At 34.2% G+C, this 138273-nt stretch overlaps 3 protein-coding genes across 8 annotated transcripts in view; all 3 read right to left on the bottom strand.

Moving 5' to 3' along the window:
• Positions 1-25937: 25937 nt before the first annotated feature.
• LOC142325662 (legumain-like) lies at positions 25938-67457 on the bottom strand. Its single transcript, XM_075367692.1, has 12 exons — positions 67299-67457; positions 62610-62768; positions 60447-60544; positions 52982-53063; positions 51748-51833; positions 43189-43327; positions 39920-39989; positions 37221-37339; positions 36116-36298; positions 34221-34337; positions 30263-30436; positions 25938-26150 (listed from the first exon to the last, which is right to left on the bottom strand). The coding sequence occupies exons 2-12, from the start codon at positions 62766-62768 to the stop codon at positions 26013-26015; spliced, it is 1365 nt and encodes a 454-aa protein (XP_075223807.1). The 5' UTR covers positions 67299-67457; the 3' UTR covers positions 25938-26012.
• Positions 67458-87785: 20328 nt separating this feature from the next.
• On the bottom strand, positions 87786-119759 carry LOC142324603 (uncharacterized). 3 transcript variants are annotated; one of them, XM_075365449.1, is made up of 7 exons: positions 119622-119759; positions 112979-113360; positions 106128-106321; positions 103232-103346; positions 96720-96872; positions 91295-91407; positions 87786-88222 (listed from the first exon to the last, which is right to left on the bottom strand). In XM_075365449.1, the coding sequence occupies exons 2-7, from the start codon at positions 113355-113357 to the stop codon at positions 88004-88006; spliced, it is 1173 nt and encodes a 390-aa protein (XP_075221564.1). In that variant the 5' UTR covers positions 113358-113360; positions 119622-119759; the 3' UTR covers positions 87786-88003. The 3 variants fall into 3 exon arrangements, with proteins under 3 accessions (XP_075221564.1, XP_075221565.1, XP_075221566.1); XM_075365450.1 differs by having other exon boundaries at positions 119618-119694; XM_075365451.1 differs by lacking the exon at positions 119622-119759 and adding an exon at positions 119489-119620.
• A 6668-nt stretch (positions 119760-126427) lies between these two features.
• Positions 126428-138273, bottom strand: part of mor (SWI/SNF- related protein mor) — a 104121-nt gene continuing 92275 nt past the window's right edge. For all 4 annotated transcript variants that reach the window (XM_075367688.1, XM_075367690.1, XM_075367691.1 and 1 more), the window contains exons 13-15: positions 137422-137579; positions 135530-135625; positions 126428-127734 (exon numbers count right to left, since the gene is read on the bottom strand). In XM_075367688.1, the coding sequence (XP_075223803.1) occupies positions 127063-127734; positions 135530-135625; positions 137422-137579 (926 nt within the window). In that variant the 3' untranslated portion in view covers positions 126428-127062. The remainder of the gene's footprint in view (positions 127735-135529; positions 135626-137421; positions 137580-138273) is intronic.

The following is a 138273-nucleotide window of genomic DNA, read 5'->3' as shown; positions in this document are numbered from 1 at the left end:
TGAGAACTTATTTCAATAGTTATCTCTTCAAACATTTTCAATAATTTGCACGTTTAAGCTAACTGTCCGCTCAACAAATGCAATATTATTAAGAATAGGATTCACCAAAGCGATAATCGAAATTAGTGATTCTTTTGTTTCTAATCTATTAAACATCGGGTAGGCACTTAAAATTTAATTTAAGTTTAATTTTAATTTTTTTAAATTCATTTGTCGCTGCACGTTCTGCAGTTTGGAGGCAGCATGGAACTTGGTTAAAAAAATTGGACAGTCGCCTTCGATTTTACCGCACTTGTTTTACTTCAGACACTGCTGCTTGGACAATTAAATTAATTGTATGCGCTAAGCGAGGAATATGGCGTAGCTGACAATTGCGAATAGCAGCTTTTAAATTTGCTGCATTGTCACTAACAACCGCTCCTATTTTGTCAATAATAGCCCGTTCATTGAATTTACCTTGTAATTCAACGGCAATGTTTTCAGCGGTATGTTGACTACAGATTTCCATACAAGTAAGTAATTGGGTTTTTAAATTATATTCACGGTCAATGAAATGAAGAGTTATTTCCGACGTTGTCGTTTTCCGACAAGGAAGTGAATAGCCGGGGTTAAAAATGAGAACAAACTTCTTGAATTCTTCACTTCAACGAGTGAAATAGGTTGATATTTTTAAGTTGTTAACCTAATTAATTGAATATCTAACGCTCGGCTATTACTTTGAGGAACAGGTTTTGTAACAAAGGAAGTAAGGGACAACTGTTGTATTTTTTTTAACACAAAGATGTTATTGGATGCACAGAAGAACGATTAGGCGATTCAACAAGGTTTGTTAATTTAAGGGCTAATTGCTGCGATTCATTTGGTTCAGTCTCAATAGACGTAGTTGGATTTAAATAATAATGCATTTCTGAAATATAATCAGAAGCTCTACTAAGAATAATCGTAAAATATATCTTGAGCATGACAGTATGCGCAAAAGAACGACAGTAATTAATATTGCGCAACATAACTTCCCGCCCGAATTAAATTAAAAGAAAAAAGAATAACGATGTCGTATAGAATGTGTGCGTAACAGTTTAAAATTCTCCTTCTCTGTTTAGCGATATAAGCTTGTTTTCGTAATGGAATCGAGTAAGAGATGAAATAAGGAGAATCGTTGGGTAACTGAAGCGAATAGAGCATGCGTATTAGAAGCGATAGGTTTCTAAGTTTACTAAACATCGTATTGAACCGAAAAAGAATCAGATGTTGACTTAAGGAGTCGAATAAGAGTTGAAAAGAGAAGAATCGAAGACATTTACTACGTATACATCAATCGATTCGAACAGGAATATGAAGAGAGATGGACCGCTAAACTTGGCTGAAGAAGAGAAAGAGAGCATGCGCATTAGAGTTTACAGCTCTGGTAGCGGTGGGAAGGAAAATAATCATTGAATCGGACGAACGATTCTTTTTTACGAATCCTTTTTGAGAATCGAATCGAAAGAATCGAATTGTGAAAAAGAATCGCTTATCCCACCGCTAGTGTGTAACGTTGTAAAAACATGTTGCCAACCGACCCCAAAGAAAAAAACCGTATATTCTAAACACACATCCTAACTCATATTTTTCGTTAACTTTAGGGGTACGGTGACTTCCTGGCCGTACTGTATTTAATATAAAATTGTTAAATTTGAATGTTCGCTTAATATTAAATTTATAAACAGGATACAGATACAAACCTTTAAGTTTATACAATATACATATGTATTATAAGCGCATCAAATTCAATATATACGGAATGTTCCGGGACATATTTCCCGCATATAATGAGGAAAAACGTTCGTATCGACATAGTCCTAGTTGCTTTGATTACCTTCTGGACGCCATTTTGTGATTTTCAACAAAACATTATTTTTCAGGAACGAGTAAATCTACTTTAATTAAATTCGTCAAATCTAAGACTAGTGTCTTATTTTACAAAATAAAAAAATTTGAAAACGTCTCCTTAAAAAATTTTAAAATGACGGCTATCTTAATTTTTTGCTTGTTTTTATTTCCTCCACTAAACGTAATAAAAATAATAAATAATAATAGTAAATTAATAAAAATTATCGCTTTCGTTACGTTGCGTAAGCGTACTGCCGAGTTAGTTGACTCGATTGTTTACCAACGAGTCTACCAGGATGTCTACCAGGATAATATGGAGCAGTCCTCTGCTCCATATTACTGAAATAGTATATAGTAGGCAAGGCTACAGCCATTTCAATGCCTACCTACACACCAGGGTCGCTACCTTGTTTTGCTTTAAAAATCGTCAGGTTCTTGTGACACATTCTGTATATGCTACAACAAAAATTGATTTTTCCTACAGGAATTAGTCATTTGGGCATAGGAACTGATTTCCTAAAGAAATAGCCTCACCCAACTACGGAACTGTGCGGCATACAAAATGATTTACCCGAACTATAAACCGTTCAGGCAGACTCCTCTGAGAGTAACGTGTTCAGTTTAGAGCCGCTACGACTATGAAGTTTCCCTTTTGATAGACTTCACTCGCTTTCGTTAGTAAACACGCTGTATATCTTAAACTTGAAAATGATCGTACGACTTTTGTAAGTAATTTACGTCTCTTTTCAGGTATTACATCACCGTCTGATACCTGTCAACAACTACTAATTTATTAAAGCTTATCGATTATTAACATTAATAGATCGAACCCAGTAAAAGCAGGGAAAACCTGCTTCATTTATTAACAAGTATTTTTCATTATTATCTAATATAAATATCTGTTGTTGTAAGAATACAATACTTTATATTGAAGATACGCACTTGAGATAATACAGTTGACAAGTTTAAGGAGTTAAATTTATTTTTACGAATTAATTTACCGAATCAAAAATATACTACCGAAAAAATATCGCTACTATTACTATGTCGACTATAATATATATCGACTATATACTGCAGAAGACGATAATACAATAAAAGAAAGATAATTTTTCAAAGAAAATCGCAATAGCCATTACTATATATACGATTATTAAAAAAGTATCTTTAAAAAATGGCAATTTCTCTTAAACTGCAATTTTGAAGAACAATTCTCTGTTGTAAGATTTCTAGTTTCAGAGGATACAAAACGATCGCTGTGGGGCTGTGTTTTTAATTAGTTGGTGGTCCCGCAATACCAAAACCCTCTGAGAAGTAAATTGAAGGGTGTGTGGTAAGGTAAAATGTCAAAATTCATGTCCGGAGAATCGGTTTTCCTATTACCCAAGTTAATGCCAGGTACAGTTTAGTACATCTTTTTAGTTATCTTTTTTTTAGAGGTCGATACCGCTTAAGAATAAATCATCTGAAACTTACTTCAAAATCTGTAAGTAATATAGTTAAAATTTACTCGATACCCAAACTTTTTACAAGCAGATTGAACATTTGAAGATTTGGTGGAAATAAGTTATACCGATAATCAATGTGAAACAGCTAGACTCCAAATTTGGAGTCTTGCGCTAATTAATTCGTTCGATTAGATCGGTAAGTTAGCTGAAAATAGTTGTTTAAGCGCCGATTCGATTCGCACAAACATTCGTAACTAATTACTGTAAAATAAGTAGCAGATGAGTTCTAGAACGTCTTGGAAGCTATCGTAAAGTAACCGGACTTCATATGTCCAAGGAGCAAAAAAATGCTTTTTGATAGAAGAAAATAAATTTTTGGAATAAGTAGTAGTAACATGTGATGAGATTCAGATCCATCATAACTGACGAGAATTTTGATAGCGTGTTTATAAGACCTCAGTTCCTTAGTCGTAAAAAAATCTGCTGTGGACACCACATCACTTCCTTGTACGCCTATTAAATTACATAAACACATTTTTTTTTTTAAATGAAAAGTATATAAAATTTTATTTCATTAATATCTGATATTTATATATATATATATATATATATATATATATTTTTGTTATTGAATTATTTATCGTAAAAGATTTTTTACAATCGGAGGTTAATAATTATTAACAAATCAGTATATTTAAATTAAAAAAAAAGTTAAAAAAAAGAAGATGAAGTCCGATTCGAACCGATGTGCCTTCCTCTTGTAAGATAATATTTCACTAATTAAAATTTTTATTTAACTCTAACTCTGTAACCGATGAAAATAAGTACCGCTTATGATATATAGTTCAAAAGCTCTCGATGAGGACTTATTACTGCGATTAAGAAAAAGTAAAAAATCCTAATTTTGTTTTGAATTTTGGTTTTTTATGAAAATTGTTGGCTCAGTCGACTGCAATCAAAAGGAGAGGTGACAACTAGATGCTACAACAGTCCTAAATCGAAAATTTCAACATCCTACGGTTAATCGTTTTTGAGTTATGCGAGGTAGTTACATATGTACAAAGTCACGCCGAAACTATTCAAAATAAATTCAGGGACGGACAAAATGGATACTTCCGTTGAAATTTGAAAGCCGAAATTTTTCGCGATCACAATACTTTCCTAGTACTTCAATTTTTACTTCCTTGTATGAAGACCGATCGATTCACAAGACACATAACTTTTTTGTATCTGGAATCATAACTTTTGGTGCTGAATTCAAAACTTATAAGAATTTGTGTAATACGTCACATTTTTTTTAGATACGTGCGATTTATTTACCGATAAATGCATAATCACTGCGAAATCAATATTTAAAAACCGTTATTATTTATGTGTATTCATTTAAAATTTGTTTAAATTAACTTAATTTTTATTTATTCAAACACAGATAAATTGAAATACATTAATACAATTTAAAATAACAGTTTTTAAAAGTTTAAATCATTAAAATTGTCTTACGTTTAATTTGTACAATATGTTGACAAATTTTTTCTTTGATCAGTTTCTCTGAACAAAAACCAACAATAGTCGCCCGTCATTCCAGGATCCGTCTTCTTTGATACCGATGCTCCACGGTAAGAATATCCTAATGGAAAGGCTCTTGTTACTCGTAGCTGACAGAGACCAAATTCTCAGGAAAAAAGTCTTGGTGGGACTGTAGAAAATGAATTTTTTAAGACATCCTATATCCTAAACTTTAGTTTAGGATGTACAGCTTGTTAACCAAAAAACCAGTTTTCATCTGTTCCGTTGCCTAAAACAACACCAACAGTGTCTTTGAAGGACTTCCATGCAGCTAACTTTGTCATCAAAAGTCGAGTCCTTAAGCAATTCTAGATTTGTATACCCTCCTTGAGCTTACCGTCCAACAATTTAGGAAAACTTATTTTTAAGTGATTAAATCTTGTTCGTGTTTGTCTAGTGCCTTTATAACGATTTTCATGAGTCCTAGTTTTATGTGAAGCGGCAACAGTATGATTTTGCCACTCTCGATTAACATGTTTTACATTTTTTTTCACCGGCCACTAAATTCTACTACAATGGCTAGTTCTTTATTTGGCAATGACTTTATGTATCACGACTATACCAAAGACGAAGGAAATAACAATATTTCGTAAACCCACCTTGTAAACCAAGAAGTAACGCAACAACTTTCAGATCACTGCAAACTTACCAAATATGCTCTTTGTATTTTATTGTTTTAATATTGTCGCCACAGTTTCATATATTTCTTTCATGTAGACTGCAATGGAATGAGCTAACGGAATGGGGGGCTGTTAGTTATCGTTATGCAATAAAACTGTTTTCACTCTAACTTTAGAAGAGTTAATAAAAAATGCCATTCATCAGGAATATTCTGAATTCAAACCTAATCTCTGGTCTCCTTGAATGCGTCCAGAGGTCTGTGAGCTGTTGTCTAGTTTCGTCTATTTTCTGGCTGTCTGGTTATGTATGTACCCTCCAGCAGTGTCGGTCTTTTTTGGATCTAGACTGTTATCACAGTTAGCACTATTTCTAGACTCGTCATCCACTTTCTGCGGAGGTATCAAGGTGCTGATTTATCGACGCGTACCCGCCTCATCACGGCTGAAAAGTGGCAACGACTCCTGGTCCTAAGTCCCTGTAACAAGCAAGGGAATACTTCCTAGTCCTGCTTGCGTTCTTTTCAGAACGTGGGCCGTAATCTCTGGTTTTCGAATCGATCCAATAGCGGCCAAGAGGTACAAATAGTGACAAAGGAATATCGAACGTCCCCAGCTGCCCGTAGCTCGCTGCGGGTAGTAGTCGCACACAGTAGCAGGGTAGTAGTAGTCACAGTGGGCTTGCCCGACTTTCCAAGTAGTAGGAAGACAGCGAGCGTCTCGTTAATGCCAGGACAGGCTAGGGAATCTCCGGCCATGTCAGAGTTTGTAGAGGTAAAGAAATCCAGGCGAAAGAGGAAGCCGGGCCTGTTCCTTCGACCTTGTCGGAGGAGGAGGAGACGGCCTCGGATATGGACACAGGGTTACCCACCCGAGTTAAACCAAATCAACTGGTAGAAGCTTTCAGAAAGGCGACGGGCAAACCAGGCAGTTCTGCCCCGTTGGTCAAAGCATCCCAGGGCGACCTGGACTACCTCATTGAATTCTTGGAGCTCCCCGACAGCGTGGGTTGAGGTGCGAGGAAGACTATTCTTCCTCGATTAGCGAAAATCAAAGAAGCTTTCTCTGCTGTGAAGCCGGAGGGTTCACCAAAGACAAACGCTGACTTGAAGAAGGACTTCCAGGCTGCCCTTCGTGACAGCCTGGAAGGGCCTTAAAAAAGACCAGAAAGGGTCAAGTTTTCGTGGCGGATAACAAGAAGACGGTCCGAGTCATCCAGGACTTTAGTGCAGTGAGAAAACCTGAGGTCAAGGTTGACCCCAAGCGTGATCGTAGGCCCCGAGTCATAATTTATAACGTCGACCGTAGCTTGTCTGATGAGTAAGTTCTGGCCCTGATTAGGGAACAGAATACCGATTTGGACGAGGCTGCGTTCAAACAAGAATGTAGGTTCATCTTCAAAACAGGAAAATGTAATGCCGCTCGGTATCACGGGCTGTTCGAATTAGGCGCTGGTCTCTTCCAGAAGTTCTTGTCGGAGGATAGAATCTTTCTAGATTTTGCATCGTGCCGCGTCAAAGAATACCTTGATGTGTAACGATGCTTTAAATGTTGTCGCTTCGGCCACAAGGCCAAATTTTGTAAGCGTCAAACATATTTACAGTCGGCGCTTTCCACCTCGGCAAGAGCATTTAAGATGCAATCCTCGGTGCCAACCCCTTTCATGAAGCCATAATGGCCTCGATATAGAATGAGTTCATATCGATACATTCCCGGAGCCGTTCCACAACCAGTCTTTCTAGCAACTTGCCGATTACCGGCAAGAGGCTGATGGGTCAATAACTGCTGACCTCCCTCGGATCCATTCCTGATTTTAACAGCACGTTCACCAAAGCCATCTTTCAACAAGTCGGGAAGCAGCCCCAGCGTAGGTACCCCGAGTACAGTCTGCCAAGCGGCTCTCTTATGACAAGCTGGAGGTGACTGAAAATATCCGGGTCAAGTTGGTCAATCTCCGGTGCCTTTCTCAGTGCCATTCGAGAAACCACTCCCTCTATATCTACGGGTTCCACAGCCCGTACGTCAGGTTATGGTGTCTCACCGCCCTAACGCCGACTTCTGCTTCACCCTCTTGAGCATCTGCAAACAGAGAAACCAGGAACGCCTGGTAAGTCGCCACAGATGTTAGTCTAGTCACGACCACCAAACCCGTATCGAACACTGAACAGCACGTGCAATGGCTTTGGCCGGTTATGTCATTAACTCATAATTAATAATAAATGATTTTTATAATAAAAAATATTATAATAAGAGAATAGAAATAGTAATAATGCTGTTTTAATAAATAGGTAAATTTTATTCTGGTTGTTATAAAATTGTAAATTATCTAGATCACATCAGGTATTATTCCACAGATAAAGAAAGATACTACTCCAGTATTTGCATAGATGGATCGAGAGTAACCATGGTAAAACGTTGATAAAAGCAGCGTCACAAAATACACAAAAAGTTAGAAAATAAAAAATAGATGTGTTTAAGTTGTCCATATCGCTTCACAATTCAGAAAGTGTTAATAAAGATCTACATATTGAATGGAGTTACAGGATTTTTTTTAATGAAGTCTCTCTAATAATGCATTACTTGCTAATAAATCATTCTGCTACTAGTGTAATTATTTGTTTTAGAGTTGTCTTTGAACGCCTATTGTGACTCTCATTTTCTACAGTTTTTCGCCCTCCTTTAAATTTACAGTGAAGGCTCAGACACTTATGTGATATTCCCAAACTGTGCACACAGTTTGAAAATATAACATGGGAAATTGGGGGGAAATATCCCCCCTATTTCTAAACAAGATATACATTACACTAAACAAGATATTCATTAGATTGGGGCTTGCAAATACTCTTCAAATAAATATCTAAAAATCATTTTTGGGTTATCGAACTTTGGTTTTTAAGGAGTGCGACAGCTCACCAACTTAGCCACTACTATTATATGTGCAGTGTGACTGGCTGCCTCTGATTACTTGACTAAAAAACATAAAAGAAATTTAAAAAAAAAGGAAAAAAGTACGGTCACTTCCTACTGGTGTTTGTTCGGTAAAGATAAAAACTGGGCAAAATACATTTTTACCTGTAGTTTGTGTGGGTAACCAGTTATAACTAATATGTTTAAGATGGCGGCCGACTGTTCTAAAACCCACATTCTTAGATAAGTCAAAGTTTCAGCTCCTGTACTGACAAAATTGTCGGTCTGAAGAGATTTCCGCTGATATTTTTTATAAATTTAACAGGCCTTAATTTTTATTTATCACCAACTTGACTTTAATGAACACAATGGTGTCCAACAGGCAGAGCCCTCTGGCTAGTCAGGAAGGACAAGCAAAGCGAGCAATCACCAACTAAATAGCCCCTGAACATGATCAGAAACCCAAGTAACCAAATAGCAAGGGTGAAGCTTGTGCTATATATATTATAACTGTTATATAATATTATGAGCATCCCAGCGATAGGAATGCTAGTTATAATATATAAGAGATAAGAAAATATTAAATAAATGAATTAAATAAAAGTAATTGTACTGTAGATGTAACAAAACAGTTTTTAAAATAAATGCGTAAAACATTTTTGCTACATATGACTGTTAGAAGTTTAAAAAAAAACATTATTAGGAGCATTTAAAAACATACAGTTATGAGAGCTGAAAATCTAATTTTGCAGATCTGTAATATATTTACTACTGTTATAAATGAATTTCTCTTCTGGTTTAATAGGTTGTTTTTAAAAATATGAATTTTGATATTTTTCTAGAGGTGATACATATGAATCAATTTTTATATTACTATTTTCTTTGTATTGCTTGAAATTATGTTTTCTTGTAACCTAGAAATTCATTAGAGAGAGGAGTTTGGTTAATTTATGTTCATAATATTAAAATATGACTTAACAGTAATTTTATTTTATCGTTTGTCATTACATCTTTATTTTGTTTACTTTTACTAAGATTGTTTTTAATTTTAATTAATTATAAATTCTACAGAGAAAATAGAGAAATATTTTGAAATGAGTGATCTATGATATACCAGAACTATTTGGTACAGAGTATAGAAAACTGTTAATTTTTAATAATGTTAATTTTAAAAAAATCACTCATTTTCAGTTGTATTTACATTTTGCTGTAGTAACATTAGATCTTTGGAAACTTGAGCTACTGCATTCTCTCTTCATATCAGTTAGAAAGAAAATACATATTTAGAATCCAGTTGAAAAGTTAGATTAGATTTAGTTTGTTTTTCCATTTAGCATGTATGTTTCTGCATTTGGTAATATACAAATGAATTAACATATGATCATTTCTTCTGAATGTACAGAATATGTTAAGGATAATTTTATTGATTTTGTGATTTGCTTCTACGCATTAGTTAGCAAATGTTTACCGTATTGATATGTGTTCATTGTATCTTTGAAGCAACAACTTGTTTGTTCAATACAAAACACTGTACAGTTGGAGCACTTATTTTTAATTTCCAGAGCTTTATGGTTGCTTGGCATCAGTATTTTATGTCTAATGATTTGCTTTTTTTCTTTGTTTACTTAATAAGGTGTATGTTTTGTGAAGAATACTGTCAGTAACTTTTCATGCATTCATATCGACGTTGACTCACATGAGTCAGTGTTATTATATTGAACTTTATTACATTTATTATATTGATTGCATAAATCAAGCAAAAAAAAAAAAAAAAAAAAAAACTGTAATTAACAGAGAAAAAAATTTATCCTGGCAGCGTACCAACTCACAGAGTAGCAATTTACTTACTTCAGTAAGTTGATATGAGAAACTAGCTCACTGGAAAAAAATTTGCCAGTGAAGTAATATGCGTAATATGATGGAAGTGTCGACAAATTATATTTTTCTGATGGTATAAAATAGTTTGGACGATACAGAATAAGTACATTGAGGTAAAAGGAGACTACGGTAAAAAAAATTGCAAAAGTTTGCTTTCATATCTATTCCATTTTTTTTCTATTCCTAATGTGTATGTTGCAATCTGTTCAACTTGTGAACAGTAAGCAACCCCTTAGCCTAATGAGATGAGTATGGATGTATGACATGTAAATCAGATATAGTCTTGTATACAATAATGTGTACAATATAATTATGTAATAATGTTCTTACAGGATCAAGTTGACCGTTCATGGGATGTGTGATTAATTGAACTCCAACCACCAAAGTTCACCTCTACCTATTGTCAAGTACTGAAATCTATAAAAAGTAACAAAGTAGTTACTTTTATAACCTAAACCTTAAACTATTATACTATTATAATCTGAACCTTAGAACCTTCAAGTCTGAAGGTTCTAATCACTGACTTTATAGGTTTCCAAATCAGTTATTTAACAGCTGATTTACTATGATGATTTTACCTCTGGACCAATCCGGTTGGTGTTACTATTTAAAATTATCAAAATCTTCTCATGAAATGGTTTCCAACAATGGAAATGGGTTTTGTGTACTTTTGATTCTACAAGCTAAATTCACTTTGTAAAAGCTCTTTAAGATATTCCTCGAGCAATGTTTTTGCCAGTCATTTCTACGATCCAAGAATTTCCCTTTCTGCTTGTGTCATCAAAATTCTGTCCCCTTAGCGGTTCCTTTATTTCTTTATTTATTTACAACAGAATACTATATAATATTAATATTTATTACAAAATAACAAAACAAATGTCAGATTAAATCGTAGAACACACAAAAACAATTACATTACTATTTACCCCGTATCAGAGAAAAGCTTGAGCGATAGAGGCAGAGTGTAGTTTATACTAATAACCAGTTTAATAGAACATCACCGTATCAACATTTTTTTGTTTTCACAATTCCTATATTTATATATATTATTTATTATTTTTATTATTATAATTATATAATTCAATTATAATTATTATTGTATATATAGGATATGTAAATGGTAATGAATATTATAGGTTAAGCATAATATTATCTAAGAATAAACATTATATAGACAATAGATTTTAATTTCTTAACAAGTAAAGAAAAGCAATATGGTAGTTTCCCTTTGTGTTCTGATCAATAAATACTCCTAAAAATTTACGCATTCTCTTAGTAGGGGGTTACAGAATACAAAATTGTAGTTGTACTATTCTGTAGTCTGGTGCAAGCAGAGACACTAATATTAACAAGCAATGACTTTGCATTAAGTCCAAAAATCATTAAGAAGGTTTTAGCTTCATTCATTGTCAGAGTTACTCTATTAAACCGTTCCTTCATACATTTAATTAGACTAAATAAATAAAATTAGATCAGGGATGCGGCATAATTGATTTTTCTGCTCGTTCAAGAATGGTATAAATTATATTTCATTCTACTTTCTATGTAGTTTTTTCTAAAAAATTGTTTTTGAAGTTTCTTGATCGATAAAATACAGTTATAGATGTTTATTGTTTTTTCATGTAAAGGAAATCAAGCAAGAAGCAGTTACCTCTTGGTTATTGCAGAAGATTGACAGCATACATATTTTGAATTTCTTTGGTTAAGAATACTCTCCTGATTAAAATTAAGTTTTCAGAGGACTTTTTAACTGATTTCTTTGGAATAGGAACATGTGCCTGTGGCGGTTTTTGATTGTCTCATCTGTAACTGGGTCTAGTAGGACCTCTGCTTTAACCTTGGGTATTGTGTGCTGCATATCCAGTTTCAAGAAAACTGCAGTAGTAATCGTTGTTTGAGTCGGTTGTTAGTGATCATTAGTACCGAATTTCATCTGAATAGTAGTGTTTGATTGTACTACATTCTGCACCAGTATATTGTAAATATCCAGCTACTCAGTGGCTGCTTCGTGAACTAATGGACTTGGTAACAGTAAAACTAGAAAATTAACTGGTTTTAGTGATTTACAAAATTCACAATAACTTTTTTTTTGCTTTTAAATTCACATTAATACTTTTATATTATACATACTTTATTATACTTAATACTATACATTAATTACTACATACTTTTAATAACTGCAGTTTGTAAATGTCTTGTAATAATGAACACTGACATTTTGTATTTGTGAAGATACAAATATGAGATAAATTTCAAATTTTAAGGGTAATATTCAATGATATATAACAATTTAAATAACTAATAATATTTTTTAAATTTTATATCAAAGTTTTCATTTTCTTTTACAGCTACATGGGTTAAACGATATCCGAGCGATGATGAAAATATGTTTAATTGCGAAAACAGCAGTGATAATATCGCTGATAATATTACATATTTGACACCTGTACAAAAAGAGAAATTGGAACACTTTTTTAGCCATTTACTGGATATGGACCGTGATGATTTAATATCGGTTCAAGATTTTGATGCGTTCATAGAAGTCAGTTGAATTAACAATAACAGTTACTTTTTGTGTATTTATGTGAAGTCATCTGTATGAAGGCTGTTGTTTTGAATTTTTATTTTTATAACGTTGCACAAGTTGCAATGGATTTCAATGTATGCTGTTATTATATAGGACTGAAAAGTGCTAGATCATAGCCGGTAATCAAATTAGAGATTACTGTACTGCAGATTAGAACACTATTATGTTGGTTTCTGACCGGTACACCAACGGGTTAATCTATGCTACAATATTGCTTCACATTATGTAGTCATTTTCTATGCCTTTTCAGAAAAATTCATTATAAACTAAAAATTAATATATCGGTTAGTTAAAAATTTACATAACAGAATTAGTCTACAAATTATCACCTGAAATCTAATCACCCAGGTCTATAATCAAATGAAAAGCTTGTGTTTAAGTTGACAAACTTAAGCTATATTAGTTTGAAAGTGTTCATTTTTTTTTGACTGATGCATTAATCATTATTTGGATATATATATATATATATACTTAGGTGGGGTCAATCTTCCGGAACGGAAAGGTCCCGACATGTTTACGCATTTCACTAAGGGAACAACTTGACGTTCGAGCCTCCACGTGGTGCGCCTGGATAGGAGAGTGTTAATGATCTCTCTGAAATAAATCGGAAGAATTCTCTAGGGCTTACAACCTTAGTTCTAACAATGAGTGACAGGGGAAACCCTTTCACTCCACCATTCCTTAAACTAAAATGCATGATGGCAATGTCTATACAAAATGTAACTACTCCAGGAGGTAACTGGAAACAGGAATGCTCCACTGCCGTTGGCAGTGTCACCGGACCATCGGATTCTGGAGAGTCCAGAACCTCATGCTCGGAAGTGTCGGAGCTTCCCGGAACTACGTTACTGACGACTACACAAACAACACAACAAATAAGACTAAAAACCAAGTGTTTCTTCTTGGTTTTGGTTCTTTTGGGGACCTTAAATATCAACACTCTAATGCAGACAGGGAACCTAAAACAACTAACGGACACTCTAGACGAGAAAAAAATAAATATACTGGCTCTACAAGAGACAAGGTTCAGGGATGAATTGCCGATGGACACCGGAAACTACAGAATTTTTAAAAGCAAACCAGCGATCAAAAACAACGCAGGAGCCTACATCGTAGGAACAGCGTTTATAGTGAAGAGAAACATCACCGAATCGACCATCGACTTGTCTTCACCATCAGAAAGAATTTCAACGATGTCTTTCAAGTCAGGCAACAAAGCCTATGCAATAATAAACACACATGCACCAATAAATAGAGACAACAGAAAATATCTCGATAAGGTCGAACAATTCTGGAGCCTGTTAGAAGAAACTTCTACGAACATCCCTCAGCACCACGGAAAGATTTTAGTAGGCGACTTTAATGCTCAAATAGGAAAAGAACGAAAATTCAGGGGACTGGTAGCAGGCTTTCCAGTACATCAAAGGACGAACAAGAATGGCGAAAGACTGATAGCTTTCTGCAAATTATTCAATATTAGGTTAATGTCAACCAACTTTAAAGCCTTACTGCGGAAAAAGAAGACATGGACATCACCCAACCCGGAATTAGGTGAATTTCAACTGGACCGTGTAGCGATAACCGCAAGAAACAAGAAAGAAATCTTAAACGTCAAGGTAAAGAGAGGGATTAACATAGATTCAGACCGTTACCTTACGGAAATAAAAGTGAAGTTTCAACCTAATAAACCTGCTGCTCGCTCTCCCAGAAAGCCAAAGTTAGACGTGGAAAAATTAGGGTTGAAAGTTGAAAAATACTAAGAAAACCTGAAAAGTTCAAAAATGGGAAACAACTGGAACGAAATAGAAGAAGCCGTGACCAAGTTAGCAGAATAACTGGCAAAACCTGATAGAAAACCTAGGCGTAGATGGTGGAATAATGAATGTGATCGAGCAGTGAATGAACGTGCAAAGTTATGGAAATTATGGCTGGCAGATAGGACTATAGAAAAATGGACTAATTTTAGGAACCGGAGGAAGAATACCACCAAGATTATTAGAAGAGTCAAGAAAAATCAGGATAAGAGATTCTGGAAGGTATCGACAGCGACTTCAAACAACATAGCACGAGAGACTTCTACAGGATCTTCAAGGACCAGCTGAGGGGATATCAACCATCAGGACTCTGCTTCAGAGATGAAAATAGCAAACTTGCACTAGATAATAAACAGAACTGCCAGATATTGGCAAAATACTTTGAAAAATTATTAAACTGTGATGAACCAAAAGAAAGACTGCAATTCCCAAAGGGTGGCGAGAAGAAAAAAGAAGATTCCAAACCACCATCACTGAAAGAAATAGTTACACTGATAAAGCGATTAAAGAACAACAAAACACCAGAAGAAAATGGAATAATGTCCGAAATGATAAAGCATGGAGGACAGATTACGGCTGAAAAAATTCAAAAAAAGGTTGAAGAAATCTGGATAACAGAAACACTACCGGATGAATGGAAGACGGCGCTGATACACGCACTGCACAAGAAAGGTGACAGATCCAACACAAACAACTACAGAGGAATTTCCCTGCTTCCTGTAGCTCATAAAATATTTTCGAAGGCATTACTTTCTCGACTCGAAGAACAAGTCGACAATGTAATAGGAGAATATCAAGGAGGGTTCAGAAGAGGAAGCTCGTGCGTGGAACAAATCTTCAATTTAAAAAATATATTAAGACTAAGAGCATAGAGAGGTATTAACACCGTAGTAACATTTGTAGATTTCAAGAACGCATACGATTCGATAGACAGACAGTCGATGATGGAAACGCTCAACGAATTCCGAGTAGACAGGAAGACGCAAACATTAATAGGACAAACGTTGACAAATACGCAGTCCAAAATAAAATTTACGGGAGAAATATCAGAGTCCTTTGAAGTTAAAACGGGGATTGAGGCGGTGAGATGGGCTGTCGCCAATGTTGTTTAATCTAATCCTCGAGAAAATAATAAGGGAATGGCGGAAGAACAAAGAGGAAAACGGATTAAAAGAAATAAGACTAGGAGCTGGTAAAAACCAAATAAAAGTGGATTTTTTTGGCCTTTGCAGATGATATAGCAATAATTACAAAAAATGTTGAAGAGGCTAGAGAATCGATAGAGTTACTGGAGGAAATAGCCATAAGGACAGGACTACAGATATCTTACGAGAAGACGGAATACATGGAATACCGACATCACAAGGAGAAAGAAATAAAAACAAAAGGAGGGAATATCAGGAGAGTCGATCGTTTCAAATATCTTTTTGGAGAAATTATTCAAGCTAATGGACTCGATGAGGCGGCTAACACGGAAAGGACCAGGAAATTAGAAAGAGCATACGGGATAACAAACAATATCTACAACAAAAAAAGTATATCATACGGATCAAAAATAAGATGCTACACTACCGTGCTCAAACCAGAGGCACTCTACGCATCAGAATGTTTGATAATCAGGAAAAAGAATGAACTAAAGGAAATGGAAATACGTGAAAGAAGAATCTTGAGGAAAATATAGGGACCAAGAAAACTAGAAGATGCATCTTACAGACTAAGTAGTAACGAAGAACTTTATAAAGGGAACAACGAACCGCTGACGTCGACGATGAGAAAAGGAAGGGTGAAGTTCTACGGTCTTATAATCAGGATGTCGGATGATAGGTTAACGAAGCGCGTCTTTAGTTTTTTAACAAATGTGAAAGCGACTACGGATCGGGTAGTCGAAGTTAAGAAGGAGCTCAGCGAACTACTACTGAACGAAGGCGATGAGTGTTACAGAACTGAGTTTAGAGATAAAATTAATAAACACATTTTCCGGAAACTTACAGATAAGACTAGAACCGGGAGGTAGTGGACTGATGAACAAAAACAAGTTAAACGAGACGAAATGAAATTGTACTGGGAAAACAGACGGAACACATCTGTTGTGAAAAAAGTTCAAAGCGGTCCAAAGAGACCATACCGAAAAAAATATATACATATATACTTAGGAAGGATAAGAAGTGGATTCCACCTGTAAGAATTCGATTAGGACACCTCTCTAACGGTGCCTAGGTTTTACGAAGCAGCTGATGGTAACAGTGGATAGATCAAACTGGTCTTTGGACCGATGACAATTAATATTACCTTTATGTTTTACTTTACGTAAAACAATCAACATAATCCCTTGCCACAATTGTACACTTCTACTGGTTTTTTAGCTAGTAGCAAAGAAATTTATTTTCTTGAATTTGAAGTCAGTTTGTAATTTTATTTTTAACTTTTCGTTGTAGTGAATCTTTCGAATAATGTTTCTTGAGGGGAACCAAATAAAAAAAAATATATGATGGGGCAAATTTTGGATTTAAGGTCTAGTACAACCTTTCAGCCTAACTTTTCAAGAGTTGATTGTGCAGTGGTTGGACAATCATTATTCTAAAGATAAAATAATCCTTTTTCTGTAAACCTTATCTTATTTCAGGCTTTACTTAAATCATAAGCACGGTTCTACGCTACAATAAAATGTAGTATATTATTACAATGTACTACGATATTCATTATTGGATATTTTAGTACGCTAACCTTCCAGAAACATTCCAGAAAATTGAGACTAAGATCCCAGATCGTTAGCATCAAACTGAATCTATGGGGTGTTTCTGTCCCAATCTTTACCGGTTGGATTTTGGACAATGATAAATTTAGGCCTCAGTTGAGTTCTAAATGACAGATACATATTCAGATCTAGATTTGATAAAAGATTGATATAAAATTGTTGTAATTTTTATACTCGCATATCGTTTATGTTATTAAACTTTGGAGCTTAATAACGTAAAAATTACCATATCTGCCTAATAAAGTCAGTCATTTTTGCAGCTTGAAAGTTGAGATTTTTAAATGTTAATTTTTAATTAGAAAAGAAGATGCCCAAGTACCTGATGTTTGCGCTCATACGTCACTCAAGTAGCGGGGGTATACACGCAAGACTAGCTGGACCAGGCAGTCGTCGCGCAATATCAGCTGTGTACGCCTCGCCCTTCTAGCGGCATCATTAACAATTTTATTTCTCATTTGTTGTATTTTTTATGTAACTTAATTTCATTTCACGCAAGTCTCTTTATGAACATGTATAAATTCGTATTTTAATCTTTTTACAGTCCACTCATTGTTTTAATAAATACGATTCTTGACTGAATTATGAGCATTTGTTTCTTTATTTATTTCACGCTATTCGAATTGTGAAACATCCATATTTAGTCAAACGCCTGACACTAATTACTGATATTATTATTAGTCTGATACTTGTTGATTTTAATGTAATCATTCATTAACAATTTTAGATCGATAATTTATTTCATTTTTTGGTTGTTAGTATCGCATTGATTTCCTTCATGAATTTCTTTATATTTTCTTTGACACTGAAATACAACAGTTCTATACATGAGTAAAATGTTCATCGCATAGTCTTCTTTTATCACTTGTGTTATAGCCGCCCTACATTCTTTTCTTTCAAAAACTTTAAAAAAATCAGGACAATTTTCATCCTATGATGAATTAGAATTTGTTCTCCTATTTCTGCGCATTAGTTTCCTGTTTACTGTTTCTAGGAAACAATACGATGATACCGTCGAATATCTTGTTGTTTCTTAAGGTTACGCATCTGTATTCAATTATTTAATAAGTATTTAAATATGTTTTCTTTTCTAATATCGTATTATGTTGTTCCGAGCGATGATAACGCAAAAGTGTTTTGCGTACTCCCAAAAAAAAATATATCTTCTCTCTAAAAAATGAAATAGAATATAGACTAAATAAATAAGACATGGAATGTTTTAAGGTTGTATGATCAGATCATATATCTGGATTTATATCATGACAATCAACAGACTGAAGAAAACCGTTGTGTTCAGATAACATGCTTATTACTGTATTAAATTGCTTAAGTCATCGAAGTAAAAATGCAATTTTATTCCTCTTCATAATGGAATGTTGGTTTTTTTTTAATTTTCGCTTTCTATATCAATTTTAATATACTTTCAAAAAGTTGTTTTGAAGCTGTTGCGCAGCTGCTTAAACGCGCGTGCGCGCGCACACACACACACACACACACACACACACAGAGAGAGAGAGAGAGAGAGAGAGAGAGAGAGAGAGAGAGAGAGAGAGAGAGAGAGAGAGAGAGAGAGAGAGAGAGAGAGAGAATTCTTAATCCTTTTTCACACATATAATGTTCAGATGTACTCCTTACATAGAGAGAACAATGAAAATGGCAACAGAATCAATCTTTACATATCATCTCTTAAAAACTGGAAACGTACAAAAATATTCGTCGTATAATGCAAATCACACACGTAGCATACACATAACTACACAGTAGGTCCAAAAGGATCTTCTGAAAGGACATTTTCATCTATTGAGGAAAATAGTAATTTTTAGATGTTTATTGTCCAATGCAGTAAGCAGATGTCTAATGATGTAATTTCAGTATCTCATAACTGTATTCACTTTTCAAGAGATTCTGTAACTAATTCTCAATTTTACAACAAGCATTACCGTAAATGCACTTAAGTATTATATTTCCCGTTACAGAAACAATTTTTTGTAAATATGAATGTTTAAATTAGCTTTAAGTCATAATTTAGTTAGTTTAATTTTATATTTTAGAAGCGGAGACATTTTCCCGATTGGACCGACAACTCACTAGAATTTATAACACTCAGGCAAGTGAAAGAAGGATTTGTTGATCATTTTATATCAGCTCAACAGTCCAGAGATAAAGGTAAGCGCTGTAAAATAAACACATTTATTTAATTCTTCTTTCAGTTTTTGAAGTATATATGTCTACAGCAAAATAAAAACAACTTACCAACTCTTAATTTGTCTTGAGTTCAAAAGGGTAGAAAATAATAATAATAATAATAATACCGGTGATACGGAAAGTTATACGCGTTCGCCCATCCTTACCGCGCAAGTGATGCTCACGGACGGTCTATTTCTACAAGGCCGTACTCAGTTACGCGTCTGTGTTTAATCGTGCGAACTCTTAACTGAGTTCTCCGTGCTCCTGCTGTTACTGTGCGTATTAAAAATGAATAAGAGAATATAGAATATCGCAGCGTGTAAAGCGAGTGTATCAATACGGATGATTTTCCGAGTCGTGTTGACGAATTCATCGAACGAAATCGACATGTCACATCCTAAAAAAATAATGGAATTTTTCAGTTTTCTTACCATTATCGGTAAAATTGTCACTACTGAACTAAAATACAAAAAGATTTGTGCGAGGTGGCGGTCCTCGCAGGCTGTGATGAACACAAAATAAAATCTAAGATTTAAGTGGCAAATTTTCCACTCGTCCACGCTCTCTTTCTTTTCCTGTTTAGCCTCCGGGAATTACCGTTCGGGTATTACTTCAGAGGATGAATGAGGAGGATATTTATGAGTGTAGATGAAGTGTAATTTTGTACAGTCTCAGTTCGACCATTCCTGAGATGTGTGGTTAATTGAAACCCAACCACCAAAGAACACCGGTATCCACGATCTAGTATTAAAATCCGTATAAAAGTAACTGCCTTTACTAGGACTTGAACGCTGGAACTCTCGACTTCCAAATCAGATGATTTGGGAAGTCGCGTTCACCACTAGACCAACCCGGGGGGTTAACCACTCTTCCACCCTACAGCTCCGATTTGACCTTGGTGACAGCATCTGTTTCCCAAACTGAAGGATCTTTTGTGAGAAAAGCGTTTAGAGAGCGATGAAAAGTAAAGGAACGGTGACCGCTTACCTCGATGAACCGGTGGCACAGAATACGACACAAACAGCTACTGAGCCTCGAATCAGTTTAGCGACCAGTGTCCTAACTGGTTGCTAGAGCTAACCTAATTGCGTGAGCGAACTAAGCATGGTGCCAGACACCACTTGCTTCGTGTCCCACCGCTCTGTTGTCATATATTCTAAATGATTAAAATTCAATAAGTTAAATTTATCACGTCAAGACAGCAATTCGCTGCCACGCCTAGGTCGCTGAATGCGAGCAAGTACCTGTCCACTAATACTAAACCGCTTTGAGATTTAATTGGCCGATGGCCAGCCATAACTCTCGAGTAGCTTCCCACAGCAGTGAGGTAGGAGTCTTCCCTTAAATAAACTATTGATGCTGGTTGAACAAAGCAACGGAATCTAGGAACTCCCACAGGGTTCAACAATGCGGCTTACGCCACATTGACTCGCCGCTTATGAGTGGCCAGTTTTCCCCTTGACCTCTAAGTTCCAGGGTGGCCTGATTTCTGCCCCCCCCCCCCCCAAGGGCTGGGCAGTCGAACATCATATGTCCATTCGACTGGACCTCCCCGCAAACGCACAGCTCAACAACTGCCAGGCGGAACCGAAAAAATATAGGTTCAAGTTCGCGTGGTTGGAGAGCACCTGGGCACCCGTTGCCCTTAAAAACGAAGGAGAGGCATACCATTACCCCAAGTCCTGTATAAATCTATACAAGGACCTTCCCTTAGTCGTGGTGTGCCATTCTTGCCACGCATCCATCGCGTGGCTGTAAAGCCTCCTCCTCAGGTGGGGATGGGCAACTGAACGAAATTTAGAATCGGTGCATTATGATCACCGTTCCTCTCCGGTACTTGCTCGGCCCGAAACCGCATCCCAAATACCTCGGCCTCTTCGCAATCTCCACATGGCTGCCTTAACTAAATCGATTGGGAGAGCCTTTCCCAATACGGTGGTAGCCTCGTTGGAGGTTGTTTTAAAAACACCAGCGCATACTATTAATGCTCTGCGCTGGGCGCTCCTTAAATTCTGATACGTGCTGTATTTCTGTCCAACCTATGCGCCCAAACGGACGCAGCATAAGAGACCATACTTTCGAAGACACTTCGTTACACCATATACAAATGACGGTCCGACAGCCCGAAATCCTTCCGAGCAATCCTTCTAAGCTTGTGCATCACACAGACGGCGTCCGCCGTTACTCGCCTAATGTGGTTGCTAAATAGCAATTTCTCATCAAACAAAACACCTAGGTACATATGAACTCTAACTCGGCTGATCACACAGCCTTTATACTTAATGTGTGGGTTACGACTGTACGATAACTTGTCTGCATCCTTGAGAAGCATAAACTTCGTCTTGGGCACAGAAATCTTTAAATTTTGCATGTCCATCCAGCTCTTCGTGGTTGAAAAAGCCGCCTGCGCCCAGTCTTCTAGCTGCGGTCGTGAATTACCACGAACTAGCAGGAGACAGTCATCGGCGAAAGCCTGAGCTGTGACCCCTTCTTTGATTGTCAGTCTCAGAAATCCGTCAAATACCAGGTTCCACAGCAGGGGACCGAGAACAGAACCCTGCGAGCTTCCCCAGCCAGATGTGCATCTCTAAACAGAACCGTACAGATAGACAAATAGTCACGCACTATGACCTGCAGGGCTACGGGAACATTACGGCGTTCCAACTCATAGACAGAACTCCAACACAAGGAAGGAAATGCTGCCTCTACATCAATAAAAATTACCAAAACATATTTACAGTCGGCGCCTTCCACCTCGGCAAGAGCATTTAAGATGCAATCCTCGGTGCAAAGCCCTTTCATGAAGCCATAATGGCCTCGATTTAGAAGTGAGTTTATATCGATGCTTTCCAAGAGCCGTTCCACAAGCAGCCTTTCAAGCAACTTGCCGATTACCGGCAAGAGGCTGATGGGTCGGTAACTGCTGACCTCACTCGGATCCATTCCTGATTTTAAGAGCACCCTCACCAAAGTCTCCTTCCAACAAGTCGGGAAGCAGCTCCAGCTTAGGCGCCTGGAGAACAGTCGGCCGATCGGCTCTCTTATGACAGGCAGCAGGTGATAGGAAATAACCGGGTTAGGTTGGTCAATCCCCCGTGCCTTTCTCAATGCCAATCGAAAAACCACTCAGTCTATGTCTACGGGTTCCACAGTCCGTACGCCAGGGAATAGTGCTAACCCGCCCTAACGCCGACTTCTGGTTCACCCTTCGGAACATCTGGAAACAGAGTATCCAGGAACTCTTGGTAAGTCGCCGCAGATGTTAAAGCGTGTTCACAACTAGCAAACCGGCATCAAACACCTGGACAGCGAATGCAATGGCTTTGGCTGGTAATATGACTTCGCGAGCTGCCAGGGGCTGCGCTGCAACTCGCGCAAGGAGTGTTGCCAAAACTTGAATTCGACTTCCTTTATGGTATGAACGTACTCATTACAGGCGCGCCGGTAGATCCACAAACCCTCAGCGCGTACGTCATCAACAATAATCCCCGTCAGGGGGCGACGCTGGTATCTTCTCCTAGCGGACCTAACTCTTGCGCGCAGCACGCTAAGGTCAGAGGACCCCCACTTTTTCCCGGGTTTCCTCTTGCGTTTAACAGACGGCACCCCGGAAGGAGCGGTCATGACGGCTCCAGGCACTCTCCGATCAGCGGACTGGTCACTACCAGCAGCCTGTGCTGATCTAGGCCGCTTAGGTTATAGCGACCCGAATCTGGAGCTCTTGGACCGCAACCGTAGGGGATCTCATAGACAGACAGTCCAACTACTTGTACACCTAAGCAGATCGCCAGTCACCTAGGTGACGTCGATGTAACTTTCCCCCAGTTCGGAAGAGAAAGTCAGCGGTTGTTCTTCCTCGTTAATCAAGTAGAGGTTCCTGACTTCAAAGAACTGTGCTAGACCAGCGCCTCTGGAATCAATGAGTGGTGAACCCCAGGGGGAAGACTTGGCGTTAGCATCAAGAGCAACCAGCACTCTCATGCTCGGGAGACCATTCAGAATCCGCCCCAACTTCGCCAACAAGTCATCATGACTTCAATGTTGGACGGAGTCCAACATGGACGTATCCCGATACCAGTACAACATCGAGCGTATCCCTCGTGACTCCCACGACGATGAATTGCTCATCAGAAAACTGAGGCATCCAGAAGAAGACCGAACCGACCACGATTGCAAAGAGCGGCTGTCCCCCATGAGATTGAATAACATCAACCCCGTGGAAGCCGACCATCCTGTCCCCCACGTGTACGGCTCTTGATCAAAGAGGATCTCGACGTCGAACTCCTCAAGGATCCCATTGGCTTCACTGGTGGATGCCCGGGATCGATGCATGTTTAACTGCACCAGGCGCAAGCGTTCAACAAAGTGACGACCGTCCTCGAAAGCTTTCTTCCAATTAAGGCGTCGGCATACGCCGCATTGTACACGGATATACAGATAAAAGAACATCCAATTCTTTCATCATTGTTTTTCTTCAATCAGCGATGAAGCGTTGCATCGGGAGTATAAAAAAATTTGCTGCACCCAAGCAACTCATTCTTCCATCTTTGACTTCTAACATAGCAGCAGGTTATATCATTTCTGTCCTAGTCCCGTTTTGAGGACTTTTTTTATAATTCCTCACTATCTGATACATAATGAGTCAGAAATTAATAAAATAGCACAAAAGGCAGAGTTAAAATATTTTCAATAAATCTGTATGCCTTATAACATGTTTGGAACAGTTTGTGGATCATGCAGCTTAATAAAATAAAAAATAATGATAATATTTTTTAAATAAATAAAAATTGTATATTAACACCAAAAATAAAACAGTTAAAAGCACTTGGGGCAAGATGACTTGTCCCACTTGACAGTGTTAAAAGTTTTTGATTTTTGTGGTCGGATTAACAAGATTTATTACTCACCATGATATGCGTTCTTGAAAAAGTGTTGACTACAACCAAAAATCTCTTTCCTTCAAGATTGAAATAATCTACATGAATTATTAGCAATATTTTTGTAGCTGTAGCTGTTGATTCACTTCCAATTTAAGATAATTCTCTCAAATTTTGTTATTAAGCAGATTTTGTTTCAAAAATATATTATTTTTGTCTGTGGTTTTTTAAACTACGTCAATAATATATTTTTTTAAATCTGTTTTTAAGTTTTCTTCAATGACTAGTTTTGCTTTTAATGTACTATTTTATACTTTATTTATAGGAATTTCTAAAACAGATAAATTCTTATGTAACAAAATTTTACCATTACTGTATTTTTAATTCCAGTGTTTAATGTTTATCCTGCTCGTGCCTTTACAGTAGAACTAATTATTAGCAAATGCTCTTTCTGCTTGAAATTGAGCTTCATCATCTGTTTTTTAGTATTCTAATAATATATAGGAATTTCTACATCAGCCTTGACCTTGTGTCAGCTTAAATGTTGTGAACTGGTATTATAAAATTGATTTGCATCTCATTCATGGTTCATGTAGTCTTCTCAAAAGAACTCTTAAACCCAAATTATGAGTGAATGACACAATTATTGGCTTTTGCCAGTACCATTTATTAACAAAATACGCTACTTATTTGTAAATTTAACAATTTATGCACACTTACAATTTGTTCCTTCCTTATTTTAATTCAACTAATTCTAAATTTGACATTATTTTATGAATGTAACTAGCCATTAAATACATTCCTTTTTATCTTCGATTAAAAAAGATTAAACATTTTTATTTTAAGTATTTTATGGTTGAAATCAAGTACTCAATTTGAAAATCATCAAAATGATTATTTACAACTTAAAATATATCTTCAATTTGGCAGGATTTGTAACAAATCTTTATAATAATATTTCTTTTGAAAATTCTGGGATCATGTCCAGATAATCCTTTTTTTAATGCTGATATTACCGTTTATCTTTTTAAGTTTTTAATAATTTGTTCTACTAAATGAAGTTGAAATAATACTATAAAACAATAAAGTAATATAATGTTGCTTATTAGTTACATTAAATATTCTATGCTTATGTTTTTTTCAGAGAATTCGAGTACTTAAAATATTTATTAACCATCATCATTAGAGAAGTCATTTTTTTTATTACATTATGTTGAATGTATACACTGTATTAAACTTAATCAGTTTAAGATTTAGTTACCGTTCTGTGGATGGCTTCTTATATTTGTTTGCTTATATTGTTTCAAAGTAGGAACAGTTGATAATTTTCATTTTTTTATGTTTAAATGTTGGAAAGTTATTTAAGGTTGCCATAATTTGTTAACACATATATATATATATACATATATAACAAATAAATGTACATGAAGATAGCTTTATTTTTTTATGAATTTTATTTTTATATGCTTTTTTATGAAATTTATCATTTAACATTATTTAAATTTAATGATCACAGAGTATCAGTTATTTGTGGGAAGTTATGTCCACAAATCTCATTAACTGCTTTCATAGTCTTTTCTTGATAATCCGATGAACCCAGGAGGCAGATATTAGCAAATTTATAAAAATGCTTAACGACATACGGATTCTGAAAGAAAGGAACAATATCATTATTATATACAGCGCTGAAATTAGAATAGTTAACGCATAATAAATTGTATAATCTTATAAAATGAATCTGGAAAACAGGCTAAGAAAAGAGACTGAGCTGTCCATTTTGATTTCTAAACATCTTACTACATAGGATGTCACCTGTAATATTATCTAATATCTAAACACAAAATACATATACGTACAGAAGAACATTATAATAAAACATTTATTACAAGTTGCAGCCACATTTCCATCAATGAGTATCTAAAAAAATTATAACTCGGTACACTTGATCACACAATTAACTAAATACGTAAATTTATTATTCTTATATTTCGAAATTTTTGCGAAATTATAAGTTCATTTTGACATTGGATTTTAGCTTAATTTCCACACTGTGATAATATTCCAAGCTGTTGATTTTGATAATGTTACCACAGTTGAAAATAAAACTGACAACATAGTTATTATACATTCCTGGCATTGCTTATTTAATCTTATGAGTGCGTGGAAAAATTACTTGAAAAAAGCTTAAAAATTTCAACAAATTGATTGTTTTACTTTATTTTGCTCCCACGCTTCCAAAATCACCTTCCAAGAAAATGTTTTGATTTATCTACGTTTACTATGTTAAACGGAAGAAACTAAAACAAATTCCAATGAAAAATATATAACCATTATTAAAGTATAAATAATCTAAAAAAGTTTTAAAAAGATAACTTTAACTTTGATCAGCTCCCCCACCACCAATATTGCCCCAGAGTATTCTTTTGGGCCACTTCCACTACCACTATGCTCAGGAAGACGTAAAGAAAATTCAGTTAAAAAGTACACAATAAATAAAAAGGTAGTTTTTGATTTTTGGGAAATGGAGAGGAGAATTTGTAGACAAATTATTTTTTTAAATAGTAAGATAAGCATGTATGCATGTACTGTGCTAAATATAAAGTGAGATTATGTTTGCAAGATTTTGAGAAAATTGACCCGCAAAGAAACTATCTACCCCATCCCATGGAAATATTGACCCCAAACTTTTAATAACAAATTGCCTCACATACACGAGTGTTTGAGCCAAATTTCATCAAAATTGGTTAATCCAGTTGTAAGTTATTAAGCTTCAAACACGCCAACAGACATACATATATACATACAAACATTACTCCATACATTTTTTTGTTTTTTGAGTCAGTAGGTCATGAAATGTCAAGAAATCCAAAAGAAACCCATATCTCATTTTTTGACCGATTACCTACCATACTTCTTGCAGCATAGCTCTAGAGCTGTCATGCCAGGAAAGTAAAAATGCTGGGTATACCCAGCACTTTTATTTGGCTCTCTCTTTCTAGTAATGTATGTTTCTGAGACAAAACAATTAAGCCACATCCCATAAAACTACACTTAACTTATTAGGAAAATTAAACTGACTTCACATCTCCACAGTACTGTCTAGACCAATGATGGCAAACCTTTTTGAGAAATTGGTCAAATTTTGTTCATATTTTTTTAATACTAGCCCATGGATCACTAATTCAGTGGAGTCACTTGGAAAGGGGGGGTGTGGTAAAAAGGGTATCAAAATTTGGAAACACCGAAAATTTGTTAATAGAAATGGCTTGAATTTGACCGTTTGGGGATGATACCATGATTTACCATGCCTAGGGGCAGCTCTGCACTGAGTATTTGAATGAACAAGGAATAAAGAAAAGCACGCATATATTTCATAATATATTTGCATGCTTTATTAATAAACAGTTTAAATAGTTTAATAAATAGTTTACAGATGCGTGTATGTATATTAAAGTTGATAAAAGTATATTTAACGTGAAATCTGTTGTTACTTATTTTCAGTTTCTTAATATTAGGTTCATATATCATATTCATTAGTTTAATGCTTTTTACAATCAATTCATTTCCCGGTTTATTTCTATTGGTAGATTTTTCAAAATTCATTGAGAAAAACAATTTTTCACATGAATATGTGCACCCAAAAATCATTAAAGGATAATTAGCAAGTGTCTTCTTTGATATAAAATTGTTTGGTAAAGAATCCCGTACGTGTAACATAATATTTTCAATTTTTAGTGTGGGATCTATCATTACCTGCATTACTTTCAGAAATTTTTTCTTCTACTTCAGAAATTAAGTTTTCAAATTTATTTTTCTACACTATGCTGCTTTGAAAGTCAGCTAATTCCATTTCTAAATCATGGATACCTAGCCGCATAAATTCGGTTAACTCCATTGTTCCGAATTTGGTTTTGTGTGGATGTAAAATAAAATGAAATGTATTTTCCAAACTTTTAAATTGACTAAATCTCTCCTGAAAAGCTTGTTTTATATCCTGTATTATGACTAAATATTTTTAAATGCACTTTCTTGAATGACAAGTGTATTTTCAAAAATTATTGTGTTTTGAAAATGTTTTTGAAATCGAGGAAAAATTTAATGATTTTCATTTCCAGATCTTTAGTGAAGATGTCAAGTTTCATCATAAATATTTTCGTATTTACAAACATCATTAATACAATTTTTCCATTTCTATGAGGTTTTTTATTCAATTCATTGAAATGCTGAGTGATGTCACATAAGAATATTAAATCATTTAACCGATCTATATTTGAAAATTCATCGACTATTGTTTTTCATTCAAAAAGAACTTTATTTCTTCTAATAAATTGACAAACCAATTAAGAACTTGATCGCAACTGAGCCATCAAACATTGTTTTATGTCAAAATCCCAGAATACTGGCACTCAATTTCCTTTAATTTTTGTTTATTAAGACCTTTTGCATTTATAAAATTGATGACTTTTATTACAACTGGTATTACATTGCAAAATGTTTTTAAACTTTGCTTTGCACATAGAACTTTCTGGTGTAAATTCAGAGAATGTCTAATATTCTGCTTAAGCTGCTGAATAAAATCAATGTTTTTTCCCACCATATTGGATGCACTGTCTGTTACAGAAACAATTTTCTGTATGTCAATATCCATTTCTTCAAATGCATTAACAAATTCTTTAAAAAAATCAAGACTGATACACTTCCCTTTTAACATTATTAGTTTCATCAGCTCTTCTTTCATGATACTGCCTGATTTATATCGAGCAGAAACTGCTAGTTGTACATAACCACTTAAATCATTACTCTCATCTAAAGCAATTGAATATAAATAATTTCTCCATACCTTAAGTCATTACATATTTGCAAAGAAATATTTCTTTATGATTCTATTACTCGTTCTTTAATTGCATTGTGACTTGTTGTTGGTAAATCATTTATATGCTTCATAATCAACTCTTATTTTTTTAAATTTGCAAAGTAACACTAAATTCTAAAAACACTTGTTTTATAAATTCTGCTTCTGAAAGACGTTTCCTATCGTGAGCAATGTATTGGCTACTTGAAATCTAGCAGCTGTAATTTATTTTTTAGAATCAAAAAAGTTTTTAAAATACTGGATTGTGAATTATTCTGTTTTTTATTTTGTAAAAATTATTCTTTCCTTTCTTTGTCTGTTAAGAAGCTGAGATTTGAATGCAACTTTTCTAAATGTCTTTTACATTGTATGTACGTGAAGTGATGTTTTCACTATAAATAAATGTACTTGATATACATACAATGTAGATGAGAAAATTTAATAAGAAAATAATAATAATAAAGTTGAATTATTAAACACTTCTGGACACATATGCCAAGGCTGCCAATTAGCTGGTACATCCCCGTTTTATGATGCAATGAATGTGCGCCCCAAGTTTATGACTGACTGTCAGAGTCATACACAGGTGAAGTGATGTAGAAGATCAGTTAGCCAACGTCCACTTGGAATTTTTTTTTATAAATTCAACATTAGATATTTATACTTAAATCTTTTAATAGTCTGTTCTCTCTTTTATGATACAAAAAATAAGTTTATGGAAATCAATGCTTGGATCATTTAAAAAGCTTTCGTGTGTCAGTGTCTGACCTGCAGGTCATAGTTTTACTACCACTGGTCTAGACATGTCAACTACTGTCCTGCAATCTGTCAATAAAGGATTATATAATTCTCATAATTTATTAAACAATATAAATACATTTTTAAAGGATTCTTTCATTAAAGCATACCTTATTCATGTTAAAACATTGTTTGCTGAAATGACGATAGACTTCTTCATAGCAATCAAACATCTCCATGTTAAGTTTATTGTGCTTATTTTCAATATCATCTAAGAATTCCTTATCCTCTCCAGTTACTCTCTTCAGTATTTCATGAACTACTGTGTCAACTAATTCACGTTTCTGTAAAGCAATGATAGAAGAATTATTAATTTTTCTGTTATAATTTGAATATAAATTTTAAGGTGTTTCTAAAAATAATTAATTTCAATCAAATTTGCCATTGTCATTAGCTATTAATGAAGGATGATAATAGACTGTGAAACTGTGTGCAGTTTATCTTCGGTTTTCTTCAGGGAGTGCTTTATTAAATGCGACTGTTAACATTTTTATAAAAGTGAATATTACCATTAAATAATTCCAAGTATTACGCTTCAAAGTTGGTTACATTTTGCGTTGTAACATACAACACACTGATTTTATCAGCTCTTTCACAAACAAATGCAATTTTGTTTTTAAAAAAATATTAAAAATTCCTATTTTTAATTTTACATTTATCAAACTGGTTGTATCACTTGGAAAATTTGTAATTAACTGTTGCAGAATTTGCTATTAATTGGCTTTAATTATAAATTAAAATACTGAAGAATCAGCCATTAATAGTTACAAATGAAAGACGAAATTAAAATACTTACTTGTATATTCATACATTTATTAATGCTCAATTTTTTAAGTAAATTCTGTAACCACTATTTGATATCAGGATGGCAGAACCAATTGATAAACAATATGTACACTAATAGAAAAGTTAGTTGGTGCTAGAAATTACAGTTTTTAAACTACATTATAATAAATTTAATTACATTAATACATTACAATAAATTAGTTAAACTACATTATATTTATAGCTGAGAGTCTACAAACACTGTGCCATGATAAAGCCACAGCATATAATTTAAGTTATATCAATTTAAATTGATCAAGAAAACTAATATAACAGCTCAAAAGACACATGATAAAATGTTGATCAGGGCAGATTCACAGAATACACAGTTAATTCATATTTTAATCAACATAAAAAATTAATGTGATTGATTATGTTTTTAACTGTGAAAAAGATTTATTAAAATCATTAGTTAGTCAAGGGGAATTGGACAACATTTTTTTTATTGAATATTTTTATCTTTTTCACAACTTTACTTAAAGTATTGTTTTATAAAGTCATTAATATTTAAAAATCATTAAGCATATTTGAAATAAAAACCTATCAAGGGCAAAGGCAGTAACCCTTTGCTAGCTTTTTCACTTTTCTTTCTTCTTACACCCTATTCTTTCTCCTTATTTTCATCATTGTCAGTAGATTTACAATGTGATTAATTAACAATTAGAACATTGACTTGATATGTCTTCACCAACTCACTTACATTATTATCTTCAGGATTATCTTGACCATCACTGATACTACTGTTATTATGCTTTCTTGAACAATCTTTTTATTAATTATCTCAGTTTCTATTACCGAAAAATGCACAGAGGAACATAAAAAATATTTTACCAAGTAAAATAACAATAATTCATAAAAGCCTTCTATGTTCATAATGGTACTCAAGGAGGTTTGCACATACATTACAAATTTTCTGAAAAGTCTCTAATGTGAATAGCAACACATAAAAGATTTTTCCGAAAAAAATAAGAAAGCTTGCACTTGGAAGATTTTGAAAATAAGTTTTATTAATTTTTAAACATAGCTTAGCACATAAGTCTCACACCAAGCGCTAGAGAAAGATCAAAACAATAAAAAAAGACAAAAACCCTATTTCAGCCATGATTCATAGGAGGTTTTGCTCCCCGACTAATGGTATATAGTAGAATGCAAGTTAATCCAAACACAGGGTATTAACACAGAGTATTTTAATTATTTCTATGTTGTGGCTGCCCTGCTTCAGCTCATCCATTCTTTAAATCGTCTGTGTAATGTAAGGTCATTTTTCTTTGGTTACTTAGCAATTTTCTTGTTATAAATAGTGTTTTGTGAAAGTTTATTTCATTTTTTTATTACAAAATCATGTTTTCATGTTTTTTGTTCTGTGTGTCTTGAATATTTAATAATGGACACAACTACAAGAAATAATTTAAAAATTGTTTCTCTCTCTAAGCATACCGGTATGAACAATAACAAATAGCTTCTTAGTGTGGTGTTGGACTACGAACAATGAATGCTATTTTAAAAGAATCTAAAAAATTGGTTCCTTTCCACCCCAAAGGAAAAGCAAATCTGACAATAAAAGAAAAACTACTCTTAACATAGAATCGGTTAGTAATGAGAAAAATTAAACTTGACCCAAAATTATCTGGTGTGGACTTCTTGCAGCTGGATGATGACTTGTTTGAAAGCTTTTGGCCAGCTAAAAAGCAGCTTTTAATAGTAGCAATTTGCAAAAAAGGTTCTTGTGGCCCAAAGCGCATGCTAACTGGACCAAAGAAAACCGGAAAAATGTTATGTTTTCTGGCAAGTCACAATTTTTATGTGTAGGAGCAAGGGTTCTATATATTAAAAAAGCCTCAGATGAAAGTACATCACCGGCTCATAGCCAGCAATCAGTTAAAATTTTCAGAAAAAATGTTTTGGGGTTTTTTCTCATTCGAAGACTCTTTTTCATTACTTCCAATAAGCGGTGGTATGTTGAAAAGTGATGGCTATATAAAGATTCTGAAGGAAAGGGTTGTGACACAGCTTCAAAACAAATTCCCACAAGGCAATGGAGTATTTCCAAAAAATTTGGCACATGTCGTACTGCCAAAAAAGTGGAAAAAGTTTTTGAAAAATGCAATATCATAGTTCTCCATGGCCAGGCAACTCCTTAGACTTAAACCCGATTGAAAATCTTCGGTCATTAGTTAAAAAATGACTCTTAAGAATGATTTGTACTACAAAAATTGGCCTCATTAAAATAATAATATCGGTATGGTTTCATGATGAAGAAATAGAAAAAAATGTGTTTTACTCTTATTGAATCGATGCCAAATTGTGTATGTGAAGCGATTAGGAATAAAGGAGGACATATTAATACATATTCACAAATTGTGCAGGTATGATTTTTTTTTTAAGTAAAGTTACTTTTTCTTAAATAACATGTGTGTATGTATTAATTTGCACGCTACTGTAAGTCATTTTATCAGTCTCATTATTTAAAAGATTCACCTTGCATACATAAATTAATATATTTATTTTTTCAAGTATATATATATATATATATATATATATGTATATATACATGTGATTATACGTGTCATTATGTTTATTTTATGGAATAAAGAAAAATATTTGCCCCTTCTATATTATAAAAAAACTTAATGTTTTTAGTACTTTCACTATAAATTCAAATTATTAGATGAGCAGATTTTTGTTTTTTATTATTCAGAATCAATATGAATAAGTTATATCATTTATCACTTATATAACAGCGATTTAGTTTTTGATTTAAAAACAGATGTTTAAAATTTACAAATATTTGAAGTGTAATTTTAAAAAAAATTATAGTGTTGTTCATTTATACATTAGCTGTACTCATTAAAACTCATTTTTTCCTCAAAAAACCTGAAGAGAAAGTTTGACAAATCCTGAAAGAAAACTAAAGAAAAACTGATGCTAACAATGAATCAGCTGTTAAAAACTATAGGTTTTTTTTTCCTCCGGGAGCACCATTAGGTATTGCTTCAGAGGATAAGATGAATGATTTGTAGCGTTAGTGGGGAATGCCATGCCTGACCGGGATTCGAACCTGGGACTTCCGGATGAAAGTCTGAGACACTACCATCGCAACAATGTTAAAAAAGAAGAAACAGCATACACGAAGAACAAAATATTCTTTTTGATATAAAAAGTAGCATAAGGAATAGTTCTATATGAATTCTCATAAAGGAAATCATCCGATGTTTTGTAAAAGCAAAGATAAGTTATAATTACTCTTTCAATTTCTGCAGCCATTCGTGAGTATCTCATTCTTTCTAGAGCATTACGTCCATTTTGTGCCATGCGTTTAATCCACTGTAATGCTACTTCACGACTAGGAACTCCATTTCCCTATAGAACAGAAAAAAATCATAACACAATCCGTACTAAACATAAGTATCTTTTTTTAATGCGATAATTTTAAAATCAGCAGCCAAAAATTTCCTTGTAGTTACTCAGTAAAATTAAATACGGCTGATATTAAAGCTAAGTTATTTATGAAAATCGTTTATCAGATATTATATGAGTATTTATTAATAAATCCATTTGTTTTCTTCTCAAAATTATATTATCTGGCATATTTTAAGTATTATGAAACCACGAGGTTGTAGATCGTGTAGGTTTTTCAACTGATATAACAAGTAAGATCTTTATCGTAAATTACTTAGAATAACACAATAAAATGCTTAATTTTAAATAATAAGACAGATTCATTTGTTAGTTTTTTTGTCAATGATGAGAAATATCATATAAGATTCAAAATTCAATTTTTTATTATTATTTATTCAGGAAATGCATTTAAATTACTTTCTGCATAACTGCGATTAATATTTTGTCGCTTAAGTTATACAAACCATAACAGCTTCTTAATCTGTACAATTAACAATTGAAAAAATTTAAATAAATTAATTTACGTACTATTAATTTGAAAAATAATAAAATTTAACGTATCTAAAACAAAATCATAAGCCGCATGAAAACACGGAATAGAAAACAAAGTAACTGTACAATGTATTTTGGAAAATAAAACAGTAGTTTGGTCTGTTTGTAGACTTAGAAAAAACCTTTGACAAGGTGGATTAAGAATTGCATTTTCAAACAACGAGGGAAACTAAACTCAACCGTAAGGATAGAAGATTAATTCTGAACGCGTATAAAACGCAGAAAACAGAGATTGAAATTAACGGATTAAAGAAAGAGGCACAAATAAGAAGGGAAGTCAAGCAAGGTTGCCCGCTGTCACAGTGTATGTTTAATTAGTTTATTGAAAAAGCTATAACTGGCGGAATCAACAAGAGGAATGGAGATCTAAAGTACTAAGAAAACTTTAACTGAAAATTAATAAGGAGAAAACAAAGATTATGATCGTAGGAAAAACAAAGGAAGGTACAAAGGTTGATATAATTAGACGGTACTGTTGTAGAGAAAGTTGACGGTTTTTGTTATTTAGAAAGCATCGTCACTAGCGATAATAAATGCGCCACAAAAGTAAAAAGAAGAATAACACCGGCAAAACAAGCTTTCCAAGAGTCGGCTAGAACTTATGTCTGGAGTGTTCTAACTTACGGGTGTGAAACGCATTCCTTGGGAAAGCAGAAAGAAGAAGACTGGAAGCGACGGAAATATGGATTTGGAGGAGAATAACAAGAGCAAGCCGGGCGGGTAGAAAAAGAAATGATCAAGTGTAAGCGGAACACTTGAGAGGAGGACCTTACGAAGAAGAAGAGTGAAATCGATAGGACATGAAATACGATATGACCGGTTCTTAATGAATATATTTGAGCGCAAGGTTTTGGGTAAAAACCTAGACGTAGACCGAGACCAAACATCAATCTAGAAGGCGTAGCCTTTAGTGAATGATGAATTTGGTCTGGTTGTCGATAAACATTTAGAAAGAAGCCAAAATAATCCTTCTTAATAAAAGATGAACTATTAAACTAAGGTAATACCAAACTAGTTTATTTTCAAAGGACATGACCGGTTGAAAAGATGCAAATTATTGAAATTCTCGATTTTTTAATAATGTTTTGTCCTGCAAAAATTCACAGAGTAATCGATCGTAAAAAAATATTATAATTTTCTAAAGTTCTTCTTTAATTTATTAAAAATTCAGATTTCATTCGTATTACTTTTCCGATGCTTTCCAAACTTGTATTTTCACTATCATCAAAAGCTACATTTTTAGGTCCGATAAAATCCTTTGTGTTGCTTGTTCCAATTTTAAAATCTCCATACAAGTTTACGTGACTCTTTGTTGTTATCGTTCTGATTTTCTGATATTGATCGAAGAGGTTTTCTTTTTCTGGGATTTTCTGTAAAAAAAAAAAAAAAAAAAACATGTAATAAATTGCTTTCATCATGTCATATTTACTTGCCAATACCGACTATAATACTTATAAATAATCGATTAAATTACATTTCAAACGTAATTTAAATTATAGTGTTTTACTAGGAGGTATATTACTAGTCGTATTTTCACAAACGCTAGAAAGGAAAAGAGAATTTGTTTTATACATCATTAAGAAACGCATATAGGACGAATTACTTCACAAAAGAAAACCGTAAATTAATTTGTTACGTTACATATCTGTCTCTGTCTTTATTGTGCGATAGAAATTGTGTACCAGAGGTACAAGTAACTGCCAGGATTGACCGGTGAAGAGTGACACTTGAAGGGCTGCATATAACCAACATTTTGGTGAGTTTGAAGCGCTGATATATTTTCCACAAAGAATAAGACATCAAGAAACCACTTCACTCCTATTTTTCATTAGAGAGTTCGTCACGGGATGTCTGCTATTCTTGACAATGTCATTAATGGGAGCGACTGGTAACTCGTGTCTCATTACCTATAATTATTACGGTTATGAATGACATGTAACATACATACGTTATTAATAAATAAAAACCGATATGCGATAAATAACAAATTCAACGATCGATTTCATTATGTTTTATTCTTTTTTTTAATTCTATTAAAGAAATTTTATTAGAAGTTTTAGGATGTTAAATAAACTGAACCTTTTTTTTTAGTCGGTGCTGATTGCGTAACAGAATACTTAAGAAGCAATTAATTAAATAATGCGATAAATAAAAATTTACTGACCAGTTTATCTTGAATATTCATGTAATATTGCTTATTTTTATTTACTTTACATCGACATAATTTTATAACATTTATGTAATCCAATTACATAGGCGTGTTAACTATGCTTATGAAGTCGGTTTACTTACAGAATCTAAGTGTTCCATCCAGTTGATGCTATATAAATCTCCCAAGCAAGGATAATTTTTGTAATTGCAATACCATCCCCAGGATGATTCATCGCTGGCTGATGCTGTATTTGCCAAAACTGAAATGAAATGAAAAGGAAACAAATTAATAAAACACAATAAGATAAACCTTTTTTAATTTTTATTCTTCGCGTACCGTTTAACCAAATTTTTTACCGTATTATAACGTAATCCGTCAGGTTGTGAGATATTATCCATTTTTATTTCCCTCCCAAAAAAAAAAATAATTAACTATGATAATAATTTGTTACGAATGTGAAATTAACTTCCTTTTCTTTTCCAAGAATGTAACTTTTAAAATCGCATATTTTTTTAACTCCTTTTTCCGTCGCTACATATTTAATGTATTAAGTAGCGCGATACAATACGATAATGTTTGAAAATAACTCCGTTTCAAATTAAAAGGAAATTTTTCATCCAAAGAACTTAACGTAGCTAAATATTAATACTTATTCAATCGACAATTTAAATTTGGGAACATCTTTATTTTGTGCGATCGAAAAATGTATACGATCTATGTTATGCTTCTTCATTAATTTTTTTCTTTTAAAATTTAGCGCGTTTAACTACGTTGAGATCTTGGGTTTTACATACTATTGAAATATGTACGGTGAAATTTTCGTCCGAACATTTCTAAATTAATTTCTGTTGGCGATCTGTAAAATCGACTCTGGAGTTGCGGGTAGTCCCTGTATGCGTCTGTATTTCTTGTATCTACGGTTGAATACCGTCCAGTCTGTTCGATGAAGTAGTTTCACACATTCACCTAAGATTCAAAGGTACGTCAGTTTCCTCATATTACTATGGAATTATTATTCGTATAGAAAATAATAACTAACCTTCACAAACATTTTTCATCAAATAATATACAAGATCTATTTCACAAATAAATCGCTTATGCTACCTTACTGTAACGTAATGGTGTTACACTAAGAAAGGAAAAAAGATTTGTTTAGTTATTCTAAAAAATGGCCATTACGTAAAACGTATGAGCCATTAGTTTATTGAAATTCTGAGCGCTTCTGTACATTAGTGAGATTTGATTATTTAATTCCGAGCGGTGTAATATTACTCGTATATTTAATCTAGATCGGTACATGTTTTAACTAAATGTGTGTGCGTGTAAGCCGATAGGCCCATCTGTTATTTGGCTATTGTAAAAGCAATAAAGACCGTGATTACAATTTAAAGATGCATATTAACGTAAAATTTGGCATGAAAATCTGCAAAACTAACGCCGAAACGTTAGAGCTGTTGTAAGCGGCATAATAATTTTTCGCTTTGAAAGTCAAGTGTCTTTGAGGGGCACAAAAAATTGAAATATAAACAAGAAGAAACGAATGACAATTCGAGAAACGAGCACCCAAAACTTAATGTTATTTGGAGATGTAAACGGAGTGCAATATTTGGTATGGACAGATGATTAAGCGCTTGATTAACGGTGCCAAAAATATTACAGATTTAGAGGAAAAGTACTCGATTGCGTCTTGATGAGTAAATAATTAATTTTGATTAACGGATTAGTTTCCGGCTAAAAATGCAATTAACAAATTAGATTGTAGCACAGCGAGTTAAATTTGTTCACCCGACTTAACCCGCTGTGATTTCTGGCTACTCTTAAAGTTAAACACAACATTAAAAGGACGAACATTTTCTAACATCACTGACATCCAGAATAATTTGATAAAGGAACTCAAACGTACACAAAGAAAATTTCAAGTCTGCGACTGGAAATACCATCTAAACCGATGTATAGGTGTAAAGGGGAGTATTTCAAAGGTAACAGTAGCCGCTATTGTGTTTCCAAATGTGTTTTTACAGGTACATTTTGAGAATTAAATTATCATAACTCCTATTAGTGTTTTTTAATACGATTATAGAAACCGACCTATTTAATAAATTTTATTATAATTTTTGTAAAAAGGATTAAAACAAAATAAAATCACCTAACTTTTCAGTAACGTTAATCTTTTCATCGGTCATTAATCACAAGCTTAATCATCTGCCTGTACCTGCGTTCTACTTATATTTACATCCACCGTTTTTGTTTATTCATATACATAATCGATAGAAAAGTTATCACAGGGCATATGGAATAATGAATGTAAGGGGTAACTCAATCTCTGACAGGAAATTAACTATCGATAATTTCTTACGCTTTAGAAAAAGTCAGTTCTTATGCAAAATTTAACAAGATTATAATTACATCATCCCTTAACGCAACGCGATTAAATTTTTCATAAAAAGTAGAATCTTTGAACGTCATGTCTTTTCTTTCTGTTTCCTGTTTAGCCTCCGGTAACTACCGTTTAGATAATACTTCAGAGGGTGATATGTATCAGTGTGAATGAAGTGTAGTCTTGTACATTTTCAGTTCGACCGTTCCTGAGATGTGTGGTTAATTGAAACCCGACCGCCAAAGAACACCGGTATCCACGATCTAGTATTCAAATCCGTGTAAAAATAACCGGCTTTACTAGGACTTGAACGCTTGAACTCTCGACTTCCAAGTCAGCTGATTTGGGAAGACGCGTTCACCACTAGACCGACTCGGTGGGTTGAATATAATGTCTAATTATGCGATATCTAACTATAACTACATTTATATAAAATAGTAGAATAAATGTATATCTATTTACTTTTAGTGTTTTGCGGTAGAATATTATCAAACATGGATCCAGATTCACAAGCTTCGATGTACAGAAGCAACTGAAAAATAAACATAAAGAAACTATTTTTAATGCGTACTAAAATTCATGTTACTTATTAAATAAACTAATTATTTCATCTATTTCATTAAAATAATAGATGAAATAATTACTCATCGACTACGACTAGCAGACTTGTTTTTTTCATGAAACAAGCTCTTCCTCCTCGTATCAGCTACCTATTGTTATCTACATTACTTTGTTTATTCTTTTTAGTTTTATTACCCGGATAGCAAAATTCTGCAATTTCCAGTACATTAGGAATTCACCTTCCTTAACTGCTCATTAATTCCCCCCAAATGTCACCGTTTTGTTTCCTTTACTTTACTTTTATTTATTTTATAATAGATTTCTTTTCTAGTAACAAATCTGTGCCGTTCAGAATTTCTGAACCTACAATTTGTTTACATTTCAACTTGAAATTTTTCTCTTTTAATCTATTTGTATCTCGTCTTTTTATCTTCATTCTTTTCACAGTTTCTTAAAATTCCATCTACATTTTATCATTACTGTATTGTAATCAGAATCGACTTCTGGTCCCGGGTATATTTTAAAATCACAGCAGTACGATTTTATTGTTTTTCCCCCAAAATCGTATACTAGCAGATTTTTCATTAAACAGAAAACGCTACCGAAATTATTATTTTATAAGAAGCGATAATACTAATATAACCTTTTTTAAATTATTAACTTTTTACTAATTACATATTTTCTAATCGATTACGCTTTTTAAGATAAGTCAAATAACATTAAATTCTGATGAGACATGACTACTTTATTTATCGGTATTTATAATGCGATCTGCATTCATTGTGTCAATTTTCAACAAACTGAAATCGATTCGTTTAAAAAAAGTACCGCATCACATAAAATTCTTGTCCGATAAGAAATTTAAGAATATATCTTTACAAAATATCTTTAACAGATAAAGCGTAATTATAAATTGTTTATATATAATTCACTTTCAAGCATTAATATGTTTTTGCTCGTTTGTAATAACGATATGATATTCTAAACTTAAAAATTGTAATCAAATTTTATACGTTAATAATTAATCGTTAAAAATGTCGTCTGCATTTTAATGACGTATATCGGTTAACCGATATTATTTGCTTTACTGATACTAGTATTTTCATAAGAATACAAACTACCTTTTGAAATTTTTTGAAATGCAATAACTTATAATACTACTTCAATATGTAATACAATAAAACGTAAATATTTTTAATTTTTGCCAGCTTCGCTCGATAAATTAAAAGATAAAAATAATAAAGCAAATTTTATAAATAAGGAGAGCTTCCACAGAAGGAAAAAATCTCTAGTATCAAACAACTAACTAAGAGTCGGTAAAATATTCTGAAAATTACACGTCTGGAGCGGAACACTTGATGAAAATAAAATAAGGATAAAAAGAAAATCTTAACGGAAAAGAATAGAAGCCTTGGAAATGGAATTTTGCAGGAGGATGTTTAAAATTAGGTAGACCGATAAGTTTTAAGATGAATAGGGGAGTAAAGAAATTTGTGGAAATCTCATAAATACACATAGATATTTAATTAATTTCAAATTAGAGGAACGTATAGAGGATAAAAATTGAAATATATTAAACATATAACTAAGGATAATGAGGGTAGGAAGAATATTTGAAGGAATGAAAATAGTGAAATCAGTAGAAAAAATAATAAAAAGAAAACTGTTGAATTCTTTAAACAGTCCTTCATACTACAATTATCATTGTTATTATTAAATGGAATAAAGGAGAAACAACTCTTCTGATTGCATTTAATCTTTCTAAATTATGTTACCAGGCAAACTATAAAAGCGCTACAACTTAGGACGTGGTGATGGTTTTTACACTTCTCTATTATACTTACAGCAGGCAGTTATAATTTGCTTTTGGACTGTGAGAATAAAAATTTTACGAGCTGCTCAAATCTCCCTATTCCATTAAAGAAATAGTAATTTAACAGACGGTTTACAGTAATTTTATCGTAAGTGAATGTGTAAAAATTATATATAGTAGGTTTTTTCAGCAAAAAGTGATATCTTGCCGCTAATTTAGATTTGGCTAAAGATTGTGGCGTGGTTTATGCGAGTGAAAATTAGACGATAATTGAGTTTTCTTTTGAATTGTCATTTTTAAAAATTAAGCGGTTGTTTTTGCATATATTAAAGACCGTATAAACAATTTTATCGTTTTACACTGTTCATCGGTAAGCGAGTAGAAATTTTTTTTCATTGTAAATGGCGCTAAGACTATAAATTTTGTTCATAAGTCGCTTAAAACAGATTAAAATTTCACTTTATCCAAGTAACACGCACGACTAAAGCAAAATTTTATTACAATTTTATGTTTATCACAATTTTTTCTACTTATGTGGTATTACATGCGAAAAACAGCTAAAAACTTTCATAACGGACTTATTTTAATCTCGCATAAGAATTTACGCGATCAAATCTTTGTATTTTCGCTTAGGCTTAGTATTTACGAATGAGCCTCGATCAAATATTCCTTTTGTAGATTGTAACTCGTAAAATATACACCGTTAAAAAAGTACTCGGAAAAAAATTCTCGGAAAAAGTCGCTCTGGTTTTGATGAAACTTAATTCGTACTTTTTTTAAAAGAAAAGTCGAACGGTCGTAAATAAATTTTGAAATAGCTCTCTAAAGACATTTTTCTTTCAAAAAGACGGTTTCATTCCCTTTTTGGCAAATATTATATTTTAAGATTTATTAGCTAAAGACAGACTTCAGTCAAACGTTTCAAGCGATAAAAATTAAAATAAATAATAATTACGTAAAATAGTTTTTAAATTAAGGTAAAAATAATAAAATCCGTGTAAGCCGGGTTAGCTTTCGCCATAAATAAAGCTTCTTCACCGACTCCACTTTCTCTTACTTTCATAGGAATAAAATAAATAAATTACTTTCTCCAAAAATAAGCGTCAAGTAGGAAAATTAAAAATAATTACGTATTTCCAAACGTAACTTGTCCTGGATATCAAAATTACAACTTAAAAAACTAACTTTTAAAAATAATATTTCAAAAATTTTCTTTAATTCGCTTTCCAGACGATAGAAAAACTTGTATCGATGAAGCTACGCACAGTAGCTTCTATAGACCGCTTAGAATAAATCTTTAAATAAAAATCACAATCGACTCTCGTTAAATTAAAGAATGAAATGTTTTGCCGCTTACCTTAGCGTACTTCTTTTTCTGGGTTAATGATTTTAAGGTATTAATAAAATCTTTAGCGCTAAGATCTTCATTCGGAAAACATAAAACTCCAGTACCACCGTGATCGGCAAAGTTTACAAACACGTGATCCTTTGAAGAACTGAAATAAAAATAAAATCATACGCGTTAAAATTATAGCTGATTATTGCTCATCAGTTTGGAATCAAAAAAAGTGGGGCGGAAAAGTATATATATATATATATATATATATATATTTATATGCGCCCAAAAGTGTGTGTGCGCACACACACTTTACACATATGCATGTGTTATATATATATATGTGTGTGTGTGTATGATTCAATGTGATCCACCCAAGTACAGAAAACAAAATAAAAAACCTCACCTTTTTTTTATATGATTCTACAAAAGTATTTTTGCGGTAACCTGCATCTTAAAATATCTGTAGATATTTTTCTATAACATACTTTGTAAAAAATTACACGTTAAACGTAAAAATTAAAGTATAAAAAATGAAATTAAAATTAAAAGTTAAAAATATTAAAATTACATTAAAAAAAACATATGACGTCAATTTAAAATAAAATAAAAACATACTATATGTATATGGCCAGCCAATACTGTATGTAGTACTGTACTATTAAATAAAATGTTATGTAATACTTCAAAAATGTTGCTATATATTGCAGCTTTTATAAGTGTCCTCAAATTCCGTTTGCATGTTGATCCAGTTGAATTCCTGTCTATGTATATATATATATATATATATAATACTTTTCCAAAATATCTAGATTTTTATTATTTTTATTATTATTATTTTTTATATCTCCTTTCTTAATTTCCAATATTTCTAAATTAGTGTTAATATCTGATATAGAATGATTATTATTAATGAGGCGATCAAAAACATTAAAGAAACCAAATTTTTACTTCTTTCTACGAAGTAAAGCGAGTATTGTGATCCCGAAAATTTTCGGTTATCAGATTTCAACGGAAATCACCATTTTGACCATCCCTGAATCCATTTTGACTAGTTTCGGCGTGACGGCTCTACGTACGAATCTCGCATAACTAAAAAACGATTAGCCGTAGGATGTTGAAATTTTGGATTTTGTAACATCTAGTTGTGCACCTTCCCGTTTTGATTACAATCGACTGGACCGAAAGCGTCAAAAAATTTGGATTTTTACCTTTTTCTTAACTGCCGTAATAAGCAGCCCTCATCGAGAGCTTTTTAACGATATATCATAAGCGGTACTTATTTTCATTTAATAATAGTTGGAGATTGGAATGCAAGAATTGGAAAAGGCAAGGAAGGAAATATAGTGGGTGAATACGGGCTGGGCAAAAGGAATGAAAGAGGGGACCGAAAAATGGAGTTTTGCACGAAGTATAATTTAGTAATTGCCAACACCCAATTTAAAAATCATAATAGAAGAATATACACTTGGAAAAAGCCAGGCGATACTGCAAGGTATCAGATAGATTATATCATGGTTAAGCAAAGATTTAGAAATCAACTCGTTGACTGCAAAACTTACCCTGGAGCAGACATTGATAGCGACCATAATTTGGTGATAATGAAATGTAGATTGGGGTTTAAAAACCTGAAGAAAAGTTGTCAGATGAATCGGTGGAATTTAGAGAAGCTTGAGGAAGAGGAGGTAAAGAAGAGTTTTGAGGAGGACATCGCATGAGGTCTGAGTAAAAAAGATAAGGTAGAAAATGTAGAAGAAGAATGGGAGAATGTTAAAAAGGAAATTCTTAAATCAGCAGAAGCAAACTTAGGCGGAATAAAGAGAACTAGTAGAAAACCTTGGGTTTCAGACGATATATTGCAGCTGATGGATGAACGTAGAAAATATAAGAATGCTAGTGATGAAGAAAGTAAAAGGAACTATCGGCAATTAAGAAATGCTATAAACAGGAAGTGCAAACTGGCGAAAGAAGAGTGGATTAAAGAAAAATGTTCAGAAGTGGAAAGAGAAATGAACATTGGTAAAATAGACGGAGCATACAGGAAAGATAGGAAAATTTTGGGGTACATAAATTAAAATCTAATAATGTGTTAAACAAAGATGGTACACCAATATATAATACGAAACGTAAAGTCGATAGATGGGTGGAATATATTGAAGAGTTATACGGAGGAAATGAATTAGAAAATGGTGTTATAGAGGAAGAAGAGGAAGTTGAGGAGGATGAAATGGGAGAAACAATACTGAGATCTGAATTTAAGAGAGCATTAAAAGATTTAAATGGCAGAAAGGCTCCTGGAATAGACGGAATACCTGTAGAATTACTGCGCAGTGCAGGTGAGGAAGCGATTGATAGATTATACAAACTGGTGTGTAATATTTATGAAAATGGGGAATTTCCATCAGACTTCAAAAAAAGTGTTATAGTTATGATACCAAAGAAAGCAGGGGCAGATAAATGTGAAGAATACAGAACAATTAGTTTAACTAGTCATGCATCAAAAATCTTAACTAGAATTTTATACAGAAGAATTGAGAGGAGAGTGGAAGAAGTGTTAGGAGAAGACCAATTTGGTTTCAGGAAAAGTATAGGGACAAGGGAAGCAATTTTAGGCCTCAGATTAATAGTAGAAGGAAGATTAAAGAAAAACAAACCAACATACTTGGCGTTTATAGACCTAGAAAAGGCTTTCGATAACGTAGACTGGAATAAAATGTTCAGAATTTTTGAAAAATTAGGGTTCAAATACAGAGATAGAAGAAAAATTGCTAACATGTACAGGAACCAAACAGCAACAATAACAATTGAAGAACATAAGAAAGAAGCCCTAATAAGAAAGGGAGTCCGACAATGATGTTCCCTATCGCCGTTACTTTTTAATCTTTACATGGAACTAGCAGTTAATGATGTTAAAGAACAATTTAGTTTTGGAGTAACAGTACAAGGTGAAAAGATAAAGATGCTACGATTTGCTGATGATATAGTAATTCTCTAGCCGAGAGTAAAAAGGATTTAGAAGAAATAATGAACGGCATAGATGAAGTCCTACGCAAGAACTATCGCGTGAAAATAAACAAGAACAAAACAAAAGTAATGAAATGTAGTAGAAATAACAAATATGGACCGCTGAATGTGAAAATAGGAAGAGAAAAGATTATGGAGGTAGAAGAATTTTGTTATTTGGGAAGTAAAATTACTAAAGATGGACGAAGCAGGAGCGATATAAAATGCCGAATAGCACAAGCTAAACGAGCCTTCAGTAAGAAATATAATTTGTTTACTGCAAAAATTAATTTAAATGTCAGGAAAAGATTTTTGAAAGTGTATGTTTGGAGTGTCGCTTTATATGGAAGTGAAACTTGGACAATCGGAGTATCTGAGAAGAAAAGATTAGAAGCTTTTGAAATGCGGTGCTATAGGAGAATGTTAAAAATCAGATGGGTGGATAAAGTGACAAATGAAGAGGTATTGCGGCAAATAGATGAAGAAAGAAGCATTTGGAAAAATATAGTTAAAAGAAGAGACAGACTTATAGGCCACATACTAAGGCATCCTGGAATAGTCGCTTTAATATTGGAAGGACAGGTAGAAGGGAAAAATTGTGTAGGCAGGCCACGTTTGGAGTATGTAAAACAAATTGTTGGGGATGTAGGATGTAGAGGGTATACTGAAATGAAACGACTAGCACTAGATAGGGAATCTTGGAGAGCTGCATCAAACCAGTTAAATGACTGAAGACAAAAAAAAAAAATTTTCATTTGCTCTACAGTTATAGCCTAATGAAATATTTGGATCTTACAAGAGGAAGGGATATCGGTTCGAATCAGACTTCATCTCCTTTTGAATTTAAATATATTAATTTATTAATAATTATTAACCGCCGATTTAAAAAAGTTTTACGATAAATAATAATTCAATAATAACGATAAAAAATAAAAAAATATCAGATGTTATTAATGAAATAAAACTTTATGTACTTTTAATTTTTAAAAATGCGCATATGTAATTTAATAGGCGTACAAGGAAGTCATGTGTTGTACACATGACACATATGAAGACTTTCTTCATATGTGTGTCCGCTACAGACTAAAAATCTATCGGACCGATTTACGCCCGGGAAAAAGAAAAAAAAAGGAAAATGGAAAAGCGATAAAGTAAAGGTTAAATTTTGCCAAGTTCTGTGATATTCAGTGTTTTAATATTTATCAAACTTTCAATTGTGTTCATTTAATCTAGCAGCAGCGAAGCATCGCCGGTTCTGCTAGTTATCAATAAATTTAGGACCTTCATGATTATTTAGCGGTTTAATTTTTGTTATAGGAATTGTTTTGGATAAATATCGAACTTACCGTCCTAGTCTTTTTTCCAACCGTCAACTTTTTAAATTTATTTACAAATTCATATCCGTTTATTACATTAAAATTGTAATGCAAATTTATTTTTATCCTAAGAATGTTATCGAATATTTTGGAAATACTATAAGGTAGCCGGGTTTATGCGTTTTTACAAGTCTAGTTTTTTGGAGCGACAGGTTCAAAAGGGTATAATCTAGTTTGATATCTTAAATTACCGTTAAGATTAAAAATACTTTGGTATTTTGCTATTAAACTTTTTCTTATTTTTAAAAACTTATTAGTAGAGTCTAAAACTGTTTTCTATTATATGTTTCGTCACACTATCGTATTTTTCAGCGTACATGATAACAGGTGTATTAGTTTATCGTATTTTAATACGATATAATTATTTTAATTTAATTTATTATTTAAACGGTAAATTAGTTTTTTATTAAAAAGTAGTTTGCGGAACGAATTATTTAATAAAATATACAATAGAAAACGATTTTAGGATTCACGACGCAGCGGTAGCGTCTCGGCCTTTTATCCGGAGGCCCTGGGTTCGAATGCCAGTCGGGGATGGCGTTTTTCATATACTACAAAATTTTCATTTTCATGTTTCCGCTTACAAGCTTCAAGCTTATGCGGTTAATTAATTCGTAAAAAGAAATGTATACAGATTGTGCGATGAATTTTTCACATCATCTCTGAATATCGGTTATTAATCTCCTCGTGTAATCGTTCAGCGATTTACAATATCTTAATAGGTAGTAAAATACTACCTTCAGTTAGCGTTTACTGACATCTTGTTCTGAGATTATAACATCTTGAACGACCGAAACGCATTTAATTTTCGGTTAAAAATAACTATAACTTACAGGTAGAATGTTACGACCAAACTACTTGAAGAAGCGGTTTGAATCATATTTATCCTAAATCATACCGCGGTGCGTTTGGAAAGTCGCTGTGCAGTACGCTTTAAAATTATGTGGCGCATTCTGATCTTTTGGCGTTAGGTTGGTACCCCTGTTGTTCGTTAGGCGCTGCTCAGTAATAAACCAAGACGTCAGTTGTCGAGTCGTCTTGGACGTGCTTTATTTCGTTTTGTTTTGTTTCGTTTATCGGAATCAATAGTCGCAAGAAACGTAACGGTTGTTCGGTAGAGAAACGCATTTTTTTCGTCGAACACGTATTTTGTGAAAGCGGCAAGTATACCGATTTAGTGAAGCGCGAATTTTCTGAAAAGTTTTCAAATACTTCTGTTTCTCACCGCGATGCGGTTCGAACTCTTATAGAAAAATTTCGTGCGGTAGGTTCTGTTGAAGACGCCGGTCCAAGCGGAAGACCGTCTAAACTAAACGAACAAAATCCGCTTGATATTTCGGTTGCTGTGGCCGAAAATCCATCAAACTCGATGCGTAAGCTAGCACAGCATCAAATTATCGGACTTGCTGCCGCACATAAAGGTGGAAGAAAAGAACCGAGACTTTTCCACTACAAACTAATGCGCTTTCAAGAACTGCCGACCGACAACGGTTTAAACATTTTATCGACCGTAATTCGACGTAAAGTTTTTTAACGGTTTTTGCACATGAAGCGTGGTTTCACCCGGGAGGGTATATTAATTCACAAAATACCACGAATGCGATCGACAACTAACCCCCTTGAATTACACGAACAATCTTTACGATAAGCGAAATTGGAGTCCGGGTCGGTGCGAGTAGAACGCGCATTGCGGTCCAATTTTTTTGAAAATACACTTAACGGTGATCTTTATTTTGTTGTTTTAACGAAGTACATCGGTCGGTTAACGGAAGCGGAAATCAATCACGGTCGGTTCCAACAAGACGGGGCCACAGTGCACACAGCTAACAGGTCGATGACGTTTTTACGAAACGTCTTTTGTGAACGAATCATTTTTTCGAGGGGTTTGTGGCCTGCACGATAGCCCGATCTGACTCGCTCATATTACTTTATATGAGGAACAGCGAAACAGACCACGCAAGATCGACCGTAATAACGGTATACGTACGAAACGTTCCAGTTCATCGGTCGGTTAAAATGTTATTTTATCGATGTCGGAGGAAGTAATTTTCAATACGTTTCATAAACTATTCGAGTTACTGTAATGTCTGTTTCTAAAAAACAATGAAATAAAAATACAAAGTAATAATTAAGAACGTTTCATCATTACGCTTCCATAATTCCAGTGTGCAGCGACTTTCTGAACGCACTATCGTTAATCGGCGGATTAATTTTTCACAATAAAGTAATATACTCTTAGATATCTTTCTTAAAATAGAATAATAGTTTAATAAATTTACATAAAACTGTAAAATGTAAAACAACTGATTTTTATAGCGTCATCCTATCACATTCTTAATAAGATTTTGTAGATATTATATACTTAAAACCTAATGGTATCGCAACGCTTAAACATTTAAGCAGGTAACATCTGAAACGTAAAAAGGTAATTAATGAGAAAAGCCTCCTACAGTTTAATTTAATACATTATTATTATTTATTTGTATTTAGTAGTTTATTTCCTTATCTTAGCGCTCTTCACATTAAAAGAAAAATGTTCTCTTTATTATTTTTTTCTAAAAAACTCAAAGTACAGAATATCCTTTTTACTTTGAGGTAATAGCATAACGAATTGACTGCTGCTTAAAAGAATGAAGTTATAAAAAAACCTTTTGAAGCAAATACAATTATAGATTTAAAATTTAACGCTTCTGCATAACGTTAACTTTTTTATAATTTATAGCTATTAATTTTGTTTGCTTTCCGGACATTCTTAATAATCTAGGAAGTATTTTAGAAAGGTTTAATTTCAAATAATTTTAGAAGAAGAGTGATTTTTTTTTATTTGATGTGTATGCCTTTTAATTTGATATTTATACCGCTTTTTATCGTTTTATTTTAGGACACCTTATCCAAAAACTTTAGACGATTTTGTTAAATAACGATATACAATTTTAGCATCTTACTATAATTATTGCATATTATACTAAAGTCGGTACAGTCCAAAAGACTGTACCGACTTTACCGCATTTAGAACGAACCGTCAAATTTTCTGTCTGAATTTGCAGTAACTCACAAATTATTTATATAAATGTTAATATTAATTTTTTTAAGTCGATTTTAAGACTCTTATTGTTCTGTACTATTATACAAATACGAATAAATAACTCGATCCGCCAAGTACAGAATAAAATTAAATCAGGTAGGATGACACTTACCTTACATCATTACATATACGCAAGAGTACTTTCACGATTTTCCCGCATCTTCAATCGATCCGATCTTTTAATCGTTCACTTAAAATTACGTATTATAAATACACAGCATTAACAAAACAAAATCTCGATAAACGCAATAAAACATAATTTGTTAAAACTTCGGATATAAACTTTAAATCCATTCAAATCAAAGTTGAATTAAAACAAAAAAACTGTTTTTCCATTTTTAATTTAATATTTAAAATCAAATGGGAAGTTAAAGTTAAAAGTTAAAAATTCCATATATAAAAATATGTCGTCAAATAATAAAAATATTTATTAAAATGATAAATATGTTTAAAAAAATGAATGTGTGTGTGCGGTTCGGTTTGGCTAGCCATTATTATGTATATATATATATATATATATATATATATATATATATATATATATATATATATATATATCGCCTATAAGTCTGTCAGAGACAGACTTATAGGTCACATATTAAGACATCTTGGAATAGTCGCTTTAATATTGGAAGGACAGGTAGAAGGAAAAGATTGTGCAGGCAGGCCACGTTTGGAATATGTAAAACAAATTGTTAGGGTTCTAGGATGTAGGGGGTATACCGAAATGAAACGACTAGCACTAGATAGGGAATCTTGGAGAGCTGCATCAAACCAGTCAAATGACTGAAGACCAAACAAAAAATATATATATATAATTTGATATTTTCATTTCATAATGTTCTAACTTAAAAAAAGGAATATTACATTTGTTAAATTTGCTGAGATTAAAATCTAATTAATTTTAATCTCGATGAAAAAGTTTAGTTTTAAATAATTCTCATCTCCAGTCATCAGGGGTAAAAACATAGCAAATCTTAGATAATCTAATCTGAACAAAACTAGTAACAAGTTTCCTAATAACTCGATAGTTTTATTACTACTTTCTTCAATGGGCTCGCTAAGAAATATCAAAATTATCAACAGTAAAAATAAAAAAAAGTGATATAATTTTACCTTTCAATCACTCGTCCAGTGCCGATACCTGTAAGCGCTGCTTTGTTGCCACTCAGAATGTTTAAGAAATTCTTAGGTGTCACCGCCTGAAATAATTTATTTGCTATTATAATTCCGAATTAATAATTATTTAGTCGAATACAGTTTCTTTGAAAACCCGACTACGACTAAAAGAACATAACAAATCTGCCATCATTTAAATAGCATTTTTAGAGAATAATTAAATCTACACCTACTCTAAAAATATAATCGGTAATCGCACATTAAAAATTCACCTTTACTACAAATGCCGTAAGTAAAAAGCCAGCAGCAATAAATCGCATATTGCCGGCAATATACGATTCATTTTTAGAGGCTGGTGGGAGGTAGACGAAGAAAAAATAACCTTTAATATTATCATCAAAATAACAGTAATACTTAAAAAAAAAAAAATTACTGTAACGAGCTTTGAATCGGGAAGACTGGACAAAAAAATTATTTTCTGACAATTCCAAATAAGAATAGGAGTACAGCATCTATGAAGAGCCGATTATGAAAATCGAATCCGAAATTTATCCCCCAAACCGAGAAGCATCCTCTAAAAAAGATGTTTTGGGATTGTTTTTCTTTTAATAGGGTGGAATCACTGTGCTAGGTAAAGGTACGATAAATAGCAAAAAACACTTATCGTTACCGGTTAACCAAACTTCAGGTTCGTGGAGATTTTCAGGAAAATCTCATACGGTGGCCGAAGCAAGGCGACCAAATTTTTTGTGAACAAAGGGATAAGTGTACTCGACCGGCCTCTGAATTTACCCGATATAAGTTTCATTGAAAACCCGCGGTCCATTTGTAAGGACAAGCTTAGGAAAACGGATGGTATAACTAAAGAGAAGATGATTTCATCGCTTATACAGGCACGTGTCACGATGCGGAGATTCATGGAGAATGTAATCGGAAGATTAAAATGTTAATTAAAGCTAAAACAGAACTTACTAATTATTAAAAATGAATATAACGTTATTTATTTAATTTTTTTAGTCGCTATAAAATGTAAAACATTTATATTACAAAAATAATTACGTTTCGATTAATTTGCACGAGATTATATATTAAAATGGAAGAATCTAACAATAATTTTGCTTTATGAACTATATTTTTCTTCTTCTAGAATCGATTAATTTTAAACTCTGTTAATAACAACAATATAAGGCGGTATATATTTGTACGTTTAATTTAATTAATTATTACTTACTGTTCCTTTATAATCGATTTTAACTCCTCCATAGACATCTGATCCATCCGGTTTATTTATAAGTTTACCTGGTTGAGGATTTCTGAAAATGATCGACAGACAGTTAAGTTAAGACAGGTAAGTACACGACAGATAAAAAATTTAGAATTACGATTCTTATTCCAAAAATAATATTACGCTAGTAATTTACCTTTATTTTGTTTAGAATTGAATTTATATTAACGACAGGATATATCTTACCTATTTTTACGGTTGAAGAATAGAACAAATAGCGCCAGATTAAGAGGGACAACTCTCTCTGTACGAGGTAGGCGCTTGCTGTGTGAAAAATTACGTACATTGTTACACACTCGCTAGATACAAATGTTGACGAGATGCGACTCACCGGCGACAATGTGTCATCGCAAGTCACACAGCAGTTACTGGAGCAGACACCTGGGTGCTGGTAATCTAGTTACCGGGCGGTTGCCTTCGCATCAACAACTATTTTTGTGTCGTGTTCGTCGGCTCTCGATCGGTTTGTTAAACTATCGATGAATTCTGATATTGTCGTATTTGTCGAACAATTAATCCTTTAGTTTTTTCAAACGGCTGTATTTTGGGACAAGAAGCCGAAAGAGTAGAGAAATTGGTTTATTGCCGAGAGAAAGCAAAAAGCGATAGAGATAATAACGAAGGGAATACTTGTTTTTGTGGGAAATACTCTATTTTAATACCTATTTAATGTAATAAAATGTTTCCAGACTCGCTTAGAAACGTTTACATGTACTTAAAAAATTCTTCTATCTTCTATCGATTTTGGAAAGAAATGGTGATTGTCGAACTTAATCGGTCTTATTAATGATTTTTTTCTTTAAAAAAAAAAAAAATACAGCTTTAATAAAAGGAATAAATAATCGTTTGTACTGTTGGAGCTGATCCCGTTAAGTTTAAAATCCACAATGTAACAGACAAACTGATACTACGAGCGTCTTGTTATTGTGTACACTCATCGGCGTAAACCAAGGCCTGCAACGCAGGTAACTAGCATTCACTTTGGGTTACCCTTAAACCATTATATTACTCTTTTCCATGACACTACTCCGACAGCAACCGGTAATTATTTTTAGGAGTAAATAAAATAAATTCTAAAATGTAGACCCTAATGAAATTATTCGTTTTCAAATTCAATTTGTTATTCTATCATTTGCGTGTAAGAAATTTTATCAAGTACAAAATGTACTTTACAAACATTTATTTAATCGACATTTTTAACCGTACATTAACTTCACGTTTTACGAGTTTATGTACATATTATCGTATATATTTTAATAACACAAGCCTGCGACGGTTGTATTTTTTTTGTTTTTGATAACTCATTCTTATGTACTTTTTAGCGCCGAATCCAAAAATAACCTTCATTTGTTTCTATCGAGTCAGGATTTTTCGCAAATAAAAAATTTCAAATTTAAAAAAAAATGAAAAATTGCAAAAATGTGATACAAGAAAATAGATATAAAACTTTTTTTACGATAAATTAATATAATACATTCACTTTCTTGACTTATATTACGCGTTAAACCTGGTCTGAAGAGGAGTGCGAGGGGCTCATTGACCCCTAATTTTTAACGAAAATTGTCAAAAAATAAGCTTAATTTCTATTATAGTGGATTTTTAAATTAATTAATTTGTATTTATTTAATTAGTACGAGGTACGTCTTGCCTTTGGAAACCACTCTCCCTCTTCATCCTTCATCCACCTGTAATGACGAATATGTAAAATACTTACGGTTTTATTCCGCATGTCTTTGGACGGCTTATATACTCTACCTTCTGCGTTCTCTATAGGGTTCATTTCCACGTAACCTCCAGCAGTAGTTAGCCATCATCAAAGCAGTCCATTTTCCTTGATATCTCCTTTCCATTTCTTTCACGTCCTGATGAAATCTCTCACCCGTCTCTTCACCAACAGCAGCCAGACTTTCAGAAAATAGTTAACGTGTGAATTTAGGAAGTGAACCTTCAAGCTCATGGTACACCCTACATTTTTTTTACTTCTGCAGCGTGTTCTCAACGATCGATTGCAAATCTCTGGTGCACAGCTATCTCCTCCTTCGTGCTCCTCGATGTTACGTTCATTTAAATCGCTTTTGAAGAACCGTCGTCTATTTCAGGTAAATTTTCTGGTGGAACTGGCACTGATATGTCTGGACCACGAGAAATCGAGCGTAAAGCGGATGGCGTATTTAGATAGACGATTCTTTTTTTATTCTTAAACATTGAAACCGTGAAAATAGATCGAACAAAAGTAACAATTATCGGTGTGATTTTGCGGCTCTCGCCACACTATTCTGAACGTTTTTTGTTCACCCTCTGACCACCGTCTACGTCCTTCAACACGCGTGTAGCAAATGTAGGTGGGTGCCCGAGTTTTGACTCGACCTCCTATTTTCATTTTTTTTTTCTCGTGTGTGTCTTCTGCTTCTTTTGTTGCAGATACCAACAGCCACCACAAAAACAAATGGTTTCTTCACTGCAGCCACGCGGTCCCCCCAACCCCTTCTCAGACACACGTGTGTCTGAAGGTTAATGATTACGTGGAGTGAATAATTACTGTTTACTTCCTCCAGAAAATCGCCGCCCCAAAACCGCGATCGCGAATAGGTATCACCATTCTGTAAGTTCCCTATTACCTTCCTTTCCTTTCAAGAAAGAAGAAAGAGGGAACGAGCCCAGCAGCCATCAGCCCAGCAGTCGCAAGCCCAGCAGCCACCTGCCCAGCAGCCACTGACAGCACAGAAGAACGAAGAAACCTGCACTTTCCCCCGTTCAGCCCTTCGGGGCCTCGGGAATTTCAAGGTTAATGGTATGTAACTTCGGTTACTACCAATTCTTGGAAAGTGCAGGCCAAAGAAGAACGAAGAGGTCTTCGGAAGAAGAAGAGGGAGAAGATGAAGATGAAGAAGAAGGAAGACCAGCCACTCGTCTCAACATCACGGACTGGAGTCCGAAACAGAGCCCAGCAGAGATGCGTCCTGAAGGGCAGCCATACCAGAAGCGGATGAAGAGCTTCTAAACATCCTCTCCTTTTCAAAACTTACAATAAGATAAAATAACCCAGCAATTGCGACTCCTCCGGAAAAGGGGACGCATTGCTCCCTCCTTACAGGTAGTGCCCCGTTGTGGCGTATTCCTGCTAGCCTATTAAAGAGTTGGCACCGAAAGGACTTCAGTGGACGGTCTGAAGGGGAATTACGTCGGGAGGACAGGCTTTATAAGCCTAGCCTTCCGCGGTCGGCCCGTAAAATGGTTTCGATAACGCTGGTTTAACAACAGAATTGGAATGCAATTACATCCGTCCTTAAAACACTAAATAATTATAAACAAAATTTGAAAAATTAGATCCGAGATTAAAAAAAATAACCTTTTAAAAAACAAGCCCGATTAGAATGATCCAGCAGCAAGGGACTCTGTCCACGTTCTGCGATAAAGTAGGGAGTAATAGACTCCTGCCAACTTTGCATTCCATTCCATTCCATATTTTCATTCCGAAATACGTGCGGTACAATTGTCGAACGAAACTTGTTATATCTCCTTTTTGCCTTTTCACCGTTAACTCATCGCTAACGTAATAAAAAGAATCTGCAGAATTTTTTCAGCCTCTTGAAGCCATTTTCACGGAAAGTTTGCTTTACGCGCTAAAAATATATTTTCCATCGGCAAAAACGCTTTGACAACGGAGGGCGGAAAAAACTCTATTTACGCACGCTTATGGTTGAAACAGCACCGATAGTAGTTGCACGGTGCATGAGTGGCGCGGATACATACCGATAAACATGTTACATCTTATCAAGTGTTGTCACAACCTGTCGGCCAAGCTCTCCCGTCGTCTAGTCGTCTTAAATCCTCCCCTCCGCTTCAGACCGCTCAACTGTTTAGCAATAAGAATTCATAGTTCAAGATAAAAACCGAATAATTTATAATAAAAATAAAAGTGTTACGTCTATTTTATAGTATCATATTTTCGCAATTTTTCAATTTTTTACAAATTTTGCGATCTGCGAAAAGTTCTAATGCGATGGAAAAAATGAAGGTTATTTTTTGAGTCGGCGCTAAAAAGTACGTAGAAATCGATTATCAAAAGTTAAAAATCATTACTCAACCCAAGTTTTGCAGGCTTCTGTAATAGTTATCGAAAATATTTATTTTAAAAGTTATTTTTATTGTAGTAATTAGCGTAAAAGCAATTTGTATAATTAATTACTCGTGTTAATAAAAAGTGATAAGCGTATAACCAATTAATTATTAATGTATTTATTTATAAATACTTTATTATTTACGAGTAGTTACGTCTTATATATTATATATATATATATATATATATATATATATATATATATATATATATATATATATATATGTATTTTTAGCCTCCGTATCACTATTATGTACTGCTTCAAAGGATGAAATAAGATGGCAATTTTGTGGTTGTGAAAATGACATGCCTGACCGGAATTCGAAGCCGGGACCTCCGGATGAAAGGTCGAGAACGCTCCACGTTCTCTCGCGCCACGGAGGCCGGCATATTGCTTGTTTAGTCTATCCAATCACATCTCGAGTAAATAAATTTACTTTCATTTTGTAATGGTACTCGGGCTGCGTTACATAGTCGCATAATAAATATTTACGTACTCGTTAAATTTCGTAGGTTTTGTAAATTATTACTGCGATTTACATATTGAAGTCTATTCAAAGATTTATAATTTTTGCGGTAATATTTTTTTTTTTTTTTTTGAGTTTTTAGGGCATTAACTACTTTGGTCATTAGCCCCTTTCCGCTTTAAAAAAAATAAAAATAAAAAATATCTTTTTCTCCCCTAAAAAGAACCCTAGTCAAGGACTAGTCTTGTCAAAAAGAGCGTAAAAGATTGACTTTTGACTTGTCAATGAAAACACAACATAACAAAGGTGTAAAGGGCCTTGTTATTTTAAAGCCTTTCTAACCATTTCTTACGAAATTTTGTCAAATGCTATTAAACATTTAACTGAAATAAAAATTATGACGTGTATTGAAAAACATAAGATCGATTTCTTCTTCGGTTCTATCGCCTTGGTTTCCTTCTAGGCCATCCTTTTTTTGCTTCTTTTTTCCAACTTCCTAAAGGCCTCGATGTCGGAATCCAAGGTATCTGAGGCTTCGGAGATGCGGTTTTCAAATCCGCTACCGTAAGTCTCGGAGGATGTCTTGCTGCCGGCATCGAATGACGCCGGCTTCGTTGGCGCGGTCAGAAGTACATCACAGTCCAGAACATGTGGGGCGGCCGAATGTCTCGCCCTCTCGGCTAAAGGGCTCTCCGGGCTTCGGAGGCTTCATCGTCGGTTTATCAAAATCTTCTTTTTCTAATATCTTTACTTCTGATTTCGCGGACGGAAAACTTCTGCTTTCTTCTGCGTCGGTTTTGCATTATTTTCCCTTGACGGTCATCTTCAGTTTTTGATCGGCCGTGTTTGCCAGGGCCGGTGGTATTTCTGATATTTTGTCCTTTGAAGCTACAGGAGTTGCAACAACCTGAGCGTATGACGTAACATTTGGAGTTCTACTGATCACAATCTTCCTGGCTCTCCAGATAGCTAACCTTTTGTATCGTCTTGACTTCCTGAATAGCTACTTCTTCCTTGTAAATAGGACAATTTCGAAATCTCGCAGAACGGTGTCCGTCGTCTAGTATTCAAATCCGTAGAAAAGCGACTAGCTTTTGCTAGTAGTCGGTTAAACCGACTACGCTAATATAAGGTTTTTTTTTTATTAAGAAACGGTGTAAATTATATTTAACATAAAGAACGTACTTCAAAGTAATCAAGAATTTTGATTTAATTTATTTTTTCTGCTAATGCAGAATTAATTTTTAAAATTATTAATTACGGTTTTACAGCGAGGCAGGTACTTTATTACCAAGATATTGGTATCCTGATTTCTGCTTCGAGGGTAAAATGATTCCCTACGAACCTCTCGGGAGCCAAATTAGAGGACAAACTTAGCGGTTTTATGAACTGAAAACCGGATAAAAACAGTCCCAAACTGTAATTTACGGGAAAATCACCGCAAAACCTCTTTTTTTAGGTTTGCCGTAATTTTACCTTTATTCTTTTTTCGTTAAATCCTCGATAAACAGAAAAAAATTCAAAGAAACTTTGTTCAGAATTTAATGCTGAGAAAGATTTAAATTAAGTCGGAAAGCAAATACTTGTTTCAGAGATTCGATTTTAATTCAAAACAAGACCAAAATACGGTAGAAAAATGTAATTTTAAACGGAAGAAAAATCTTCAGAATGAAAAAACTTGATGATTTCAAACTAGAAAACAGAATAAGAAATGAAATTTGAAAAAATTAAAAAATTACATTAATAATTATTATCTCAAAACGGTTTATTATCAAAATATTTCTTTCTTTCTAATTGAAGGCGCATTCAAAATAGTCGTTCGATTTGACCACCGCCTTGTTGAATGCGGCATTTAACAGGACGTATCCGTGCTTCAGGAACACGTCCTGAATAGAATTATTCTTAATAGTTACTGCAGCGTATTAGATGGGATTTTTTTTGTTCTTCAGCGATAACATGTATAGAATTAGCAGACAACTTCATTTGATCACCGATGGCTTGAGATCGTGTCGGCCATTTTGCTAGTTCATTCTGATTAAGCATTTCATTCGGTTACCATATATATTATAGAACAAACGAGCCGGTGTACCGCCATGGGTAAATTGTAACCTTTGTTTATGGAAATAAACAAAGATACAATACCAGATTATTAACCAAAAACTCAATTTGTTTGCAAGAAATATAAGCGCTTTACTCTCGCAGGCCTTGTAGGTAAAAAAAGGGAACGATCGGATCGTCGTTAATAAGACTACACGTTAAATGAAAAAGTATGTCGGAAATGCACCACAGCCGTCTCGAGCGGATTATCTTCCGCCCAAAAGTTGGTATTTCGGAAATTGACAATTCCATTTCTTGTGAAACACGATTCATCAACAACCAGACATCGGTAAACCGGGATTGTACGAACATAAAAGGAATCGAAAAATCGTGGTTTCGTTTTTTGCATGACCGCCTAGAAAGGAGTGCAATGTTTTTGGGGCGTATCCACTGTAGCTCAACGACCTAACCGGTTTAGATCAATGACCCCGCTTTAGAATCCTTACGTTTCCGGGACTGTCATAGGCTATATAAGTATGTATATGTAAGTATATTTATAAAAATACATATAAATATACATTATACATATACATACATACCTACATACATAAATATACATATATCGCTTTTCTATTTTAGTTTTTATTTTTTGTAAAAATTTGAATCTCCCTCGGTTTTTATAACGTATATTTACATAAATGTAAATGAATTTTTAATAATAAATCAACGCGGATATTTTTTTAAAAATACATACTTAATTTGTGCCAGATATAACGAACAAACTTACTGCGAATCATGTGCGACATCATCATACATCATCACAATGATATTTGACGCTGGAATTCCACGTTTCAGAAGAATGTGATACGCATGACTAATATCGGCCTGAAAGCAAACAATAAGAATATACTTTAATAAATTTTAATTCAAAATACCTATAGTTTAGCGGTAATAAATATCTCGATATTAACAAGCTCATTGACCGAGTTAAAGAAATTTTCCTAATCAAAAATATTTATATCTTTAAGTGTTTTTTTTGTCGCTCTTTCAAAAACCATCCTTAAAATGAAACTCTAATGAATTGTATTTGTCCTTTTACTGTTGTGCGCGTTCAGATTTCTAATAATATAATTATCTCTTAAACAAACTCTAATCGACCAGACAGGTATCATCATCCGAGAGATATATCACATCATCTCTTCACTCCCTCTAAAGTGTACCCGTCAACTAAAAATCGGTGTAATCCGTCTATTTACATATATACAAATACGATAATAAATCATATTTTATCGCAATATCATATTTTAGTAGCGCAAAATATAATTAACTTATCACGGATCTTAACAAACCGCATGTCAGTCGTTCATATAAATTAAAAAATTGAATACAAATTCAATTTGGAAATTCATTAATTCAAATCGCTGTTTGTAATCGATTATAAATATAAATTTTTCTGATACGATCCTATAACACGTTTCTATTATTTATTTCCGATACGCTTCTTTTTTTTGAGTCGATTAAAAATACCGTATCGGCGTATTTGAAATCTCACTCGTTTTTAAAAAACGACGGCAAAGTTAATTTTTATTTAATTAGAAATCGCTAATTTTTATAACATTTGGATACAGTATATAATCGTAGACATTTTTATTCGTGAATATTTTCCCCTAAACACAACCGTTCACCTCATTTTCAATTATATTTTGTCGATCGGTACGACCTTTTTTTTTCAAACGATGAGAGACTACGCTAGATTTTTTAAATATATAATTTTCATTTCGACATCCTAATCTATGACTTTTAATCTATATTGTGAACAACGCTATCGGTTTAATCAAACAAAATGCCTAAAAATAATCTCAAACAGAAACGGGAACTGTAACCAAACGACGGGAAATTTATACAAAACTGTTTGAAGGCTAATAAAAATGAAGCGTATCTGTTACAAACATTTTTTTGAAGGAATCAAGCGAAAGCATTACGGTTTTTGAATTCATTCTTCTAGCGTTTTCCTACCTCCTGGTGTGAAAATAGTTACAAGGACTCGCATTTGGTTTGTTTATAGTAAATACGCAAATCTCCCGTAGGAAATTAATTTGTAAAGCCTTATCTTTTAGAGTAATGTTGACGCGTTAAACACAAAGCGGATGAAATGTATAAATTTCTTATACGTCAGTTATTTCAGAGTCTTCCACAAGTAAGTTGTGTAGATCAGATGGATGTATAAAAGATGCGATAATTAATCTACACGTTAAAAAAATTTGGTAGACGATCTAAAAAATGTAGTTTTTCGGCGGTTATTTAGTAATTAATTTAGTTACAGACTTCAACGGGGTCTTAAAACGCTCATTACACATTACACATTACATCGAGCCACAAATAACTATTTCCTATCGAATTTTTAAATAGCCCAAAATGAGTTGTCGACTTTAAAAGAAAGTAGCGTTGTAATGTTGCTGCGAAACTTAAATCCGGTGAAGGGATCATTAAATGAAACGAGACCGATAGTCAAAAAAATGGATGACAACAGCTTCGATGTAGAAATTATTACCGGCGTGAATGTCGACGAGGAACACGGACAACTCTGGACCAAATAGGAATCTACTCTACCTGAACCGGTTTTTTTTCGATGGACAATTATATGTTGCCCTATCTTTTAAAAGCTTTTTGCCAAAATCTTTTAAAAATTAAATCTTTAAAAAGTAGCGGAAATTAAATCTAAGGGTCGATACACGGCTAATGTTGTTTGGAAGGAAGTCTTACGAACCGCAAAGTAAATTATCTATTATAACTCGAGTTAATTCGTTTACTGATGGTACGGAACAGCACGGGTCGCTAGTAATTATTTTTCGGTATACGATTTCATAAGAAAATTTTTAAAGCCGACAGTTGTAAATAAAAAAAATTAGTGTATTTTACGTTTGTTCTTCTCCTATAAAACATTTATTACCTGATGTCTGTAATTCCACCATCCAGAAGAACCGGCAACAAGAAGAGCCCATAGTCTTGGAGCTTTTGCATCAACATCTTCTTGTACGTTCCTTTCATCTGAATCGGCAGCAAAAGATGCTGCTATCATTGAAATCAAAAGAAACAAAGCGAACTTCATCTGAAACAAATAATTTTTAGAGAAAATTGTCGAAAGAATATTAAAGTTTTAAAATAAACGAAATATAAAATTATAAAAAATATATATTTTCTTTTTACTTTAATAAAAAAATTCTCTCTTAAAATAACTTATTGCTCTAGCTCAAAAAAATAAAAATGTTTAAATCTGACTGTGGTTAAAATATATTTATTTATTTAAGTGTTAAATGTATCACGGTAAGTTAGATGTATACATTAAGTACAAAATGTACGACAACAATTTGGATATGGAAATTATTATAGGTGTGAATGTTGACAAGGAACGTGGACAAACTCTGATTATTATATAAAAAATTAATAATCTTTTATTTTTAACTTGAATAAGCAACCCTTAGCGACCTCAAAGAACCGCGAGGAAAATAAAAAAATAATCTTTACTACTTCACGGAAAACGAATCGATACTTCCAACAAAATTCAGCGAGTTCAAAATTTCTCTTTAATTATCCTTACGTTTTTAAAAAGCGATGAAAAATTGAAATCTTCATAGCGCCTACTGAGAGTGTGAAAAAATCTCAGATAGTTTTCTAAAAACCTTCTTAAATGGTGTTAGCCGCCGGGTTGTGTTTACGGATCGATTTATTTACACCGCTCTTTTTTTGTCTTTAAATAGGTTTTAAAAATTTGATGCGCACTCTGTATTTACAATCAACATTTTTTTAGTCTCCTTCTCCCTTAAGCCCCTACAAAAGCTTGAAACGTTAGATGCGGGATAAATAATAATAATTATTTTAATCTGTAAGTACGATGAATATTAAATTTTTTTATTTTCAAACAGAAATGTTACGGAGGGTAAAAGGAATTTTTTAAACAAACATACCGATTAAAGTATAATAATTTTTAATTTATTCTGCATTTAAATGGACGATTCAACACGCTGTTAATTCTGATTATGAAATCTCAATATTTTTAAGGCTATAGATTTCGGATGCGACCGTTATTATTGGTTTATCGCAAGAAATAAAATATCCCAATCAGCAGCACTACTTATGAGAGTCGGTCATTTTGTTGGAGAGGTATTATCTTTTTAGGGATAACTATAAAATTGTAAAGCTTTCAGTTTGGAGTAGAGATGTAAAGTATAAAGATTCTGATTCGTTTTTGAAAAATTTTTACGTTTTAATTAAAGGATTTTTTCCATTTTTCAACGTACAGTTAGCATTTTAAGCTCCTATATTGTATTTTGTTAGCTCATTTTTTATCGTTTAACTTTGTTAATCTAATTTGTAAGCGACAAATAAACGATACTAAACAAAGAATTAAATCGTATCGCAGTAACATATTTTGACATCATATCTAATACTGAAGAATGAGCCTTCATGTACAAGATTAATCGTGTCTGTGCAGGTCAAAACTTGTAGCTGAAAACACAGCGTGTTGTTTGTATTAAGCGCTGGATTTAGAAATAAATTGATTTCGTTCAGTCTTAAGTTTGTTAACAGCGCATTGTCAAAATGCCTGGAAATAGCGTAAACGATGTGAATGCCTTTGTTATGTGTCCGGTGAGTTTACCGTAAAATCAAATAAAAAAAACATTACACTTTTAATTAAAAAAGCATATCGTTTGTACTTTCATTATAAAATTGATCAGGATAATAAGACGGGCTCCTGATTCAGTATGCGCTAATTGTTCTGTATATTTAAGAGGATGGCTGAAAGGTACACGGAAGTCTTTGCCGTTTGGTGTACCTACGGTTCGGCGTGAGCCAAAGGATCGTGTAACCGATCGTTACTTTTGTTTAATAAGTCTGTCTGGAATTTCTAAAAAATCTAAACAACGCTACAGAAAGTTTACGAAACTGTTTTTTATCTACTACCGTACCGCTAAAGACATATAGAAAATGACAATTTTTTTATGTTTTTAGTTTGCTTGTAACGGAAGCCAATGCGTACAAAACGCTAGACATATGCTTTCAATCCCTGCACCAGCAGATGAACCGATACATTTATAAAACGGAGCCCCGACTTAAAAACAATCAGGACTATTGTAATGTAATACAAATAACTGTCGATATCAGAAATTTATGCGTTTACATTGTAACTGATGCGGTTAGGATGCGCTAATACAATTCAAAATAGCCGGTCACAAATAAATTTAACAATAACTTCAGCTACGGAGTCGTTTTATAAAGATAAAATTAAGCAATAAAACAAATACGTATATTATACGTCTTAAAATGCTTTGTTTGCAAGTTGCGGCTAGTGAAATATTTCTCTCGGATTTCAGTTCCCGGAGAAAAGAGGTTGTATTGACATTTTTAGGATGATGCTAATTAAGGGGCAGAATTAGCGATTTCTTATGATTTTTGGCCTGAAAAATCGAATAAAATACGTCCCAGAACCGTATCTGCAGTAGCTTTTAAGAAATCTGGAGTGAAAATCAATTACTTGAGGTAAAAATCACAGTTTTTTATGTTTGATGCACAATTTCTTTGTTAAATGGATTCTAAACACGTAAAACAAAAGTCGTAGAGAATTTTAATTCCGAACAAAACGCTCAAGATAAGTCGAATAAAACAAAGAAAAGGTAGAAAAATTTGAATTTTATTTAGAAACAGCAGATTACTACGTACATTTGTCAGAAAAGTACTTATTTAATGTAAAAAAAAAACAATATTTTTTTGGTGATGTAAAAAATTTGTGAAAACAAATTTTATTGCTAAAAACTGCCGTTAAAAATCGGAAAGTACACGACGATCGTAAAATAAAAATTATTTACACGATAATTGTTTTTATTAATTATAAAAATATAATAAATTATTTGAAAAATTATTATTATACCAAAGCGGGCAATAAAATAACAACTGCGCGTGTTTAAATCATTCTGTAAGGTATATTAAGTATATCGGGTACTATGAACTGTGCTGCTGTTGGCGAAGGATTTCTGTGAATTTTATTTTCAGCGTTAAGTAACGCGTTAATACGTTGATACGGTATTCATTTCGGATGTGTATAACGGTAATGCCGAACGATCTGTCCAACACGACGCTGTTATTGATGAAATTATTTTCGATGCGGTCCAGGCGTCAGTACGACATCTTTCTAAGCGGATCGGAATTAAAAACAAGTTTTATTCCTGTCATAAACAGGCGGTTCAACATCATCACCCAGGAGACGACGGTCCGCTTCGCTTGTAGTTTTGCAACCGGAAGAATAAAACTTTACAACTCTACAAGTATGTTTTTTTTACCGACGAAGTAAATTTTACACGAGACGGTGTAAAACAACTTACGCAGTGAGCGTACATCGGGAAGGAAATCCTCATGAAACGGTAAAAGGCAATTTTCAACAACGATTTAGCGTCGATGTACGGGGCGGCCTTCTTCACAATCAGCTGATTGGACCGTTCATATTACCTGGCCGCTTAAATGCTGAAGTCTACTTGGTCTTACCACAGCTTTCCAGAACTACCACAACCGCTTGAAGATGTTCCTGTAGCGCTGAGACGCAAATTACGCTTCCAGCACCGTGACGAGCCTCCCAGTTTTTGTTGCGCCGTTTCCATTCACTTAAATCTTCATTTCCCTGAGAAATAGAACGGTCGTTGAGGTCCACATACCTTGCCGCCAAAATCGATCAAATACCTTCGATCGAACGTCTGATCTAACGGCTTTAGTGTTTTGCGTCTGGGGATAGATGAAAAATATCGTATACAAAACAAAAATACATTCTCGTGAAAATTAATTTTCCGCATTACGGATGCGGCTGAGCTACTTAAAAACAGCCGTAAAGAACTACAAAGAGCAACAAAAGCGATACAGAATCGTGCCAAGAAACGGGTTGAAAATAGCGGGCTTACTTTTGAACGTTTACTATAAACCGGTACGTATGTCCGGCACTTTGATCTAGGGTACTATTTCTAAATAAAATTTGAATTTTTTTCAAACTTTTCTTTCTTTTATTCGACTTATCTTACACCGTTTTGTTCAGAATTAGATTCTCAACAAGTTTTGTTTAAAAGTTTTACGCGTTTATTACCCGATTAACAAAGTTATTGTACGTCAAACATATAAAAACAAGGTTTTCATCCCCGATTTATTGGTTTTCATCCCAAATTTCTCAAAAACTACTGCAGATACGGTTTTGGGACATATTTTATTCGATTATCAAGATCAAATACAATAGCAAATCGCTAATTCTGTCCCTTAATTAACGTCCTAAAAATTTTAGTACAACCTCATTTCACCGGAGAAGCTGAAAACAAGGTAAATATGGCGGTAACTCGCAAACGAAACATTTTCGAGCATGGTTACATCAACTTTTCCCATTATTTTCACGAGTAGAATAGTTTATGAAATTCCCAGGAGAACTTCGTGATACACACACACACTGAATAAGATAGGTTAATACCAACCATAAATTTTAATATTATTTTAATAGCTAATCCACAGCAATAAAAAAATCTGCATAAATATCAAATTTCGATGTAAAAAACTAATTTTTTATATTTGTTTTAAGATACTGACTAGAAAGAATAAATGCATATTTACTTACATTGTTGGTCTTACGGACAAATTTAAGTGAACGATCTGAAAATATGACCTTACTCGACACAAAACTGTTCAGGTATATATATATATATTTCAAACCGAAAAATAATTGTTTTTCTTTTTATTATGATAAGATTATTACAACACTTATGTTTCATTATAATTTAAAACAATGATTTTTTTTAATTGAAATAAATTTGTTTAATTATTTACTACATTTATTATAAAATATTTTTAATGATACTGTATCAGGGAGGGAGAGAGAGAGAAAAAAAAATTTTAACTGTTGCGATATTGTTTTTCAAGAAGCACTTGATGTAAACAAATAAATGATAGTAGGAAACATTTTGATGACAAATTTAGAGTGTTTAATCAGTTTTGACAAGCGCAATCATTATTTTTTTATAATTTACTTTCCCGATTTAAATAACTCTGCCCTCGAAAAATAAACGTTTAAAATTATGTACGAACTAAAACATTACCTTAAATAACTGACACGGTGACATACGTTTTACGAACGTTTAGATCCCAAATCTTTAGAAAAAGAAGTTTTAATTGATTTATTTTAGTCTTCGAGAAAGAGACTATTTAAATCGATTAATCGACACAATAGCTTCTCACTACAAAATGTTTTAAACGCTTTTGCACCGACGAAAAGAACTGTAACCCGGTTATGGTAAATTTATTAATCGGATTCGAAAGAAATATTAGCAGCTTTTAAGAAAAACAGTACTGTTTTTGAAATTATTTCCTAAAAATCACCTCATCTACAATTACAATGATAAACATCTTTTTTTTCCTGAAATGCGATACGTAATTTTAATTTGTTTTTTGATGCTGAAAACGAATATCAACTCAGAATTTTTCTATCGGCCACCACTTTGAAAAAAATTTAAATTTTAATTAATGTTTTAAACAATATTACACAAAGAATTTAATCATATCGTAGTCACATATTTTGACATCGTATCTAATACTGAAAAGTGAGCCTTCATGGACAAGATTAATCGTGTCTGTGCAGGTCAACACGTGTAGCTGAAAACACACCTGTATTGTTTGTATTAAGGCACTGGATTAAGGAATGAATTAATTTTGTTCAGTCTTATTGCCGTCTTAAATTTGTTAACAGTGCAGTGTCATAAGCCTCGAAATTGTGTAAACGAAATTGCGGGTGTCTTTTGTTATGTATGCGGTGAGTTTACCGTAAAATAAAATAGAAAAAACGTTACACCTATAATTAAAAAAGCATATCGTTTATACTTTTAGTGTAAAATTGGAGATCAGGATAAGACGTGGACTCCTCATATAGTATGCACTAATTGTTCTGCATTTAAGAGGATGGCTGAAAGGTCCACGGAAGGCTTTGCCGTTTGGTGTACCTATGGTTTGGCGTGACCCAATATTTTACGTACTGTAAAATATCCTTCATTTCAATCTACAATCAGCAATCAGGCCTGTACCTTACAGTGGAATTATTCCAGTTCCTGAGCCACCTGTGAATGTACGTTTCGAAAGCGGCGATGAAGAATCGGGCAGTACTGAAGAAGACAACAATGATTTTTTCCCTACATCCCTGGGCCGGACATCCAGTTAAGTATACTCGGCCCAGGGACGTGTCCATAAACTCTAAGGGGGTCTTCCCACCCGCCGGTTTCACACCCGGTACGGCAGGTCAACCGCCCCGGTACAGATCTTTTGTTTGCCTACCTCTAATTCCCACCAAGGGGGGCCAAGCCCGGCTATGGCGTTCCCCCCCCCCCACGCCCGACGAACCGGGTCTCGGTCTTTATGCCTTTTCGCCTCTAACCGGCGTGACCAGCACAGGGGGCGCACGCACCCCCAGAACCAGCCCCGCCGGCCGGGTCTAGGTCTTTTCTTTCCCCGCGATTTCTCCCCTGGAGTCCCCGTCCCCTCATTGAAACCCGCACACCAAGGCATGCAGGCTCTCAGAGACGGGGCTGTCCACCCTTCCCTTTCACCGAATACGCCCACGGTTCCCCCGTGTTGACTCCTCTTCTTTGGTTCGAAGAACTGTGCTAGCAAAGTTTTTGAAATCATTCCAATTTTGCTCGTCGACTAGCGCCCGCTCAATTATATTGTTAGCATCCAAATTGTTGTCTACAATAAATTGTCTATATTGTCTCCACCTCCGGCAGTCAAACACCGTGTGATTCACATCGTCCACCTCCTGGTAGCAGTCGCAATAAGGCGTATCTGTTCTGCCAAATCTTTTAAGGTAGTATCCAAAACACCCGTGACCGGACATAAGTTGTGTAATATAAAATTTTACTTCACCGTGTTGGCGGTCCGACCGAGCATCCAGATTGTGTATGAGCCTTCTGGTCCAGGCCGCCACATCGGCCCCATCCCACGCCTCCTTCCACCACTGTCTGGTCGTTGCTTCAGCCTCAGCCCTACTGCGCCCTTCCACTCTTAGTTTCCTACTTCTGACCTGCAGGTCTATCGGCGGAACCGACGCCAAAGCACACGACGCCTCGTATGACAATGTTCTATAGCCGGCCACCACTCCTAGTAATGCCGTTCGATGCGTACTTCTTTGCTTCTCTTTGTTCCTTTGCACTCTAATCGCCTCTGCCCAGACAGGCTCCGCGTACAGCGCTGCAGACACCACCGCAGATGTTATCAGCCTCCTTTTACATGTCCCCGGTACTGTATGCTCTGTAAATAACCTTCTTATAGCTTTGATAGTAGGTACAACTCTCTTGTACACCTTATCGATGTGCCCACCAAACTCGGTTAGGGATTTAAATTTATCAAAAAATCAAGCCGAACTGTTGGGATCAAGACTGCAACGTTGGAATTAACTTAAAAGAAATACAAAAATTTCGGCCTTTCGAAGCCGACAAAAAGAACTTCCTCAGTACTTTATTGATGAAAATAATTTTGGTTTATCGCACAAATATCGATGCGCTTATGTCACACTTAGGACAAGTTTATAAGCATGAGGAGTCACGCCTTTTCGTAGATTTGTCCAAGTATAGGTTAAAAGTAGTTCTACTTCACAACGGTAACAAATATCGTTCGATACCGATCGCTTACGGTATTATTTGAAAGAGACATACGATGTGATGAAAGACGTTCTTGAAAAAATAAATTATAAAAAAACATAGCTGGAACATACGTGGTGATTTGGAAGTTACAGCTATTTTGTTAGGCGTCCGGTTAGGCTATACTAAGTACATGTGTTTTCTTTGCGAACGGGACAGCCGAGCTGGTGATAAACGTTATGTTACCAAAGAGCGGAAGAAACGAGACGATTTAATTCAAATTAAAAAAAATATTATTCACGAGTCCTTAGTCGAACCCAAACAAATATTTTTACTTCGTCCCCATATCAAGCTAGGACTAAAGAAACGAGCTGGATCACCATCGTTCACACACCTTACTCTGTAGTCGAATAATCGGATCTTTTTCCGTTAAGTGGCGCACTTGCAGTTTTGTTGGAAATAGTGTAAACTCACCTCGCCGCTTCAATGAATTATCCTTCGTATTTTGTATTATTCTACATTATTATTTTTCTTGTTGTGTATTATAGGCATCTAATATTCTTAGCCTCCTCTATGAATCATGAGACCTTGCCGTTGGTGAGGGGGCTTGAGTGCTCAGGGATACAGAGTAGCTGGACCGAAGGTGCAACCATATCAGAGAGGTATCTGTTGAGAGCCAGACTAAGGAATGATTCCTGAAAGAGGGCAGCAACTCTTTCAGTAGTTGTTAGGGGCGTGAGTCACAATGACTTAAACGGCCGTATCAACATCACTCAGTCCTCTGAGTACTGCGCAGCTGAAAGCAATGGAAAACTACAGCTGCTTTTTTTCCAAGAAAATGTGGCTCTCTGCATTTTCACATAGCAATAATGGAGGCGCCTTCCTTGGTATAATATTCCGGAGGTAAAATAGTCCCCCGTTCGGATCTCCGGGTGGGGACTACTAAGGAAGGGGTCACCAGAAAATTAAAAAATAACATTCTACGAGTCGGAGCGTGGAATGTTAGAAGCTTAAAAAAGGTTGGTAGGCTAGAAAATTTAAAAAGGGAAATACATAGGGTGACTGTGGATATAGTAGGAATTAGTGAGGTTCGGTGGGAAGAGGAAGGCGACTTTTGGTCAGGTGATTTTAGAGTAATTAACTCAGCGTCAAATAATGGGCAGGCAGGAGTAGGTTTCGTGATGAACAAGAAGATAGGGAGGAGAGTGGAGTATTTCAAAACGCATAGCGATAGAATCATTGTAATAAGGATAAAATCAAAACCTAAACCGACAACGATTGTTAACGTTTATATGCCTACAAGCGCCCATGATGATGATGCGGTAGAGTGTGTATACGAAGAGATTGATGAAGCAATTAAACACGTAAAAGGAGATGAAAATTTAATAATAGTTGGAGATTGGAATGCAAGCATTGGAAAAGGCAAGGAAGGAAATATAGTGGGTGAATACGGGCTGGGCAAAAGGAATGAAAGAGGGGACCGACTTATAGAGTTTTGCACGAAGTATAATTTAGTAATTGCCAACACCCAATTTAAAAATCATAATAGAAGAATATACACTTGGAAAAAGCCAGGCGATACTGCAAGGTATCAGATAGATTATATCATGGTTAAGCAAAGATTTAGAAATCAACTCGTTGACTGCAAAACTTACCCTGGAGCAGACATTGATAGCGACCATAATTTGGTGATAATGAAATGTAGATTGGGGTTTAAAAACCTGAAGAAAAGTTGTCAGATGAATCGGTGGAATTTAGAGAAGCTTGAGGAAGAGGAGGTAAAGAAGATTTTTGAGGAGGATATCGCAAGAGGTCTGAGTAAAAAAGATAAGGTAGAAAATGTAGAAGAAGAATGGGAGAATGTTAAAAAGGAAATTCTTAAATCAGCAGAAGCAAACTTAGGCGGAATAAAGAGAACTGGTAGAAAACCTTGGGTTTCAGACGATATATTGCAGCTGATGGATGAACGTAGAAAATATAAGAATGCTAATGATGAAGAAAGTAAAAGGAACTATCGGCAATTAAGAAATGCTATAAATAGGAAGTGCAAACTGGCGAAAGAAGAGTGGATTAAAGAAAAGTGTTCAGAAGTGGAAAGACAAATGAACATTGGTAAAATAGACGGAGCATACAGGAAAGTTAAGGAAAATTTTGGGGTACATAAATTAAAATCTAATAATGTGTTAAACAAAGATGGTACACCAATATATAATACGAAAGGTAAAGTCGATAGATGGGTGGAATATATTGAAGAGTTATACGGAGGAAATGAATTAGAAAATGGTTTTATAGAGGAAGAAGAGGAAGTTGAGGAGGATGAAATGGGAGAAACAATACTGAGATCTGAATTTAAGAGAGCATTAAAAGATTTAAATGGCAGAAAGGCTCCTGGAATAGACGGAATACCTGTAGAATTACTGCGCAGTGCAGGTGAGGAAGCGATTGATAGATTATACAAACTGGTGTGTAATATTTATGAAAAAGGGGAATTTCCGTCAGACTTAAAAAAAAGTGTTATAGTCATGATACCAAAGAAAGCAGGGGCAGATAAATGTGAAGAATATAGAACAATTAGTTTAACTAGTCATGCATCAAAAATCTTAACTAGAATTTTATACAGAAGAATTGAGAGGAGTGGAAGAAGTGTTAGGAGAAGACCAATTTGGTTTCAGGAAAAGTATAGGGACAAGGGAAGCAATTTTAGGCCTCAGATTAATAGTAGAAGGAAGATTAAAGAAAAACAAACCAACATACTTGGCGTTTATAGACCTAGAAAAGGCTTTCGATAACGTAGATTGGAATAAAATGTTCAGCATTTTAAAAAAATTAGGGTTCAAATACAGAGATAGAAGAACAATTGCTAACATGTACAGGAACCAAACAGCAACAATAACAGTTGAAGAACATAAGAAAGAAGCCCTAATAAGAAAGGGAGTCCGACAAGGATGTTCCCTATCTCCGTTACTTTTTAATCTTTACATGGAACTAGCAGTTAATGATGTTAAAGAACAATTTAGATTCGGAGTAACAGTACAAGGTGAAAAGATAAAGATGCTACGATTTGCTGATGATATAGTAATTCTAGCCGAGAGTAAAAAGGATTTAGAAGAAACAACGAACGGCATAGATGAAGTCCTACGCAAGAACTATCGCATGAAAATAAACAAGAACAAAACAAAAGTAATGAAATGTAGTAGAAATAACAAAGATGGACCGCTGAATGTGAAAATAGGAGGAGAAAAGATTACGGAGGTAGAAGAATTTTGTTATTTGGGAAGTAAAATTACTAAAGATGGACGAAGCAGGAGCGATATAAAATGCCGAATAGCACAAGCTAAACGAGCCTTCAGTAAGAAATATAATTTGTTTACATCAAAAATTAATTTAAATCTCAGGAAAAGATTTTTGAAAGTGTATGTTTGGAGTGTCGCTTTATATGGAAGTGAAACTTGGACAATCGGAGTATCTGAGAAGAAAAGATTAGAAGCTTTTGAAATGCGGTGCTATAGGAGAATGTTAAAAATGAGACGGGTGGATAAAGTGACAAATGAAGAGGTATTGCGGCAAATAGATGAAGAAAGAAGCATTTGGAAAAATATAGTTAAAAGAAGAGACAGACTTATAGGCCACATACTAAGGCATCCTGGAATAGTCGCTTTAATATTGGAAGGACAGGTAGAAGGGAAAAATTGTGTAGGCAGGCCACGTTTGGAGTATGTAAAACAAATTGTTGGGGATGTAGGATGTAGAGGGTATACTGAAATGAAACGACTAGCACTAGATAGGGAATCTTGGAGAGCTGCATCAAACCAGTCAAATGACTGAAGACAAAAAAAAAAAATATTCTTAGTTCCTCGTTTCGTTATTATTTTTTCTATATTTTTTCTATATTTATAAGTCAAACTTATGTTTATTTTTGTACAGCGTACGTTGATTATTATCGTATAGCGTATGTTTATTACTAAACAAAGTTAAAAATACTCGTTTGTAAAAAAAATAGTAGCCTAAAAAATTTAAAGAAAGCAATAACACTGTAACGAATCGAATACCGAATCTTTGTTGCTCTGACAATAATCTGGCGCCGCCAAGTCGCAGACAGAAGCCCAGTCACTGCGGTGAAAAAGCCTACATCGAGGCGCGTTTACACTACTACCAACAAAAAGGCAAACGCTGCTGCTTAACGGAAAAGTTCCAAATTATTAACCGTCTTCCTAACGTTTCCGAATAAGAATTACCGTTCTATTATAGCCTTCAAAGAATATTTCCCGAACAAGTACCCGTTGACTCCCGCTCCGTATCGCGACGTAAAATCGCTTCGTTTCCGACTCGAGCATAAGATGAGGCCCGGTCCAGAAAATTACATTTCTAACTCGTAAGCCGAGATGAATTGCACGTTCGTCAGAAAATAATAGTCCCGTGCGGAACAGCGCTTTTGGAAACCGTATTAATAAGGATGTGTAATTCACAACTATGTTTGACTACGATAATACATTAAACGAATAAATTCAACCCGTAGAGCTTTGAATTATAGAGCGTAGAGATCATCATACGGCTTTACCGTACGATGATCTCAAACTTAGCAGGTCTGCTGACGATTTTATAACGAGCACAATAAACAAACCGCTACAAGGAGTAGCATCGAGGAAAAGATCGAATCATAATTTTGAAAATATTTTTAAATAACTGGAAAAGCACACATCCAGGTAGTTAAAAAGTAATTACGATTTTAATTATTTTATAAAAGAGTAAACGTAGTTTTATGTCGATCTTAGAATTAATATTAAGTTTGTCGTAAAAAAATAATAAAACCGTAGAAAAACAGGAAAGATAACACGTTAAACGGTTAATATACTTGTATCTCTTTATTTGTTTACTCGTTTCTCTTCTTTTGAGACACACCTTCAAATTTAATTCCTCAAAATTTATCGGAAGGGTATGACAGGTAATACTGATATCGGCAAAATTAGTTATCTTATTCTTAAGTATTGTAACCCGAATTTCATTTTTAACGATATGAAAACTTCATTATTTATATGTTAACGCATAAAAACTATTAAGTGCTATTGCACACGTAAAAACGATAAAATAAGAATTAAAAAAAAACAGAAGATATTTAAATTCAACACCTGGTAACTTGATAGTCTTAAAAAGCCACTCGAACGATAAAAATTCTAAAATAAGTGATACTCCTCATTAGAGCTTTCCTTTAGTCTTTTTACGTAATATTACACGTTAGAAAACACACCCTGTTTCAATTTACTTACCGAGCGCAGCAGGATAATTGAATTTCACTCCGATACAACCGCAACCTTCCGTAAAAAAATCCATATCTTTATTATTTAATGATTACAGTTTAATGTAAGTCTTATTATTCTGCGACCGCAGTTTAACGTAATTCTTATAACGCTTTTAAATCTTTTATGAAAAAGAAGGTTGCGATTTGAGATGTTTTAAACACTGTAAACGTTTCAGAAATAAGTACTTCTGTTATTTATAGGCTCGATGTTTTCTTCACCGAACACCGGTAGCGTGGTAGCGCCTCTGTCTTTCATTCAGAAGGTTCTATTTTATAATCGTTCTGGCTTAACGATTCTCATTTACAAGTATTACAGATTTGGCGGCGTTAAAAAAAAATTCACTAAATCTCTTATCACCTAAGCGCATTAAAACTGTAGGAGGGGGCGATGAGAATTGAAGTTTTAATCGACTTTTTACGTCTGCAACAATGCGTATTTACGCATCTTTTATAGTTTCTATCGAAAACAGGATTAGATCTGCAACCCGCAGGTTGAAATCGAGGAAAAGGAGATCGGAGATAAGGAAGATCAAAGCTGAGATACGAAGAAAGAGAAACGTCTACCCGGATAGCGAAATCAAGATTGTCGGTCTATAAACCGCCAATTCACTACGCGAATCGTTTAAAAAAAAAAAATTTAACGCAGGTCACGACAAAGAAATTATTTCACTTACTACGATATACGCTACAGTCAGGCGGGTTAATCGGCTGATTTATCCGTCTACTGCCTTTTGACGGCGGGAAATATTCGCGCGTTATCGTCAGTAACACGCTAACAAAAGCATACTGAAATTGCTTTGTTGAAGACGCTGTTTTCAAAGGAAGTTTAATACAAATTATATCCCGATTTACATTTTAGAGCGGAATATGAACGACACAAATTATTTAAATTTTTTGTCTTCGCTACATCTAAAATACAGAATAAGCGCATTTTAAAAATACTGTCGTATGTTCGCGGCTCGATCAGGATACTGAGATATTATCGATCGTAAATGTTTATATAATTACAATTTATTAGTTTAATAATCTAGAACGTAGATAAAATAAGATAAATCAATAATAATAATAATAATAATAATGACAATAGTAATATTAATAATTACTATTATCATTAATAGTAATAACAACGACAAAAATAATTACAACAGTGTATAATAACCACAGTAATAATAATAATAATAATCGATAAATTGCGAATAAAGAGTGCTAATATGTTCCGATTCATTAAGTGCACTTGTCGCAATTCGGAACAAGAACATTAAGGATGTCCTAATTGCAAACATCCTGTCCATTTTATACGTACTAAAACAACGAGGACAGCGATGCGTATTTGTATGGACTCCGGGGCATGCTGGTATTACAGGTAATGAAATCGCAGACGAAGCTGCCAGAAAGGCAACAGTCTGCGATGATTTGGATGCATTTCCTGTAAGAGTGGCAGATGTTAAAAACCGTCTAACCAACATAGTAAGAAACAAGTGGAACGCTGAATGGAGGAGTTTAAATACAAAATTAAACTCGGTTAAAACTTCTCCTTATAAATGGAAAAGCGACTTTAAGTTGACTCGCCGTGAACAAGTAGCGGTGACCAGACTTAGAATCGGTCACACGCGATTAACAAATTTATATTTGTTAACCGGCGAAGTGAGACCAATGTGCGGTGTTTGTAATAAAACACTGACAATCAAGCATCTAATAGAAGAGTGTACCATATATGAGGACCTCAGAAAGAGGTTCCGTCTTACAAATAATATTAGTGCTGATCTGGATAATGGAAATGAAGAAAATATAGTTGCATTTTTACACGCCAGTGGACTTCTTAAAAGTCTATTATAAAATGGAAGTTTAAAGCTGTGGTAAGAGATACTCTAAGCGGTAGTTTATAAATATATAAAGAAAGAAACGGTATCGATAAGTTTAATTTTAATTTCACGGTCTTTTGAGAACCTTATCTCAAATTTTAATATCGGGGCCCTTTACACCCCGTAAGTGTTTGTGATTGTCCTTGCTTTTTACGTCTTAAATGTTTTGTGTAGTTTGTGCTTTTAAATAAAATGTAAGGGCCCTTTACACCCTTACATATGACGATCCTGATGGAGATAATAATTTCTTTTAAAGAATGTGACGAGGGCTAATGACCTTAGCAGTCGATGCCCGTAAAAATTCAGATAAAAAAAAAAGAAAAAATAATCGATAAATTACTTATAAAATAGAATTTAAAGTAAGGACAGGATATTTATTTACATGTAGTAAATAAATATCGTAAAAATCAGAATGCAGTCCCGTTGACAAAATACGCTATATATAATACTACGACCGGTATTGCATTGCTACGAAGAGTAGCAATTTAAAGTTCTTCACTGCCCTTTTTACAAGTAAGACCGTCCTAGCGATTAAGAATGAGTCTAACATTTTATTCCTTTCGCTAATTGTCTGTAGTAACTCATCAAACAACCTCCTGCATTCTCCCACCTTCCACACTAGAACGGTTGTGACGTCACGTCGGACGCTACTCTGCACCGTGCAGGACAACACGTTGACAGACAACTCCATCTTACCGTATGCCGGAAACAACCGGCAATAAACCTACACTCTCCTCTTCAAACTCGTCTTTCCTGGAGTATTTACGCTCTCTTGATCTGCATAATCAGATCCGAGCTGAAGCGCGAGAATGATCGTCCGAGCCCTTACATTTTCCCACGAACTCCTACTACGATCCGGGAAGAATTCTTCTCTCTGAACAACATTTGCTTTTTATTGTGTCAGCGGTCAGTACTACAAATAACGATTGTTAGCTTTAGTAAAAGGATTCGTTTTAGTCCCCTTTCTGGATTCTTTCCGTTATTATACTTTCTACCGCTTTCTTCTTAATCGGCAGGAATCCGTTATTCAGTACCGTTGTAGCGGCGTTGTTACGATACGTACAAAATCTCCACCGTGCACAACGCAAACCCGCTGCTGTCAAATATACGTCACATCGCCTTAAAAAAATGCGATCGAAAGCCGACTGTGCTAAAAGAACCCCGTACAGAAAAAAGTCGTACAAAGGCTAAATTAATGCCGATTTGTACTCGATGCTATTATTAATCAGAAGGAAACTATTTGTTTTTCCTATCTTCTATATTTAAGCCGGAAGCATAAAATTTAATAATTTAGCGAAAAACAAAGATTAAAAAAATTACTAAATATTTAATAAATTTTCTACTAATTTTTTCAACGAATTTTGTTATTTTTCAACGAGCGATTTCACCGAATTATTTGATACCGTTTTAAATTTTACTACTGTGATTTTCGACAGAAAGGCGTGAAAATAATACGAATCCGTTTGTCTTACAGCTCAAGATACACCGGTGAAATTTAAAGACAATTTTTTTGCCTGTATCTAATCAGGAGTTGATGTTTAAATCGAAGTAGTTTTTTTGAAACGATATAAATGGACATGCCATTTATATAAATTACTGTGATTTATTTAAAAGTAATTTTTCAACAATTACTAAATATTTAATTTAAAAATTTAGTTAAATTTCTTCAGTCCTAAATCGCTTAATACGATAAATGTTGAAAGCATACTATTCTATAAAAATGTTCAAAACGCTTCCTCTCTACAGCTTCGAATGTTACCTTAAATAACATTCGTTTAACGTGTTGGTCGGTGGCAAACGTGCAGATTCGTCGATCATACGCCTTTTCAAATCGTCATTATTTACAATATGTTTTAAATAATCCCAAAAATAATAATCAACAGTAGACCTTACCGGCTATTTCTACGGCTCTACGACCTATCCGGTGATCTGTGCCCTTAGATAACAGCGAGGTGGCACTTCATCTTGCTTAATTCTTATAACGCATTTGTCTCTTTTTGTTGTCCAAAATTTTCCTCGATATTCGGTCAAATCCTACCGGCTAACAAGTTGAAATAAACATCTCCTGTTAAGTCCCTAATAAAATTACCGATGACTTCCGCTCAAACGTTTACATTCTCAGGGTTCTGTGTACGATCCCCTAACATTCCACCGGGATTATCGTCGCTTCAGCATCGACAGTTATGCCTATTCACACGGCCATTTAACACGAACGTAGCTTCAAGCGACGTACGTCTACTTTTAAAGTCTATTTTTTGCATTATAATATCGCAAAACTCAACAGACTATCAAAATCTTCTTTTGAAAGTTCTTGCGCAAGATATAGCTTATCCTCTTCGGTCTCCAGGCATCAAATACGATACCTTCGGTTTTAAATTTTTCCCGCTGTTGCTAAACAAAATATGACGATTCAGGCCTGCGGTGTCGTATATGATACATATCTGAATCTGTATCGTGTTTGCGTTACGTCACAGTCGTTGTCCGTAGGTGGTAACTCCAGTCTGAATTTCGGCGTTTTCGTAGCGCGTTAACCTGACCTTTTCTAGAGCAGGTAATCGTTAATTTTTTCAATATTTCTGCAAGTCGGTCGTCAAATCTTGTTTACTAGATTTATTAACCGCGTGTAATAGATTACAGATGAAATTTACGGTTATTTTGCCTTTGTACGATGTAGTATTACGAGGGCATCGTATTTTATTACGACCGACTCGTCGATGACCTTTTGTGAACGAACTGTTTTTAGGTAAATGTAACATTTTAGTTTAGAAATGAAATGAATTGTTTTTAGTCGGGTCAGATACTTTCGTCTTATGATTTATGTAAAAAACGGAACGATTTATATTTTAATCGATCGTTAGAAATCGTTAAATTGTTATCGGTTCACACACTTTATTATTAAAATAAGGTACGATATTTACATACTCGGCTGCAACCGTTAATTGTATAAACGCTTTTGCGCGTGCAATATTTCACCGATTTATGTAGCGAAGCAAGCAATAACGGTTTGTTATTATTACTGTTGAGTTTTATCGATATTCTTTCTATAGAACGAATAAATATTTTTGAAAAGAAATAAATCTGCAGCCTATCGTAGGTATGAGCGATCGGTAATTTTAATTCACGTCTTATATGTTTAACGGTTAATAAACCGCGTTCAAATTGTATTTACTAGTGTTATAAGTTATCGGGTACTTTTTATTAAAATATATAATAACTAGACGTAGGTATATAACTGAAAAAATGGGTTTTTTCAGTTCTAAATGACAGCGAAATTAAAGAATCTTTGGATAAAATCGACCCAGACATGGAAACAGAGAGCGATGATGATAATGACGACCTGCTTTGCACATTATCCGAAAACGATCCGTATATTGATGACGATATTCCTGATGACGGTTATAATGACGATTCAACATCAAGAACGCAATACGATCGATAGCTTCGCAAAGACTAGAAAGTAACAGCAAACTTCTCTAGTCGTAACTCATTTTTATTTTACCGGCATTTTAATTTGGACTTTACAAAGCAATGTTTTTACTTTTTTTTTTCAGGTTTTGTACATCTCCACTTACAGATCCGGTAGATTTTGAGGTCCCTGAAAATTTTGGCGGGATCAAGGAGCCGCTTCAGTATTTTTCCGAGTACATAGACGAAACAGCTTTTACGTCCGCATTTATGAACATTAGATACTTCGAGCAGACCGGAAAGTCTTTAAATTCCTCTTCTAAAGACATCAAGATATTAATGGACCTGATATTGTTGCACACCTGAGTATCCTACTTGGAAACGGAGAACAAAATATCCGCAGGTTGCAGACCGTATTTCGAGAGATCGATTTTATTTATTACGCAATAATTTGAAAGTTACCGATGATCATACCGTCACAGATGAAAAAAAAAGGTCTTGGAAAGTGAGACGTTGCTTAAAACTTGCGGTAGTATAGACGAGCAGATGATTTCTTTTCACGGGCAGATTCGCACAAGATAATACGTAAAAGGAAAACCAAATTCGACGTGATTAAAAGATTTTGTCGCTTCATCGCCATCCGGTATCTAATTAAATTTTTCGAGCGAGAGGAAATGAAATAATTTAAGAAAAGGTAATAGTTTCGGAGAAAATGGATGTTCGTGGTCGCATTAGCGGACACATTACCGTCTGTTCTGCGGTATATATGTACATCGATATATTACGAAAACGACGTAATATATTCTCTACCGGGACAATAACGATCGGTCGATCTCCAAAAGCGGCTAATTTAATTAAAGATAAAAATATGCGAAAGAAACAAAGGGGGCCCCTTATATTGTGATTGCGAGAGAAGGTAATACTAACCGGTTCGATAATAGGCCTATTCGTATTATTCGGAGCACGGTGTTTACCAAATTGACCGTAATTGGCGTAAGAGGTGGTCGAAAAATGACGGGGTGTACGTTAAAATTCCACGACCGCTGGCGATTAATAAATATAACTTGTAATAGGGGGTGCTGATCTATTCGGCAGAGTCGTTTCTAAATACGATATCAAAGATCGTATCAAAAAATCGATAGTAAAATTCATTCGCTTCTTTTTTTATTTTTGCCGCACGGAATCGGCACAAAATCACAGCAACAGAAAAAAAATCGGCCGAAAAAACATACTATCCCGTTATTTACTTAAATTAAAGGTTGCGGAACATCTTTTTTACTCCGGCATATACAAAAATTTTTAAATGAAGACGACTAAAATATAAAAACGTAACGGTAACCTAACCATTGGACCCCCTAAAATAAGCGCCCCAGGGACACCTCGATGTTACCGATCGATCGGTTATGATACCGATAATAGTGAAACTGGAAGCGAACCTGATGTTGATGTTGACCGACGGTTGAAGAAACCTAGAATGCGTGAACCGACGCCACCAAAATACAAAAGAACGGGAAGCGCCTGACTTTACAGATCTATCGCACAAGTGACTTTGCAAAGTGTAGAGCTCTAGGGTGTAAAGGCTGACGTTTGTTAGATTTACCTATCGTAAAATATTTCTTTACCGCACAAGCAATCGAAACTATTTTGCACCCTTCACAAAAAAATAATATTTACACGTTTTAAACGCGTCTCTATTTTATTTTTTTTTTTTTTTTGTATGTCGCATTTTAATATTTCTTTTATTTTTAATGAATATGAATATTTTTACAGTCGTAAATGATGATTTGTATTTATCGGCCTCCGTGTTTTATTCGTTTGTTATTTTACTTTCTAACGAATACGACGCGTTTTATTGAAAATTGTTATTAAAAAACTTGAATTCTTATTTTACCTATTTTAACGGCTTCTTTTCGAATTCGTTAAAGTTTACTTTCGTTTAACGGTTAATACGGTTTAAATGTTCGCGCGTTCTCTTTTTCCGAGTTTTAGGAGCGTCAACTATGCGGTAATCAGTTTCTTTCCAGATCCAAAAAAATAATGGTGTTTTTATTGTAACCCCTGATCGATGCGAACAACAGTTAAAAAAGCGCAAATAACACGCCAAAGAATAATAACAAAAAATAAGCGTATTTAAATGCGCGGTAAGGTGTTACCTGCACTATAATGTAAATGATCAAATTGCGACGTTTTTTACAGCGGGTAGTTTTACTCGCACTGTAAAAAAGTAAAACCGATCGATCGAGTTTACCTGATGTATATAACAGTATAAGATAGCTTGTTCGGATTATTATGTCTTTCGAATTCTTTAAATAGTACGACCTGTTATCGAGGTATAGTTACATTTCCGAATAATCGAGATCCGATTCGTCTAATGTACTTGATGTATACGACAGTTAGCTCTTAATCTACTTACACGTACACATTGGACCCTCTAAAATAAGCGCCCCGGCGGCACGTCGATCTTATCGATCGATCCGTTGAGGAGGAGACGAAACTTTTTTCAGAGCGCTAGGACCAACCGTTTTCGAGATATTTGCGATTTTCGTCCGAAAATTCGGATATTTTAAAACTTAAAATATTTTCCACGGTTTGAATCGCTATTAGTCGCAAATACGTCGAACTGCTGCTGCCGAGTGTAACACTCGTACGCCGCTAACCTGTTTAGTAGTCGTGTGTTCTACGTAATATAAATTTCACTCGTTTGTGTGATCCTTAACTACCGTCGGTTGTTATAGTATAATTTGCAGATCTGTTCGTCGTATCGACCGTTGCAGAGCTCCTACTTACACGCAGAGCGTTTCAGAATTATGTTACCGCTCGATCGAGATGAATATTTATCTATCTATCTATTAACCGTGTACCAAACGCGTACGATATCGAACTTAAGCCGTCGATTAGGACCGGCGTTTACGCGTGCGTATGTTTATCACGCGTTAGCTGTGACAGCTTACTTCTTCGATAACCAAAATGTAAACTATATTTATAAAGGGAACTATCTTTTAAGTATCTCCCGTTTAAGTAGCGACATAATTTTGAAACGCGTTGCATTTCACTACCCGGTGCGTATAATCGTAGGGCCGACTGTACGTCCTAATATGTTTATAAAACTAATAAACTGCTCTTCGATAAGTAAACTAGGAACAGACTAGTCTTTGTTCGCAAATATACGTACATTAAAACCCGTATTGAAAAAAACGAACGTAACTCGTACATTGTATTTGTATAACTGTTACTTGACAGACTGTCAAGTAAGAGTTATACACGATATTAAGTTATACAAGATATTTATTAGTATTATTAGATAATAACGTAATAAAATGCCCCCTTAAAAACGCTATAGTCCGACGGTGCTTAATTTAAATTTTTACGTACGCAGAAACAAATGCGTAATTAGTTTTTACAAATTACCTTCTCTTTCGCCCTTCCAGAGTGTTTTTGGACAGATTTGGCGATCAAAGAGCCCTTGCTTTCCGCCATCTTCTGAACGGTACTGAAAAAAACAACTAAACCGCTTTCGTATTCCTTCCGCCGACAAAACTAGAAAAGGAAACGAAAGCTAGAAATACATTGAGATTATTTTAATTAATTTATTTAACGCGCAAAATTTCGGATAGAATATTTAAAGGTTAATAGAGAATCGTTAGCTAATACAATTATACCCGTTGTAGGGCGTTGTCAATCTCTTTCTCGTCTCGTGCACTATACACAGCCATCGGCGACCGAAATACGGCAAATAATCGTGTCACATTTGGTGAAGAATCGAGAGGAATTCTCGACTACGACGAAAAATAATCGGGGTCACAACTATTGGAGCTGCGATTAATATTTCGTACAGATATCCAAAGGTTCGACTTACGGTGGATCGTGTGAACCGGTAGCGTTCGACGTTTACCGCAACGGTGAAATTTATACGACTTACGGTAACGATCTTTCAGTATGTACTAAAGATGCGCTTCTCTGGTGATTGAATACCGACAAAACGACGAGGGAGATATACAGAATTTACACGAAAAAAGCAGGAAGAAACTCCTCAAATAAAAATATTTCAATCAACACTTTTCGTGCTATTTTCTAATTCGGCCCTTATCAAACGGGCAAAACTTCGTTGCGTATCGTAAATTTTATTTATCGTTTCATCACTATTTAATGAAAATCTAAAAGCAAGTCTCGATTAAATAATTTTTGTTTAAAAATAAGAAATAAGTTTTATTAAAAATATATTCCGGGGGAAGTCGCGACGGGGGTACGCTAATATATATCTATATATATGAATATATCCTGACCGACTGACTGATTCATCAACGCCCAGCAAAAACTCGTAATAAATTAAATTAAGTTAACTCCTAATAAGTTATAAGTTAAATCGATGAAAATCTATACACGTGTTCTTACGATGTGCGCACTAAGAAACGATATTTTGAAATAAGTTTAAACGATTAAAACGGAGTTACAATGAAATTTACTATTTTTTTAATTTCACGGTTAACAAATGAAGATTTTAACTTAATTTTTGGTGTGCGAATAATCTTTATGCGATTACCTAAAAACCGGTTTCTAGATTTTTTTTTGAAATTCTGAGTCAAGAGTTATAATGGATTTTTGACTTCTTTTTTTTTGAAACCCGGCTATGTTTTTAATTTCTCGGTAACAAATTAAGATATCGGTTTATTTTTGACGCGCGTAATCTTCATGTAAATATCTAAAAACCAATTTCTAGATTTATTGAAATTTAAACGCTAAGGAGAAACGATGCGACAAAAAAACTTAAAAATGGAATAAACGAATGCATCGGGAAATCGAGAAATCTTACGAAATAACTAAAGTTTTCAATAAAAATGCCCTTCCATAATCAATAAGACATTATTAAGATAATTACCGCTTCCCGAAAACAATTCGCGTATGCGAAATCTTGCTACAAAAATCGTAAGAACCGACCGTCCTATTTCCTAATGTAAGAGGACGAAGAAGATCGCCGACGAACGGCGATGATTGCTGAAGAATAAGCCCAGCAGCCGCCCCAAGAAAAGAGAAGAGGCCTGCACTTTCCCCCGTGTTACCCTTTTCCGGGCCGCGGGACTATTCGAGGTTTACGGTCTGTAAATTATTTACAGCCGGTTTACGAAAAGGCGGGCTACAGAAGAAAAGATGAAAGAAGAATGAAAATCGGTTCGCCGACGCGGACTGGAATCCGCCTCGACCGAGCCCAGCCGAAATGCAGCAGCGAAGACAGCCCGAGGGAAGAAAGTCTCCTAACTTCACCTCACCGAACACCCACCATCCCACGTCCCGGCCAGCACATGCGACTCCTCCGCACTAGAGCCCCGAAAGACCGGAAGGCGCTAACACCAAAAGGACTTCAGAAGACGGACTGAAGTGGAATCGCGCCGGGAGAACGAAGCTCATGTGCGCTTAGTCTCCCACGATCGGCCCCGGTCAACAAATTCTAACCGGTCAAAAGGATCGAATCCCGTAAACAAAACAAAATAATTACAACTTCCGCTAAATAAATAACGACCCGCCCGATAAACGAAAGACACGGCGACAAAGGACTGCTATAAGGAGAAAGATACAAAATCTCCCGTATTCCTTGCGTCCCGTTCCGTAACACATTATAACGCGGTAACTAAACCCGAAGGTTTCTACGCGTCGGAATGTTTTAACCCTAAAGATTAAGAGGTAATCGAAAAACGGGAAAAAGACTTTTTAGTGTTCACACTCGGTTTAGATGAATATGAAACGCTCTAGAAGCACGGGGAAATTTTAAATAATTACCTAAGTCGATTTTAAGAGATATTAAATACCCCGATTTAATTTTTTTGTAAAATCGGTATATAAGGAAAGTATACAAAATCAGATAAAATTTTTATCTCAGTTTGTATTTTAGATCTTGACATTCCATCCCCTCCTCTAATCAAAACAACAATTTCAACACAGCATTAGAAAACTTCAAAAGAATGTATATGTCAAGTCTCCGAAACGGATGGACCGATTTAGATCAAATTTGGCAAGTTGATTTCCGTACGTGAGGCATCAGTCGATCGATAGGTCAAGGCGCAGCGAAATGTAGTTCTCGACAGCCCCGTACTTCAAAATTTTAATCGAAGGGTAGGAAATTTTATTCACATAATTTAATGGCACTTTAGTAGTTAATATTCTTTTTAATAACATTTGGTCTTATACAACCCCCCCCCCCTCTAAAGAAGGGAGGGCAAAAGAAATTTTTTTTATTTTTTGTCATCTTTGGTCTGAAGGTTATATTGTTGAACTAATTAGTCGTGTCCATTGCACTAGTATCACTTTAGTTATGTATTTGACCGATTTAGTTCAGGGATGGGGCATCGTAGGCCTAATTTTTTTGGCTTTTAGTTCATCGGTAATCGTTATGCTTGTTACTATAAGACTGGATAAACCGATTTTTATGAAATTCTGTGAGATAACCTCTGAAGAAGGGTCATTCACACCGCTTACTTTCGGTTACAATTGACCAAGGAGGAGAGGAGACACAGTCACCAAGGATTCTGTAAATTTGACAGAAAAGTTACACAAATAATTGCCGGATCTTTATATTTTACAAAATATTTAGCGGTCGAGACCAAAGTTTGGCTTCTAAATTTGATCAAATCACATTTTACGCCTTTATCGATCGATTACAGTACCGGATATCATATAGAATAGAAAATTCAATGAGAAATATTTACGCGTACATCATTCCAAGTTATATCAAACGATCTTACAGAAAATAAAAAGTTTATAAAATAAAAATGAAATTTGACTGTAACTACATCGTAAACGTACAAATAATCAAACGAACAAAATTTGAAAACGGTCAACTTAACAAGACTTCGCTCTGTCAAAAATACATAAAATCATCGGACCTGTGTTTTAAAACTGAAATATAAGTAACAGAAAAATTTCTGACAACCAGAAACGATTGTATCGTTTAATAACATCGAGTGTATACAGTTTAACATTTTTAGAACTCAGGTTTCTTAATTTTTTTATTCTAAATACAACAATAAGAAAATCCAAACCGCTCTGCCTCTTTTATATATTAAATGTAAAATTATGAGCAAATTTTTATAAAGTAAATACGACTGCATTACTATATATTATTGACTTTAAACAAGCTAAATTCAATTTAAACAACAACAGAACGACGATTGGTTTTTTTGTCCGGCGTGTACTGTTCCAACTGGTCCAGCGGCGTGTTCATCGCACTGTAATCGATAGGAAAACAATCTACTTGTTTACAATTGCGACCAAATATGTATTCTCCTGGTCCGTTTGGATATCTTCCGAGTAAAAAGTTAGCAAAACACAGCCTGTAAATCGAGTACGTAAGAGGATGTTCTCCATTCTGAAACCGACAAACACATTTACTATTTAAATAAAGTATAAAAGTAAGCACTTATAACTTAATTTTGATTAATAAAATAAATACGATTAACGGAAGTTTGATATTGTACCGTGTCTGTCTCCGTTAGGCTTCATCTTAGCCACGACACGTGAAAAGATGGCGAGCTGCAAGAGTCACCAAGAATCATTAAATTATCCAGGACCGTATTAATGAATATTTCTGTACCGGAATTACACGCAGAAACAAGAAATAGAAATTCTCTCTTTTTTTTCCTTTTATATATTCAAAAGCATACGACCGCATAGTGTTACTAAAAGAAAACTTACAAAATACAAAGTTTCATAATCGATGCCTAAAAAAAAATAATGAGACAGAGTTTAAGGCCACAGATAATATTTAACACTCGGATGGTCGCGCCCGATCTGAGAGATCCACCAACTCATTTATTTGGTTTGTCTGTTAATAGCATGGGCGCGCTGTGCTCTCTTTCCGTGTATCCTCCCCACTCAAAGGGCCAAATACGTTAGTAGTGCAATGACCTTCACCGCGTCTGCCTCTGTTCATTTGTTAAACGATTGGATCTCACAGATACCAAGCGACCTAATTTGTAAGTATAGTAGTTTTTATTAATTTGATTTAATTTTCTTGTATTATTCTATGTTGTGTTAATTTATTTACGTGTACAATTATTAAATTATTAAAAAAGTTTTGTTTACTGACATTTATATACTCTGGATCTCCCAGATCCTAGCGACTTATTATGTATTAAAAAAAGTTTCATCTATATTTCTATAATTTTTATGTTTATTTTTTACCTTTGCTAATAACTTTACTTTTTTTCTTCTAGGGGCAAAATATCATAAAAAAAAATATTCGATATTAATAATCCTGAGGATGTTGCACGAATCCATGAACTTTTATTTGACCGTGCGGATGATGAATCTTTTCTAAGAACGTGTTCAGAACAGCCATTTGAGCCTACTTATGACATAGAAAATGAGGAAAATGAAACGGACGCCGAGGAAGAGATAGAACATCGGGAAGATGACTCTAACACAAAGCAAAGCGATACCGAAACAGAGACGGATGAAGAGGATATGGACAGATACATTTAACCGAAAAAAAGGAAACAAGAAAATAGAATCATTCTCTTGGAAAAAAACGCCATACAGTAATAGGAAGAAAACGAATCGTCGCAATTTGTTAGTAAGGCTTCCAGGTGTTATAGGAAACGCCAAAAACATTCACAGCATCGTCAATACACGGTATTGTTTTTTTAACGACAAAATATTAGAAATGATTGTCACTTCAACAAACAAGTTTATCGATCGAATAGGTGCAAATTATTCACGGGAAAGGGATGCATTGCCAACGGATACAACAGAAATCAAGGCCTTCATAGGACTGCTATACATTGCAGGAATGGAAAAAGCAGGAAGGAAGAACCTGGACGATTTGTGGGACTCCGATGGGTTCGGAATAGAAATACTCCGACTAACTATGAGTGTTCGCAGGTTTCGCTTCTTACTTAGATCCTTGCGGTTTGACGACCTAGAAACTCGTCAACAGCGAAGACAAGTTGATCGTTTGGCTCCAGTACGAGAATTATTTACTGAATTTGTAAAAAATTGTCAGTCCTCTTACTCAGTAGGTGCTGATGTAACTATTGACGAAAAACTCGAGGCTTTTAGAGGCAGGTGCTCTTTTATGCAATACGTTCCGTCAAAACCTGCTAAATATGGCCTAAAGATTTTTGCAGTCGTAGACTCTAAAATGTATTTTACACGTGCAATTTAGAGATCTACGCCGGTAAACAACCCGAAGGACAATTTCAGGTTAGTCATAAGAGCATAGATGTCGTCAAAAGACTAATCCTTCCTATCCGTAATTCTGGCCGCAATGTGACGGCTGACAATTGGTTTTCAGATGTTTCTCTTCTACAAGAATTATCTGAAAAATATAGGTTATCATACGTAGGAACCGTAAAAAAAAATAAGTGGCAAATTCCAAAGGAACTTAAAAGCAGAGATTCCTTTTCAAGTATCTTTGGTTATCGAAAGGAGGGAACAATAGTTTCTTATGTTCCACAAAATAAAAATAACAAAAAAAATGTATTATTAATCTCCAGTCTCCATACGGATGGTACAATTGACGAATCAACGGGTGATAAAAAAAAAACCTGAAATAATTACGTATTATAATAAACATAAAATTGGAGTAGACATTGTAGATAAAATGTGCTCCTCATATAATGTCCAACGTGGAACAAGGAGGTGGACTATGGTAGTATTTTATTCGCTTCTGAATATAGCAGGAATCGATTCCCAAGTCATTTATTTAGGTAATGGGAATAAACAACTACCTCGCCGACTATTCCTAAAGGAGCTTGGGAAGGAACTAATTGAGCCACAGCCGGTTAGAAGAATGTTGGTTACAAATTTACCACAAAGCATGAAAATGAGGATTCGAGAAATTTTGCCTGGAAGTGAGCAACCTGCTGGATCCAATGAACCAAGATCATCTGATAACACCTCACGTTGCCGGCCTTGCTTGCAAACTGACAATACAAGACGGTTAACAAAATACTCTTGCACAAGTTGCGGCCAATATTTATGTCTTCAACACTGCGCCTTTGTGTGCACTGAATGTTGTACAAATGTATCAAAAGCGGTTATTGATGAATAATTACAAGTAGTTTAATTTTTTTAATATTATATATAATAACGTTTAATATTTAGCTATAATGTGTATATATTTATTTATTTCATTAATATATGAATTAAAACGTATATTAAACATTTCATTTCACCTATGCAATTAACCGAGCCTAAGGGCAGTGAGAGATCACCGGTATACCCCAAATATTTTGTTGTTCAGCCGATCTTAATTACAATTCCTGACCAAGATCTGTCAGGAATCGTAATTTCTGACCGATCTTTACACCTTGTACAAACGTAAAGTTTTGTTCATCCGCTAGCCTCCACGATGGCCAAACCGGTCTGCAATATGATAACCGGCGGCGGAAAACTGGAAATTATATTAAATTACTTTAAATTATATTAATTTACTTACTGCTGTCATTGCGACATACGCCCGGTTCAAGAGTTCATTTATCTGCTGTGCCGACAGACCAAGCATAGAAGAATAAAATGAACTTAACTCGTCACGAGATATTACACCAGAACCTATAAAATAACAAATTACTTGTAATTATTTAGACGAGAATTTAAATACTACATATTATATTATTTTACAGTAGCGGCTGTTTCTTCTCGTATGACTATTAATAAAACACGATTTTAAGGTAATAGAACCATATAAGTTAGTAAATATATAGAATTAAGATAACTATGAGTATTATAAAAATCTCTGTTCAGCAGAAATAACAGAATAGAAATTAGTTAAAATTCGTCGCTATTATAATTAGTATAATTGTATATTTCTGAACTCGCTTTATTATATGTATGTATATATATATTTCAGAGTGTAGTTAATAATAACATTATAGACAAGGAATACCTACGAATAAAGAATTAAACCGTTAAAATCAAAGGTATAGAATGTTTTAAGAAGGATACAACTAACGTTTTTATGATAAATATTTTTTCTCGACGTTACAAAAATATTCATATCACAAATACTTTTAATTTCACAGCGGTTACTGAAAGCGATTTCCTCTAATGCAAATGCAGGTTTGTACCTCTAACGTGATATTTAAACCGCTTTTTACAATCTTTGTTCATCAGTGTTTAAAATCTCTCTTTGAATATTAGTTTTCTATTCATCAGTATTATGAAGATTCTTTTTTTTAAACATATCTAGAGGAAAAAACCTCATTATTTAAGATCTGAAGATACGCTGATGATAAATCTTTTGATGTCAAATAACCGGAAAATTCTTCCGTAACAGTTCATAAATTTATTATCAAAATATGTAATACTATCTATATCGCTGAAAACAACACTCTTTTCATCCTTCCTGTAACACCGCTATAAACTGTTGAATTAAGTCGTAATAAACTTCATAACCTACAATTTTATGAAATAATAAATGCCATTTAATTTGGTACCCGTCTTAAAAAGGTCAGACAACTTCTCAAATATATAACCGAATAATTAATTCGGTCTTTGCCGAGTTTTTCTTAATTTGGTAAAAACAATAAATTACGTTGCGTTTGTAAATTTCATATCGTTCAAGAATATCGATAACTGGGTTTCTAGGTGCTATGTGTAAATTGTCCACCTAACGATTAATGTTTTCATATGCAGTAGTACCTGTTTCTATAAGCCGGTTTATAAAGACCAATCCCGTTGTATAAAATGCATAAACGGCTGTATCCAGTCTGTCTGATGTAAAATTTAGTCTACTGTCTGCGGTTTAATTTTATATTACGCGATTTGTCAGTGTGAGTTTCTTATGAATCTGTATTGTTTGACAAGCAACTAACTTTCTTTACCGCAAATGTTAACAACTTTGTATGACCGTCAATGAATATATGTCAGTAGTACTTTTTGTTATTAACTGTGTTTTTGAGTTTGTTCTTTATCGTTTATATAAGTGTAGATAAGGAAGATAAACATTAACCCGTGAAAAAACTTTTTTTTTACGTTAACCGCTTTAGCGTAGTTGCCGGCCAACATAGACGGTTGTCGTATTAGCAACATAATACGAGTAAGAATGCTGCAGTTTAACAAGTGCCCGTCCTTGTATTACGATATAGCTGATTCAAATCAAACGAATGGATATTGAAATGACATTAGTATACGATAAGATCGTTCCATCTACAAAGTTAACTTTAAGTGCGGTGTTGCAGCGTGACAAATATAGTAATTTGTAAAATTTACCCTTGCGTTAGTTAAATATTCTCATTTTGTAAGTCGCAAACTTTTTGAATCTCCTATTGCTACACTCACTTTGTAAAAAACTTCCTTTTTTTTAAATATCGGGATCCATTATTCGTCTTGATCGTTAAAACAAAATTAGCAGTAAATCAAACCGTATACGATACGGTTTGATAAAATACCGTATGTACGACTAAATTTCCCACGAAAGATTTCGTGGGAAATTTAGTTATTGGCCGGCGGGAATGTGTGTGTCGGCAACGGGTGATCTTGCGGTAGAAGAGCAGTACACGATAGCCAAGCGATCGCCCTCCTTTTTGATAACGGTGATGAGTAAGCTTGAGAGGACAAACGTGCGTTTCTCTCAGGCTCAACGTGCGTTCATCGTCGAAAAGTTACTTTAAATCGCAGTCGTCTTAAAAATGCGAGGAAGATTTCCTGAATCGCGGGTACCTAATAAATCGACGATTTTACGTGTAATCGCTCGCTTTAGAGAACCCGATCGGTCCAGCCGACCTACGGTTTTAATCGATGCGTCCTTGGGAAGTATCTGCGTATCCTTGGTACGTTCACCAAGAAATTCGATACGAAAACCGCGTAAACTAACCGGAATGTCTTACGGGAATATTTGCAGAGCCATAAAGCAGCCGAAATTCAGTTCGCGTCGCATTCATGTTGCGCATGAGCTGCGAGAACCTGGTAGAGGACTACATTGCTGTAAATGATTTTTCGGTTTGATTCCTAACAGAGTTCGGGTGTCGGATTATGTTTTCTACTCTGACGAAGCACGGTTTCACCTGCGGTTACATAAACAACCAGAACGCCAGATACTGGAATTCAGAAAACCGTTACGTTTTCCACGAGGCCCTGTTACGTTCACAAAAAGTCGGAGTTTGGTGTACGATTTTCCAGAAAAGAATTGTAGGCCCGATTTTTTTCACGGAAACGATAACAGCTGAACGTTACCGGGATGTAATCGTGTAATTTGTAGCGCTGTTAAAGGCTGATGAACGAATTTTCTGCCGGCTGCAGCAAGACGGTGCGCACAAAGCGAATAGCGCAACGATAATGTTACGTGAATTCTTTGGGAAATACATCATTTCTCGTGGACAGTGGCCGCCTAGATCGCAGATTTAATTCCTGCCGACCTTTTTCTTTGTACGTCTACAAGTAGAACCCTCACACGATCGACCGTCTCAAGCGCAACATCGAAGACGAAATATGCCGCATAGGTGCAGCGAACATCCGAAAAATAGCAACTAACACGAAGAAACTTGTTGAGGCATGTGTAACAAAAGGCGGAGGGCATTTTCAGCATCTATTTTGAGAAAAATAAATATACATTGTGTTCACCTAAAAAATACAGTAGAGTATATTACGTTACAAAGATATTGTACCTCTAAAGGCCCTTATATCCATAGCACAAAATTAGCGAGCATCAAGCCAAAACCTGTACAACACCGCTGAAAAGAAAGGGCTCAACGATAATGAATAGAAAGAAAGGAACAGTATAACTACAAATAAAACGGTGAATCGATCAAAGATACGTTCCAAGTACGATCGATCATTCCACCCGCAATCCCTCAGATCAGTGTATCTTCTTAAACAGATGTAGTCTATTAGTAATCGATGATTTTGCATCGACCTGTTGAAATATGTACTGCAATAATCTACTTTCCTACCGGCTACTAAAGAGTTTCTGAGGTTAAGGTCAGGCTTTCTTAAGGAAAACTTCATTCGTTCCCAAATTTATAATTAATAAACTTTCAACATCTGACTTAAATCATCTACCCGAGGGTCAGCTCAAACAATAACAGCAGTGCCTGTAATGATAAATTGATAAATGCGTATTCTGTCTGCTACGAAATAAACACCTGCTGTTGAGGGTGTAGACCGATACGCGGCCGGTTAACTCGAATGTAATAAATAAGAAAAAATCTTATTTTAATTTTTATGTACTTTTCGGTGTTAATAACTGCGGTAACGGGTCGCAGCATAGAATTACTAAAATTGGATCTCCGGTCGTAGGTTCTCGATAATCATTCGTACCGATTAAATATTTGTTATCACCGTTAAATTTTTACGCATATATGCAGACATTTTCTAGTTTTACGTTAACACTAGAAAAAAGGTGGGTCTACGTCCCGCCGCGAGAATGTTACAGGATTTATGCTTCACTACACGTGATTTTGTTAAATGTTTTTGCCGATTGTAACTAAATTTACAATTTACAATTTAGCGTAGTAATAACAACAAAAACATTTACGACGAAAAGCTTCAAAATCCTGAACGTTTTTAGCCGTTACTTGAATTGTGATTTTTAACACGGCTCTAACTCCGATCTTCTCCTTTTTTATCTTCAAAGCGCAAATATGATTTTAGATAAACCGAGTTCTGCCGCCTAAGCGCGGGATAGTCGAACATCATATGTTCATTTGACTGGACCCCGCCGCAGACATACAGCACATCGGTTGCTGACGGAACCTAAACAGATATCGCTTCACTTCCACACGGTCGGTGAGCCCCTGGGCCTCCGTCGCCCTTAAAATTGAACTTGAGGCGTAATATCCCCGCAAGTCTTGTGTAAATATATGCAAAGACCTTCCCTTAGATGCGGTGTCCCGTTCAAGCAGCTTTGCTTCCATCGCGTGACTCTGAAGCCTCTTTCGCAAGCGGGAGACGGGCAACAGTACGAGATTTTGATCCGGTGCATTGTGATCACCGTTCCGCTCTGGTACTCGCCGATCTCGAAACCGCATTCCAAATACCTCGGCCTCCCGACCTCTTTGCAAATTTTCCAGATGGCTGCACGAACTTTCACCGCTAAATCTGTCGGGAGAGCCTTTCCCGCTACAGTAATAGCCTGGTAGGAGGTTGCTTAAAAGACACCGGTGCAAAAGATCAGAGCTCTGCGCTGAACACTCCTAGAAAAAGTGATCTATTTCTTTCCGACCTGTGCGCCAAACGGGCGCCGCGTAGCCGGTCGTACTTTGTAAGACACTTCCGTACAACATGTACAATTGACGACACAACAACCCGTAGTGTTTCCAAGTAATCCTCCTAAGCTTGTGAATCACAGAGACGGCGTTCGCCGCCACACTTGTTTAACGCGGTTGCTAAACAGCAACTTTTCATCGGGTAAAACACCTAGGTACTTATGAAATCGTTCGAGAAGTATAAATCGTTTGTGCAAGCGTGCAGCCGCCCGGCGCACCACCATTGATTGCTCCCTTCTGCGCCAATAGCAGCTAAAATAAAAATGTGAACGCGTACAACAAACAAACCCACGCACTATCCTCTTTTACGGAAAAGATGAATGATTTGTGGAGAGCGATGATTGAACATTTAAGTTGCTATTTTTTTTATTAAGGGATTAATTTATTCGACCGATAAGAAACACCGCAAACCAACAGTTTCTACTACATCTCTAACTAGTGTTTGAATCGCTGATCCGCAGAATCGCTTTCCTACGTCTAGGACTGCGTAAATCGTTTTTACGATTCTTTTATCCGTCAGAATTTTATTCCCTGAAACATCGTAAGAATATTGAAAGCAACAGGTGTTAGAAAATACAGTTTGCCACGTTACCGGTGATCGGTGGATCGTCGCAATAAATCGTAAAATGAATGAAATCGATGAATAAAAATAATGTATACCGCTACTGTTGATGACTTGATAGATGATTTTTGGAAGATACTGTAACCACACAGGAAAATCAGCCAAATTGTACGCATTATGAAGCAATTTGCCCCAGTGACCCAGCCATTCTTCTAAAGAGATCACTTGTAACTGAGGTTTAAGTTTTATACCTATAAAAAGAAATAAAAAGGTAAAAATTAGAGACGTAAACATGATATTTACGACAGAGAAATTACTTATAAATTGTAATAGCATTAGTCAAATTTTTTTTTAAAACGTTTATACGTAAAACATTTGTTAAATTTGTTTATATTTGTCGTATTTTAAACAAATTCAGATAATTATAACGATAGTGATTTTACGCTTAAAATATTTTTTAGCTACGTTAAAACTCATACGGCATAGCAAAGTACATCGGCATAAATAGGTAGGTCCGAATAGATTTAAAAAGTAACTACCATTTACCGTCTACATAAGTAGGTTTTTCTTCTGTCCATTAATCTACTATTTTAACTGTCCTAAGGAAACGGTTCCAAAGGTTCGTTTAGATCTGAAATTTATGAGAACCGGCTAATAAAACTTAATACCGGCTGTCGGTATTTTAATTTCATTTCATATTCTTTTCTTTAAGTTGTTACTCTGATAGACGTTCAAAAAGCGCCGTAAAACATCGATAAAACAGTCGCTCGTTAAAAATTTTATTTTATTATCCGCTTTAAAAATTTTTAATATATAATTCTTGGATTTAATTTATTTGAGAATAGCGGAACGATAGCGCATTTCATCTTGATTTTAACGACCTCCAAAATCCTTACGATATAATCGTAAAGCATGCAGATATCTAATACAAATCCATTTTACAACTTTGTTCTTCACGTCCAACAACATTTTCGGGAACAAGTTTTCATCATCAGATGGAAATATGAATAATTCATTTCATTAGAATGAACCGATGGAGATAAAACCGTAGATAAATTTATATAATTATACATACTACACGAGCAATAGCATCTCAGTCTTTGATCCGGAAGGTTCTGCTTCAAACTCCGGGGGCTTGACAGTCAATCACACATTCAAAAATCTACCGTCTATTACCACAGATAATTTTAACAGAGTTTAAATACCTGCAGTAACTACAGTGTAAATAAGCGTTTCGCATAATACGTGTAACTACAACTATCGATGACAACAATTATATCTGTTGTCTTGAACGGATCGATCAATTAATTGATCGTTTCCGACCTCCGGCCCCGTACTGCAAACTTGCATCGCATTGCCAATTGCTTTTTCAGCAAGAGCAGTGTTCTACGTTCTCGCCGTCGGGGTTGAACAACGATCGGTGGCGGTTAGTCAACCTACGCTGCTGCAGAATGTGTGTCGCGGTAGTGCCACCGTCGGCTAAATAAAGACGTTTCCTTTGCGTGTCGGTCTCCGTGTTTCGTAGCTCGTGGGGCCATGGAAATTTCAGTACCTCTGGCAGGTTCGGCAAGCGATTTCGCTCCGACCTCGTCGGTGGTCATATATTAGGAGCGTTTTAGCTTTCGACTGTTCGAGCGAGGTTGTGCAAGAACAGACAGCCTTGCTCGGACTACATTTGCGGACGCTCACCTTCTTTTGCGCCAGGTGGTAGGTACTTACAAGCTGTAAACGTAGTACCTGGCGTTGAACCAGGTGTAGTTTCTCTTTTAGCGGCATAGAGCGGCAATCCGGAGGGGATAGCCTGGACGACTTGGTGGGTATCACCAAGGACTTGGTGGCCGTTGACCTCTTCGCACCGCTAAGGTGTCGATCGGCAGGTCGCCGCCGAGGCCGCGGACTCCAGCTAAGGATCCCGTGGTCTGTGCGGGGGAGGTACCCCTACACACTCGTGATCAGGTAGCATTGCACGTAAAACCTACAGTAGTCTGCTTCGAGTTGTGTAGGGTAGGCGGTAGCTGTAACTGCACGAGGAGAGCACGGTGGCGAGGGGCAAGCCAAGTCGGAAGGGCGTCCTCTTGCGAAGTCGGGGGTGGCTGATGACAGCGGTGTGGTGATCTATTCTGAGCGGGAGGTCTCCGGGGAGAAACCTGTAAAGGTGAACTCCGGGTCCAACAGTTTAGGGCGGATCGATGAGATGCGAGCCGCGCGGTCCAAAATCTCCTAAAATAAGGAGTCGCGTATTTCGGTCGAGTTTCAACAGCTTGTCGACTCGTACCTGTCTCAATGTAGCTCGACGGTTGCTGAGCTGACGTTAAAATGTGAGGGCCGCCAGGGCGCTAACCGTGCCTTAGATTGAGTCGTTGATCGGCTGTCGGGGAAGGTAGACCGAGTGGTGGAAGGAGTCAGGGACTTCAACCGGCATGTGCGGTAAGATCCACACTTCTTTGAAACGGGTGAAGGAGAAGGTAAAAAAGCCTCTGGCTAAAAAAATTAAGCGGGACACCGTTAAGGTGGCCCAGTAACGCCCGGTCCGGAGGCTTCGTCTGCGGTGACGAGCTGACCCTGAAAAAGGTCCTGGTCCCGCGGAGAGAAATGTTCCAGATCTCACGGGTCACAAGAACAAGGGACCACGGAGTAGTCCTGGAGGTCGTAAACGAGCAGCAGGCCGACGTTCCGAAAAAGAATCGGCTGAAGGCTCAGTTGCTGGCCGAGCGGAGGCCACAAATATTAGTATACGATTTGGCAAGGGCAATGAAAATCCTCAAGGCGATACAAAGCCAAAATCCAGCATCGGATATGGCTGCCGAGGGCTTCCTCAAGGGAACCAGCGTGGTCCGGCAGTTGGGGCGGAAAGAAGCCTCAAGAGCCATTGGGTAATTGAGACCTTGTCTAAGATCCGGAAGGTCTTGGTGGTCGGTGGTCGGCTGTTCCTTGGGCGGACCTCTTGCAAGGTCGTCGATCATACAAAAGTATCCCGGTGCTTCAATTGTCAAGGCTTTGGTCACACCTCTCTCCGCTGTAGGACACAGTCGGAGATGTGTGGTCATTGCGCCCTTGCTGGGCACAGGGCAGTTAACTGCCCGAGTAAGACAGCACCTGCAAAGTGCGCTTCTTGTGCCTTGGTGAAAGACTTTGATACTGCACACCGGGTCGGAGGCAAACAATGCAGGTCGCACGACATAGCCCGGGCGAAGATCGTACGTAATATGGCGTATGGTGACGCCCGAATTTGGGGAAGCTTTCCAGGAAGGTCGTCACCATATAGAACACATGCGCCTGAGACAGTTAAACCTGCATCTCCATGTAGAGGTTGCGAAGAGACAGGGAGACAGAGGTATTTGGGATGCAGTTTCGAGCCGGGCCTGTACCGGAGAGTAACGGTGATCGCAATGCAGCGGTTCTAAATTTCGTTCGGTTACCCATCTCCCACCTGAGGAGGAGGCTTTACAGCCACGCGATGGATGCATGGCAGCAAGAATGGCACACCACGACTAAGGGAAGGTCCTTGTATAGATTTATACAGGACATGGGGTAATGGTATGCCTCTCCTTCGTTTTTAAGGGCAACGGGTGCCCAGGTCTCTCCAACCACGCGAACTTGAACCTATATTTTTTTCGGTTCCGCCTGGCAGTTGATGAGCTGTGCGTCTGCGGGGAGGTCCAGTCAAATGAACACCTGGTGTTTGACTGCCCTGCTTTTGGGGGGGCCAGAACTCAGGCCACCCTGGAACTTAGAGGTCAAGGGGAAAACTGGCCACTCATAAGCGGCGAGTCAATGTGGCGTGAGCCGCATTGTCGAACCGTGTGGGAGTTCCTACATGCCGTTGCTTTGTTCAACCAGCATCAGTAGTTTATTTAAGGGAAAGACTCCTACCTCAGTGCTGTGGGAAGCTACCCGAGAGTTATGGCTGGCCATCGGCCAATTAAATCTCCAAGCGGTTTAGTATTAGTGGACAGGTACTTGCTCGCATTCAGCGACCTAGGCGTGGCAGCGAATTGCTGTCTTGACGTGATAAATTTAATTTATTGAATGTCATATATATTTTAGTAGTTGACGGGGTGCGCCTACCCATTTTAGAGTATATGACAAGTGAGCGGTGGGACACGAAGCAAGTAGTGTGTGGCACCATGCTTAGTACGCTCACACAATTAGGTTAGCTCTAGCAACCCAGTTAGGACACTGGTCGCTACACTGATTTGAGGCTCAGTAGCTGTTTGTGTCTTATTCTCTGCCACCGGTTCATCGAGGTAAGCGGTCACCATTCCGTAACTTTTCATTACTCTCTAAACGTTTTTCTCACAAAAGATATTTCAGTTTGGGAAACAAATGATGGTACCAGGTCCAAATCGGAACTGTAGGGTGGGCGAGTGGTTAACCCCCCGGGTTGATCTAGTGGTGAACGCGACTTCCCAAATCATCTGATTTGGAAGTCGAGAGTTCTAGCGTTGAAGTCCTAGTAAAGGCAGTTACTTTTATACGATTTTAATACTAGATCGTGGATACCGGTGTTCTTTGGTGGTTGGGTTTCAATTAACCACACATCTTAGGAATGTTCGAATTGAGACAGTCCAAGACTACACTTCATTTACAATCATACATATCCTCCTCATTCATCCTCTGAAGTAATACCCGAACGGTAATTCCCGGAGCTAAACAGGTAAAGAAAGAGAGCGTGGACGAGTCAAATATATTCAACTTAAATCTTAGATTATATTTTGTGTTCATCACTAAGCCTGCGAGGACCGCCACCTCGCACAAATCTTTTTGTACAGGGTGATTCAAAGAAACGAGAAATTTTGAAAGTTGTGTTGGTAGCCGTGGGCGATTGGTACCACTTGATAAGTGGCGCCAGCCTCTTTAATCTACCTAACCTGCCATTTAGTTGTCATGGATCTTTGGAATGGTGCACAACGTGCATTTGCTATCAAAGCGTTTTACAAAAACAATGCCAGTGTGGAGGGGGCGCGTAGAGAATTTCGCCCTCATTTTAATCTGGGACGGCACGACCGTGTTCCATCAGCACGTACAATTAAAACACGGATATCTAATTTTGAGGAAACCGGTTCGGCAATGAAAAAGAAACGTCCAGGCCGTGAGTGAACCGTCCGTACACCACAGAATGTTCAAGCTTTACAAGATGCTGTCACACGAAGTCCACATCGGTCAATTCGTCGTCTCTCAGCATCTTTACAATCGCATAGTTCAAGCGTTCGAAGAATGTTAGTGAAGGACTTGCAATACCATCCGTACAAGTTGCAGATCGTCCAGGAACTGAAACCGAACGATGCGGTTGTACGAGCACAATTCTGTAATGTAATGTTTCGGAAGATAAACGATAACGAAGAGTTCGTTCACGAACTGCGGATGTCAGACGAAGCGCATTTCCACCTCAGTGGATTTGTTAACGAGCAAAATTTCAGATACTGGGCACAACAAAATCCTATGCAGCTACACCAGCGTCCGTTGCACAGCCAGAAAGTGACCGTGTGGTGTGCTATGTCATCTTACGGTGTTATAGGCCCTTTTTTTTTTTTTGAGGATGACAACGTTCTTGCGATTACAGTGACGTCGGCTCGTTACGTAGCCGTGCTTGAAACCTTTGTTGTGGAACAACAAAAGAGATTTCCACCGATTATTACTTAACACAGCCTGGTTTCAAGAAGACGGAGCAACGTCACATACTGCACGAATATCGATGGCAGCTGTACGCCGATTGTTTGGACAACGTGTCATTTCACGAAACGGTGAGATTAGATGGCCTCCCAGATCGCCTGATCTCTCAGTTTGCGATTACTTTTTGCGGGGTCACCTTAAAAGCAAAGTGTTCCACAGTAGACCTGCTACAACGGAAGAACTGAAGGCAAAGATCCGAGAAGCAATTGCGGAAATTCCAGTCGAGATGTTACGTCAAACCGTGAACAATTTACCATGAAGAGAATTCGTGAGTGTTTACGTAGAAGAGGAGGTCACCTGGAAGATGTCATCTTTAAAAAATAAACTAAAATGCATGTATCCTAAAATGGCAACATTTGTACAATTACATGAAATAAAATTCATTTTCTCAAAAAAATTTTTCATTAACGTTATTTAATTTTTTAAATTTCCCGTTCCTTTGAATCACCCTGTATTTGAGTTCAGTAGTGACAATTTTACGGATAATGGTAGAGAAAAGTGAAAAACTCTATTATTTTTTTAGAATGTGACACGCCGATTTCGTTCGATGAATTCGTCAACACGACTCGGAAAATCATCCGTATTGATACACTCGCCTTACACGCTGCGACATTCGATATTCTCCTATTCATTTTTAATACGCACAGTAATAGTAGGAGCATGCAGAACACAATTAAGAGTTCGCACGATTAAACACAGACGCGTAACTGAGTCCGGCCTTGTAGAAATAGACCGTCCGTGAGCATCACTTGCGCGGTAAGGATGGGCGAACGCGTATAACTTTCCGTATCACCGGTATTATTATTATTATTATTTTCTACCCTTTTGAACTCAAGACAAATTAAGGGTTGGAAAGTTGTTTTTAATTTGATGTCGACATATATACTTCAAAAACTGAAAGAAGAATTAAAAAATGTGTTTATTTTACAGCGCTTACCTTTATCTCTGGACTGTTGAGCTGATATAAAATGATCAACAAATCCTTCTTTCACTTGCCTGAGTGTTATAAATTCTGGTGAGTTATCGGTCCAATCGGCAAAATGTCGCAGCTTCTAAAATATAAAATTAAACTAACTAAATTATGACAAAGTTAATTTAAACATTCATATTAACAAAAAATTGTTTCTGTAACAAATATAATACTTAAGTGCATTTACGGTAATGCTTGCTGTAAAATTGAGAATTAGTTACATAATTTCTTGAAAAGTGAATACAGTTATGAGATACTGAAATTACATCATTAGACATCTGTTTACTGTATATACTATCTTCCTTTCTGCATTATAGTTCTCTCTCACTCTAGTTTTCTCTCTCTCTCTCTCGCTCTCTCTCTCTCTCTATATATATATATATATATATATATATATATATATATATATATATATAAATAAGACATTCAATGTCTTATTTATGTCTATATTCTATTTCATTTTTTAGAGAGAAGATATATTTTTATTTGGGAGTACGCAAAACACTTTTGCGTTATCATCGCTCGGAACAACATAATACAATATTAGAAAAGATAACATATTTAAATACTTATTAAATAATTGAATACAGACGCGTAACCTTAAGAAACAACAAGATATTCGACGGTATCATCGTATTGTTTCCTACAAACAGTAAACGGGAAACTAATACGCAGAAATAGGAAAACAAATTCTAATTCATCATAGGATGAAAATTGTCCTGATTTTTTTTAAGTTTTTGAAAGAAAAGAATGTAGGGCGGCTATAACACAAGTGATAAAAGAAGACTATACGATGAACATTTTACTCATGTATAGAACTGTTGTATTTCAGTGTCAAAGAAAATATAAAGAAATTCATGAAGAAAATCAATACGATACTAAATGAAATAAATTATCGATCTGAAATTGTTAACGAATGATTATATTAAAATCAACACGTATCAGACTAATAATAATATCAGTAATTAGTATCAGGTACTTGGGCATCTTCTTTTCTAATAATGCTAATGATCTGGAATCTTAGTCTCGATTTTCTGGAATGTTTCTGGAAGGTTAGCGTACTAAAATATCCAATAATGAATATCGTAGTACATTGTAACAATACAGTTCATTTATTGTAGCGTAGAACCGTGCTTATAATTAAAGTAAAGCCTGAAATAAGATAAGGTTTACAGAAAAAGGATTATTTTATCTTTAGAATAATGATTGTCCAACCACTGCACAATCAACTCTTGAAAAGTTAGGCTGAAAGGTTGTACTAGACCTTAAATCCAAAATTTGCCCCATCATATTTCTTTTTTTTTATTTGGCTCCCTCAAGAAACACTATTCAAAAGATTCACTGCAACGAAAAGTTAAAAATAAAATTACAAACTTACTTCAAATTCAAGAAAATAAATTTTTTTGCTGCTAGCTAAAAACCCAGTAGAAGTGTACAATTGTGGCAAGGGATTATGTTGAATGAATTACCTATACGTAAAGTAAAACATAAAGGTAATATTAATTGTCATCGGTCCAAAGACCAGTTTGATCTATCCACTGTTACCAACAGCTGCTGCGTAAAACCTAGGCACCATTACAGAGGTGTCCTAATCGAATTGTTACAGGTGGAATCCACTTCTTCTCCTTCCTAAGTATGTATATATATATGTATATCCAAATAATGATTAATGCATCAGTCAGAAAAAAATGAACACTTTCAAACTAATATAGCTTAAGTTTGTCAACTTAAACACAAGCTTTTCATTTGAATACAGACCTGGGTGATTAGATTTCAGGTGATAATTTGTAGACTAATTCTATTATGTAAATTTTTAACTATTTATTTTTTTCTCGTCTAGAGTGTCCGTTAGTTGTTTTAGGTTCCCTGTCTGCATTAGAGTGTTGATATTTAAGGTCCCCAAAAGAACCAAAACCAAGAAGAAACACTTGGTTTTTAGTCTTATTTGTTGTGTTGTTTGTGTAGTCGTCAGTAACGTAGTTCCGGGAAGCTCCGACACTTCCGAGCATGAGGTTCTGGACTCTCCAGAATCCGATGGTCCGGTGACACTGCCAACGGCAGTGGAGCATTCCTGTTTCCAGTTACCTCCTGGAGTAGTTACATTTTGTATAGACATTGCCATCATGCATTTTAGTTTAAGGAATGGTGGAGTGAAAGGGTTTCCCCTGTCACTCATTGTTAGAACTAAGGTTGTAAGCCCTAGAGCATTGTTCCGCTTTATTTCAGAGAGATCATTAACACTCTCCTATCCAGGCGCACCACGTGGAGGCTCGAACGTCAAGTTGTTCCCTTAGTGAAATGCGTAAACATGTCGGGACCTTTCCGTTCCGGAAGATTGACGCCACCTAAGTATATATATATATATATCCAAATAATGATTAATGCATCAGTCAAAAAAAAATGAACACTTTCAAACTAATATAGCTTATGTTTGTCAACTTAAACACAAGCTTTTCATTTGATTATAGACCTGGGTGATTAGATTTCAGGTGATAATTTGTAGACTAATTCTGTTATGTAAATTTTTAACTAACCGATATATTAATTTTTAGTTTATAATGAATTTTTCTGAAAAGGCATAGAAAATGACTACATAATGTGAAGCAATATTGTAGCATAGATTAACCCGTTGGTGTACCGGTCAGAAACCAACATAATAGTGTTCTAATCTGCAGTACAGTAATCTCTAATTTGATTACCGGCTATGATCTAGCACTTTTAAGTCCTATATAATAACAGCATACATTGAAATCCATTGCAACTTGTGCAATGTTATAAAAATAAAAATTCAAAACAACAGCCTTCATACAGATGACTTCACATAAATACACAAAAAGTAACTGTTATTGTTAATTCAACTGACTTCTATGAACGCATCAAAATCTTGAACAGATATTAAATCATCACGGTCCATATCCAGTAAATGGCTAAAAAAGTGTTCCAACTTCTCTCTTTGCACAGGTGTCAAATATGTAATATTATCAGCGATATTATCACTGCTGTTTTCACAATTAAACATATTTTCATCATCGCTCGGATATCGTTTAACCCATGTAGCTGTAAAAGATAATGAAAAATTTGATATAAAATTTAAAAAATATTATTAGTTATTTAAATTGTTATATATCATTGAATATTACCCTTAAAATTTGAAATTTATCTCATATTTGTATCTTCACAAATACAAAATGCCAGTGTTCATTATTACAAGACATTTACAAACTGCAGTTATTAAAAGTATGTAGTAATTAAAGTATGGTATTAAGTATAATAAAGTATGTATAATATAAAAGTATTAATGTGAATTTAAAAGCAAAAAAAAAGTTATTGTGAATTTTGTAAATCACTAAAACCAGTTAATTTTCTAGTTTTACTGTTACCAAGTCCATTAGTTCACGAAGCAGCCACTGAGTAGCTGGATATTTACAATATACTGGTGCAGAATGTAGTACAATCAAACACTACTATTCAGATGAAATTCGGTACTAATGATCACTAACAATCGACTCAAACAACGATTACTACTGCAGTTTTCTTGAAACTGGATATGCAGCACACAATACCCAAGGTTAAAGCAGAGGTCCTACTAGACCCAGTTACAGATGAGACAATCAAAAACCGCCACAGACACATGTTCCTATTCCAAAGAAATAAGTTAAAAAGTCCTCTGAAAACTTAATTTTAATCAGGAGAGTATTCTTAACCAAAGAAATTCAAAATATGTATGCTGTCAATCTTTTGCAATAACCAAGAGGTAACTGCTTCTTGCTTGATTTCCTTTACATGGAAAAACAATAAACATCTCTAACTGTATTTTATCGATCAAGAAACTTCAAAAACAATTTTTTAGAAAAAACTACATAGAAAGTAGAATGAAATATAATTTATACCATGATAAAACACTCTTCTTTTACATCACTCTTCTTTCATAATATCAAAGATTCTTGAACGAGCAGAAAAATAATTATGCCGCATCCCTGATCTAATTTTATTTATTTAGTCTAATTAGATGTATGAAGGAACGGTTTAATAGAGTAACTCTGACAATGAATGAAGCTAAAACCTTCTTAATGATTTTTGGACTTAGTGCAAAGTCATTGCTTGTTAATATTAGTGTCTCTGCATGCACCAGACTACAGAATAGTACAACTACAATTTTGTATTCTGTAACCCCCTACTAAGAGAATGCGTAAATTTTTAGGAGTATTTATTGATCAGAACACAAAGGGAAACTACCATATTGCTTTTCTTTACTTGTTAAGAAATTAAAATCTATTGTCTATATAATGTTTATTCTTAGATAATATTATGCTTAACCTATAATATTCATTACCATTTACATATCCTATATATACAATAATAATTATAATTGAATTATATAATTATAATAATAATAATAATAATAAATAATATATATAAATATAGGAATTGTGAAAACAAAAAAATGTTGATACTGTGATGTTCTATTAAACTGGTTATTAGTATAAACTACACTCGGCCTCTATCGCTCAAGCTTTTCTCTGATACGGGGTAAATAGTAATGTAATTGTTTTTGTGTGTTCTACGATTTAATCTGACATTTGTTTTGTTATTTTGTAATAAATATTAATATTATATAGTATTCTGTTGTAAATAAATAAAGAAATAAAGGAACCGCTAAGGGGACAGAATTTTGATGACACAAGCAGAAAGGGAAATTCTTGGATCGTAGAAATGACTGGCAAAAACATTGCTCGAGGAATATCTTAAAGAGCTTTTACAAAGTGAATTTAGCTTGTAGAATCAAAAGTACACAAAACCCATTTCCATTGTTGGAAACCATTTCATGAGAAGATTTTGATAATTTTAAATAGTAACACCAACCGGATTGGTCCAGAGGTAAAATCATCATAGTAAATCAGCTGTTAAATAACTGATTTGGAAACCTATAAAGTCAGTGATTAGAACCTTCAGACTTGAAGGTTCTAAGGTTCAGATTATAATAGTATAATAGTTTAAGGTTTAGGTTATAAAAGTAACTACTTTGTTACTTTTTATAGATTTCAGTACTTGACAATAGGTACAGGTGAACTTTGGTCGTTGGAGTTCAATTAATCACACATCCCATGAACGGTCAACTTGATCCTGTAAGAACATTATTACATAATTATATTGTACACATTATTGTATACAAGACTATATATCTGATTTACATGTCATACATCCATACTCATCTCATTAGGCTAAGGGGTTGCTTACTGTTCACAAGTTGAACAGATTGCAACATACACATTAGGAATAGAAAAAAAATGGAATAGATATGAAAGCAAACTTTTGCAATTTTTTTTTACCGTAGTCTCCTTTTACCTCAATGTACATATTCTGTATCGTCCAAACTATTTTATACCATCAGAAAAATATAATTTGTCGACACTTCCATCATATTACGCACATTACTTCACTGGCAAATTTTTTTCCAGTGAGCTAGTTTCTCATATCTACTTACTGAAGTAAGTAAATTGCTACTCTGTGAGTTGGTACGCTGCCAGGATAATTTTTTTTCTCTGTTAATTACAGTTTTTTTTTTGCTTGATTTATGCAATCAATGTAATAAATGTGCATAAATTCTCCAGTTAGTTTTCTTTTTTAATGTTTAGCATATTTAAAAAAAAAAATAGTTGCCATAAACTTTCAGCCGTTACAACTTTAGCTTTTTTTGCAGCATTCTACCTGCTTCAATCTATTCTTATGGCTATCCTTTCATTTCTGATTTGATTGATGAGTCTACGTTTCATTAATAGATATAAATCAATGAAGAAATTCACTTGATTACATATATAAATCTTAAACACGGCCTACAAGTTTTTGTTTTTGATCAATCGTGAACAAACATAGCACCCATCTTGTCGATAGTCTTTTGTGCAAAAATTCATGAAATACATTATGCATATTTTAAGTTGAGATGTTCATAATATTAGCAACCGCATACTCCTTAATTTAACGATTTCTGATGTTATCTCATTAAAATGATTCGTCATTTTAGTTTTTGAAATCGCATTTGAATTTACCAAAACAAAAATGAATTGATGATATTGGTAGTACAGAATCACAGAAAACATTATTATTAAATTCATCTAATGACATTTTGATCCATTAAACCTTTTACCAAATATTTAATTGCTACACAGTAATTGTTTTTCTCCATCTTCTTTCTTTTTTGAAATTGTAACTTGTTTACGTCAAATGGCTACGTAACAAATAAACAAACGGATGGAATGTGATGAAGTTTTGATAGGAATCATGTGAAAGGTGGTCAAATATCAATTATTCATTATTAAAGCTATATATTATGAGGGTCAGTCAATAATTAAAGAAATAAATAGCTGTGAAGGTAAAACAGATGGTAAGAAAGTTATGATACTTTCAAACTGTTAAAAATTATGAAATATTGGAAAAATTATAAGGTAAATTAGAAAAGAGATCTTTTGAAAAGAAGAACTAGATTAATAGCAGTTATACTTACATTAAAACAAATAAGATTGTTACAAATTTGTTTCCAAAATAAATTTTAAGGATTTAAATTGTAGACTATAATTAATATATATAAAGCAGATATAAAAATACAGAATTAACAAAAATATTTTTACAAGACAGTAAGAAGTGAAAACATACTTTAAGTCGTATGAACAACTGCTGATAAAAAACATTATTTCTGTTGAAAATAAATTCCACACTAATTATAAAATCAAACTTTTTTTTTTAACCAAGACCTGCAGAGATAATGACATATAATGATTATATTTGTAAAACAAATGGATATAAAACACTGACTCATGTGAGTCAACGTCGATATGAATGCATGAAAAGTTACTGACAGAATTCTTCACAAAAATACACTTTATTAAGTATACAAAGAAAAAAAGCACATCATTAGACATAAAATACTGATGCCAAGCAACCATAAGGCTCTGGAAATTAAAAATAAGTATTCCAACTGTACAGTGTTTTGTATTGAACAAACAAGTTGTTGCTTCAAAGATACAATGAACACATATCAATACGGTAAACATTTGCCAACTAATGCGTAGAAGCAAATCACAAAACCGATAAAATTATCCTTAACCTTGATATTCTGTAAATTCAGAAGAAATGATCATATGTTAATTCATTTAAATATTACAAAATGCAGAAACATACATGCTAAATGGAGAAACAAACTAAATCTAATCTACTTTTCAACTGGATTCTAAATATGTATTTTCTTTCTAGCTGACATGAAGAGAAAATGCAGTAGCTCAAGTTTCCAAAGATCTAATGTCACTACAGCAAAATGTAAATACAACTGAAAATGAGTGATTTTTTTTAAATTAACATTATTAAAAATTAACAGTTTTCTATAAACTGTACCAAATAGTTCTGGTATATCATAGATCACTCATTTCAAAATATTTCTCTATTTTCTCTGTAGAATTTATAATTAATTAAAATTAAAAACAATCTTTTTATATTAGGAAATCAATTTAAAAGTAAGTAAAAGTAAACAAAATAAAGATGTAATGACAAACGATAAAATAAAATTACTGTTAAGTCATATTTTAATATTATGAACATAAATTAACCAAACTCCTCTCTCTAATGAATTTCTAGGTTACAAGAAAACATAATTTCATCAATACAAAGAAAATAGTAATATAAAAATTGATTCATATGTATCACCTCTAGAAAAATATCAAAATTCATATTTTTAAAAACAACCTATTAAACCAGAAGAGAAATTCATTTATAACAGTAGTAAATATATTACAGATCTGCAAAATTAGATTTTCATCTGTCATACCTGTATGTTTTTAAATGCTCCTAATAATGTTTTTTTTAAACTTCTAACAGTCATATGTAGCAAAAATGTTTTACACGTTTATTTTAAAAACTGTTTTGTTGCATCTACAGTACAATTACTTTTATTTAATTCATTTATTTAATATTTTCTTATCTCTTATATATTATAACTAGCATTCCTATCGCTGGGATGCTCATAATATTATATAACAGTTATAATATATATAGCACAAGTTTCACCCTTGCTATATGGTTACTTGGGTTTCTGATCATGTTCAAGGGTTATTTAGTTGGTGATAGCTCGCTTTGCTTGTCCTACCTGACTAGCCAGAGGGCTCTGCCTGTTGGACACCATTGTGTTCATTAAACTCATGTTGGTGAGAATTAGAATGATAAATAAAAATTAAAGCCTGTTCAACTTATAAAAAATATCAGTGGAAATCGCTTCAGACCAACAATTTGGTCAGTATAGGACCTGAAACTTTGACTTATCTAAGAATGTGGGGTTTAGAACAGTCGGCCGCCATCTAAATCATATTAGTTATAACTGGTTACCCACACAAAGTACAGGTAAAAATGTATTTTGCCCAGTCTTAATCTTTACCGAACAAACACCAGTAGGAAATGATCGTACTTTTTTCCTTTTTTTTTTAATTTTTTTAATTTCTTTTATGTTTTTAGTCAAGTAATCAGAGGCAGGTGCAGCCAGTCACACTACACATATAGTAGCAGTGGCTGAGTTGGTGAGCTGTCGCACTCCTTAAAAAACAAAGTTCAAAAAACCCAAAAATGATTTTTAGATATTTATCTGATGAGTATTTGCAAGCCCCAATATAATGAATATCTTGTTTAGTATAGTCAGAAATAGGGGAAATTTTTTTCCCCCAATTTCCCATGTCATATTTCCAAACTGTGTGCACAGTTTGGGAATATCACATAAGTGTCTGAGCCCTCACTGTAAATTTAAAGGAGGGTGTGAAACTGTAGAAAATGAGTCACAATAGGTGTTCAAAGACAACTCTGATGGATGACAAAATTTGATTGATCCATGACCGCATTTAAGGCAATTGGGACTTTATAGTTGATGAAACGGCTTCAGAAGAGAGTATGAGTCATTAAAATGCTCATTCTATTACCACAAAGCATTTCACCCTTCACAAAGTTTGTGCGAGGGGTGTTCCAAGACTTTTGACCCAAAATCAGAACCAGATCTGGAGGGAAATTTACCAAAGGCTCCTGAATTGCTTTTGACAAGACAGAAATAATTTTGCATCGATCAGTCACATGTGATGAAACACAAGTTCATTATTAAATTCCCTACACAAAATCAGCAAGTATGAAATGGTGTAAGAGTGGAGAGCTTTGCCTGATGAGGCAAGTTGTAAACGTACAATCTTAATACGTTTTCACCTGTAAAGGTGAAAATGCATCTATCAGCTGGAAAAGTTCTCACAATCTTCTTTTAGGACCAAAAAGGCTTATTGCTTGTTTTTTTCCATAAATATCGCACCGTGAAAGCTTCATACTACTGCCAGCTCTTGGATAAACTGCAAGCCGCCTACAGGAACAAAAGTTGACATCAGTCAATTATAGATGTGATTCTTGTTGTCTCAAAAACACACTGGAGGACATTGATTTCATAGTAACAGTGAAGCAGAGGACTTTGTGCACAATTGGCTCATGATATGTCTTCTAACATTTTATAAAGTAGGGATCTACATACACATGAAATGTGTAGAACTTCAGGGAGACTAGAACAGAAAAGACATGTAGAAAAGAAATAAATATGTTTTATATTTTTTTCTATACTAATGCCAGTTTATATTTGACTGACCTAGTTTTCAAAAAATCTGCTATACCCGTTTCTAAAATACACAATCATTTATAATAAAAAATTACCCCAAACGTGTACACTCCATCCATGATTTGTTGTAGAAGTAGGAGTGCAACTATCTTCTTCGTTTGCAATACTGTTTTCTGAGCCGGTTTCTGGTAGTGTTCGCCATCTCTTAAAAAGATCCTTTGTTCTATCTTTTGTTTTATCACACGCATGCCGCCATGTCATAATAAATTTTTTTGGTACACGACCAGTACTACTGGTACTGGCAGCACCGATTGATCCCCCAGAACCATCTTCAGCACTACCACTTGCACTTACATTTTCACCGGCACTAGCGCTGATACTGCATCTCTTATCTGAGCTAGATGTTATGTCAGGAGGAGCAGGTACAGTACTCATTTTTGATTCCACACTGTCATCCACCTGATTGCTATCCATAATCTGCATAAAAAATTAATGAGTTAAAAAGTGGTAAACTAAAGCGCTAAAACAAAAAAAAAATTAATTATTTTGATCTCTCGTAAATACATTTTTCAGAATCTTGAAACATGATTTATATAAACTTTCTTGACGTCACCACCAATCTTCACGGTAATCATCTTATTAGTGAATGATTTCTAACTGATTATGCTAAAAATATATTATTATTGATAAATATTTTATTAAAGCATCGCGGCTGCAAAATAAATTAAATAAACTAAAATTTGCTTTTATGTCTTCTTTTATTACTTTCATGATGTGCACAGATCATTATCAACATGATTAACACGTGATCTTTTTTTACAATAAAAAAGTATTAAATTTTATATCATTACTAGAACAGAAAGAGCAAAAATGAGCTTTCAGTAAACTATTTAAAACTTGATTACTAGTTATCAGATTATTGTGCTACAAGCGCAATCATTAATTTAGTCTTTGTAAAAGAGGAACAGAATATTAAATTAAAATGTTGAATATTAATTCATGGTATTCTATATTAATTATAGAAAAACTTTTATAAATCAAACTTTGCACAAAGATTAACAGCACATGAAAAAGTTAGATGCAAGTCATAAAAGACCTGTGCAACCATACTCACATGAGTAACTTGAAATTCACACACACACACACAAAAAATTGAAACAAACACATTTAAATCACATATACACACACACACACACACACACAGAGAGAGAGAGAGAGAGAGAGAGACTTTGAATAAATCATAAGTAACAAATATCTTTCTAACCCAAATTGAGGAAAAATTTTTAAGCAGTACAGTAATTTAATAATATGGTAATAAAAAACTGGCAAAGGGCATAATAAGGACGTTTCTCATAAGCCAAAGTATGAATTACATGAAAACAGTCCTACTGCCTGGTTTAATAGAGGTAAATATTATTACTTTTTTAAGAATAAGCAACTATTTTTTTAACAAGAGTGCACATTCATAAATATAAACACACAGATAAATTAAAAAGTTTAATTTCCTAGTCGGTCTACATAACTCATAATTATGGGCCCCCAAATTAATAAAAAAAATAATAAAAGAATGTGGAAACAGTATCGGCAATACCAATAGCGACATCTATAACAGGAATTACAGCAAAATCTTTACGGGGAACCTAAGAAAATGAAACATTTTTGCCAATATCCAATTTGAGAAGGAATAATTGTTAAAAATGCTTAACAGTTCAACAGTTTCTAAACGAATAATTAGAATAATCCTAATTTAGTAAGTAAATAAATAAATAGGAGTAAACAATTTATTGTGATGAGAGAGTATAATACTTCATGCAGATCACATAAGGTTTGGATAGGTGATTTATTTTAAATAGTAATGTATGAAATAGCGGTAAGCAATTATATGAAGGTACTGAATAAATAAAATATGTAAAAATAAATTCATTCAAAATAAATTTAGGCACCATAAATTATAACCATTAAAACAGAATAATTATATACCGCAAAACTGATGATGATGATAGTCAAAGAATCAAGACTAGAAAAAATAATTAATAAAGAAAGGAAATTTTTTGGACCTAAATGTAAAAATAATCAAAATATTTTAAGATGAAATGAAAATATTTACCAGAATTTGAAAACATAACGGACTCCATAAAAAAAAGAACACTTTTAAAGACACTTAAAGAGAATGGAAGACAAGTTAATAAAACGAATCTTTAATTATCTTTCTAAAAATAACTGATTTTGAGAATCGAAAGAGATCAAAAGGAATTAAATATTACATAAGAAAAAGTCTTTGGACTGAAATAATTCCAGATATAAAATAAAATAAAAACCAAAAGAAAAAAGAGAAGGAAATTTACCAAAGTCAAGGAATGAAAAAGTACTGGCAGAAAAGGAAATAAAATGCAATTTAAAGTTGTTTTTTAATGTAATCCATAGCCAGTCCCAACAAAATAGAAAAATAAAAAAATGTAGCACATTTATAAATGTAAAACTTTCACAACTATTATTTTTTAGAACAAAACCGATCGTAAAAGAGGTAATACTTTATCGCCGATCCACTTTTAATGCTTTTTTTAATAGACTCATTTACAACCATGAATGTTTTTTTTTAAATCACTACTTCATTCGATGAATTAATTTAAAAGTCGCTGAATAAAATTAATTATCCGATAATGAAGTCCTTATTTCATTTCAATAACATTTTAAATAAACTCTTCCTTTGCTTTATCTACCTCTCAGGTACTGCTAGGCATTGAGTCTATCGACCAATTTCTACATTTATCATTGATTCCAGTCAATCTCTTAACCTCCTGATACCTATTCCTTTTCCCATCAGCAATTTTCTTCACATACTTTCCAGATTCAAATGTAGTATTCACAGATACCACATTTCACAGATATTATGTCTGTTCTTCATTCGAGCACACTACATATCCAAAACATTTCATCTTTATTGATTCAAGAAACTCCGCTAATGGTGTCTGAATTGCCTCCACACTATGTAAGAAATATGTTAGGGGTAGCACTACCATAGTTCTTTCTCATCTTTCCAATATTTCTTCTCAAATAGCTCAACTCAGCACTAGTTACACAATTCCGATGTCTAGTGTTGACTGGCCAATTTCCACACCATTTACTAATACAGATAGGAATACCAACTAGTACAATTGTGCCTTTATTTTATTAGAGACCTCTCGTTTACCTACAATCGCATTACTTATCTAATAATAGACGGATCTTGCTTTCTGGATTCTCTGTTTAATCTCTCTCTACCTATTTTGCTATCATTATAAACTCTTGGATACTCGTAATCATTTCTTCCTTCTCAAGCAGTGTTCATAGTGCCCATGCCCTCAACAGTTTTACCAACTTTCATAAATAATCTTTGCAACATTAATCTTTATTCCTTTATCTTCAAGGGAACTCACCCTTTCTATAACACATGCCTGTGAATCTTCATAGGTATTACTCAACAATATGATGTCGGTGTACACCAGCGTGTGCATCACCACAGGTCTAAGGTTCCAGTAGCCAGTACTGTCCATTTTGCTCTTTGTTGGCACTGCTTAATCAGATCACCCACAAAGACTATAAATAAAAGTGAACTTAGGTTATCGCTTTCTTTTATTACTTGGTTCATTCTAAACCCATCACTCACTTTTCAATCTACTGTGACATACATATAACAATTTCTATATATACTCTAAATAATCCTTATTAGTTTCATGCTTACACCTTTGCTCTACGGCAGTTTCAAAATTTCCCTTTTAAGTATTGCATCAAACATAGCCTTGAGGTCCAAAAAGAGCAAGGTATAAATCACTTATGTAATTGGAAATTTTATCAGTCTCTATCTTAATGCGCAAATATACGGTCTTTGATTTGTCTATTGATAAAGAAATTTGTTTGTTCTTCCAATAGCCGCTCCTCCACTACTAGTCATAACCTCTTTTCAATGATACTAGTACATCTCTTCAGAGCCAATGGTGACAGACAGATGGGTGTATTAGCTGTTACAACTTACTAAACTTTGTTTTACGTCCTACTCCTCTGGCAATTTTTCCTGGTACAGATCATCTTTGAAATATGCTAGATCCATTTAACACAATATTTGTCGCCATAGCTTATTTCTTCATTTAAATTAACACATCTAATAAACTCACAAGTTCTTTGAAGAAAGAACTTATAAGTTTGTATGAAAATTGAAAACAGTAATTAGATGAGTCAATATTAAAATAATTTTTAATAATACTCTTCTATTCCTAGTTAGCAAAACTGTAAAATATTCATAATTTCTAGATAAACAAATAATTACACTAGTAGCAGAATGATTCATTAGCAAGTAATGCATTATTAGAGAGACTTCATTAAAAAAAATCCTGTAACTCCATTCAATATGTAGATCTTTATTAACACTTTCTGAATTGTGAAGCGATATGGACAACTTAAACACATCTACTTTTTATTTTCTAATTTATTGTGTATTTTGTGACGCTGCTTTTATCAATGTTTTACCATGGTTAATCTCGATCCATCTAGGCAAATACTGGAGCAGTATCTTTCTTTATCTGTGGAATAGTACCTGATGTGATCTAGATAATTTACAATTTTATAACAACCAGAATAAAATTTATCTATTTATTAAAACAGCATTATTACTCTTTCTATTCTTTTATTATAGAATTTTTTATTATAAAAATCATTTATTAATAATTATGAGTTAATGACATAGAATAGTGTAAGAAAGTACTCTAACCGTAAATTAAAAAATAGCATATAAATTAAAATTAATTTTTTAGTTTAGTTTTATATTATGGGTAATAAGTGCTTGGTAGTTTTAACAAATTTGAAGTTAAAAATATTGTGTGTGTGTGTGTGTGTGTATATATATATATATATATATATATATATGTGTGTATATATATACATGTGTATATATATATATATGTGTATATATATATGTGTGTGTGTGTGTGTGTGTGTGTGTGTGTGTGTGTGTAATCTGAAAATATATTAATATTTTCAGATTAATTCCTTATGCTTTAAATTTATATGAAACAAGAATTTTGAAGGCAATATCTGATTTACCAAAGAGATTTACCAGTAACAATGTACAGTACATCCTAAATAAAATAAAATGTATGCTCCATATACTAATCATAACGGAGGAGTTGAATCTTAGCCTTTCATCTGGAAAGTCTCAGATCGAATCCTGGTTGTCATGGTTTTTTTTCATATGACACTTAATCCATACCTACACAAAAGCTTCAAGCATATGTTGTAGACATTTTATTTTTGGCTATAAAATCTTGTTTCATTCTGGGAATCAAACTCAGGGACCCAACAGTATAGTAGCCAGTAATACTGCATAGTAATTACACCACCGGCAATGCTAAGCGCTACATTAAAAACACGGCTGAATTAAAAAACAATAATTACATCAGTAAATACATAAGACATATATACACAAACTTAATGTGCCATATTATGCACAAAACAATAACGTGTTGGTGATTTTTTTTTATATTTAAGACTACAGCCAAGAAGAGACAGAGGACTGTAATTTTTTTTAGTTATAATTTTTTCCCCGTTTATTAAATTCATTCTGTAACATGTACATAACTATTTTTGCAATGTACGATAAGTATAAACGGGAAAACACTTTAAGGTCGGTTGCTACGGCGTCCTAGTAACATCAACAATACGTAAAAACTCACTTCACGGTCGGTTAAGCTACAACCGTAAATAATCAATATTTACTATAAACATATAAACAAACACTAAAAATCCAAGTCATCTAAATTACCTTAAGCCAGACAAAAACAAAAAATGATTTGCAGATCGGACAAAAAATTTATTTATTGAAATGAGAGATAGCGTTTAGCTAGTTCATAAATTACTCAAGGTATCGTGTGTGGAAAAAAGTTTTAAATAAAAATTACATGACAGTCAACAACTAAGTACATCTCTATGACTTAGGTAGCAAGGAAATTATCGGGAAAAGAGCGCACTAGCGGGCGGGAAAGATTTATATTATTTGTGTTAGCAATTTAATAACTTCAGATGTGACTTTATCCTCGCGTTTAGTTTAATACGAGTTTAAAAAAAAACTAATTGCAAAATAAGATATATTAATTTGTCAGTAATAAAAGCACTGATTTACACAACATAAAGGTATCTAAAATAAAATAATGTAACGTTAAGAATATTTTCGTAACAAGATTGAATCGTACATCGTAAATTAGAATATTTATCGTTTTAAATTTTTGTCGTATATGCAAATTAATTACGACAAAAATTAATAAACGGTTATTACGTTTATCGGTAACGAATAATCGATTAAAATTTATAAATAAAAACTGATCTTTTCCGTAAGCGATGTAAAAACGGGTTAACTCATAAGGGGAAACTAAATTAAAATTCCTATGAGATGCGCAGTGTAATTTATACGTATTTAAATATTAGGTTACTAAAAATCGGATACCTAGAAGCAGCTCGTTAAAAAAACGATCGAATAAAATGAAATTATTAAAAATATCGCTTACATTATTTAATTTTTGGTTTCAAAATTATTAACTAACAATATCAATGAAAAAAATAATTTCAGTCAAATCCACCTTTGACTATAGATAAGGTAAAGTTATGAACACGCAAGCTCGACTGTTGTCAAATCGCTTAATATGGCCAGAATATACGCACAAAAATAAATAAAAACGAAATGACATGCTAATAACTTAGATAGTTACACACTCGTTACATGTAAATCAGAAACTTGTTGTGGCGGCACAGCAGAGAACTAGCTAACACTAAAACTGCATCTTAAGTAAAGAAAAAAATAATAATATTGCGAGGCAGAAATACGTGCAGCTATACAAACGCAGAAACTGTAAGAGGTTTATATCGAACTAGCGTTGGCAAGACTGGGACGAGATAGCAGCAGTCTAGCCCACACCGGGTCACGCTACGAATAATTTAAAACACGAAACGACCTAACCAACCCCCCACTTACCCACCCCAAGGACTGCATTACCTTTTTACAGTACCCTTTCCCTTAGGCGATAATAAGTTCATACGACCAGGAGCTACGAGTTTTATATACTCCTATAACTTGTACGTAATTTTTCAAACGACTCATCGGCCGATCAAGTTCAAGAAAATTTTATCGTGAACTTGTGATCGAGAAAAGTTACGGTTAAAATAAAAAAAATTGTTCGATTTATTATTTTCTATTAGTTAATAACATTAAAAATTTAACGGCATTTATTTATGATTTTTATCCGGTACAGAGCAATATTTAAACAATCAAGTTAAAGAAGCCCTGGTTGAGAAGACTTTGGTCGTGGAGTCAAATTTCAAAAGGGTTTTACTCAAGACCGATCAATAAACTTTAACTTATTAAGTTGTATTCTGTTACTACATACTGTAATATAAACTATCGTATAAAATAATTTTTCAGAATACAGTACACTTTTACCGACAAGTAAAATCATTAACTAATTAGCAAGAACCGGTTATTTTCGATTCTATTTTTCATAATATATTCTATTAAAATGAACTTTCATTATACTTGTTTAATAATTAATCTGTTTAATTTAGACTTGTTTAATTATAGTCTGTTTTAATTTTTCACTTCAAATTCTGATTCTTTGTTTAAGGGGTACAGCGATTATGCCACTACCTGTTTTATATATGTAGTTCAAAACCTGCCCTTTAATTACATGAATTTTTAGAATACATGAGTAATTTTAACCGAACTAAACTAATAACATCCAAACTCATGAATGTAACTACGGGTTTCTTTTTTTTTTTAGCGCCTGATAAATTCTTACTCCACTATTTATATTACTAGTGATTTTGAAATAAGGGCGAAAAAAAATTAATACATTTAAAATTCAACTTATACATTTAACTTTACATATAATTTTAAATTTAAATAAAATCTTAATATTAATTCTCATTTTAGATTCAACACTCCACTCGGAACTTTTCCAATATTCACTGTCAAGTTACTAACCGCTCACAACAACCGTACAATGTAACATACCTACTTTGTTCTACAGCCATGAAATCCCATACAGCATAATAGACAAAAGAGCAGGATGCATTCTATATAAATTAAATTGTTATGTGCTTTTAGTATAGTTATCAAAGCCTGAAAGAATATCATTCATATAGTCGTGAAATAAATATTAACTTATTAAGTAGTATCGGTAGTAAATAATTTACCAGAATACATAAGACTATTACTGACAATACATAAAATCATTAACTAATTAGCAAGACCAAATAATTTTGGATTCTATTTTCCATAATCTATTCTAAATGTTTATTAAAATCAACTTTTATAGTTGTAATTACACTTGTAAGAAATACACAAAGCTTGTTTTCATTCCGAAAACAATGACATGACAGTCTATAAGTTCTTATAAGACCATCATATCGATGTCAGGAGTTAGTGTTAATGAAATAATCTTTACAAAATATAAGAAACAGTAAATATTTTACAAAAAATAAAAAGTAAACAATAAAAATTGTTTATAATCTTTTTATTAAAAATGTAGGCTGTATCATTTATTATTACTAGTACTCTGTATCACAGGAGAGATACATTAATATTGTTAAGTGCTTTTTTTTAATTTCATCCATTCATTTTTTATGTTATTATGTTTGGTTTTTTTTATTTTATCACCGTTTAACAGACTAAAAATAGATGTATTCCTTGCATTTAATATAAAGTAAATTTTTAAATTATTTTTGTCAATACCTAGCTAAATTGCAGAAAGTTATGCACGAGTTAACAAAAACCGCAGACATAAACAACAGGCACATTACAGTAACATTTTACATAAAATAAAATGCGGAAAGAGGCCTAGGTTAAAATTTGATGTCATAATATTAAACAAAGGCTGCAATTATTTTCATAAGCTGAAATACATGCGCTATTAGGCACGTTTAATTACGGGACAACCCAGTGTTTTTAAAAAGGCACAAATATTTGAGCGTGCAAGATGTGTACAATACTTCACAGACTTGGTTCTTCTGAGATAAGCAATCTCTGAGATCTCTACTGAGATCGATAAGCAATCTTTGCATATTACCATTCAGTATGAATTTCTATTAATTCCAGTTATCCGTAAGCGCCACTGTTCCCATTATAATGTACTGATCCGTATATCTTCCTATTTATTTTTCAGTGTATTAGCATATTTCCCGTATTAGTATCCATATCTCTGAAGTTTCTTTGCAATAACTGATTTCACTACATTTTAATAGATTCTATGGTGTCAAAAGATGTTGACCGACTCTTGACATCAATTATTACAGCCAGTGGAAATCTGGCTGGTTCAGTCAGATACTTCAAACAACTCTGGTAAAGAGCAAATATTCCTTAATCTTGTTCTTGGGTAGCATTTTAGCATCCGGTAAAGCAATTTATTGGAGGATATATTTAAAATAATCAATCCAAAATTCAATTAATGCCCTGTTCCTATCCTTTGTTAGGATGCTCCAATCTCCCGAGTTATTGTTATTTTAAATTTAAATAAACACTATTTAAATTGTGTTAACGCTATTTAAATTTAATTAACTATTCCTTTTAGATAGTTTGTTTTGTGTTCCTGCACTAAACTCATATTTTTTATACTTTCTTTTTGCCGTATTAAGTGGGTTTCTGCTAGATCATGCTGGAGCCAGGTTGAGAATGTGGAAATGTGTCATTTTTGTGTCGGTAATAAACATTTAGTTGATTTGGTAACAGCAGCTCTTCCTACTGTCTAGGTATTCATCTCCTACCTAGCAGCCCTATAAAATTCCAAAATGTGGCCCAGATGTTTATCTGACAAAGCCAGACCTAGCACCTATAATTATGACATATGTTCATCAATTGCAAACCCAGTTACCTGACGGACTTATTACTTTCCCATGTTAAAAAAAAATTTTATGTGTAACGGTAGAATAAAAAAGTGAAAAATATTTGCTGACGGCACTTCTGCAAACAAGATCCTATACCAGTGATACAAATTCAATCTGTTTCACATATTCTTAACAAAGTCTGAGCCATTTCTTAACAATCGTTTATTAATATATATTTTTTCCATTAAGTATTCATTAAAAATGAAAACGTGAAATTCATAACCTACTCTGGTAATTAATGAAAAAGAATTTCTGTATAAAAAACAAATTTCGGTATGACAATGAGATGATGAATGAACAAAATTCTAGAAATGCCTGCATCACATTCAACGACAGTATTGTTATTCAAAATGAAAGTTACTCTGAATGACTCTCTCTTTCTTCTGAAGAACTGATGCGAATGCAACAATGAGCCGATGAACATTCACACAAAAAAAAAAAAAATTGCCGAAGTAAAACTGTAAAGGGTCTTAGATGCAATGTTAATGGTAAGAGCACAAAAAATATACATAGAGTAAAGAGTAAGGAAAAACATTAATACAAAAAAGTTATTATGTAGTAAGATGTAATTGAAATGTGTTATGTTTAAAGTGAACTTTTATATGGATGTAAAACATTGACGTTAAAAAGGAAGGAAAAAATATAAATATTTGAAAAAATGTATAGAAAAGGTCAAAGAAAACTAGAAGAGTGAAAAATTAAATCTGAAAGAAAAATGAACAAAAGTAGAATCTCAAGAGTAATTCAGAATAAGAAATGGCTGGGATACATAACATCCAAGGAAGGATTAACTAAAATTGTGATTTCAGGATCAGTAATAGATATACCCCTCCACTTTTTGATTACAACCTATCTTAATAAAAGACCTAACAGCCTACTATGAGAATTTTATCTCTTACCACAATAATAGCACAAATTATGGTTATTCGACCAGTTACTCTCTACACTTCTTTAATCTCACAATTCACCAATCCATGTACTTTCAAATCTAATATGCTGTTTGCTAATGAATGTCTGCATTCTAACTGCAATAGTTGAGAATACATTTTTCAAACAAAATCATTTATTATGGAAGATACAATTTTTAAAAAATTGACCTTATGAAGTGAAAGAATCACTACACACGAACATATATCAAGTTTCCTGTACATCCAAACATCATCATCTGTACATACTGATCTCTGTACATCTGTACTTATTACAATAGCTTATAAAAGTAAAAAGCAATAATAAATAATCTAAAAAATGAATTGTTAAATTGGAAAAGATACTACAATTTAGTACGATTTCATTTATTTTAGTAGTCTACAAAAAAGAATTCCCATTTAATACCTAATTCGGAAGAAAATAATTTTACAAAATTTCAAGTGAATTGAAACAATAGGAGAAAATTAAATAATTTTTTTTGTTAAATCGAAAGAGTAAATTACATTTCAAATCCTCTTATTAATTAATGAAACCATTAATCCCTCCATAAAGTTTCTCGAATAAAAGCAATATGCGATTAACCAAGCGGTTTTAAAATATTTGTTCCAAATATCAATAAACAAACAATAAAAAATATAAAAAATTTGTTTAATTTGCAGTTTTAGGCAATACCAGTCAAGAGCATTACATTAACTTAAAAACATCACAACTTTTGAAACCTCCACTCAATTTCTTGCTTCTTCTTGCAGTTTGGTTTAGGACAAATTAACTTTATCCTACAAAAAAATAAAACCAAGCCGCTTAATAAAGAAAACAATAGCTATGGTGAAAAAAAAGATAAGAACTGGTTAAGATAGTAAACTGGATTCCTTACTATCTGATATTTCCACAAAACACTTACATGTAGCAACCTGAAATATAAATTGCAAGATTTAATTTGACCTACCTGAAGATCACATTTAAAAAATGTATAATGTACTTTCCCTTCAGAATAGCTATACTTACCAGCAAAAGTAAAAAGTGAAATACAATGATGTTACTACATGACTCCCCACTCCTACTGAGGATTTGGCAGAACAGCTGATTTTTAATCAGCTTTTCTTTAATCGTATGGGATGTGAATAGACGAGATTTCTATTACGAACCGTGAACCTTCTCTTAAATGATTTTTTTTAGCTTCTGAAGGAAAAGCAAACATTGATGCAATATAATCTAGAACTTGAAAAAAGTACTTCACCTAATTTTTTTTCATCAGGAGTATCTATCTGGATTCAGACAGCAAAAATCCACAAAATGTGGTGGCAACAAACCCTAGAGCGGTCATTGAGCTTGCTTGTGTAACATGTGATCATCATTCCTTTAAGTAACACTGCTGCAACAAGTTTTGCCAAAAGCATAAAGACAAAAAAAATGAACATTTCACTTCATTGGATTCACCAGGCTTTTGGACATCTTAATGCAGATTACACAAATTAAACAACAGAATAATCAGCTTAAAAGTGGCCGAACTTCACCTGATAGTAATAAACATTACAGTAAGCAAACACAAGAAAACTGAAAACAGGATATCATTAACAAAGCATACAGTTAGATTACTTAAACCGATCAGTACAAGATACTGGACTTGCACAACAGACGATTGCATCGTGACCAGGATTTCTTGACCAAGCATTAAATTCCCAGGTTCACAGATTTCTTACTCTAACCTACCTAGCTCCTTGTGATTTCTGGGTATTCATGAAGCTTCATGAACAATTTGAGATTATGAGAACGTAAAGAGCATGAAAGCACAGCCGGTGGCCATAGTAAAAGAAGACTTCCAGAAACGTTTTCGGCAGTGAAAGAAACAGTTTAAGTATAGACTACTCTGATGAAGATTACACTGGAAGTTAACAGGTCAACATTTTTTCTCTTGGCCTACAGTTACATAGGTTTTCAACAAATAATGTACATTAAAGAAATTAACACAACAAACGGCTCACATTAAGATGAACGCATATTCTTTATTCAAGAGTAAAACTTCCCCAGATTCTCAAGTGATTGCAGCCAGGAAAAGCATTACACCATCGGGTCTCAACAAAACCCAACCTCTTGGTGGAAATTTATATCTCATGCCCTAGATTCCCTCTTTCAGATAGATACAATACTCCTTATCCTTGACCTCTTCTTCACATTTATATGCTACCAATCTAAGAGATATTTCCACTCAAAATTGATGACAGTCAAATCAATACACTCTAATGCGATATGATGGGACATGATCAACAATTTATCAATTTCACAAAAAGACTGTCAGCCATGGTGCCTAATGGGTAGACAGCCCTACAACCCCAATCAAAGGTAGAATTTGTTATCAGATCCCACAATTATTTTGTCTCTTCACGTTTTGATGTGAAGAGACAAAAATTAGTTTAAAATCATAAAATCGGATTAAATTTTAACACAAACATTAACAGATTAGCCTAGACAGCAACAAATGAAAAACCAGGCTGAATATAATAAGGAATGACTACATAAGAAACATTTAAACACAGAATGGGGTGTAATGTAGGATATCCAGGAAAAAAAATAATGATTCAAGACATCATAAGAGAATATTTCAGTGGGTATGTATATGCATAAAATAAAAAGGACGCAATCCATACAACTGAAGAGACAATGACAGGAAGAAATTTAATAAAGAAGATTAAGAGGAAACCAATAAGAATGGAAACCAGTACAGAAAAAGATATAACTATAATAACCCTTTCCAAAGTAAAACTACATTTTAAATCAAACAATCATATAAATCAGCTAGTTTTATTTTTACACATGATGTTAGAAATACTCACAACATAAGTATGCCAATAAAAATGCACAGATTAAAAACTTCTTTATATAAAATTCTTTCAAGTCTGATAACAAAGGCCTTAAAATACTGAAATCAATCTACACCCTAATAAAATATCTAAATATGAATTTAATAATAATTTCTATACAATACATCATAATAATATTATCCAATAATAAAACAAAGTAACATTTTTTCCTTATTTAATAATAATAAATGTATTTTATAAAAAATTATTTGTATGGTAATTCAATCTGTAATAATCACACAAATGAATAAATGTTACTTGTTTTACATTCATATTTTAATAAATTAAAATCAATTAAATACACTTTAAAATTGTAAAATTGCATTAGTAATTAAGAAAAAAGTAATAACAATTTTACAATATTATCATTTTTAATAAATAATACTTTATAAACATCCATTGTTTGTTGTTCATTTTTGCACCACTTTATACGCGACTGTACTTGCACAAGTTAATCACTCAATCATTCTCTCAGTCACCAACAAATTATCATCTCAGGCAGGAGACGGTGATGTTGCAGCCTGATGCGGAGTCGGAACAGCTTGTGGAGAAGGTGGAGTCGGTGTGGTTGATGGCGTTTGCTGCTGTTCTGCAGCCAATCGTTGATGCGCTTGTTGCCTAGCTCTGAATTCAGCTGCTTTCAGCTGTTCCAAATGGAACTGCTGTCTTTCTTGGATCAACTGTTGCCTCTGATATTCTAATCCTTCCCGTTCACGCTCCATCGTCGTTTCCAACTCCTCAAAATGTCTCAATTTGATTTCTAACTTTTTCATCTGAGTTTCAACAAGAAGTGCCACAAGCGACTTAATTTTTCTTTCTTCTACTGCCGCTAGATGTTTAGCCTTAACTGCGGCAGCAGCAAGCGCTGCTGCTGCTGCAGATTGTAACTGACCATCTTTAATAACAGGCGATCTGGTATCGGTATCTTGTTTGACCTCACCGTTCGTCGTTGCCACTCCATTCTCACCCTCTTTTTTATCAATTTCCATCGGTTCCGCAGTACTTGTTTCCATATTATCTTTATCAATCTCCTTCTTGACCATCGGCAATTCTTCACTTGCCTCTTTGGGCTCCCCATCTTTTGCTGTTGCATTTTCTTCTTCTTCCTTCTTTTCTTTTTCCCCTGGTTGTTCTTCTTTTTCTGGATCTGTTCCAGCGATTCCGCTCTACAAAAAAACATATTTACATAAATTAATATATATAAATGCAAGCATTAATGCAAGCGATAACAGCAGACATTTTTACACAAGAAAAAAGTGGTTTTATTCACAATAAAAAAGCACTGCCAAAAATTGTAAAAATTTGGCTAGGCCAAACAATCCAAATATAAAATACATATCTGCATTATTCATTCCAAACAATCCAAATATAAAATACATATCTGCATTATTCATTCCCTGGAATGTATAATTTTTGAAGTCTGCAAAATGGTATCTTTCAGAAAAAATTAATGTTTGTTCCTAATTTTTGCTATCGCTGGAAACGACTTGCTTAAAACAATAAACTTTTTTCACACTCCTTTATGAAAATAAAGCAGAAACAAAATAAAGCTAGATGAGGCTTTTGGTAATCAACCTTTGAATCGAGCATTTCAAACAGAGCCAGAAATATGTCACAATGACATACGTTTAGGCTGATATATTGTGCCGATTTTTAGACCTAAAAATTGGAATCGTTCATAAAGACAAAACAGGGCCACCGCTCACTACACGATTATTGTTGTATTATACAATGCTTCATGGTGAACAAACATGTTACACATTCCAGAAAAACTTCTTGCCTCTTGAACTATGAGCGACAAAACTGTTCACTTTGTTTATATGAAACATCAAGCAAGAATTAGTAGTCGACTTCATCTTAAATCAATCATCCAACAGATAACAACAAATCTTGTCTGTCTGCTTACTTATCATGAGACGCTTCACATATAATTTTATTACTCTAGTGTAGATATACATGCACGCACAACACTGCACAGTTTTTTGTAGCAAAGAAATAGCTATAATGTTTGTTGCAGTATTATATTTCATGATTTCATATACTATAAACTTAACCTTGAATTATGATTATAATGAAAATAGGTAAAAAACAAAAAATCTAGGAGCATAATACAAGGGGGCAAACTGCCATCTTAAATCGAAACAAAACATATAAAACTAATAATAATGATGTACAAACAACAGATTTGTCCAAATCTTTAACATTTTGCCAGATAAAGGATGAAAAATTATACGCATAGGCCAATTATACACTTCATTTTGCAGATTAGCAGATCAGGTTTAGTTTGGGTTCACGACTCATTAATATTATATTTTATTGGTTTAGTCTGCTGCACAAATTAACATTAAAAGGAACAGACAATGTCACAAGACATTATATAAGAAATCAAATTATAAGAGTTTTTGTAGTTACAAAATGAAATACAAAGTATACCGGTCCCAAAAATGACAAAATATCAAAGAGCATTTGGAGCATGGTTCATGTCCTTTTTTAATTTTAAAACCTACTGTTTTATCGTTGAATATAATGGAGAAGGTTCTTTTAGTGTAGAGTCCATTTCTTGTTTGATTTGAAACGGCATAAAACCTTTCAAACGGGAAGAATTTTATAACAGCATGGTTTTCCAATTTTTCCATCGTGAGAAAAACGAAGGCATCAAAGTGCAAACGCTGTCAAACATATACTAACTGAGCTATTGACCTGAAATTATATATTTAAGCCAGTAAAGGACAGTACTAAAGAATGGTAATAAAATAATAAGACCTGGTGATGCCATCTCTATGTCAGGCCAGAGACTTATCCGCCCACCCTCGTATATCAAGTTGTTATTTTGATGCAATGCTGCATGCACCTGGAAATTCAACTGATATCATCCATTCTTGTTCTTCCGACTTTAAGGTAATGAATTTCAGAAGTATAATGCATTACAGAATAAAGGATCCACTTGTAACTGCTACATGGCTACACATGGTAAGGAAGAAAAATGTTCCAAGAAATACAACTGATTATTATGGCTGTGTAGGCTAGATATCTGTGCATCCCCTAAGACAGATGTTTAGAAACAGCGGAGGGGGGGGGGTAATTAAATCGCTCATTTTGTAAAAAGATTAAAATAGTTTTTAATAATGGGTTCTGAGCAAGACAATAAACTAATATGATCAGAGAAACTTTTGGGCCCTCCATAAATCGATAGTCCAAACCTTTGAACTTTCTCCATTCCTTACCGCTCATCTCTCTTCTTTCCTAGACAGTGTTCATAAATTCCAATGTATAAGTCTAATTCTTTTAATCTTAACTACATTTAAAAATTAACAGTATCAACTCTTACACTGGAGTTTAAATTGGAATCTACTAATTTTTCTAAACTAGTTGATTAAAATAAAAATTATAATATAAATAAATACTATAGTAATATACTATTAAAAATTAAATAGAATATATAACCTTTACTGCACAATTTCAGATAATTGTTAATACTACTAATAATTACAGTCAGAAAATAATTTGTTTATTAGTTTCTTTATTGAAAGGTTGCAGTGTCATGATTATCTTTCATTTTGACTCCACACAAATAACTTTGAGCATGAACAGTTCGTTTTGATACTTCAGTTTTCAGAAAGTACTACACACTGTTTACTCAGATTTTACGGTCGCTTCTCTGAAGTAACTAAACTGCACGTGTGTAAACCTAAATAACAATATAGCTCGACACAAAATAAAAATAGCTTGGGTGCAAGCTAATAAAGTGCAAAAAGATTTGCTGTAACAATCCGGTCAGTTTTTGTGTACGGACCACACTCAATCTGGTTGTGTAATTCAGTATAACACATGCTTTACATGATGCAACTTGAATATAAGTTTTTAAAAGAGTTTTCATCATCTTACTTATTGTGACAAGTTTTTCTGCACTTATAGTAGGTTCTAGCTTAGTATTTTTTGCAAAATACACAACTTTTACAAAAAGAAAATATTATATCATCTAAAAAATAACATCTAAACTTATTAGTAGTACTGTTTTATTATTACTCATTTTAGGCAACTTCAATTAAAAGCTAAATTTAACTCCCTTAAATTTTTCCTTTCCTTCCATTCCCCTATAAAATGTTGTTTACGGAGGGAATACCTGTTTTAATATTTTATAAAATTCATATTATACCTCTCTTTCTTGAGATAAATCTTTATCTTAACCGCTCTATATAAGGGCATGCATTAGGATGGTAGAGTATCTGAATTTGAGATTTCTGCGATTTATATGCTTTCAATCTCAATTTTATAATATATAACAGTTTGTATTCAATTTTCTCTTATTTTAAAATACATTCCTCATTTCATAATATATAAGATAATCTTTTTTCTTTTTGAATGATTTTTTTTCAATTTGGCTACTATAAACCATGTTACGACTTATTTCATCTTATTCTATTGTTTTCTCTTTTTTAATACTCCATTTCACTATGTTTCTTTCTTTCTTCTGACCGCTGGATCTTATGTTTTTTTTTTTAATTTCGCTTGCAAACCTTCCAATCTTTTACTAAAAATTTCTCTATAGTGTACTTCTTCAGACATCTGTATCTCTGAAAGTATTTTCTGATTTCTAAGAACAAATTTAATTCAATTTTTCTGTTTTAAAGAGTTTGAATGTTTATCAGTCTGTTTTGCTTATTCTTAAAAAATGCCCGTGTAAAACATAAATTTTTTATTTCTGATCAAATCAGAAAGGTTTTCAGTTTTTTTAGTGTATTTCTGAATTATTTTTTATTCTCCAGGTTTCATTTCCTTTGCGTGACCTAAATTTTTTCAAAATGTTTCTTTAATTCTTTTATTTTTTTTTTTACTACACTGGATTAAAGATTTTTATTTTGATCTTTTAAATTTATACACACATACGAGGTCCGTAAATGAAGTAATGAGACTAGTTTTTTTTTTTGCAGCCAAAATGGCAACACTGTAGAATTACTAGTAAACACATGGTTATATCAACAGCTGATTTATATTAGGTATTAATATTTTTTAGTCTATTGTTGCCATGCGAGACAAACTTTTCGTGAAACAACTTTTTGTGAACGCACAAGTTTTTGTTGTGCGTTACAAAAACGACACTAATTATGAGCAACGTTGTGCAATCTAGTTTTGTGTTAAACTCTGTGCGAAAGCTACTGAAACTTTTTCAAAATTGAAAAGGGTGTATGGAGATGACAAGTTTTTTAATGACAAGCCCAAGTGTTTAGGTGGTTTAAAGCATTTTCAGATGGCCGGGAATCAGTTGCAGACGATCCACGTTCTGAAAGACTTAATGTCAAAAAGTAACGACAATGTTGAGCGAATCAGACGACTTCATAAGATACGACCGGGGCGATTAACTGTCAGAATGATGGCAGAACAATTGAAGTTGAACCGTACCACAGTCCATCAAATTTTGATGAACAAGTTGGACATGAAAAAAGTTTGTGTAAAATTGGTCCCAAAAAACCTCACTGTTGAACAGAAAAACAGCAACAATGTGAAGTGCTGCGATCTTCTAGGGCAAATTTAAACTTATCCTGATTTTCTAAACAAATATTATTACCGGTGATGAATCTTGGATATTTTAGTACAACCGAGAAACAAAATGCCAAAGCAAGGAATGGCACACTTCAAACTCATCATATCCCAAAAAAAAAACAAAAATGAGTAAATTAAAATCAAAATAAATGCTAATTTGTTTCTTAATACTCCATTTCACTATGTTTCTTTCTTTCTTCTGACCGCTGGATCTTATGTTTTTTTTTTTAATTTCGCTTGCAAACCTTCCAATCTTTTACTAAAAATTTCTCTATAGTGTACTTCTTCAGACATCTGTATCTCTGAAAGTATTTTCTGATTTCTAAGAACAAATTTAATTCAATTTTTCTGTTGTTAATAGTAAAATAGTTTATTAATAGTAAAGGCATTGTCCATAAGGAGTTTTTGCCTGCAGGACAGACTGTAAATCAATATGTTTACAGAGAAATTCTTCAAAGACTGTGGAAAAGAGTTGCTTACATGAGACCAGCCGTCACAGACAACTGGATGCTGCATCATGACAATGCACCCTGTCACACTGCACTCTCAATTAATGAGCTTTTGGCTAAGAAAAACATTCCTGTAGTTCCTCAACCATCTTATTCACCTGACTTGAGTCCCTGCGACTTTTTCCTGTTCCAGACTTTTTACACCTCAAAGGACACAATTTTGGAACAGTAGAAAACATTTTAAAAATGTAACAGACCACCTGAAGGATATTCCGGTTTCTGAATTCCAACACTGGTATGAAGTGGGAAAACCATTGGAAGCATTGTGTGGCTTCCGAAGGGAACTATTTCAAAGGTGATAAGAGTCCATGTATAATTGGATTATAAATAAAAAGGTTTTCTGAACCGGTCTCATTACTTTATTTACAGACCTTGTGAACATATACATTTCCTCATAATCTGCTGATAGCTTTAAAAATCAAAATAGCCATCTAGTTTTTTGATTAATTTACTTTGATTATCTTATTAAGCATAATAGTCTTTTGTAAGAAATAGTATCAACTGTAGCTGTCAGTACAGCTACAGTTGATACTACAGATACAGTTTATGAATCCATCCTTAGCAATATTTACCACATACACAATATTTTACCGCATGTGTGCATGTGTGTGTGTGTGTGTGTGTGTGTGTGTGTGTGTGTGTGTGTGTGTGTGTATGTGTGTGTGTGTTTGTGTGTGTGCGCTGGTGGGTCAAGTTGCCTGCTTCTACTGCTACATCACTGAAGCAACTTATAAGTACTCTTACACAATCATTCTGATAATTTAAACTTACTTATACAACAGATCTCTCAATGGTCATCCAAAATCATTATCAAAATAGATTTCAAGTTACTGTGTATGACAGGATTTATGGTACTATAAAAATTAGATCGGTCTCTACCTCAAGCACAATTGGCAAAATAGAAGCAGAAGACTGCCTGCAGGCTTACCCTAAAACTTCTTTTTTTCTTTTTCTTTGCAGAGAACACATAAGGACTTATCTATTATCAAACATGATTAGCAGATAAATATCGGCCTCTTACACCTACTGAGACCTAATTTAAATTTTAACATCAATTTTTTCATAGTTCAAGTAAACAACAAAATAAGATTACACTTATGCAATATTAACTTCAAGTATACACATGAAACTTAACATGATAACCCAAAACCGTTTAAAAAACCTAGATTTTTTTTTGTCTTCAGTCGTTTGACTGGTTTGATGCAGCTCTCCAAGATTCCCTATCTAGTGCTAGTCGTTTCATTTCAGTATACCCTCTACATCCTACATCCCTAACAATTTGTTTTACATATTCCAAACGTGGCCTGCCTACATAATTTTTCCCTTCTACCTGTCCTTCCAATATTAAAGCGACTATTCCAGGATGCCTTAGTATGTGGCCTATAAGTCTGTCTCTTCTTTTAACTATATTTTTCCAAATGCTTCTTTCTTCATCTATTTGCCGCAATACCTCTTCATTTGTCACTTTATCCACCCGTCTGATTTTTAACATTCTCCTATAGCACCGCGTTTCATAAGGTTCTAAACTTTTCTTCTCAGATACTTCGATCGTCCAAGTTTCACTTCCATATAAAGCGACACTCCAAACATACACTTTCAAAAATCTTTTCCTGAGATTTAAATTAATTTTTGATGTAAACAAATTATATTTCTTACTGAAGGCTCGTTTAGCTTGTGCTATTTGGCATTTTATATCGCTCCTGCTTCGTCTATCTTTAGTAATTCTACTTCCCAAATAACAAAATTCTTCTACCTCCATAATCCTTTCTCCTCCTATTTTCACATTCAGTGGTCCATCTTCGTTATTTCTACTACATTTCATTACTTTTGTTTTATGCTTCTTTATTTTCTAGCGTAGGACTTCATCCGTGCTGTTCATCGTTTCTTCTAAATCCTTTGAATTTTCAGCTAGAATTACTATATAATCAGCAAATCGTAGGATCTGTATATTTTCATCTTGTACTGTTACTCCACATCTAAAGTGTTCTTTATTATCATTAAAACTGCTAGTTCTATGTAAATATTAAAAAGGAACGGGGATAGGGAACATCCTTGTCGGACTTCCTTTCTTATTACGGCTTCTTTCTTGTGTTCTTCGATTATTACTGTTGCTGTTTGGCTCCTGTAAATGTTAGCAATCGTTCTTCTATCTTTGTATTTGAAGTCTAATTTTTCTAAAATGCTGAACATTTTACTTCAGTCTACGTTATCGAATGCCTTTTCTAGGTCCACAGATGCCAAGTATGTTGGTTTGTTTTTCTTTAATTCTTTCTTCTACTATTAATCTGAGGCATAAAATTGCTTCCCTTGTCCCTATACTTTGCTGAAACCAAATCGGTCTTCTAACACTTCTTCCACTCTTCTCTCAATTCTTTTGTACAGAATTCTAGTTAAGATTTTTGATTCACGGCTAGTTAAGCTAATTTTTCTGTATTCTTCACATTTATCTGCTCCTGCTTTCTTTGGTATCATGACTGTAACACTTTGTTTGAAGTCTGACGGAACTTCCCTTTTTCGGAAATATTACACACCAGTTTGTATCTATCAATCGCTTCCTCACCTGCACTGCGCAGTAATTCTACAGGTATTCCGTCTATTCCAGGGGCCTTTCTGCCATTTAAATCTTTTAATGCTCTCTTAAATTCAGATCTCAGTATTGTTTCTCCCATTTCATCCTCCTCAACTTCCTTTTCTTTCTCTATAACACCATTTTCTAATTCATTTCCTCCGTATAACTCTTCAATATATTCCACCCATCTATCGACTTTACCTTTACCTTTTGTTTAATTAAACAAACATTAACTTTTAATCGTAACAGGTAAGCATAAATATTTCTGAGAAATAATGAAAGAACAAGAAGCCTTATGTGAAATGAGATGATTTATATGGGTGAAACTGATAATTTAATCACCTGAATCAATCCTGCAGATGGATCAAACTTTCCATCGGCGGTTGATGCCTCAACATTTTTAATGTGAGCATCCATCAATGCTGCTGGTACCTCATCCTATGATAAACACAAACAAAATAATAAGTTATACAACAAAAGAAAGTAAGTATCACACTCTTAATATAAAAATAATGTAAAACCATTTCAATTGATACAAACTAATAACACTGTGTCAGAGAAGTTTCTGCAAGAATAATACAGAAGATAAAGAATGTAAACCACCAAATAAATTTAGAAAGAAAAATCTAAAAACAAAAAGTAATAACAGAAAGAACTTCTAGAATACGTAGAAAGTTCAGGTTCAGACACTACATGTTCTAAACCGTTACACTTAAGTGAAAAATGAGATGGATTGGCTGTTGTTAAGACAAGTTCTAGTGTGTGTATGATTAAAAATCAAACAGCAAGTGACATTAAAAATGTCTGCAATAATAGCTGATCATACAAGCAAGTGCTTCATAAGCATACTCCAGTTTGCAACAAAAGTGTTACAGCGATCTATTCTACGGTCAAATATGAACAACTGTTTGGTGAGTTCACTGTGAACAGGAGACAACAATATATGATTACCGATCAATATATAATATATAATATGATTACCGATATAATATATATATTACCGATATATTATATGATTACCGATCGATAAAATTATAAGCAGTTTCTTTCACAAACAGTAGAAGAAAACTATTCTTATATGACAATATCTGCTTTTATATTACTCTATGCATAATTAATAGAACACAAAATGTAGTTACTTAATTTTGAATTGCACCTGAAAAAAAATCAAGACATTTTGTATATGCTGTAAATAAGTGTAAACAATTAACTTAGGTCTGGAATTAATTTTCTGGAATATTTCTAAGTTTCTCATTCACAATATAAGTAATATAAAAACCATCACAAAATTTCAAAAAATCTTCTATCCTTTAGAAGCATTTATTAAATTTTGGTCTCTTTAGTTTTGTAGTAATTACAGGGATCTAAAATTAGGGAATAAGCAGGATGACCCCAAGTACTTGAAAACCAGAAACTTATGAGTCACCACGCCTTGCCTCATTAATGTAGCAATTCAGGTTTTTCCTCCAAACAGAATTATTTTATAATACTTTCATCAACCTCATTAATTACACATTTAATCATCATCAGATTGTACTGAACTTCACAACACTGTTCACATCTGAATCCTTAGCTCCTCACTTCTGTTGTCATTCATATCTTCTCTCACCCATCTTTATATGTTTTATGCTGCCCAAAGATAGTTGGCTCTCTCTCTCTGCCCCTCCACTAGAATTACAACTAAAAAAAAATTGAACACTGATTTTCTAAAGTTAGGGTAAATAATAATAACCAAATACTACGATTCAGCTAATAATTTTATCACAGATTCAAAAAAAAAAATCAGGAAATATATGCTCTAAGAAGAAAATTACCACCACTGTTTTAAATAAAACAAGTCATAAGTAAATATTAAAAAATTGTAATAATGAGCTTTTAAAAGTCCTAGATGTTTTTCTTTTTTTAACCTTATCACATCAAAGTTGTTTCTATAACTTTTTAATTTTCTGTTTATATTTTACTTAAGAATAACTAGATTGTTGCATGCAGTCATACAAGTTACGCATAGTTAACAACAATAAAATGTTAACAGCTCAAAAAAACTCTTTATGAAAATCATAAAGTTATAACAAAAATACCAGTAAATGTCTGCCATCTAAAAAAAGCGGTGGATAATTTACTACACGCAAAACATTGTTACAATTTAAAGACTGGAAAACATTTGTAGTTAAAAAATTCTTAATTTCAATGCGCGTTAGATTTATTAGATAAATTACTGATATTTAAACCGTTACCTTTATTTTGGCAAACTCTTCCATAGCTGCTTTAGCAGCTGATGCAGCTACTCTGGGATCGACGACCGAAGCCAAAAATGCAACTGTGGACATAATGGGATTGCCAGCCTTGCTGAACGGTATCGGTTGATAAGCCAAAGGTCCTAGTGCTCCACCACCTAAAAATATTTAAATTAATAGAATTCTCCATTATAGTATTACTTACAACATCTGTCACAACTTAACTGAGGTGACACTGATATGCACAAATATCAGTTTTACTTTACGACAACCGTTTTAATCGGTTCAATGACAAGGGTTCAATCCAATCTCATGTAACAATGTTCCCTAAAGAAGCCATTAAGTTCATTATTTTTAATACTTCTATAGAAAAGAAAGAGATGGTGAGAATAAGTTTCTGTTCTAATTAACAGTAAACCTTTACCAGTAAAAGACGGCAGATGGACAAAAAGTTGAAATCTATAAAATTTTAAATAAAATGTAGATCTAATGTCCTAATTCTATAACCAGGTATGTCAATAACAGCCAGATGAAAAATAAACATTTTTTGTTTAAGATGATCTCCCGTGGATATGAGGCTAGAGCAAATGTAAAAGTACAAATGATTTAAAGCATTTCATTTCATTCCATGCAGTTTGGATTAACCACGGGGTCCAATTAATACCATCCCACGCTTAATTCTTAATTAAATTTAATGCTGTAACCGCTGCAATCTTCCCCTCCCCCAAGATTTATCACCAACATAAATACAAAACCGTTTAAAAGGTAATGTAATTATAGTTATTTATCAGAGCAACAAACATAAGTAAATATAAATAAAGTGATGCGCCTTGCTAATTCCAGGACCAAAGG

Source organism: Lycorma delicatula, chromosome 5 (genome assembly GCF_047948215.1).
Source record: "Lycorma delicatula isolate Av1 chromosome 5, ASM4794821v1, whole genome shotgun sequence".
Classification (NCBI taxonomy): Eukaryota; Metazoa; Arthropoda; class Insecta; order Hemiptera; family Fulgoridae; genus Lycorma; species Lycorma delicatula.
The sequence above is the reverse complement of the archived record's forward strand: the minus strand, read 5'-3'. Positions and strand labels throughout refer to the sequence as shown.

Excerpts from the sequence above, each read along its gene's own strand:
- LOC142324603 (XM_075365449.1), bottom strand. The coding sequence starts at position 113,357 with ATGGATAGCAATCAGGTGGATGACAGTGTGGAATCAAAAATGAGTACT. Across the intron at positions 103,347-106,127 it reads ATTTTGATGCGTTCATAGAA|AAGCTGCGACATTTTGCCGA; the intron begins GTCAGTTGAATT and ends TTTATATTTTAG. Across the intron at positions 88,223-91,294 it reads CGTATGTCGCAATGACAGCA|AATGGAGAACATCCTCTTAC; the intron begins GTAAGTAAATTA and ends TGTCGGTTTCAG.
- LOC142325662 (XM_075367692.1), bottom strand. The coding sequence starts at position 62,768 with ATGAAGTTCGCTTTGTTTCTTTTGATTTCAATGATAGCAGCATCTTTT. Across the intron at positions 51,834-52,981 it reads AAATCGATTATAAAGGAACA|GCGGTGACACCTAAGAATTT; the intron begins GTAAGTAATAAT and ends AAATTATTTCAG. Across the intron at positions 43,328-51,747 it reads ACTGGACGAGTGATTGAAAG|TTCTTCAAAGGATCACGTGT; the intron begins GTAAAATTATAT and ends TTTTTATTTCAG.